The 126,351-nt window shown below is 48.6% G+C and overlaps 1 protein-coding gene and 1 long non-coding RNA gene across 2 annotated transcripts; both read right to left on the minus strand.

Annotated features, from left to right (window-relative positions):
* Nucleotides 1–2,347: 2,347 nt before the first annotated feature.
* LOC120758263 (uncharacterized) lies at nucleotides 2,348–16,690 on the minus strand. Its single transcript, XR_005702823.2, has 3 exons — nucleotides 16,613–16,690; nucleotides 9,949–10,054; nucleotides 2,348–4,845 (listed from the first exon to the last, which is right to left on the minus strand). It is a non-coding gene; the product is annotated as an uncharacterized LOC120758263 (long non-coding RNA).
* Nucleotides 16,691–56,418: 39,728 nt separating this feature from the next.
* On the minus strand, nucleotides 56,419–98,048 carry RYBP (RING1 and YY1 binding protein). Its single transcript, XM_040076581.1, has 5 exons — nucleotides 97,924–98,048; nucleotides 96,958–97,083; nucleotides 64,521–64,697; nucleotides 64,308–64,406; nucleotides 56,419–60,407 (listed from the first exon to the last, which is right to left on the minus strand). The coding sequence occupies exons 1-5, from the start codon at nucleotides 97,953–97,955 to the stop codon at nucleotides 60,155–60,157; spliced, it is 687 nt and encodes a 228-aa protein (XP_039932515.1). The 5' UTR covers nucleotides 97,956–98,048; the 3' UTR covers nucleotides 56,419–60,154.
* Nucleotides 98,049–126,351: the final 28,303 nt, after the last annotated feature.

Raw genomic sequence — 126,351 nt, forward strand, 5'->3', positions numbered from 1 at the left:
TCTTTTCTCCTGTTCCTTTTTTCTCCCCCCGTTTGGTTTTGTTTTGTTTTTTAATAGGCCTGGGTTGTTATAAATCCTCCATGCCCATTAACCTCTGAACCTTACTGATGATATCTCTTCCGAGCTAAATTGCCTGTATTTCCAGACATTTGTTTGTTCACTTAGAGGTCTATTGGCAGAGGGAGGGGGGAGGACAACACATCCCTGAATAGGTCTCATGGATTATAAATGAAAATTCTTTCTCTCCTTGTAAGACGACGCTTTGAGACCTGTGGCAAGTGGACAGCTTGAGTTTACAAGCCCACAGGAGGAAGTCAACAGCAGAAAGTTCATCACAACCGTAACAAAAATATCCCAGCAGCATGGTGGGAGCAATGGATGCGTCCCTATAGGTGTGTCCTGCCCAGGAACACCTCTGACCTGCTGCCACTGTGCTCCTGCTGCAGCAGCAGCCAAAAGGGGCTGGGAGGGGCTGGGACACAGCCCTGCAGTGCCAAGGAAGGCAACAGAGTCCCTGGAACAGACCAGAACGGGGACAGGCTCCTGTTTCGGGGACACTGACAGAGGTGTGGCAGAGAGACGGCTGCAGGTGCAGTGAGTGCTTCCAGGGCTTTTCCTCCCATTACTGCCCAGAAATGAGAAACCTGTTAATCCTACAGGCTCTGTCCTTTGGATGGCTTTGCACAGAGTTCAGCCACCAAACTGCCAAAGGTGAAAACCCTGTGGCTGTCGGTAGCTGCCGAGCAGCCTCCGGCAGGACCTACCATGCAGTTTCTCAGTAAACATGGCCTTAGCACTTCCAGGAGGCCTAGCAGCTCGTTGGAAACATGCTGAATAGCATTTCCAGTATCCTGACTTTAAAATAAAACCTTGGAAGCAGCAAGTGTGCTGGCATTCCTGACGCGGATCTCCTGCCTTCGTTACTGTTATATATATTTAAACTTTTAGTTCCAAAATAACATTTCACTTCCATACATCATTACATTCATTTAAGCATGGCTTCCATCTCATCTGTCCTGGAGCCAATTCCTCAGTCTTTCCTGCTCACCATGGGCGTGGGTCTCTGAGTGCTGTGGATACTGGGAACAGGAGCGTTTTCCCAGATCCTCTGACAAGTTACACTCCCCTCCCAGCCCTTACATCGAGGGCATCCTCCACCAACCACTGTTGACTTCTGCAGACTATCCCCAGCTTTCTGATCCTATCTCCTGGTTCACTCAGTTCCCAGCTCTGCAAAAGCCTTCCAGATGAGATACTCAGGGATAATTTGGGGGCTTTTCTGCCTGGGGTTTGTCACACCCTGCTGTGACCCACAGCAGAGGCTTCCCAGGTAATTTCCATGCCCTGGTTGTGGTTCCTACCTCCTCCTCTGGACCAGGAGGCGGAGCGCCAGAGCCCAGAGCTGCAATGGAAACTGTGGGTTGTGTGCCCCCCGTTAATGCACGTACAACCTGCTGTCCTGCACAGCAGCAGCAGTGGCAAAGATCTTCCCAGAAAGGACCTCAACAATCTGGGGTGGGGTTTTACATAGCAGAGGACAGGAAGCCCCAACAATCCATGGTTTTCCAGATCATTCACGATTTTCCTGCTTTCTCAGTAACAACTCCTGATTTCCATGGCAACCCTCTCACGCTTTAGGAGTCGGTGTTTTTTTGCTTATGTGCAGCGCTGTTCCCACTTGCTGGGATGACCAAGCTCCCCAAAGGGCCAACAGAAAGTTCCCAGCACAAACACTTCACTCTCTCCATCCTGGATGTGCGTTTCCACATTTCCTTGGACAGGATGGGACCTCCAGGATTTACCCTACTGTCTGCTCCCCATCCAAGAGCTCATTTTAAACTTGGCCGTGGTTTCTATTTTAATCCCACACAGACATTTTTGGAAACACTTACTAAACCTCTAACACATTTATAGAAAGGAAAGACAGTGATTATCATCTCCCCTCCCCCCCCACACCCCATCCTTTCTTTTTGTGTCAATTTTTTTGGCTCGGGGGCCGCAGCAGAATGTGGTTACAGCCATGCATACAACTCCAGTGGGTGTGAATTCCTTCATGGCATTAACTTGAATTACCTCTGCCTTGTTTTGCTCTTCCTCCATTCCTATTCACACTGCTCCACCAACACTCCCGTGCTTGCAGTAAGACGAACATCACGAGCTTTACCCAAAGCACAGAGACCAATGTGGGAACTTCACCTGGTTACAGCGTGGGTTTTTTAGCAGCCTGTCTTAATGATCCATTAAGACAGTTGATTTGCCTGCTCTGGCCCATCTGTGTCCCCTTTCTACACATTTTGAGATGTTTTCATTAGCAAGAATGACTTCCAATGGAAAGCAGCAGCAATTAGGGCATTTATTTATTTTAGTGTAATTCACACCATGGCCCTGGCAGCCTCTGATGGCCGAGGTGCAGAATAAATAAACAAAGTCCACTTGAGCTGTCTTAAATTTCTCCCATATGATGGGTCACAGGAAAAATCAAGGCTGCTGGGGATTCTCTGGCCACATGAGATGCTGTGTGCAAAGATGCAACCAACAGGGCTGCAAACTGGCACAGAGGAGAGGGTTGGAGAGTGATGCTAAGGAACCAGAGCAGCTCAGAAGTGGGGAGGAGACCCAGCCACAGAGAGCTCCAGCAGAGCTTTTCCTGGGTGAAAAGTCCTTCTGACTCATTTTCCAGCTGCATGTTTTCCTTCCCTGCACTGAAGTCTCGTTTGACACTTCCTAGCATGCATCAAGGAGCTGCATTCACCATGGAGGTGGCTCCCACGACCAAGGAGTCACAGGCACAGACCAGGTGCTGGACCAAAGGACTGCAGGGGAGGGCATGACGTGAGGTTCTGCCCAGAACAAGAGCACCAGTGTTTCTTTGGGTAAAGATGACTGAATATATCCCACATCTGGCCATGGATGCCAAATGTATCACTGTGAACTTTGCAATAATGAAGTTATGTTGATTCCAGGTGGGGTTTGGCCTTTTTTTGGTTTTGTGGGCACGTAGAAGTTTCCCAGTAGAGGTCTAGGCAGGCCACTGGGGACTGGATTCCCAACAACAGTGGTGTGTCACTTAGCTGCCTTTCAGAGTTTAAAGTTCCCCCAGGTCCTGCTGGACATGGAGCTGGGACAGGCTCAGACCTCTGCTTCCATTGCCAAAGCCTGGCTTTTCTTAGACTTCTGTCTACAAAGGAAACATCTGATAAAAGTATCTGCCCACTTCTCTTGGTCTTAGCACTTGCCTGAGATGTCACTACACTCTGCTCTTTTCAGGAGAGACACATCACACTCAAAAGTATCACAGATGTTCATGCAAGACAAAAAACATAACTCTGACGTGAAAGATTCATCCAAATAGACTCTTTCAGTCCTGAGACTTCTTTGTTGCATCCAGTTTTCCCCCCTGAATTTGATGTATATTAATAGGAGAGTGGGAAGAGATATTTCCTATAAAACCTCTTCTCCTACTTCCTCTGCTTTCTTCAGGGAAGAATCTAACCATTGCTGAGACAGCAGAGCCATCAGGATGGAGCAGGGGGTGAGTTACCACCCTTCTTATGGGTCTGCACAAGGCAAACCAATATACAGATTAAAAACACAAGGCCTTTTCCTTGACTTACAGTGGCTACAGGAATAAATAAAACCCAACTCATTTCTTAAAAGGCAGCTTTCAATATCTGTCATTTGCCCCTGGCCCTGGAGGGCCTGGACTCCCAGCTGCATCCTTTGAAAAGCTATTTCCATGCTGTTACACTGGGGACTGTGTGGCTTCCCACCTTCCCCAAGACCTGTTCCTTGACACCGGCTGAAATTCCAATGTGCCAACGACCCTCAGAGCTGCACAGGCCAAGAAGAACTCCCAGGGAGAGGCATAAAGCTAAGAGCCACAGAAGAAATTGTAGCTTCTCCAGGCTCAAGGGGCTGAGAGATGGGTCACGACACATTTCTCAGGCAGAAAGGAGCCAGGTTTGCACCGGTGTCCAGACAAAGAAATATGGGAGATGGGTCTGTGTGTGAGGACCACGGGAAGAAATCTCATGAGCTGCAGAACAAAGACAGAGGTTGGTTTTTGGAGGTGGAAGCCCTGGGCGCGTTACCACCAGCTCCAGGTGGTCACCACATGAGCCAGGGAAAACGTGCCTGCGAGCGGAGCGATGACAGGTCCGCAGCCACGGGCAATTTTCTCCGAGATGCACTTAAGCATCTGCTCTGGATTAGCATTGTTTTGCTCAAAATGAGCATTTGGGAGATATTTAAGCAGGTAAGTGGCTGCACCCAAGTGTGAGGAGGAGGCGTTGGAAAGCAGATGTGGAGACACTTGGCAAGCTGGATGAAGGCAGTGCCGTCAGCAAGATGAACGCCAGAGCACCTCGAGGGGGGACACAAAGAGCAGCAGTGGCCCAGGTCAGCAGCACAGGGTACAATTGCTGCAATAAAGTGCTGAGCAGTGAGAATTGCGAGAGTTTTGAAGAACTGCAATAAAAAGGCTGAAAGCTGTTGGTCTGCTCCAGCCAGAAACTGTGAACGTTTATCACTCGGAAAGAGGAGTCCTTTGTTTTTATGGCAGGATAACAGCGCACACGACTTGTTCTCTGGAGTTAAGAGACATTTTCCAGCTCATCCTGGCTGGGAAGGGGTCATGAGCCAATGTAGTCAGCCCTTGCTTCTCTCAGCGCTCTGCGATATCTGGGCTTATTTTTAAAGCCCTGTTAAAAGAGCCCAAATTAACAACTGCAGCATTCAATCTCAGATAATACCCAAATACGACCAAGAACTGTGCAGATGAATGAACCAGACTCAGGTAGGGGAGACGACAGCTTCAAAGGCTGAGTGGTGGACACATGCAAACACCTAATAAATATGACAAAAAAACCCCATTAGACCAAGAGGAGCAGACTTGACCTTGAGGCTGAGGAAGCAGGAGGAAGCCACTCACGTGGCTGAGGCAAAGGGGATGTCAAAGCAGGAGAGGAGTTTCCTGAGGGCCAGTGACAGAGAGGCAGGGCAGCAGCAGGGCTTGTTCTCAAAGCCCAGAGCAGGTTTGTTCCTCTGGAGTGTCCAGACAGAAGGCATTACTTCTGTCAGCCAGGTAAAGCCTCGACTTTTTGTCCAAGGCAGAACTTCAGCCTGGTGGACTCAGCACAAGGGGATGGGTCTGGGCCCACAGAAAGTCTCGCAGGACGGTTTGGGTTGGAAGGGCCTTAGAGATCACCTTGTTTCAATACCATGTCATGGGCAGGGGCATCTTTCACTAGACCAGGCTGCTCGGAGTCCCTTCAGTTTCCATCACCACATTCCCCCCTGCAGTAACCCCCCCAAATGCACCCTGTAAAACCCAACTCTGCAAGCACACAGAGCCAGTAACTGCAGTGACCGCGAGCACCTCCTGCACGGTCCCCTAATGCCAGTTTTCTAACTTCCCCAGCCTGAACCACAGGACATGGATGACAATCCCAGCCTGCTCTTTCCAGAGGTCAGAGCACAGGGATTTCACATACATGTCCTAGTTCAGGCTTTCCTCCCATTTCTTTAAGTGTCTTAATGCCTCCAATGCTTGGATTCCAGGGTTTTAATGGGTTTAGCTCTGTTTCCCCCTTTCCTGCTCTGCATCTTATACTTCAGCCCATAAATCTCTGTGAGCACACAACACAAAAACAGATAAGGAAAGCTGTAGAGCCATAAAATACGCTGGAAACAACCAACATAAAATCCACCCAATACAAGGTTTATAACTGAGGGAAGAAGAGGCAAAGAAAGCCAGATTAAGCATCGCTGTCAGTTCAAGTCAGTCGCAGAAAAGGTGCCATATGATAGCTTAATTAAGCCACAATAGATCTTAATCAATGATAATCACTCTGCTGATGGAAAAGCTTCAGAAGAGCGGATGAAATCAGGACGAGCCAAGTTTGGGATATCTTCTGCAAATATGGTGCTGTACTAATAGCCGAGATTCCCCTCCTTCTCACCTCCCACATCCCTGTGCACCTCTCCTCTACCAGGGATGAATATTTAGAAGGGGTCTGATGGACCCATCTCCCTTGAGGGGTATGTAAATGCCCACCCCATTAACCATCCCCCGGTACAGCGCGCGTGCAAAACCTCCCAACGCATCGCCCTCGGCATCTGTGCAATGATGACACAATTAACATGAATAACTATTCCACTCCATAGATTTAGTCCTTCTCCTCTGGGTAATTATGATCTTTCTTCCCCTCCCCAACGCTCATTTTCGAATCCTCGGGGGTAATATGCAGTCAGCTGATTTTACATTTATCTCGGTTCTGTTTGTTTGACACATTTCAAGCAAACTCCACAAAGCCAAAAATCTCCTGCTCGTTAATAACATTCACGTCACCTCCCTTCTCAGCTCCTTTAACATGCTGCTTTTATTTGGTCTAATTGCAACTCTCAGCGTGATTAATCACAACATTTTTGCGGGGAGCCAGGGAATTTGATATCCCTGTCCTCATATGGATCTGATCGCAGTCATGCTGAGAATCCAGGCACACTTCCTGCAGCCTCAGTGTAAAAGCTTAGAGTCAAACAACCCTCCTTGGCCACTACACACTAAATACCAGCGCTGCCATATGCACCCAGGTCCCAAAAGTGGACAAAAGTTTGAAGGTGGAAAATCCTAGGAAATAAAGTTTTCCTCTTACAAAAGTCTCCTTGCAGGCAGGCTCCCTTCTCAATTAAACCTCCAGACCTTTGCCATTTACCTGATAGAATCATTTAGGTTGGAAAAGACCTTTAAGATTATCAAGTCCAACAGTAAAAAGTTAGCAGGGAGGTTGGGAGTTTAAAGAACTAAAATTACACCCAGGAAGACCCTCAATTCAAGGGGCAGAGTCTCTCTGGAGAAAAAACTGCGGTGATGGTAAAAGGCACGATGGAGAACAAGCTCAGAGTTCATTCGAGTTAATTTTTCTTACTTGCAGAAAGACAAGCACCCCCAAAACTCCTCAAGCCCAAGTTTGATTCTTGCTACAGTTACAGCTTTGATTTTTTTATTTTTTAATTTTGCGGTGCTGCTGATGAAAAGCTTTTAAACCAGCAATCTTGGAATATCGTGTTTTTCTTATTCAGAGGCAGATCTCCCATGGATTTTAAAGAAATGTGAACAGCATTGGTGTATGTTTCTAAAGCACCTTCTGGAGGTCACACCTTAACATTTGATGTGACACAACCTTGCCTCCCACCGGCAGGAGCAGCAGGACTGTGGTTTTCTTCTCCACTGGAGGCTCAATCTTCCCCAGTTAACCAGCGATGTAGTGTGTCTCACTCACTTTCCACTTTACTAATCCCTCTTCCTGCCCGAAAATCATCTGGGAAAAGGCCCAGGCTGTTTCCCAGGGGTGAACTTTCCTTCCCCCTTTCCTCCCAGCGAGGCAGACTGTCAGACCAGATGAAGATCACACGGACACCAACAGCCTCTCCTACCCACTGCTCTCCCAGGCTGCAAATTCTCCACATCATTTGCTTTGTAAAGCCCTTTAATTAATCGGCAAAGGCCCACTGATTATCACCCACTCAGAAAACACCATTTGAAAGCAGGGAATTAACTGCAGGCTCCAGCTCTAACCCAGAGTTTCATCTTTTTTTCCCCATGATCTCCTACAAGTGTTATTCCCCTTTTGGTGCTAGACCAGATGTCATCACTTGGACGCTGAAAGGCTGAGGGAGCCAAGAGCTAAACACGGGATCAAGGATGATGTGTGAAGGGGCAAAGGACATTTTGACAAGAGGCAGAAGATATCACACACATTGGAGGGCTTCTGGGGCTACATGGGCGTGGATTTCACGGACAGGGAGCTTTGAACTTCCCGTGGATGGAGCTGCCTGGTCAACCACGTACCACAAAAGACATCCCTGCTCCAGCCAGCAGCCACTGACAGGGTGAAACCTGCAGGACCACACCAGCAGAAGGTGATAAGTGTGTGATAAAAATCCTCCACCTCAAATCTCTGGTTGTTTACTGAGCGTTTTTCACACGTGCACATCTGCGAGCCTCTGTAGCCCTGACAACAGGCTGCGCACAAAGCGGCGTTTGTGGGTGTAAGGTATCCACGCAGCCAAGGCCTCCCGAAAGAAAGTGGGAATACAGGCTCTGGAAAGCTCCCCCAGAGCACAGGGAAGCCCTGCCAAAACCAACACCTCACAATTTCTCACTTTTCTCAGCTCGTCTCTGTGCCGATGCCTTTTCCAGGTGCCCAGATCCCAAACTCCTTCCCCCCCCGCCGGTGCTTTAGCCGTGACAAAAAGCCCTGGAAAAGCAATGCTGCTCTGTAATCACATCCTTTTGTTTGCATTTGAGTTCTTTGAGGTAAAAAAAAGAACTTTATCCCCCCGAATATTTTTAAAACCTTATCTAATTCACCATTAGCGTTCTAAAATGCTGTTAAATTGCATCTGCACAGGTACACGCTGCCATGCTCAGGGACCATTACTTGGAGAAAAGAAAGCTTTGTGGATTCTGTCTCACTTCTACCAAAATAAATATCAAAATATCTGCAATATATGATAACGAACATTATCAGGCTGCAACGAATAAAGGGATCTGTAATTGCAGCTTATTATCCAACCATACCCTTCCTCCAAGCTGCCCAGGGACAGCAGGAGCCAGGGATCTTCTGCGGATGCAGGTGATCCAGAGGGGTTAATGGAAGTTCTTGCATTCACATGGAGCACTGCAGGTCGGTGTCTGCACCACTTTGTCTCACCATCCCCAACCCTCACAGCAAAAAAACCCCACTCAGAGCAAAGGGGGAGAATCAGCCAAGGCTGGGAGTTCTTTCCCTGCTGTAACGTTACGCTACGCACAGTCAGAGAATCTATCAAAGCACACGCCCGAGCAGCCTGTTTCAGCTTTTAATGTGCTTAATATAGACTTCAGAGGAGCCTCTTCAGTTCAGACACAGCCAGCTCGAGAGCACAGCGGGAGCGTTACACGCAGACAGCTTTGGATCTCAACAGTAGGCACGGGCCAGCGTCAGGCACAGCTGGCAGGCAAGTTCCTCGTCTGCCACCTCCCCAGAGGGCTCTGTCCCCAAAGGCTCCTCTGGCCCCAGAGGGAGGGACACACCTGCAGGCACACAGCCTGCCCTTGCTCCTGGAGCACACCACACGCCCCTTTCTGGTGTTTTTTCCCCCTCTAATAACTCATTCAAGCACATTCTCAGGTAAGTAATGCCTGGAAAGGAACACAAAGCTGGCAGCAGAACCTCTATGGCTCGGTGATGGCAGATTTGGCACCAGGTGCTTCGCACTGCACGCTGCTGTTCAAACAGCCTAAACACTGCCTAAGGAGACACCAGGAACCATCCTTCCCTGGATGAACAGCAGGGCCAGAGCACATACAGATCGCTGGGAGCATTTCCTCATGGAAAACCGAACAACAAACTTGGCCTTCTTCAGCCCAGCATGAAAAGAACCCAAACACCCACCACCTCCTTCCTCAGCAGCAGCCACCAGCCCACAGGGCTTCTGGCAGATTTGGGATGAGGAAGCCCATGAGCAGCATCCATGTTTCTCACTGATGGAGACGTGCACCACACCCAGGGTGACGCCAGCATCAGATGAAGTCACTTGTGAGGGGCAAGGGGGAACGGCACAGGCAGCAGAGCCCCACGACCTGCTGAGCACCACTGCCGTGGAAAAAGGCTGCTATCCCCACCCCAGCACACACCAGGGATTTGTGGGGTTTTGTGAAACACACGGATGCAGATTGTGGTGCCTACCAGCAGGAAGACGAGAAGGAACTAGCTCAATAAAAGGAACGCTCAAACCAAACCTCTCCGCCTTTTTTCTGCGCGCGTCAGAACTTTTACCAAGCAGTAAAACCACCGGAGCTTTTTACACCAGCTTGGCCCAGTGTTTTGACTGGAGCCCCGCTGGAGCTGGCATTGTTTGCTCCATCCTGGCACGCGTTCAGACCATCCATCCACCGCCACTCACCTCCCGCCTCTTCTCTTCCCGGAGAGTTCAAAGGAAGCTGCGTCTTCCCAGCGATGAGCGCATCAGGCTATCTGTGCTGCTTCTTCTCTTATCGGGAGCTCATTTCCTAAAAAAAAAACAAACAAGAAAAGGAGGTAGAGGGTAAAAAAAAAACACCCAAAAACACATCAGCAAACTACAATCCTGTTGTTTCCCATTGTCCTTAAAATATTAACTCGACACTGACATCCTGGAGTACTTGCTGCATGAAACCTGCTGCGGCTGGGGATAACCGGGACATTAGGAGGGCCATGAATCAACTCAACTGCACAGGCTTCACGTCCTTCTGCTAGGCAGGAGTGAAATATGCTCCCTTACAACCAAGTGACCATTTCCGTATTTTTTCCAGTTATCTCCAGAACGTTTATTAGATTAGGGGGTTTTATTTATGGACTCTGAAACGGCGCTGTTTCCCAGTGAAGCGTTTTTTCGGGTTTTTTTATCTGTTTAATGTTCCTTTTGTTCTTCTGGACATTTGCATTTATTTATTGTGATTCATTGCCGCTCAGGTACCAGGCTCCAAGTACCTACAGATTTAAATACATTCACAACACACACATCTCTGCCATTTAAAATGCTTTTCCTCTAACAGCTTCTCTAGAGCCAGAATATTTCCATTCCCAGATGAAACTCGAGATCCTGGGATCAAAACTGCTTCCACGTGACAGGTAACAGCAACCTTCCAAAAGCCCTTGTGCAACTCTATGCGAGTTACTTCATAGTTTGGCACATTCGTGGCAAAGTCAGAGCTTGTTACGACTGATTTATTTAATATAAGGCTTCATAAATAAGGTTTGTTCCTGCAATATTTGGTGTATATATATAAATGTATGGATATGTGTGTGTGTGTAAATAATTGGGATGTTATTTATCCCCCAAACATGTCCAGCCCATCCAAAATTGGCTTTGTTAACAGGGAAATTTCACCTGTTCCTCTGCCCGATGTCAAGGTTAAAAATTTACCCCTGTGCCTCCGAGTGATTTGAATTTAGGACTGAAAGTGTGAGGGTTTTTTTGCCTGTAACCAAGCCCTCAAATCCAGATGCAAGTTTTCCACGGACTGATTTGTTTAACACTGATGCACAGCAAAGCCCAGGCTGGGGATCTGAACGGTCTGCAGGACCAGGGCCTGAGCAAACAGAGAGCCCACTGTGCTCCTGCCAGAAACAAAAACGAACACGGAACAAATTGCCAAAGAAACCAGGCACAAAGAGTGCCTCCACCCCAAAATACCAGATTTCAGCTTTTGCTGGTCTCTGATGGGTGCACAGTGTTGGAACTCTGAGCGTTGGTCACCAACCCTACAGTGCTCAGCAGCTTTCCTTGGAGCAGATGTGGTGGGGGCATGTGAGCTCCTACGTTCAGAGCTCCTTTGGTGCCAAAGGTGCCACTTCTTATAATGTGTAAATGCGTATTTTACATTTCATATATATTTTTAATGCCTCTCTCAATCAGAAAAAATATGGAACCAAATAACACATGAGTAAAGGCAACGTTTACTACATTGGATTTGCACGTTTTCATGGAAGTTGGGTACAAACTCTGGGGACCCTTGAAATCAAAGTTCTTTTAATTAATTAATGCAACCAGCTGATTCGGAGCAGCCCTGTAAAAAACAGCTGGAAATTCAATATATCAGAGTTCTTTTGAAGAGTTTGGTTTTTTTCTGTTTTTTTCCCCCCCCCCGACACAACTACCTGCAGTTCAACAGATGTTCATTTGAAAAATAAATAAATAAGAAAAACAAGCAGGAAAAGGAAGACACAAGAAGAGTATTTCCCCCTCACCCCAGATTCCAACAGCAGGGGAAAGACAACACGAGGACACGGATTTCCAGGGAGGTGGGATGTGCTGGGGGCTGCTGATCACCCCCCACAAGCAGGAAGGGAGCAGGCACAGGGATGCAGGAGGGCTCCCTGCGGGGCGAGCCAGGAAAGGGACGCACCAGGAGCGATGGCAACACGAGGTAAGGCTGCAGCAGCAGCCTCTGCCTCATGCTAACATCTCGCAGGCGAATTATCCACCGAGAATTCCACTAATGAAGTAAGTCAGGCTATTCCCCAGCAGGGGAATCAACGCTAATCAGTGAAAGGAAGCCCTCCCTGCCCCTTGCAGGCTGCGAGCGCAGGCAGGAGCTGCTCGCTGGAAGCTCTCACTTTAACACCGTGTTGGCCTCTGAAGAATAAACCCGCAGTCTCTCTAATTTGGGTGTTAATGGCCCCGAGCACCAGCCATGGCCTGGGGAGCTGCTGCCCCGACATCAGCCAGAGATGCCACCAGAGCCTGGGACGCTGAGGGAGTAGGACGCTACAGCAGAGGCACGTTAAACCTCAGCCTTGGTAGCCACCACGCCACTTCACAGACAGGACACATCTGCTTTTCAGGCTCTCTCCAAGAGCTTTCCCTATCCTCAGCAGCACACCAGGCACACAGCAGGGCACCTGCTGTAAACAAACCCACCCTCGGCTGCGATGATACCGGCTCTGCCTTTGCTGACTCTAAAATTCTTCTTTTGAAGACAGCAAGGGAAAGAAACACAAAGATGCAATCCCGGCTGCCACTCCACAACCATCCTTTTTTTTTTTTTTTTTTTCTCCCCAGCTTATCTCATTTCACATATGTAAAGAACCACAGGCAAGACATCTCTGTGAGTAAACAGGCACCGGAGCATGCTGTGTCCCCTCCAAATCAGGGGCCAGCACAGGCAGCTCTCATTCACTCAGCAGCAGGTTTTTAATCCATGCCTAAGGAGGGGAGGCTGGGAACCACTTCTGGCACTAAGGATCCGGGCGATCTGCTGAGAAGCTTCAGCTCTGCCACAGCTGGTGATGGTTTTGGGATCAGTGCACAGCCCAAGTCCAGACTGGGAAAGCACTGCTGGTCCTTCAGCACCTCCTGAGCAGGAATTTTACCACCATCCTTCTCACAATTCCACAGAATGGGTATAAAGCCCTTCACTTGAAAAAGAATTTTAAAGACTCCCCCTCAATTAAAACAAGGGATCTGCTTATGAGCCTACATACAATAAGAGCAGCTTTTACAATAGCTTTAGAGAGAGATGTGCATGTGGAAGGGTGGCACTGAGGTTGTCAGGGGTGCAGGTGGTGAAGGAAAGAGCCCGGAAATGAGCTGTTCTCTGTGTTCAACATTTCTCCAATCATTTTCATATTAGCATATCTCTAAGTGCATATAATTTTCACATCAAAGGGTAATTTTTTTAGGTATTAAAAAAAAAAATAAAAACAACAAAAAAAGCCCCTAGGATTGAAGTAGAGGATAATTTCTTTCCTGAAGTCTTTCAAGCTGCTCCTCTCTATGACATGACAGTAAAATTACAGAGGAGACAAGTGTTTAGAAAACTCTTCCCTGAAATTCAGATTGTTCTTCAAGCACAGAGTAAAAAAGGTTCAGCCAAACTGCGACAGGAAGCGTAAGGAAAGCCCTGGGAGCACCAGAGCACCAACCTTACATTGTCTTCACTCAGGAACACCCTGAATCCTTTGCCCATTGCTTAGGGGCTGAGTTAATCAGCATTTCTGAGCTTGTGATGGGGAGGGAAAGCTGGACACCAGTCTGAGCCCCTGTCTCCCACCAGTGCTTCCCAGACAGAGTGGTGCCCGTGCAAAAGCTGAGAGTAACTCCCTCCCTTTACCTCTGCACTGCTCATCCTTTGCTCTGCACTCTACCAGGCTCTTTTACTTCTCTGGACCCAGACTGGGGCAGCAGGGATGAGCACCAAGCTCTTCCCTCCAACCCTCACTAGAGCCTTGCAGGGCCCCTTTTACTCTCCCCTGCCTCCTGCAGCAGCTCGAGGCTGGTCTTGGTGCTGTGTTCCAGCAATCTCAGGAACCAGGCTCGGGCAGGAGCTCTCCTTTAATGAGATTTTATTAAAAGACTCTATTACAAATAGCCACTTAAGCAAGTGAACCTTTGGAGCCTTTAGTCCATGATGTCAGCGCTGTGGCTGGATGTTTCCTGGGACTACTAAACCTGATGCTAATATAGGGCTGTTCCATATGACAGCTATAAAACTGCTTAAGCGTACCAGGCAGGAGGCCAGCAGGGCTTTTTGTGGCTATCAGGGCTTGGCTAAAGGTCCCCTGCAACCAGGCAGGAGGAAGCAGGGCCCTAGGCAGGGATTCAGCTTTCCCTCATCTCCTTTGCAAGGCTGGAAAACCCCCTGAGGCTGGAAAAATCCACAGAGCAGAGGCTCCTGCAGCAAAGCCGTGCTCAGATCTCCTGCGGCTGGGGAGATTATCTCTGTCCCCGGCCTGTGGGGCCCCCGAGGCAGCTCTGCATCACCTCCCACACGGGATACACCACACCAGCTCTCCCCCTGCACCCCAGCCGTGGCCAGCAGCTGGAGGAATCCCCCGAATTTCTCTAAGCCCGGTGGGTTCATTGTCACACCCAGCAGCACCATTGACACCAGCCTGGTTTTTCAGCCTGCCCTCCCCTGCAGAGCTGCCCACCTGCCCTCTCCTCACAGCATCCCTGTCCCCTGGCAGCTGCCTGCCCGCAGCCAAGCCTCCTGTTTGCAAATCGCTCCCAAGATACACGGGGAACGCCAGCAGCGTTTGCCAGCATCGGGCTTACCGATACTGGAACAAACAGCAGAGCTGCTCCGACCCGCCCGCCAGGCGCGGAGAGATAAGCGGAGGGCACGATAATAAAACATTAATCGCGTTTTAATCTGCTGCGCTCCACCAATAGGTGGCACCAGCAATTTTTGGATGCGCTACAACACGGGGCATCCGTTCCCTCTCCAAAAGGCGCCCGGCCCGCGGCGGGGCAGGAGGATAGGAGGATGGATGGATGGATGGATGGATGGAGCATCTATTGCCATGGCAGCTTCCGGCCCCTCTCCTTTTCCTTCGAGGAAGGAAAGGTTAAAACCCCCACAAGCCAATTTTTTCCTTCCCCAAACAAACTTATTTCCAGGAATAAACCTAACTTGAACAAGCCTTTCAAGGGAATATGAGCCTGGAAGCTGTATGCAAATAGATCAGAAAAAAATTGCTTGAAATGGAAGGACAGATTAAGCCTCTCAGTAGGAGACACAGCAAGAACACAATTCAACACAGCAAACCCAAAACTTCTTGTACTGAGGCTGGCTGCTCACGTGAAAACATCTAAATCAGAATCTAGCACCGTTAAAACATATTGTATAAATATCTTACCTCAACTAGAGCGTCCTACAGAGGAAAACATCACACCACACACATGCCCAAGACACATATGCTCATTCTCTGTACACACAGTTAAGGAGCAGCAACCCCAGCCAGGTCCAACCAAGCCTGTGACCAGCACAACTTCACAGGGAAAACTTCCCAGAGCCAAGGCAAGGCTGGAAAAAGCCTGAGAAGCAAACTCCCATCAGCTGTACCACACCGCTACAGGTGCGCAGCATCCAGCCACTTCAGCTTACAACTCCACGCAGCTGAATTCAACCCGTATAAATTATTAAAGAGTCTGCAGAACATTACACAGTTCATGTAGTTAATGATTATAGTTCAGTGTCTAGGTCAGATATAATTAGATGTTACATTAAAATAGCTTCACAGAGCCATTTATTCTGATTTAATTACTTAAAATGATAATATAATGAGCAGTGCTTTCAAAGAAAAAAAAAAGAGAAATCTTTTAATGAGCTCATTTTAAGTTAATATAAGGCAAATTAATCATTTAACAAAATGCGGTGAAGAGACAAGTTCATATTTCAAAATATGTTGTGCCTTTGTCGAGGGGGTTTGTTGATCACCGTGCTGGGAAAGACACAAAAATGGGCGGCTCTTGAAACAACATCACAGCCCGCCGTACATCTGGAACGTCTTTAAACCGTATTTTCTTCCTTCCCCAGATATACCTGCTACGCCAGAGCCCTTTGAAATACAACCTGAGCCCCAGATTTATGACCATCAAACTGTGTCTTTATTCCAATGTGAAGCAGAGCGATAGCCGTGCAGAGCAGTCACCCGAGGAGGTGAGCTCCTGATGAAGGGTTAATCGCGGCTTGCTTCATTAATCATTCATTTGCTGGCTCAGAAAATTAGCTTTCACTTGTTTGTTTGCTCAAGAAGCGATAAGCCCATTCCCTCGCTAGTTCATCTATTTTCTTCCCTTCGCATTGTTTTAGAGATTTTAATCCTTTCCAATTTTTGTAATCAGTCATTTCGGTCTTTTAGCAGGAGCGTTTCCAAGCGTGCAATTACTGGAGTGAAAGCAGGCAGCTCTCTGCAGGGAAGGAGCGGGCTCTGGCTCATAACCCTGCCAGAACCGCAGCCCTCCTCCTGTCCCACAGGAGACCTCACCCAGCCCCCGAGCAAAGGTGTCCCCACCTCCAGAGCCGGCCCATTTCTCTGCAGACAGGACTCCCTGCACTTCCTCAGGCATGTAAATAAACATTTATACAGAGGATTTAGAGCAAGACGTACTGAGTGGTCTGCAGGTCGTGTCCCAACCACTCACCTCTTCTATCCTAACCTGGAACTGCAGCCAGCAAGGAAAACCTGGAGATATTTGTGGAGGAGGTAAAGGGGGAGGGTCCTACACCCAAGGCTGATTTCTTTCTCACAACACAAACCCGTCTCCATAAAAGCTTTTTCAAACATTTCCGTAGCATCACCTGCAAAACCCGTGGTCCTCCAGCCCAGGCACGGCTCGGGTGCCTCGGCGAGGGAGCGGAGACTGACTCTCACACGGCAACTGCGCTCCTCCCACCAGGAGCATAAATAATTTGGGGCTACACCTTTCTCCCTTAGCGCATTGCCTCTGCTCCCAATTAGGCAAAGCCGGCGGCTTTCAGCTGCCGCGCTTCCTCAGCTGCTCCGGGAGCGGCAGCGTGGTGCTATGACAACACCCTGGGCGCCATCCATCTCTCAGGTGGCACCGGTGCACCCACCCGTGACCTCCCCGGGCCCTCCCTCTCAATTACTGGGGCTTAGCTAGGCTGCATCTGGGATATCACTCTCTCTTTGCTTTTTTTTTTTTTTTTGCTTTTTTTTTAATTTTTTTTTTTTTTCACAGCCCAACCCATCCAGGCTTGCAGAAGCAAAGACCCCCACCCCCGCCCAGTTGCCCACAATTTGCTTGTGGCAGCGGACCAAAGCAGGATGTGTGCAGCTCAGCGTGGCCTCAAACTCCACTCGCTGCAGCTTCCCCTTTTGGAGCCTGAAACCTGGCTTTTGAAGAAAAACACACCTCTGAGCCTCCAGGCCCCAGCGTGAGGCTCGTGTCACACAGTCGTTAATAAGGCTTTCCAGACAAATCTGACTGGAGAGATAATGGGCTTAAACAATTAGGAAAAAAAAAAAAAAAAGTTTAAAAAAATTTCTGTGATGGAGTATTTTCTTGTCCTACGTGCTGTAATTATTTTCTAAATGTAGATCATTATATATGATGCAGGCAGCAGTGTTCCAGAGCTAATCGGGCCATATGTTTCCACATTTTGAAAAGAAAACTAATTAAAAATAAATGAAAAATTAAAAAAAAAAAAAAAAAGAAGAGAAGTCTGTGAAGAGGACTGGTAGGTTTGGGTCGGAGAGGAGCGGTGAAGGAATCTTTCAGGAATGTATACATTCGCTCTGCTCGGCTCTGCGTTTTGTTTTCAGAATTGTTTCTGGCAGAAACCTAAAGAAAAATATGAACCAGATGTACAAGGAAATAGTTTCTTCATCAGAGTGAGAAGAATAGCGCTCTGTCTGCCAACAGACTCGGAGCCTTTACGTTTTACCAAGGTGATGTTAAAAATACCCTTCAGCGGTGGGCTCTCCTTCAGCAGTGCCAGGGGCAAATGGGACACAGGGAGATCATCCCTGGGAAGGGAGAATGCTTCAGGAGAGCATCTGCAACTCCCCAGGACAGCATCTGCCCCTCCCAGGTGCCCTGAGGTCTGGAGTGAGTGGTGGCACATCCCGGCGCCAGCGGAGATCCCACGGCCCTGGCAGTGCCAGGCGGGCAGCCGGGGCTGGGCAGGGCACCTGGCAGGCAGCTGCTGCTGCTGCTGCCGTGTCTGGGCTTCTCCAAGCACTCCCAAGGATTCACCGTGCCAGGGGCTCCGTCCTGAGCCAGGCCCTCACAGCACTGCACAGGTCTCAGCTTTCCCTAGGGGTTCAGGGAACGGCTGGGGTGGGGAAGAGCAGGTTTGAAAGTCTCATCCAGGAGCAGCCCTTGGCAGAAGGGAGGTGGGAAGAGCCTGGGAGCGCCCTGTCTGCCCTTCGGCAGCAAGGATGAGGCTCCTGCTCATATCTCAGCTGTTGCCCCCTCACTTTCATCTGCCAGGTAAAACAAATCCTCTCCAACTTCTCATTTCTCCTCTGCTCCAAGGCTGCAGCACAGGACCTGGCCCGATGGCTGGTGGCCCAGCCCTGGGCTGGCCCTGCAGGGTGAATCCTCCATGCCCACCTCCCCTGGGCATCTGCAGCACCTGGCAGAAACACGAGCAGCATCTCTGCTGCCGTAGATCCTTCCCCAGCCATGCTGGAAAGATGGGACAGGTCCCAGAAATGGATCAGCAGCTTCATTGGAACATCTGAGCAGAGGCGTGAGGAGGGCAGGGACTGAGACCCAGCGGTGGGGAGAAGAAATAGTAACAAATTATCGCTCTGCTCCGAATTACTGACTCCTGACAAAACCAGCCGCGGGCAGGAGGGCAGGTCCTGAATGCTGAAGTGCTTCCATGCCTCATCCCGGGGCTGTGGCTGTGCCTGAAGCGCTGCTCCGCTCCTGGGGTCTTCCCTGTCCCTGGGGCACCCTGGGGTCCTGCTGGGAGAAGGAGGATCCACCACCCCCGGTGACCTTCAGACAGCCTGGGGTTCCCCCCGTCACCCGTGGGTGCTGAGGGGGAACAGTCCCCTCTGCAACTGACTCTGGGCTCCCAGGGAACCCCCAGAGACTCCAGTGGGATGGGTGCCTCGGGAAGGGAGCTCAGCTGGAAATCAAGTAGGACAGGGAGAGAGCAAGAGAGAGCAACCAGAGAACTTTAATCTCGTTAAATTCACCTTGGGGCATAAAGTAATTTTGCCAGGAGGAGTCTTTTTCTTGCCTTTCACCTTGCTCCAGCCTCCTTGCACCAGGAACAAGCTTCACAAGGACTCGTTCTTCTCTGCTTCAGGCAGGTCAGAAACCTCCCTGAATCCTCCTGGGTGCTGGATTTGAAAGGGAGTGGGGGGAAAAAAAAGTGCCCTGATCTACTGAAACCAGCTTATTTTGAGGGAACTACGTCAGCTTTGATGAGCAGAATCGCTGACGAGGATCTCCAGCAGCAGTAGCAGGCGGTGGCTCCTCCGTAGGCGTTTGTTGTCCACAGAAGAAGAATTTCTGTCTCTCAACAGTTTTTAATTCCAGTAGAAAAAGTTTTCCAAGGTTTTGTAATTAAAGGTAAGGAAACCCAAGGCCTCATTACTGTAGTATTGCAGGATCTTTGTGTTCTGGCCAGCACTACTTTAAAACAAACAAATGCTGCAAGCTCTGGAGTTGGCTCAGCAAATTGGCTTAGTCCTCATAGGCACTAGCTAATACAAAGAGCAAGAAGTTCAATTTTTCTGCACTGAAAAAACCCAGTTTCATCTGTTTGAAAGCCAGCAGTGTCAGCTTCCCAGGTCTATCACAACTCCCCATAAATTAGAAAGCTCAGTTGTATTTCACAGAGCATCTAAAGCAGCTGAGATTTCACATGGGACATCCGGGAGAGAAGTTTAACAGCGCATGTTTCATGGTGATTGGCAAATTATCAGGTCATTGCTCCAACTTCCACAAACATCAGCAGCCAAAAGCAATAAAAACACAGGTTTTGGTCTCAGGAGCCTTCAAACTATTTTCCAGAGTTCGACTGCATGACAAGATGCTCACCACGACACTACGGAAGCACTGAGCTGCCTAATTAGAATAACACAGGCACAGTTCAGTTTTTAAGTCAATCGGAACAGTAAACATAGAACCAAGAGATTTTTCACAAGAATTGATCAAACTTTTCCTTGCCTTGTGTTTTAAATGCAATTTTTCTATTTTGTCGGTAAGTAACCCTGAAGAATCACATTCTTTTTTCGGCCAAGGGGCATCTCCATAGGTGGCCACTCTTCAGTTTACCTGGAGTTTGTCTCATTCGGTGGGCTCAGCACTCGGAAAAAGCTCCCACACACTTTTCTTCCAGCTCTCCCATCTGACAGGCGAGCCAGTATCCGCACGGGGCGGGTATCTCCAACCTCAACATTTCCCTGACAACAATATCAAGGAAAAAACTCCAGGGGTTTTGTTAATAGAGACGAACTTCAAACATCCTTTATTCCCGGATTTGAGCGGGCTGTAATCCTATAGGGTTGATTTTTCTCTCACTGGTGAGAGCAGATACCAGCGAGTTGTTTCCTGAAACACTCACAACTGCTACTGATGCTTTTTTTTTTTTTTTTTTTTTTTTTAAAACCTTGCTTGAAAAACTTCGGGTTCCTGAGAGCTACCAGGAGCCAGACACGGCTCCTCCTTTCTCCCCCAGCTTTGGGAAGGCTGCTGCCTGCACTGGAGGCAGCGGGGCACAAACCTGCGCTGCGTTTTGCCACAAAAGGCGCAGCTGGGTGCAGCCCATCTGCTAGAGGAGACTCCAGATGCAGACGGAGCATCCTCCTCTCCCTGCTCGGCGTCTGAAGCCCCTCCCTGGCTCTGCCCTGCCTGCCCCTGCCCTGCTGCCCCGCTCTGCCGGGGCTGAGCAGCACTGCCGAGGGGATGAGGGGCTGCCATTAGGCGCTGCAATTCCCTGCTCGTGTGGGCTGGCAGAGAATTACTGCTCAGCCGGAGAGGAAAATAACATCTTATTTACCGTCTCTCCTGGGACTCGTCTGAGGGCTGAGCAAGTGCTGACTCACAGGCGGTGGAGAGGTGCCGAAAAGCAAACCCCAGCTGGGAGCTGGGAGCTCTCCTCAGAGCCCACGCCGGTACCTGCAACTGTACTGGCACCAGTACCCACCACGGCTGTCCCCGTGGACCAGAAATGGGACTCTGTGCCCCCTGCCACCCCAGGCAGTTTGTGGCTGTCCCTCCGCAGGCAGCAGGCGCGGGGCTGGCTCTGCCAACACCCTCAAAGACCGTAGGATGCTTGGCCGGGGGTGGCAGGGACAGGCAAGGGGCCATCACACGCTTCCACCCCACCGAGCTGCCAAGAGAGCCGGGAGTTTCCAAAAAAGGACCCTGCCTCCCCATTTCGCTTTCCTGCTGGAAACATCTGGTCCGCTTGGCACCTATGCTGCAGGGAATAGAGCAGAGCATCTTGCTCACGGGCACCGTGCCACCGCGACAGATGGGTACGAGCACAGGCAGCCAAGAGACCTTGTATCAGCATCGAGTGTGTTTGCTGAGGGCAGGATTCGCAGCCAGAAATGTCAAAATGGCTGAGTTTCCGTGCCTGCAGATACCGGGGAGGCGAGACTGTGCTAAAGCAGCTCCGGGCAGGATTAGCTCCCGAGTGGTGCGGGGGGAAAGCTCATTTCTGCAGCTACAGAGCATAAGTTTCTGGTGGCGTGGAGCTGGATTAATTTCTGGCTTGGGGATGTCTCCCGCTGCCTCCTCCCGTTTCCAGGCGAGAGAGCACACGGATTGCCCCGGAGCAGGCGGGACACCAGCAAGGCGACAAAGCCATAATCCCACAGCCGGGAGGGACGCGGGCAACAAATTTGTCTTTGCAAAACCGAGCTGAGAGACCTGCTGTCAATTAACCCCAGGTCAGCTCGGCAGGCACAGGGAGGTGCCAGCGCGTCCCCGCCGCTCGCACCCTCGCAGCCCCGGGCGAAGCTGCGCCTGGCTTCGCCGGGCCGACCGCTGCCTTCGCTTTCCATCAGGGAAAGAGCAAAGGACTAATTGAGCTAATTAGCGCTGCCCTCATTTCACAGCAATTTCAGAGCGCTCGGCGGAGCGCTGAGCCCCGTGGCGGCTCGGGGAGCGGGGCGGGAGCGAGGAGCAGCAGATGTGCGGCAGGAAAGGCGCGGGACGGGCTGTTCCCGGTCACTCCGGGCAGCACGAGTCCTTGGAGAGGCCACCGGGACTCGGACACCGCAGCCAGAGCGGCGGGAGAGCGGCTGAGCAGCCTTCATCCGCATCCCTCATCCTTCATCGGCATCCCGCATCCTTCATCCGCATCCCGCATCCCGCATCCCCGGCCGGGGAGGGCGCTCGGCAGCCCCCGGGAGCGATGCCCAGCGGGGTCGGGAGGGGAATGGAGCAGTGCGGGGGCACAGGGAGGGAGCTGCCCGTGCCACGCTCGCCGCCGGGCACCTGCCCACCGCCCGCTTCGAGGAGCCCTCGCTGCCGAGCGATGGATTCGGCCGCTGTGGTCCTGCCTGACCACGGGAACAAACGCGCTCCGCGTGAAAATCTCGGTTTTCTGACCCCAAAGACGCTTCCTGTGGGAAAACGTGGTTGGTTACTTGAAGAGGGGATGGAGAGGAATGAGATGAGCTGCTCGGAGAGGCTGGAGGGAAACGAGGAGCAGGGCAGGGACGTGTTTTTTCTCCCACACTGTTACAGCTCGCCTCGCTCATTCCTCAGCTGGTGCTTTAAGAAAAAAGTAATGCAACACACACCCGGAATGGGAAAGGAAGGAGAATTGGCAGGAACCAGCACGTCTGCACTTGTTTTAAATTTTTATATTTATTAAAATCCTCTGGAAGCCTCTTGCATTCCAGCAGCCTTTGGAACAGCACCGAAATAAGTTACATACTGGGGAATGCTTCATTTCCAGCAGCTCCAGACAAACACGTCTCCCGAAGGGACCAGTAAGGATGGGCACAGGAGTGACTTGTCCATGCTTAATCCCGTCTGTGAAATGTTCACATCCTCCAGTCTGAGCCCTTCTGGCAGAGGCAGGAGTCAGCAGCAAGCTGGCCTCGAGTCTAACCGTGAGGGTGCTTGGATGGAGGTGTTCACAGAAACATCCGGCACCTCCAGTAGCTCTGACCACCTCCAGCAAACAGCTGACCTAAGAAGGATCATAAAGAAAGTAATTAAATACTGAAATGCCACTAAAAAGACAAGAGATGGAGACAGCTGGCAGTGCCCTGACCCTCTGTGCTGGTGCCAAGAAACAGCCCAGACCACAGCAAACTCTGGAGAAGAAGGCAAATGCTGCCCAGAAAGCCCAGTTTTGTGGGGGGAAAAAAAAAAAGAAAAAAAAAGAAAAAAGAAAAAAAAAAAAAAAAAGAAAAAAAAAAGACTCTTAGCCAGCTTCCAAATCTACCTCTGACCCCCTGACCAGGACGCCAGGGAGGCGCAGGAGAGAGATTCCATGGATCAGGAGCAAACCCCCTGCCCAGTACCAAGGAGCTGTGGTGACTCCTTCCCCACAGTGATGCTCATCCTGCCAGCCAGGGCTGCTCCCTTCACCCCCTGAGCCTCAGACCTCCGAAATGCGGGGATGCTTTTGCCCGCAGCAGCTTGGAACCCGGCCAGCGCTGCGGCTGGCAGCGGGGATTGCTGCCGGGTGCAGCGGGCAGAGCCAGGGCTGGCACAGGGACAGCGGCCGTGGGCACTGCCAGCCGCAGCACCAGGGGCTGGGACCCACAGGCTGCTCTTCCCAGCAGGGATCAGGGGGTGCCTGAGGAAATCAGCTCCGGATCAAAGCAATGTACTGATGTGAGACCCACTGGGAAATGACCCAACTCCAAAAAGTTGTTTCAGAAGGAACCCTGAGTGGATCCAAGGGAAGGAGGGGAGGCTTGAGTGATAAAAAGGACAGAAAAGAGCAGGAACTCTCCCGGGCAGCTGAGAAGGACAGAATGGACAGAGGTCCATGAATGAAGTCTATGCAAATACTGGATGAGGAATGGATATTTTGCACAGACCTGGGTAAGGCTGTCCTTACCTGAGCCATTCTGTTTCTCAAGAGCCTCTGATTTGCCACAGTCACGTTTTAAACTCTGGAATTCCATCTGGAATGCAAATTCAATGCTGATTTTAAAAGTACATGACAGCTTTGGGGATGCAAGAGCAAACAAAGGATCTGGCTGCAAGTACAGGGGGAAATGCAATTTTTTGCCTTTCATTTTGGGGAAAAAAATGCAGATCTGCAGGTCCAGATAATTGAATTCCTTAAATCCACACAGCTGGTTTATACAGAGCCTGCAGCTCCAGCTGATTGACAAAACTCACTCTGAATATCTTGAACTGTCATAAAAGATAGGAAGTTTGTATCTGATAGCCGTGTCCTACAATGAGGACATCCTACAACACAGACATCCTTCATCCCCCTGCAATTACCTTCACACAGCTCTGTCTCATTCAGCAGCTCTGTGGTCTCCAGACTTTGGAGATTTACCACTTTACATTTAATTTTTCTTTTTCTATTTTTTTTTCTTTTTTTTTTTTTTTTTTTTTTTTTTCAGTTAGGCATATTACAGCTTCTGAGATAAAAAGAGGCTGGGAAGAAAGAGGACTCTTTACCTGTGAGGAATGAACAAGAGAAATAGGAGGGCACAAAAAAACTGCGGAGTTTGTCCACGTACCTTCTTTGCATCCTTTGTAATCCCCGGTACATCACAAAACCCTAGTTCAGGACAAAGTTTCACAAAGCATCAAAATAAGTCTTTGGTGCTCACAGACCAAATAAATTAAGAGCATCCAGCAAAGACTTAGAATTTATTGTTGTTTACCAGAACAGACCCAAACATGCTGCTGTTAAAAAATCAGGGAGAGGCTTGGAAGTGGAAATAATCCCCCCAACTCAGAGGAGAAGGAACCTAACTTAGCCTCCTTCTGGTGCTAATAACTAGTAGGACTTGTGAGGCCTGAGGGGGCATTAGGTTGTTTGCAATTTGGACTTTGCCAGATGAATCAAGGTCTATCAGAAGCCAGCAGAGATTTCCCAGGAGGGGCTTGTGTCCTGCTGGGAGGGTTCTCAGTGCACTTCTCAAGGAGTGCCCCTTGGACTGAGGCAAGAAACAGCTCTAGAAGGATAAAAAAACGGAAAACAGGCTGAATCAGCCCAAGAAAAAGATCAATATTTATACAGGGACCCCGAAGCTGGTACCAAAGCTCCTCCTGCAGAAAAAGAGAGAGACTGGGGCGCTGTTCCTGTGTGTGGAATGGGAGCTGATCGTGGATGGAGTAAGAACATCGCCTCCCATCAGCTAACAGCCCTCCTGGGAAAGAGACAGGTGAAACCTGCAGTTCCTGTTTTAATTCTTTGCTCCCAGTTCTGGAGCTTTGTACTGTTGTGTCCTAAATGACACCTGTGATATATGTCCTAAAATTAATTCGTGTTAAAAGATATAAGATGTAATTCACCCCCTATAAATATAAGTTTTATTTCTAATCAAGTATACTGAGGGTTTACTGAGATGAAAGCTGCACAGAGAGGGATACAAGGAATTTCTTTTGCCAGAAATTACACAGGAGGGACACAAGAAACTATGCTAAGAATTACAGGAAAGGGGACACGAGGATACCTCTGCCGGGAATCGTTAAAAGGAAAACAAAGACAACGGAAAAGGGAGATGGAGAACCCGGAGAACCAAATGATTACATCAGATCGATATCTCATCTGTCTCCTCCCAACATTAACATCTCCACACCACACCTGGATACAGCAATCAAAGACATTGTCTTCCCGGGAGAATCCATTCAAAACACCAGAACCCGAACATGAATATCTAATGAGGCTGCCTCAGAAGAGGGAACCTCGGAGTGCCGAGTTTCTCTCAGCGATCCAGTGTATAAAAAGAGACTGCTCCAAGCCAGAAATGTGAACTTGGGGGGTGACACACTGACTGTGTTACCGCATTCACCCAGCATCGATCCCAGGCTCCACGCTGTCCTTTTAATTGTGGCTTTCAGAGACTGTCATTTTGTCTCTCAATAAAATTCTAAAATTTTGATTTATAGGATTTGGTCTATCGTATTTATTACAACACCAATACGGGACTTTGATCAGACAGGCCCTGGGTGAGCTCTCCCCCAAATATAACAGTTAATACCATCTGAAGGGCTGCCCAAAAAGACTCCTTTGGAAAAACTCTTTCCCCAGCTAACCTCTCCTCCAATTTAGTGCTTTACATCTGAAATTTTGAAGCCAATTTTCTTTTTACTGGAGCTTTAATGAAAGGAGCAAATTATTTATAATGGCAGTTGTTACTCTGGGAAGAGGCAAGTGAAGCTCTTAGGACTTTTGCCCTAGACCTCATGTCACTTTTTAGCTCTGTTTGAGCAGCAGAGACAATTCTTTTTTTTTTTTTTTTTTTTTTTTTACTCCGGCAGCTCATTTATTCCACACAAATTAGCACAAAGCCTTATGACAGCCATGGAGACTGGGGGGTCACCTTGGTGAGCAGGAGGCATGTGGGAGGCTCTCACACATCTCTGGATGGTCACAAAGGGCCGTGGTGAGCAGGCACCACTGCCCCCATCCCAGTGGGTTTTGCCTTCTTGTTATCACACGGCCCTGCTGCACTTCTGCCTCACTCCCTGGCACCAGACCCCTTCTGGTCCTGCTCCATCCAGGAGCCCCCAGGCTGACTAAAAAGTCTCAATTAATCCATTGGCAGCTTTCAAAACGAAGGCATCTGGGGACATGAGCAGCTGAGAGCAGGAGAACGCCGTGCTTGGGGAAGTGATGGATGCTGCTGGGTTCCCCCCAGGGAAGTGCCTGAGCCTCTGGAGGGGTATGGTGAGCCTACAAACATTTCAGCTGCTGGGAAAAGTTGGATTATTATTTTAATTAGCTGCATCCAAGCGCTGCCTGGGTCCTGAGCGTGCACATTCTCTCTCCATCATCACGCAGAGCAGCACAAGGCTCCTTGCAAAAAAATGGACGGCAAAGGAACCCAAACCCGCAGCTTTTTTAAACTTCTGACTTCCATAACAATCTGTTTATTTTATTAGCTGAGAACTGACAGTAGGGTGAACGTTGTTTGAGTCAACTTACATATATAGGTAAAAAAATCCCCAGTGACTTAGGAAAGGGGTCTGGGAAGGGAGAGGCAGGGAGGTGGGAAACGACTTATTGCTTTGCAATAAAGCTTTTAAAGAAAAGAGAAAGGGGTGGGGAGAGAAGGAAAGAAAAGAGCAGCAGGAGGCCATCTAACAAAGCGGATTCTGCCCAAATTGCCGGCGAGAGGCCCACAAGTCAGTGGGGGCTCACGATGGGGGAAAAAACTCCAGCAGCCCCGAGGATATTGTGAGGTGAAGAAAGTGCTTTGCAAAGTGGGAACAGCCTGCCCTGTCGCTGGGGTCCTTCCTTTGTTTCCTCAGCCCTGCAAATCACTGTCTGGATGGTATTTTGTAAAGGCAGCCCTTGCCTGGTGGGATGGGCAACTCCCTGCAGCCGGTGTCCTACAGCAGCTGCATCCCCCTCTGCTCCGGAATAATTTCAGGGCAGCTGCACTCGTAGCTGCCCTCCACAGATTTCCTTTTGGGCCAGAGGATACCAAACTCGCGGCAGAGACAATATCTTGTCTGAATGTCACATCCAAATTAGTAAAAAGCCTTTGACTAAGCCAACAAGCAAATGCCTCTTGAAAAACCCCACCAGTTGCTCTTTGCTCAGCGCAAACCAGCGGGATGCTCCGAACTCTGTGACCTGCTGCACCCTCTGTGCGTGAGAGAGCACACACAGCCATTGCTCTGACACCCCCGTGGTAAAAACAAATCCTGTCACTTTTTGGGACAGTGCCCCGCTTTACCAGGCAGTGAAATGGGCACTCAGTCTGCCCAAGTGGGGACTTCTTGCCAGTGGGTGAAAATGCCCGTGGCTGGATGCCGGTGGGTGAAAATGCCCATGGCTGGATGCCGGTGGGTGAAAATGCCCGTGGCTGGATGCCGGTGGGTGAAAATGCCCATGGCTGGATGTCGGTGGGTGAAAATGCCCATGGCTGGATGCCGGTGGGTGAAAATGCCCGTGGCTGGATGTCGGTGGGTGAAAATGCCCATGGCTGGACGCCAAGTGCTCTGACCTGTCGGAATCCACGTCTCCCTCAAAAAGAGCCCCCAGCCAGGACCAGCCTCTGCAGGACAAGGCTGTGAGGGGAGACTTTGAAGTCGTGTCCTTTCTTCTCTTTCACGGAGCGATTTATGGAGGCACTTGCTGCCGGGAGATTGATGGACAAAAGGGCTGCTGGATCAGCTACTGTGCTGTCGGGGTGAAAGCCTGGATCCATCAAGGTCAGTGGCAAAATTCCCATCGACTTCAATGAGGGCAGGAATTCCGCCCCGCTCTCTGCCTCGCTGGATGCACTTTCAGAGGGAAACCTCGTGTCACAGGCAGGCAGATGTTAAATTCAGCTTCTCCTTCAGCACACACACCACAGGGAGCTGCCGGACGAGGAGCTTCAAAGCATCCAGGTCTGGAGTGGGCTCACACAAACACACACAAACTTTCCCACAGGTTTGATATCCTGCAGAGCTGCAGGAAAACACCCTTTGTGAAAGGAAAGCAGCAAACATCACCCCAGGCTGGGGCAGCAGTGACCTCCCTTCCTCCCAACGGGCTCCAAAGTTTTTATGTGTTGGTTTACCCCGGTGATCAATAAAACATTTGGTATTTGATGGGATTCATCAACCTGCCTGTCCAGGAGAGCACACATCTCCCAGAAGAGAGCAGCAGCACCCTCAGTCACACAGCTGCTGCTCAGGACTTTGTGCACACGCTGCTGGAGGACAGTCACCCTCGCGTTTGACATCACTGGTAGGAGATACTCAGATACCAGATCCTGACGTAAAGCTAAACCAGGTGAGGTCTGAAGGAGCTGCTGTGGGTACCAGAGGCAGCCTGGTTCCAGGACAGGCACAGCCAGCCCTGGGAGCCAGCCCCATTCCAAGGACCAAGCAGCAAAATCCCAAGTTAACAGAGACCTTGCTGGAGAAATACCTGCTCGTCCCGCTCTCTGCCTGCACTTTTTTTGACCATATACGGTCCAGCTACGCTCCCCCATGCAAGCATTCATCAGCCCCACGTCTATCTGCATCCTGGCCCGTGCTTGGAAGGCATTTTTGGGATGTCACTGGGAGAAAGGTCTCGCACATGTGCTGCAGCATCATCGTGTGGCAGAAGCTCAGGGTTCAGCAAGGCGCTTCCTCCTTCCCCCCTGCATTTTGCCAAGTAAGCGGTTTTGGGCTTCAGTTCTCCTTCACAAACACTTCTTCACGAGCTGATGTTAATACCCAGGAGAGATGCAGTCAGGCAGCATGGGAAAGTGGAATTTTCTGCTTCCAGAGGAGACAGCACGTTCCCCAGCAGCAGGCCTGCTCGCGGGATCATCGCCACAAAAATTCCTCCCGGCCCTATGGGCAGAGCAGGGGGAACTTTCTTCTCTCACCGTCCCACTACGGCTGTGAGGAGGAAGGAGGCAGCTCTCCTTCATCACTCCCACTCTGAGCACGGATGGAGACCTCGTGCTCCTGTCCTGCAGGACAGCCAGAGCAGCTTCAGCGCACGGGATTGTCTTGAGGGAGGGGAGGAAGGCAGGGAGAGGCAAGAAGCCAACTCAAAAGAAATCTGCTAGGTTTGAAAGGCACCCAGGACTTCCCTCAGGCTGGACCCTGCAGCAGCCCATTGTTTTTCTGGTCGTGTTGCAAGTCATCCTTGGCACTCCAGGAACGTACCAAGCTCTTCCTGCTGGCAGCAAAGCCCATCCCAGAGGCTGGAGAGACTTTGAAAATTAATTTACAGGCACTGAAGTCTCTGAGCATCGATTGCAGGGCTAAAATCTGATGAGGGGGCTGGGTAAGACTCACAGGCTGTGGCTTTCCAGACAGGTCTTCATCAAATGCACGGCCTGGAAAAGGGAAAGGTCTGGGCAGACAGTCTTACTAGGCCTGGAATAAAGCACACTCTAGCCAGATTTGGGTTCAAATTACGTTTTCTAATGTACCACCAGAGATTTTGGCTCTGTTGTTACCGTGCAAAAGGATTTGTAATGGAATGGAGATTTAATCAATTATTGATTATTGCATTATTTTAAAATTATTAAAAATTATTAATAAAATTATTAATAAAATTATTTTTAAAATATTAAAAATTATTAAAAATACAAAAATAAAGTCAGTCTCTTTGAAGGACAAAGTAATATATTTTAAAAACCTTGAAGTTTCTTAACAGTCTTTACTGCTTTTCCTTTTCCCCAACACAAATCTTGTTACCAGAGACAAAGTTTTACCCTTGTGCTGTTTTATCTCTCATAGTTTTATCCTGTAGCTCTCCTACTTTATGTCTCCTTGTCACCTGCCAGCATCTCCCTGCCCTTGCATCTGCCTGGGCCAATCTCTCTGCTCCTCCAGGACACTCCAGCTTCAGCCACCACCTGGGCTTCCTTTGACTTTATTTTCCATCCAAAAAAAAAATTCCTCCAACCTGAAACATACATATGTAGAAAAATCACTTGGTACTTTGGCTGTGAGCTATCAGATTGAACGCTCTGGTTTGGAGACATTTCAAACTCTTTGGGGAAATGATTTTATGTCCCATAGCTTGGTGTTACACGACATGGTTTAGTGCTCTAGAACTGTGAAAAGGGGAAGACAAGAGGCTGGAATATCAAACCAAGCCAGCTCTGATGCAGCTTTGGAGGCAGGGAGAGGGATGAAAAGGCAGTGTGAAAGCCAGAGAGAATCTGGCCACAGAAGAAGATGGCAGGAGGCAGCAGCCCAGCTCAGAGGGTTCCAAAAACAGGCTGCCAGAGCCCTGCTCTGCACCAGCTGTGCACAAGGGTCAGGTCTGCCTGGCCATGCAGGACCAGGGATGCTCAGCCCTGCGCTCCCCCACCAGCCAGGCTCTGTGCTGCTCAGGTTATGAATGAATTTTCACCGTATTAAACATCAATATTAAACCCAGGGGTTTGGGTAAGGTGTGTGTACTGGGGTGCATGTCAAAAATATACACAGGGCATACAGCACAACCGAGCCAGCACTGTTGGAACCTTAGCTTTTGGTATCCTTTGTACTTTGTTATTGCAACTGCAGATCTAAATCTACTTAAAAATATCCAAGTGCTGCTTTAACAGAGGTTTTGTTTTGCGTCTTGTACAATTCAGCCTCTCAACAATGGTTTGAGATAAGAGTACACTGGAGATCAAAGTGGTGCAGATACATTTTCCCTCATCACCTGAGGACCACGAACAAAAGTATGCAGATCACAGAAACCTCATTTAAGGTGAAAAATCCCGTTAGCTGTAATGTGCAGATTCTTAACAGATGTTGTGCTGGAGCCAGCAGCTCCATGCTATGGCATCTGTCATGGAAAAACAATATTTAGCCATGAGGTATTTCTTTCATAGCACATTAAGATGCTTGAACCCCGGGGAGCGGAGGGAGAATAAATAATTTAATTTATAATACATTTAAAAGCAACCTTAGACCTGGAGCTGTTAAGACCGGGCTTGTCACAGAGGCATCTAACTACAGGGCTGTCAAACACCTTCCTGCCTCCCTGTGGGCTGAGAAAGCCAGGCCTGGCTGGGGAAGGCAGAATGGGAATGTTGTGAGCCACAGAAATAACATCACCTCCCCCTGGTCACACAGCCAGAGCAGGGACAGGCAGGGATGCAGGGACAGGCAGGGATGCAGGGACAGGCAGGGATGCAGGGACAGGCAGGGATGCAGGGACAGGCAGGGATGCAGGGACAGGCAGGGATGCAGGGACAGGCAGGGATGCAGGGACAGGCAGGGATGCAGGGACAGCTCTCACAAGATGCTGCTGGTGGATCCCAGTGTGCCAGCTGTGACTGAGCTCTGGCTGCAGCTCCTGCAAGTGCTGGAGAGGAGCACCAGAGATGCCTGTGATTTCAGAAAAGCGATTGGCTTAAAGATGTTGATTTAAAAAAAATGCCACAATAATTTAATTGAGTAGGTTTCTGTGAGAAGGGAGAGGTTTCAGCCATTCTATCAGCTGGAGAAAAACTAAACCACATCAGAATGAGCATTTCTGTGATGGGGCTGTGCTTTCCCAGTCACTGCAGACAATGCAGAGCCTTTAGAGATGAGGAAACTCCCAAATGCTGCAAAATGAAGAGCACTCCTGAAAAGCACATCCTTAGTTCTGACTCACTGCGTGCTGGAGCTGGGCACCCCTGAAATGCTTCTTGTGGATGCACAGGCAGCAGCAGTGCCTGTGCCACGCATCAGTGCCTGCACCCTTGCTCGTTCCCTCGTGTTCTGTGTGGTCCAGCCCTTCAGGGGGACTCTGGAGCTTCCCCCCAGCAGCATTCCCGAGGCTCCCTCACCCCGCAGGAGCAGCGCTGGGACACGGGGTCCTCGCCACACTCCGTGGCTGATAAGAAGCTCTCACTTGTAAGATCTCATAAATCACAACGTAAGGCAGATTTTACGGTCTGATTGAGCCTGGAGTCCTTCACTAATAATCCCTTGAGAAGTGAGGGCAAAAGGAATTTCCCAAACTCAAGCTCTGAGGGGTTTTTTACCCTCTCCAAAGCCTTCCCCCTCCAAGGCACTCTTGTGCTGAGCACACCCAGCAACCCCAGGCAGCAGTGATTAAGTGTCAGGTAAGTGTGTCAGGTAACTGCATGCAGAGGGAACAATGCTCACCATAGTGAGAGAAAAGTCACCCAAAGGCCAGAGAGATAAAGCAAATCCTGCTCTGGATGTCTTCTCAGTGCTCATGTCTCCGGTTTGTGGAAATGAAACATTGCAGGCTGTTAACTCCCCAAAGCCTGGAGAGGGATGGGTTCTTCTCCCTCAGCCAAAAAGAGGCTTTACAAGAGGCAGATTACAGGAATGGCTGCTGTGAGGTTGAAGTTGTGCCTTGAGGAGTGGTTGAACTAATCAAACTCCAGCACAGCTCTGCCACTCTCCATCCTGGTGCGATTTCATGAGGAGAAAAAAAAAAAGAAATCCTATCTTCACCTGACCATGCTCACCTGAAACCACCAAGCCATTCCCAGCCAGACTTGAAGCAACGAGCTCAGACTCCCCAGCCTGTCCCCAGGTGAATCAGGCACAGGAGGGATTGGTAACAACCAGGGTAACATGAGCTCCTCCTCTTCTCTTACAGCCAGACCCAGCTTCACCTCCCATCCACCAGAAGTCATCACAGTTATCCCGGAAATTACCTCCCTGCTAGATATGCTCATTAAGCTCTTTGCTTAGATGAGGAAGATTGAACTCCTTCCCCTTTCACAGAGTTTAAATCAGTTCTGGTAGTTCTGTACACTTTTAAGCATAATTAACTTCCATTTTAAAGTCACAGACACTGAAACTCAACAATTCACCGTTGATTGACAACCACAACAAAACCCAGCAGCAATAACCTCTCAGCACTTTCCAAAGAGATCCCAGGAGATGCTCACCTTGGCAAGGAGGGATCCTGGCACAGAGACCACCGTCCTGGATGATCCTCAATTTCTTGCACAGATTGGGATGGGCATCACTGTAAACTAAAGGACCCTTCCTAAGGCCCTGCAAGAACTTAGAGAAAAAAAACTTGGGGAAGAAGACAAGCTGAATGAACAGAGCAATTGTTTGCAAGTGTGTAAGTGAGCGAGCGAGCAAGCAAGCAATCAGAGGTGCTAGGTTTAAAATAAACCCCTCCTTTAAATACTCAATTGGTGAATTGTTAACATTTGCTTGAAGCATTCTGTTAATTAGTCCATGAATGGCTTCTTTCTTCATCTGTAATAAAGGATTTCTCAATTCCAGCACCTTAATTATTTGCATTCATATTGGATCATCTCAGTGCACACAGAAAAATTTCTTTATTAAGCAGTAAGTTTTTCTCCTTCTTTTTCCCCCCTGCAACACGTACATTTTTTTTGTCATTTGTTGTTCCTTGTCCAAGAGTGAGTACTTAATGGAACAGTGCTGGGAGTTTTAGGCATGAATTCAGGAAACTCAGATTTGTGTGGGCACTGGCACGTGAACATGGATCCAAAGAAGGAAAAGAATTTTTCTGCCATGCGTATACATGTTTGGAGGTAAATTTCCCTAATATTTGACCATTTGCCTGTGCAAATCAGCAGCATTGCTGCAGGTTGAGAAGTCCGCTGCTGAGATGAACTGAAACTGAGCAGCCCAGAAAGCGAAGGCACGGGAACGTGGACGAGTTGGGAAGTGCCACTTGTACCCTGAGAATTCTTTCCTTGACATCAGCTCAACACCAGAAGGCAACGCAAACATTCAGGCTCTGCAATTAAATCTCTCTCTTAATCTGTCTCCTCCTGAGGAAATGCTTCACCAGCTGTTAACAGCTGTGTCAGAGTGCCGGGGGCTGAGCCAGCCTCCTGCAGCACCTCGGGATGCTTCGCGCTGCTTTCCCAAAGAGAAGATTCTCCCAAGCAGATTCTTCCGTGGACTTTGGTGAAGCCAACGTGCAAAGGAAGCCTCTGGGCAGACTTTTCCAAACCAAACCCACCCATCTCAGGCTGGGAGGGATCGCTCAGGCCAGCGGATCAGCCCCCACTGTGAGGAAACCATCCCCGTACCTCTGCGCACGTCGAGGAGCGGTAACATCGATGGCTCTGCTGAGACACATTTAAGCTTGGCCTTGGGCCCAGGGATTTTGCAATTCACTTCTGTTCTGCCTTGAAATATGTTCCCTCAGTAGATATTTACATTATTCTTTTCTTCCAGCTTAGGTACAATCCACAAGGAGCACATCCCGCTCTCTCCTTGCTCCCATCCCTCCTCTCTCCTGCCCGCTCAGCCCGCACATTACTCAGAGCCCCGGGTAAAGCTCTTTTCCATGCTAAATATGCATCCAACCACTTAATGAGCTTTGGCCAGCTCACCAGCAGTTTTGACAGGCCTGTTGAACCGGTGCCAAGCAGAGATGAATGTTTGGCTTGGACCAGCACAATGCTCTGTTTGTCTCATTGTTGCATTGGAAGTGTTAGCAAACTAATGTGACAGGATGGAGACGCATACAACTGAAAAATGACTGAAAATGTAATTCCGTGTCAGCGCTGACTCCTGAAGGATTATTTGTCTCCGGTGACTTTCAGGGAACTTTTCTTTACAAGCTCGGTATAAAGACAGGTCTGTGTGCCGGGGGAAAGTGATCAATTAGTTTTAACCCAGATGTAAGGAGCTGCCCTCTGCTCTTGTTTCCTAAGATTTACTGTAACTCAACCAGGCACTCTACCACAATTATTTTTTTTTTAACTTTTTGTTTGTTTGTTTTCCAAAAAATCCCTCATGTGTTTGTCTGCTTGCACAGCCCTGTGAGAGGCTGGACTCTGCTCCTGGTGTGGGGACAGGCTCCTGCAAAGGCTGCAAGAGACCCTCCAGGTCCACAGTCCAAGAGAAATTCCTGGATGAGAGCAAATGGTGTCCAACCCCAACCAGAGCCATCACTTCATGAGCAGAGCTATAAACCATTCACCACGGACCGTTACACAGTTAGGCAGAGTATAAGGGGTAAAGAATGATCCTTATCTTTAATTTTCTGTCATTTTACTGCATAGAGAAACCTGTGGAGCTGGAGACCATCTAAGCCATTCTGTACTTCTGGGATCTAGGTCTTCACTCCTTCTTCTGGGGCCTTTTTCCTCATTTGCTAGTTTCGGAGCTGATCTTCATTCTTGTCTCTGCAGCCCCATTTTCCTCTTTACATCAGGTGGAGGATTCAGTCTTTAAAAAAGCAGAGTTACAGTCAGCCTCATGTTATTCATTCCCTTTAGGAAGGCAGGGTCACCCAGGAGGTACCCAGACCTGTCCCCTCCAGACAGCGAGGTCAGGGTTTCCCAAGCAGGTGTGGTGCAGTGAGTGATGTCCCTCACCATGGCAGGGACTTGGATCCAGATGATCTTTAAGCTCCTTTCCAGCCCCAACCATTTTCTGATCCTGATAAACACATTCCTACTTCATTTGAGTCTTAAAAACCTTTGTAAATCCGGACCATGGCTGTAGATGACATTGTTCGTGTGCAATAAAGGTGGTTTCCACCCCCAGGATTATGAGCTGCCCGTGTACCCACCCACCTGAAGAAACACACAGCTCCACAGGACAGTTTATAGTTTGTTCCTTTCGCTTTTATAGCCTGCACTGCAATGATAAATATAGCTGTTTAACCAAAGTCAATGTACGGGAGGCAGAAAAAAGATAAACCACGAACATTTATTTGGATTCCTGCTGCAACAGTGTAAATACTAAAGTTCATTATAAAAATAATGTAGAATAGTCTTCTTAGTGTTATGCTGGCTTTGCAAATCCTTTTAATTATATCGATATTTCCAACTGCTTGGATGTCAGAAAGAGATGAGCTGGTGCTGAACACATCCAGTTTGTTGGGGTTTCATTCAGTTTTGGATTGCTGAAGGAATTTTCAATGCCTTGGGTCTTCTTATGTTGCGAGGGGTTATTACTTTTTTTATTCCCATGACAATTCACTAGAAACAGAAAGTATAAATTTATGTTTTACTCCCAGGAAAAGTGCTAGGATCCCTGAGTGAGGGTCTTGGAGGGACTGACACATTGCCAGGTTGTCATTTGGAGAAGTCCATGCACAGACACTCGCTGTTGTAGATCTTTGGGGACGATGACTTTGCCAGCACAAAGAGGTTCCTCTATAAATCCCCTGAAAGGACTGCAAAGGTGGAAAAGCATCTCATGAAAACTCTTGTTTCCATTTTGTGAACCCCTGTTCCACTTCTGAGGACCTTTTCCATGCTCCTCTAATGAAAGCTGTTTCCCAGGAGCCATGTGCTGCTCCTGGAGCTGGAGCTTTGGAGCACGGGAAAAGTCCTTTTGTATGAAAAGGATAGTGATGGAAAATTTTAACAGCACTGATTGTTTAGCTTTTCTTCCCTTTTTCAAAATGAAACACTTTTAAAATCAAGCTATTTTTTTCCACTGGCTGCTTTGCGAGCACGTTTTTTCACCTGGTTCCAATCTAGACTCGCAGTGCAAAGAGTGAGAGCATCCAGCACACTTCCAGCACAGCAGGGCTCACTTTTCCCAAATTCCCCACCAAATCCTGTGGCTTATCACAAAGGAGCACAGAATAAATATGACTCAATAGCCAGCATAAACCCTCCAAGGCATGGAGCAGCTTGGAGGCTTGGTAGCAAGGGGCCCTCCCTCCAGACTGGTGCTTCAGCGGCTGGAAGGCACTGGAAACTCTTTCTCCCTGCTGATTTCTTAGTGGATTTACACCAAAAATGACGGCAGTTGGGGTCCAGCCCTGCTGAAGAGATGATTCCTTCAGCAGCAGCGCAGCAAAATATCACAAAAGCACAGGACAGGCAGAGCTCAGGAGGGAAACAGAGCACCAGCAACACCCCTGCAGCAGCAGGGGATCTGTTGAGCAGCTTGAAGAGCTGTAGCACAAGCTGTGAGGAAGAGCAAACCAACCAAGCCTCCCTGGAGCAGTGCCACGCACGGGGACAGGGCACAGAGCCTGTCCCACGGCACCCACACGGCTCCGCAGCTCCTCAAAGGGAGCGGCAGGAAAACCGCCCCAAAGTCAGATATCCATCAATGGCGCAAAACCACGAACCCCTCCCGGCACAGCTCGTGACCAGCAGAGATCTGAACCCGAGGAGGGAAGGAGCAAGGCTTAGATAAGCCAGGCCCCTTCTGGCTGCTCTGAATTCCAGTGCCTGGGACCCCAGCCACAATTCCTGCCCGGCTCTGCAGCCCTTTGCCCCCGCTTACCAAACCCCGTCTTGAAATAATTTTGTCCTTGAACGGATTTGTGAAGCAGTGTAATATGAAGATCAAGGAATAAAGATGAGGAAAGGCAAAATTAGATTAAGGCTGCAGATAGCGTTTGAGTATAACTAATGCCAAATAGCCAGAGGGCAACATGTCAACAATTTAATGGGGCACGACGTAAAATAATGTTTTCAAAACAAGCGCTTCATTGGATGCTTCCCCTTTGAATCAGATAAAGTGCATCACTACGGAGAGATTTGCTTTGATCTGTTCTGCAGCAGAAGGTCAAGGGTGTCTAAAGCAGCTATTCAGAGCTCGTGAGCAATAGAATTAAACCGCTCAGATCACATCTCGGAGCTCTCAGCATGCCCCAGATGTGGGGGTGCAGAGCCAAGCCCGTACCCCCGGCTGGCAGCTGAATTGGGTGCTGCTCCTGAGCCCAGCCTGCTCATGTACAACATCCTGTGGGGCGTCTTGAGGCTGAGGAGAGATCGGAAATTCAGCTTCTCTGCACCTAAGCGCCTCTGTTTCTGGAAAGCCGAGGTAGCACCTACCTCCATAAAGCACTCCTTTGCCCCAATTAATTTGCGTTAGTTCCAGGCGCAAGGAGACATTTGTGAAACCTGATCATTGTGGCGATGATTGAACCCCAGAGCCATTTTCCAGCCCCTGCTGATGGTAACAAGCCCAAACTCTGCCGTGCCTTTTGCTGTGGCTTGCAGAGGGGCCAGTTTTACCTTCTCTGGTACAGAATGGAGGCAAATAACAGGGAAAAGGTTAAACCAGAGCAGCCAGGAGAGCTTCTGATGGCTGCAGTGCACCACAGCATCTCACTGCCTCTGCCACAGCTGAAAAACTCGAGCACGGGGAGGTGCCACAAGAAACACCTCCAGAAGGGCCAGACACAGATGTTCTCTCCCAATCCAGGGGATTTTGGCAGCAGGTAAAGCACTGCACCATCCTCACATTTTCAGAGCCGTGCCAGGCTAAGAGCCCCTTGCAAGCCCCACCTGCGAGGGCAGGCAGAGCAGGGTTCGCTGTGAAGAGCCCCGAGCACCTCGGTCACAGCTGCCGGAGCCTCAGGGGACTGCCCGGCAATGGAGGCAATAATGGGAGTCATTTATCTCCGGGATGTCACCCCGATAACAGGCTGCTGGCGTGTCACACGCTGCCGGCGCTGATGGGAGAGGGCAGCTGGCACAGGGTCCCCCTGCATCCTCTGCCTCAGGTTGCTTTTTGGGGAATTACAGCCTTACCTAGTTTCAAAATGTTGGCAGCTTTTTGTTAGCTCGATTTTGTTGATTTTTTTTTTTCCCCCCCCCTGCTCCTGAAGGGAAATAACAGGCGTGCACACACTTAATCCACCTCAGCTGGGCAGTTCTTCTCGTTCCAATTTAATTTACCCCGGACTCGGGGAGTTCAGGGGTTTTCTGGGTGTTTTCACCTTTCCCCCCCGGATCACCCAATGAGCTGTGTTTTCTGCCTGCTTCAGGCAGTGCCCTTGCAGCCCTTCCGTGCCCTCAGAGGTTTCTCCAGGATCGAGCCATCCCACACCTCCACAGCATCCAACCACAAAAACTCCAAGGCTTTCACCAGGCATCTGCCCGAATTCGCTGTCTGCACAGAGGAGCAGCCAGCCCAGCTGGGATGCGCCTTCACTCACTTGTGGTGCTCTTCCAGGAGCTTCTCCAAGTGTCAGGTTTTGCATCTGTTCATCAGCTTTGCCTTCCTGACCTCTGAGGAGAAGTTTGCTTTCACGGGCTGTCACGTCTCAATTAGCCCTGTCCCTCTGGCAGGGCAGCGTGTGACACGGGGTCACCAGGTCTCCACAGCTTGGCAGCTCCAGCATGGAAAGGAAAATACAGCACTTGGAGCTGCCCCTTCCCTGCAAGGGACTGGCCCCAGAGCGGGGACAGAGAGCAGAGAACCCCTCAGATGAAGGCAGAGGCCTCTCCTCATCCCAGCTTCCCAAAGGAAAAGAAAATTTGGCAGAGGCAACGCTCAGCAGTGACCTGCCCAGAGCGCATCTAACGCCAGCCCTGAACCTCAGCGCTGCCATGGGGTGCTGCAGGCAGGCAGGTCCAAACCCTGCTGCTCTGGTTCTGCTGTGCTTTCTGCAGGCAGCAGAGCCCCTGCCCTGGAGACCGGTATTTAAATGGAAACCAAACACCAAGAGGCCCCATAAAATCTCCACCTCCCACTGCTGAAGCAGCCCCTGGCAGGAACTTGTTCCAGCTCCCAGCTCATCCCTCCTACAGCCCAGCATCCCCAACCTGGCAGTCTCTTGGAATGCTGAACCCTCTCCATCCTCCTCCTCCACCAGGAACAGGCAGCTCCATCGCCCCAGACAACTCAGGCAGATCCATGGCTCTAACCCTAAATCCAGGAAAAAAAAGGGACAGGAACAGCCAGAGCAAAGCCATTAGGGGAAGGAGAACAAATTTAGGCCTGACTCATCCGGGATAAATTCACCACCTCCAGCGGAGCTCGTCGGGGCGCACGGCCCTGCGTGGCTCTGGGATGTCAGGCTGATTGCCAGCCTGATCTGTGCCCAGTGACCTGTCACGTCCCAGGAGGGAGCAGCCGAGCTGGGAATTTGCTTCCAGTGCGACACCACGGGGATTTTGCAGCTGTGGCAGCGAGGGTGGGACTCGGCTGATCACTAATTACTGAAGCTTGTAATCAGCGGGAGGCACTGCTGAGGTTTCTGTACCCAGAGAGCTCCAACTGGCTGTCCTGACATTTTGGTGCCAATTACCAAAATGCCCACACTAGAAATAGCTGTAATTGATAAGGCAGGTCAGCGCGTGTTAATGAAGCTGAAATTGAGACAAAAAATGGAAATGAAAGTTTGTGACAATGCGGGCGATTTTCCTCTCGCTCTAATAGCTGGATACAACTGGGTGTTATTTATGGCTGGGTTTGTTAAATAGGATGCTTCCTGTGAGGCATCCAAAGGAAATGCCAAGTTTTGCATCCCATGTGCTGGGATGGGCAGGACCAGGTGGGTGCCCACGGGAGGACAGAGGGGTCCTCACCCATCCCACCCCAAGGTGGGTGCTGCAAGTGAAAACAGCCAGGGTGACTTTTTTTTCCTCCCCCAAACCAGCCGAGAAGCAGATGGAGGGGAAAATCCCTCCTCTCAGTTCCTGCCAGACTAACATTTTACCTGCAAAATTGAGGTAGGAGGCTTTTTAAATGACTTGTAGGTGGATCTGGTTCTAGAAACAGCTCTGTTTCACAACAAGTCTCCGCTGTTTGAAGGAGGAGGGTGTAACAGCAAACACAGAAACAGTTCACTGCAGCCTGGTGTTCCTGCCTGCTCTCCCCAGGCTGCTGAAATGTAGGGATTCGGGGGTCACAGTCACAAATTTCCCATCGAAGCAAATGCCTGTTTCATCCCTTTCAAGGGTGGGTTTTCTTTAAAGCTTTCATCCTGGCAGAGATGTTTGAGGAGCTAAAAATAGGCAGCAAAGTCACGTGAGAACCTCCGGATGTGAGAAATCACATAAAAGATACGAGCGTGAGTCCCTGTTTCCTTGGAAATAATAGTAGTAGTAATTCTTGAATGTGAGGTTGTAATAGCAAGATCTGAAACCAGCCCCTCGTTCTCTGAAACCCTCTGCCAGCAGCCAGGGCAGGGTGAAACCAGATGCCAGGAGAATGAACTGCCCCAGAGCAGAGCGCTGTGTGAGCAGAACGCTCCCCTCTGCAGAGCTCCAGGGGAATCAGCCTGTGCCAGAGGGTTCTGTGTGTGCAGGGCTGGACCTGGAGCCAGTTCAAGGTGGGATGGCAGAGCTGGGGCAGAGGGGGTGGCACAAAGCTCTCCAGACATCTTAGCAGAATCTTAGTTGAAGGTCTGGGAGGGGCTCACAGGAAACCTCTCAGTCCCTGCACCCCCAAATTTTGTGTCTGGAGTTAAATTCAGATCTTCATCTAGGGAGTAAAATCAGTGGCACGAGCCATCCCTGCTGGGAGTCCCTGAGCTCAGTGACAGCTGTAAAGGGCTCTCACCCCTCCACATGAAATGGCCCATACTGAAATTTTAACATCCCCAGACTGAGCCCTCAAAGCCACTGACCACTGACCACTGACTCAGCTCCAGGCAGTTCCCAGGGACCTGGGCAATGCTGGGCATTGTCAGCAGGAATGCAGGAACAGGAGGGGCGGTAGCAAAAGGCTCCAGGCTGGTGCTTCAGCGGCTGGAAGGCACTGGAGACTCTTTCTCCCTGCTGATTTCTTAGTGGATTTACACCAAAAATGACTGCAGTTGGGGTCCAGCCCTGCTAAGAAATGATTCCTCCAGCAGCAGCGCAGCAAAATATCACAAAAGCACAGGACAGGCTGAGCTCAGGAGGGAAACAGAGCACCAGCAACACCCCTGCAGCAGCAGGGGATCTGTTGTGGGTGACCCAGCCCGTCCCCACAGGGTGTGGGCACAGAGCCACCCTCCAGCCACAGCAGCTGCCACGTGGGGCACGGTGTGACCCCGACCCCCATCCCTGCCTCGTGCTCCACTTTCCATCCCTGCACTGCCAGCTGGAGCTACACACGGCCTCCTATAAATCCTTCCTAAATGAGCATCAGCATTTAATTTATTTCAGAAAGACTTACTGCTTTGCCTGTACGGATTCTGCACGGGAAGCACGGGCAAAGACCGGCACTCGGACGCCAGAGCCAAACGCTCACCAGTCAGCAAACGCTGGAATTCGGGTTCCATGGCCAGTCCTGCAAGTCAGGGCTTGGCACTACAAGACAGCCGTGCTCAAACTTTCCACTAAAGCAGCTCCCGGTGCCCAGCTTGTTCCTGGGCACCACTGTGAGCCACCTACAGACAGGAGAGCAGCTGTGGCTAAAAAACCTTCCACTGCTGCAATTTGCAAAAAAAAAAAATCTACTGGCTGTGGAAGACTGCCAAATGTTTCAAATTTTTTGAGCTGGATATGTTGTTCCCCTAGGCTAGAGAAATGCCACTCTTTTCATCACTCCTCCTCTCTCTCTCTCTCTCTTTTTTTTTTTTTTTTTTTTGTTTTTTTGTTTTTTTTTTTTCTTTTTTTCTTTTTTTTTCTTTTTTTGTGCTGCCATCACGACCATCAGCACATTCTCTCTCTCTCTCCTTTTTAGCAGGAGACAAGGATGAGAGAAAGAGGAGCAGGAGCACCCGCACCAGCACCTGGATCGTTCCTCTGAGCACTCAGCTCAGGTGGATGACACCCAGCTCTGAGCAGGACGCTGCTGAGCCCTCACCTGAACGTTACACTCAGGCTCAAAATAATAACCTCAAAATCAGCCCCAAGCAGGGATTTTACTGAAACAATCATCGTGCCAGATGCTCCAGCACTCCACCACAGCCTGTCTGTCACTCTGGTTGCCAGATGCCTTCATGAGGTTTTGTTCTGGATGACCAGAAACAGAATTAGGCTTCGTCCAAAGAGCCAGTGCAAGGTTGCTAGGAGATTCCTCTGTCTGCAAGGAACTGACAGTCGCAGGAGTTACTGCTGGGTGCAGTGATAAGGTTCTCTCCTTCTGCATATGTGACTTGGGCATCTTTTGAGCACTCCAGGCTCTCAGGGAAAGAAGATTTGAAACTGATGGAGCTCAGGGACAGGGTGGGAGGGGGATGCTGGCGAGGCCATGGAGCAGTGCCTGTGAGGAAAAGCAAATTGTGGCACAGCAGAGGCTTCAAAATCATATCCCACCCCGAAGTTAAAAGAGAAATATTACTTCCCCCATTGATGCAAGGTGAATTGCTTTTATGGCAAGGGAAAATGGCATTTCCTCCCCCAGGGCGGTGTTATTTCAGCAAAATCTTTGTTCTTCATGGCAGCAGATGCTGCCCCAAAGAGCCTGGCTGCACCAGAGCTGCTCCTCAAGGCAGCAGGGCAGGATGGCCGCTGTCCCTGTCCCCAGGCTGCTGGCAGCCACTGCGATGTGTCACAGGTTAATTACACTCACTCATTAAGGCCGGTGCCAGAGGCTTTTGTGGGGAGCAGCAGGGAAATGAAAGCAGCTGCAGGAGAGGTCAGGGAGGGAAGGGGAGAGGGCAGGAGGGGACTGAGCAAGGGGGAAATTCATCTGGGATTTAGGGAGCACTCCTTCCCCTCCTACCTTTTACTCACAAAATGATTCTCTCCAAAAAGGTGAACTCTGAGGCTTTGGAAAACCTCTGTACTTTAATGAGGTTGGTTACACAAATTCTGCCCTTAAATGCAGCTGCATGTGCCAGACACAGAAACCAAGGGAGTGAGGAGGCTGTTAAAGCAAAGAAGTGGGTAAAGAGGGTTAAAATGAGCTCCTCAACAATCTGAGATGCTCTGAAGCCTCGAGCACATGGTCACCTGCAGCTGTTCCAGTTTCAGTGGCTGTGCTGGCTTTTGGGGTTCCCTCAGGGATTGTGGAGATGTTGACTCAGCAGGCTCTTCCCAAGATGGGATGGGGTGCTGTGGTGCTCAGCAAACAGCCTCTGCTCCAAAATCCTGCACTGAGACCTGTGGCAAAGGCAAGCCAAGCCCTAATTCATCACATCCTGCTGTAGCAGGCACATCCAGCTTCCTCAGAGATCCCACCTGAGAGGGCCAAGAATAAATAAATACATGCACACATGTATTTTTCAGCTATGCCCCTCATTTCACGCACTTTTCTGGTGGAGAAATTTCAACACTGATCCCGGGAGGAGAGGATGCAAAGCTCTGCCTTAACAGCCTCTGGAAAGCTAAAACAAGAGCAAGCTCTCGAGGATCCCACCAGCAGGGCGAGTGAGCCCAGGGGCCCTCTAGCCCCTGGGGAGCCGTGCAGATCCCTCTTTCTGCCCCAAACCTCCGGCTGCAAGGCAGAGGCTCCAAGTGCTGAGGAAGCAGGAATGTGCCGCTCGCCGCCTCGCAGGATCTTGGCTCCGAGCAGCAATTGGCGCAGAGTCATCCTTATCAGCGAGCACATTAATCTTAATTAACAGATCGACAGCAACAGTTCCTCCCTGAAGCTCCCCTGAGCATTCCCAGCCTTTGCTGTGCTGCTGCTCCAGCATCACTCTCCTTCCTGACACGGGGGAAAAAGACCAAATTCTGCACAGGGATGGGGCGACTCCACCGGCTCCAGCCCTCCTGGAGGTCCAGCAGACCCCAGAGGAGACCAGGAGCACATCAACCCATGGCTGGGACCAGGACCAGGAGCACAGAGCCTGGTGTGGGCTGAGATGCAGCACCCAGAGCCCCTGACCTGTCCCCTTGTCCAGGGACAGACCTGGGAGAGGAAGGGTTTCCCCACGTTTGCACCTTTCTTAAAAGGAGGATTTTTTAAAAAAAAAAGAAAATAAAGCAAACCCAGACAGATTATCTCTGAAAACGTGGTAAAATCAATCCAAACCAAAGCCCAACAGCAGGGCCTCTCTCACCTTCTGCTCCCTGCTTCTGTCAGGGCTGGGAAATCAGAACCGACTGTCCCAGCGTCGATTCCCTGCCCGGTGCCTGGAGCTCACCTGCTCATGGGGCATGAGCAGCACTGAGGGCTGAGGCTCCAGCCAGCAGGGACCCCACTGCTGGCATGGGACCACAGACCCCAGTCCTGTAACGCCCGGGGGTCAGAGGCACGTGTGGACCCCCACACTGGGGTCACGGGGCAGCACAGCTTTGAGCAAACCTGAGTGCAAAGAGACAAGGGCTGTAACTGGGGGAAAAGGAGTGAAGAGAAGCAATGAAGTGGCTGAGGCTCCAGGGAAGAAGAGAGAAGCTACAACCCCTGGCTGCTGCAGTGTGAATTTAAGGCACAGTCGTTCCCAGCAGGTAATTAAAGGGCACAGGGACAGCATCCATCACACCTTGTCTGAGGACATCTCAGGTCAGACACTGAGCCAGGGCAGCTCAGGCCTGGCAGAGCGCAGAAAAAAATGTCCTTCTCTTGTGAAAAAAACCCCAACAAACAAAACACAACAACATCAACACCACAAAAATGCAATTCCCTCCTCCAGGTCAGCAAATCCCATCATGACTGGACCCTGGGGTGGAGCAGGCACTCGTGGCCACTGCAGCAACCTTAGAGGAGTGAAATCGTGACTGTAACAAGCAGCAGGCTGAGCACTCTGGATAAACCCTGTTAATTCACTAATGGAGGTGTCCCAGGGGGGTGTGCCCCTCTGTGCCCCTCTGTGCCCCTCTGTACCCCTCTGTGCCCCTCTGTACCCCTCTGTGCCCCTCTGTGCCCCTCTGTGCCCCTCTGTGCCCCTCTGTGCCCCTCTGTACCCCTCTGTACCCCTCTGTGCCCCTCGCCCCCTCCCTCTGGATGTCTCCACACTCAAGCCTGGGGTGCAGCTGTGGCTGGGATCAGGGATTCCTGCTTCCCAAAGGCACCTGGGCACCCGAAGCTCAGCTCCTCCACTCTCACAGATGTTGCCAGAAGAGCAGCCTGCTCTGCACAAGTTCCTCTCCAGGGCTGCTCAGTCGCTGTGGAAGTTGCAGCTCCACGTCAGGCGGAGAGGTCAGCTCCAGGTGCTCACTGCTCAGCACACTAACCTAAGTGTTTTTCCAACAGAAGAGAGGAAAAATCTCATCTCAGCTGAAATACCAAGGCTTTAAAAATTAGTTGCTGTTCATGTGCAGTAGCTCTTGTTATTGAAAACACCATAAAAGTTTTACTGTGCTGACTTAGGGTGCACGTAAAGAACCTCGCTTGTCTTGACAGGCCATAAAGGAGCTTTTATGACCTATTGGGTCAATGATTTGCAAAGAAGGATTTACACTGCTGTCCAAGGGCTGGGATGAGCTGCTGGAGGAGGAACACACCAAAAACTGGCCCTCAGAGCTGAGGGGTGAACCTGCTGTGGGATAAAGAGTGTGTCTAGCCAGCATGACCACGTGTGTCAGCGTGCCTTGCTCTCACAGAGATTGTGCTAACTCAGAAGGGCACGGGATTATGTGCTGAGTGGGTTTAACTGATTGACCTTTATCCTCTTGGGCTTACAAGTGGAGTTTTAGGATGAAAAAACCTTACCCATGCATCAGTTCAGCTCTCCCCTGTGGATAAACCTTCAGAAATCCAGGCTGAATCCCCGGTGTTGTAACCGCGTTATCTTTTATCGCGAAGTGCCGGCTCCGCTGGTCCAAGGTTCACTTTCAACACTCTCCTGGAAGAACTCAAGGGGGGAGAAGCCCTGACTGAGTGAAATATCATCACCTTGCACTGATGTTGCCAGGCCTGCTCAGGACAGGTGAAACGGTGCGAGGGAAAGCCCTGCTGTGCCAGCAGCCTCCCGTCAGCATCAGCGCTCGTTTGCCTTTATAAAGCACTGGGCACACACAGGGGCAGAATGCAGCTGCAAGCTGTGAAATCCAAACACACCTCCAGCCTCAGGGGCTGGGCAGAGGGGCCCAGGATCTTCTGCAAGTGACAAAAACTGCCCTGGTAAAGGGACTAAGCCCCCAGTGCCACCTGTCTGGGGCAGCACACACCTCCCAGCCCCTGCTCTCCCTGGCTAGCACAGCTTGTGTCACCTCAGTCCCCTCCAGGCCAGGCTTGGCTGCATTCACTGCTGGTGTTGGAGCCATCCCCAGGGCTGGGCAGCCATGGGGAGAGTCACCCAGAGCACCTCCATGCTCCTGCCTGGGTGACCAGCACGGGGGGAGCAGGATGATGCCAGCCATGGGATCAGCAGGGTGGTGCCAGCCGTGGGATCAGCAGGATGGTGCCAGCCATGGGATCAGCAGGATGGTGCCAGCCATGGGATCAGCAGGATGATGCCAGCCATGGAGGGAGCAGGATGATGCCAGCCATGGGGCCAGCAGGACGGTGCCAGCCATGGGATCAGCAGGATGGTGCCAGCCATGGGATCAGCAGGATGATGCCAGCCATGGAGGGAGCAGGATGGTGCCAGCCATGGGATCAACAGGATGGTGCCAGCCATGGGACCAGCAGGATGGTGCCAGCCACGGGATCAACAGGATGGTGCCAGCCATGGGATCAGCAGGATGGTGCCAGCCAGGAGGCAGCAGGGTGATGGCCATGATGGTCATGGAGGGAGCAGGGTGATGATGGTCATGGGATAAACAGGATGGTGCCAGCCAGCAGGCAGCAGGATGGTGCCAGCCATAGGATCAGCAGGATGATGCCACCCAGGAGGGAGCACGACGATGGCCATGGGATCAGCAGGATGGTGCCAGCCATGGAGGGAGCAGGACAATGATGGCCATGGGATCAGCAGGATGGTGCCAGCCATGGGACCAGCAGGATGATGCCAGCCATGGAGGGAGCAGGACAATGATGGCCATGGGATCAGCAGGATGGTGCTGGCCATGGAGGGAGCAGGATGATGATAACCATGGGATCAGCAGGATGGTGCTGGCCATGGAGGGAGCAGGATGATGATAACCATGGGATCAGCAGGATGATGCCAGCCATGGAGGGAGCAGGATGATGATAACCATGGGATCAGCAGGATGGTGCCAGCCATGGGATCAGCAGGATGGTGCTGGCCATGGAGGGAGCAGGATGCTGATAACCATGGGATCAGCAGGATGATGCCAGCCATGGAGGGAGCAGGACGATGATGGCCATGGGATCAGCAGGATGGTGCTGGCCATGGGATCAGCAGGATGGTGCTGGCCATGGGATCAGCAGGATGGTGCCAGCCATGGAAGGAGCAGGACGATGATGGCCATGGGATCAGCAGGATGGTGCTGGCCATGGGATCAGCAGGATGGTGCCAGCCATGGAAGGAGCAGGACGATGATGGCCATGGGATCAGCAGGATGGTGCTGGCCATGGGATCAGCAGGATGATGCCAGCCATGGGATCAGCAGGATGGTGCCAGCCATGGAGGGAGCAGGATGATGATAACCATGGGATCAGCAGGATGGTGCCAGCCATGGGATCAGCAGGATGGTGCCAGCCATGGAGGGAGCAGGACGATGATGGCCATGGGATCAGCAGGATGGTGCTGGCCATGGAGGGAGCAGGATGATGATAACCATGGGATCAGCAGGATGGTGCCAGCCAGGAGGCAGCAGGATGGTGCCTGGCAGACTCAGAACCCCAGGGAGTTCTGCTCCCGAGCCTGGCGCCTGCAGGAGGGAAACAGCAGCCCAGAAAGATCAAACACTTCAAATGCTTCTCTCCCGAGTGCCAGTGTGAGCTGAAAGGAAAACCAGCGAAGCCTTGATGCCGGAGGGTGGAAGATCTTCCAGGCAGGCACTCAGAGCGGTGGTGCTGCTCCCCGGGGCGAGGTCTGCAGGGTCTCTGAGGGGTGAAACCTCCAGCCTCAGCTCACCCTGCTGTCCATGCTGCTCGTTCAGGTCAAACCCTCGAGTGGGACCCTTCCAGCCTCTCCAAGCAGCAGCAGCAGCAGCAGCTTGACTCTGCCTCCTGCAGCTCCCATCCCCGGGGTCACGGCACGTCACGGGTGGCTGGGCTCTGCAGACTTCCCTCTCCAAAGCCCTTCTCCTTCATCCCTCGGCATCCAGATGGATCGAGCCAGATTTGCTGCGCACGTGGCAACCAAATGAAATGGTTTCTTTGGCAACAATAATGAAAGCTTAGGGGGAAAAAAAAAAAAAATCTGTTTTCTGTCTCCTGCGAGTCCAGCAGCCCAGGTAACACCGAGAGGGAAGCAGAGAACTGCAAGCATCTGCCTTGAATTACTGCCTCTGATAGGAATCAGACATGCACTCCAGCATGTCTGCTGCACGTTTATTTATTTATTTGGGGCCTGATTGATTTAAAGACTCCCTATTGCCTGAGCAGCAGCATGGCACAATAATTCACTTGATCTCTGATTTATATTTCATGTTCAAGTGAAGCAGGACGCTTCTGTCCAGCACAAGAGCCGTGTGTGCCAACATTGTGCTCAGCAGCTTCAGGGAACCTGGGCATGCAGAGGAGCAAAAGCTGTGGCTGTGGAAGGGAGCAATCACAGACAAAAGCCCTGTTACACATCCAAAACTGCGTGGCCAGGGTCACAAACTGAACTGGGGACTCACAAATCACTGTCCCTATTTGCCCCCTTGCTCAGTGCTCAGTCCCAGGCTGTGTTTTCCAGCCAGGATCCATCCCATCTCGTCCTCTTCCCAAAGTGCTCTCCTCACCCCACAGCTCCAGCAGCGATCCAGGGGTCAGTGATGGTCAGTCCTGAGCTCTCCAGCCTTTCCACGATGCTGGAAGACTTTGAGCCTTTTACAGCTCAGCATGGGAGAGCACAAGGTCCAAGACATCCCCCAATCCTCCTCCACTTTGGCCCTGGTGGGCCTGGATTTCCTCTCTGACCCCGTGCCAGCGGGCCCGGCTGCTCTGCGGTGGGTGAGGTAACTGCACCTAATTAAGTCCCTCTGCTCCTCTGCCTCCCATATGAGAAAGGATCAAAGCTCTCCCCACCCCACTCCAAAGGCGAGGGGGGCCCAGGAGGGGTGGGACAGGAGGGGTCTCCTGGCCTGGGAGGGGGATCCAGTCAAGCAGAGACGCCCCCTTCTCCCCTGCCAGCATCACCCGGCCCCGTGGCCCCTCCGAGACATCCCCAGGTGGCTCCAAGCAGAGTCAGGAGCCTGTGAAGCCCATGGGAGACAGGGCCACCCCTTCACCCCATGGCCCACCGCCCTCAGGGTGCCGAGGGCACCTCCAGCTGCTTTGCTACCGCGTCGGCGGCACCAAAAATAGACGCGAGCTATTTCAAACCTTTCTCCCTCCTTTTTACAGAAACCCTTCCACGGAGCAGAGTTAAGATCTGCTATTCTCTGCTCTGCTTCCCACTTGGAAATACCTTCCAGAAATTAAGGGGGATAAAAATAGCAGCATTCAATGGGAACAGGAGCCAGCTCCTCTCTTCAGAAGACGCTGCAATCACGCAGCGCCCGCGCCCGCAGCCGCCGTGAATAGCGCTGCCAGTTGATCTCCTTCAAAGCGTTGTTGAATGAGGTCTCAGCCTCATAATTTAAGGGGATGAAGTCCTTCCTGAGGCTGTGAAGATTTGGGCTTCCCAGATCTATTATTTTATATTAACTCCTCCTGGACAGCCTAATTAGACAAGGGAGAAAGGGCTGTTCCCTCCCCGCTCCGCTATCCAGGGCCCTTCCTCCTCCCGCAAGAGATTTTATTTGTGCTGCACTGAAGATTTATCAACTGCCTTTATAGCCCTCCCTGCACTAAATCACACTCCTAATGGATAGCCTGAGGTAAGAGCACTGCTGTTTATTTTATTATATATTTTTTTAATCCATGGAATAGCGAGGATATATGCACACAGAGCTGCAGGCTGAGCTCTGCCTCCCTGGACAGCAGTTTTAAAGCTCCCAAGTGGAATTACTTGCAGTGGCCAAAATCTCAAGAGAGAGCTTGTGAAAGCCTCAGCAGGAGCATCTCAAGGTCCAAACACACATGACAAGCCAGGGATGATGGGAGCAGAGAGGCAGCTCTCCCTTCTCACCCTCTGCTTCTCTGTGCCACCAGATCTGTGACCAGATCCCCATCCCTGCAGGAACAGATTACCTCCAGCTTTGCCAGCAACGTGGAAATAATCCAGATGGAAAGACACAGTTAAAAAAATCTCTATTTAGCCTAGTCCAGATGTCGAGAGTATTGTTAGTGCAAGATAAAGGTGAGAAAAGAGAAAAGCTCCACTGGATTTCAGTGCTGTTTGAGATCCACTCCACCTTCCCAGCTTTCGGGAATGCCAACCCCCTTCTGGCAAACCCCGCGTGAAGGAGAACCTGTTGAGCACCAGGAGAGTCATTAACCCACCACAAATAAACTGCTGTTGGGAAAAAAAGAACATCTCCCAATGTCCCAATGACAAGGCACCAACTCCCTTCCTGCACGGAGAGTCACTCCCAGCCGTGTGTAAAATACTGCGCTCAACACCTCAGCAGGATAACTCCAGTGATCCCATGCAGGCTTCTCCCCAGGACAAGGAAGGATGGTGGTGGTCTGCCTTCTGGTTTCAGCCAGGAGATCAGGGGGCTGGGAGCCTCACATCCTGCCCCATCCTGCTCCTGCTTCTGCCAGGGTATGGATGTGGGGAGGAAAGGCAGCACTCCAATGAAATCCTGGAGATAAACCCCTTTTAAGCTCTCTAGCTGGCAGAGAGGGCAGAGTGAGCCCACAACACCCAGCTCGGGGGAATCCCCAGCTCCACAGGAGTGAGCACTGGCTCATCACTGCTCTCAGTGGAGTCACCTCCCACTTGTTTTAACTCATCGCCTTTGACCTAATCTTTTGATCGATGGGGACTTTGCATAGATAAATCTGTGGGATTTATGACTTGGCACGGAAGGAAAATGACGATTGGCGCATCTAACAGGACTTGCAGACGATGCCTGGGCTCATTAGGGCCCAACAGCAGAGCTGCTCCTGCGCGGTGAGATAAACCGATGGCAATGAGTGTAAGGCTTGACAAAGCTTCTGAGAGGTGTCCAGCGGGGCCATCCCCCCAGAGCCTGCTCCAGCATTGCTGAGCACTGAGAAACAGAGCGCAGGCGGCTCTGCTGCTGCTCCTGCAGCCTGGCTCCTCCTGCCAAGGCCAGAGGGGAATGGCAGGGGGATGGCAGGGGGATGGCAGGGGGATGGCAGGGGGATGGCACAGGGATGGCAGACACTGCAAAGCCAGGGGGATGGCCCAGGGATGGCCCAGGGATGGCAGGGGGATTGCACAGGGATGGCAGACGCTGCAAAGCCAGGGGGATGGCCCAGGGATGGCCCAGGGATGGCAGACTCTGCAGACCCTCCTGGGATGAGTGGGAAGCCGGAGGCAGCCAGGGCTGAGTCAGAGACACCAGGCTGCGCGCAGCTCCCAAAACCTGGCGCCCCTGTCAGCCTCTGCCGCCCCCCGCCAGGCTTTCTCCCGCTCTGAGTGTCACCACAATCGCGGAGCTCCGCAGTCAGGGGAGGTTCCCATCACTCATTTCCCCCGTGCCATCGTGGCACAGCGACTCCCAGGTGGGTCCCTGCCAGGGGCTGTCACAGCCATCACACCCCGCGCTGCCGCCGCAATCCCGCCCCCGGGAATCACCGTACTCCTCTTGCAGGGAACGCTTCCTCAGCTCCAGTCCGCATTTTCCTCTCTTGAATTCACTCCAACAGAGCTTGGGTTGAGTAAGGAGAGCAATCGGAGCGGCTGGGTGCGTTTCCAGCCCCGGTGGGCACGCAGGGATGCTGCCAGGCTTCTGCAGGCTCTGCTCTTGGATCTGTCAAAGCCTGGATGCAGCCCTGAGCCTCAGCCAAAGCCTCAGCCTCTCACAAAGGCTGAGCAGAGAGATTTGGAGATTGCAGAGGATTCTCCTCGCTGGGAATGAGGAAAAAGGACACGTGTACTTGAGAAAGGTTGAAATGCACGGATGGTCTGCTCCTGGGCAGAGGCACCCACAGGACTTCCCCTGGCTGCAGGGCAGCTTCTCCATCCAGGCTCTCTTCCAAAGCCATTGGGGAGCTCAAGGCTGATGGATGTCTCTTCAAGCCTTTGGAAAAAAAAAAAAAAAATCTGGATGTATAAATAAATCAACCCACCCAGAGAGCAGCATCAGCCTGGAGCCCTGACCAGCTCCTTCTACTGCTCCATGACTTCGTCTTTCTTGGATCAGAAGGAAATTAGTTTAATGGAAAGCTACTTTTTTTCCTGCCCTTTCTTCAGCTTATTTTTATAAACCCCATAGGGAAGTAAAGCATATGAACAGAGACAGCCCACTTGCTGTGGAAGCCAATTTTCAGAGTAAGACAGTAATAACCACCCAAAAGGGGTGGGAGGGATTTTTGGCCCTGTTTACTCTTGGCTTATGCTGGTGATTCCTCGAGAGTCAGAAAAAGAGTAAATCCCCATCAGAGACAACATCTGACAAGCTGTGCTTTTAAACTTCACTGCACCTTCAGCCTGTCCCATAGAATAGCTCTACAACCTATGTAAAAAATATACCATCTATATTTAAGATTATAGCTTGTATGTGTTAGGTAGCAATTCCTGGGTGAAGGCAGAATTAAAATTTCAGTGGTTCTGCTTCTCTACTGTGAGCTTTAATCCCTCCTAAAACACGCACAAAAACACGGAAAACTCCTCCTGCCAACTCCACACCAAACCTCCTGGGCAACATGAATCAGACAGCACAGCATGAGGAGGAACAAAAATCAGCTTTATCCATTCCCATTCTACTTACCTGAGCCTCTGCGTGCTGTTCCTACAGCATTCCAGCCTTCTCCTGCTCACTGGGATGTTCTGTACCCAAATTCAGCTCCCGAACTTGGGGCTTTTTTCCAGTACTTGGGAGAAACTAAGAGCAGCTTAAACACTTCAGATCTCTCCTCTCACACTCTGTCCAGCTCCAGTAGCTGTGGCCAATTAAAAAATCTTCCTAAAAATCTTTTGATGTGCTGTTATGGAGTGTGTATTACACTGGGAATTTCACAGTATTTAAGGGAATGTCAGCTTTGGATGCCCCTGCTTCACCTGCTGGCAGGAGGAAGGGAGGATTGCCAAGGCAGGGGTGTGGAGCAGCAGGGATTCTCACGCTGGGACTCTCTAGTTGCCACTGTGCCGTTTTCAGTCCTTTTCAGAACGGTTTTGGAGAAGGGGGGAAGTGGAACAGCCTTTTGAGGACGTCAGAACACTTTTGACAACTCCTAACGATGAAGGGAAAGAAGTTGGAAAAAATTAAGGATGTTAGAAAGTAAATGAAATTCCAGTATCCTGGGAATAATAAATACTCACGGTGGAGAGCAATGCCTCTTTTCTTTTTTTCTTATTTTTTTTTTTTTTTTTTTTTTTTGGTATGGAGACAGAGGAGAACAAGGGAGTATTTGTTTCTTGATTCCTCATCTAGGAAGCACAACTGGCTCGTGCCTTCCGTGCTTCCTGCGCAGCCGGGGCTGCCAGATCAGCTCCTGCTGTGCGAGGAGTGATCCCAGTCTGAGGAGCAGCGGGGGCCTGCAGGCTGGGCTGAGATGTGCAGCACTGGCTGCAGGCAGACTGTGTTTTTACCTTTTCTATCAATACTAACTGCAGACCAGAGCTAGGCACAGAGCGCTCCTCACTGTCACAAGCTTCCATGCTCTGCCACGGGGAAGTTTTGCGAGTGGGATAATTGCAGTGGAGTGAAGTGCTTTGATTAGGAAATCCTGAAACAGCTTTTGATGTTGTTGGTGATGTCTGCATGCAGGTTTTTTCTCTGCTGAGAATAAAAAAAATGAGAAAACACGGCTGAAGTTTCCAGTGTCTTATTAGATGGGTTCAGCTGGAATCAGCATCAGCCCCAGCCCTGTCTGGAAGGCTCCATACAAATATCAAGCAATTCATTATCGTAAGGTATAACAGCAAACAAGCCCTGTTGTGTCTGCTGACAGGAGAAAAGGCAAGCAGGACTTGGGCATGTAAATACTCAAGAACAGCCAAGAGAAAGGCAGGTAGAAAACCCGACATCTCCCTCTCCTTTTTACAACTACAGAAGCCACAAGGGCATCCAGGTGTTACAAAATGCAGCCAGTCTCCCTCTCCTTCCAGATCCTGCCTGTTCTCCAGGTCAGTTTGTTCTGGTTTTCTTTTAATGGGATCTGTTTGTGAAGCACCAGTGAAGTTTCCCAGCTCTCCTCTGTTTAAAGCACTCTAGAGTCAGGTTAACCTTTCAACAACCAAGCAGGGCTCTAGGAATCCATCCATCCTGATGCCAGGCAAGCCACCAGCCTGAATCTGGAGGGATCCACACATCCCTGAGTGTGGCACTACATCATCTTCACAGCGACAGCCAGAAGTGGGGACAACTGCAGCTCCAGCACTGGAGGTGGCCCTTGGCTCACGTGGCTCCAAGGGAAGGAATTTCCAGACCAGTCACCTGAAATCCCAGCAAAGGGGTGACTGGGCAGGCTCTGAGGGAGACAACACTGCCATGGATGTTTTTTGCTGGCTGCATTCAAGCATCAAGGTGATGAAGATGCAGCCTCCACCTCCTCTCCCTGCAGCTCTTGCGCTTTGCTCCCATGGTGGCTCTGGCACCTTTGGGTGGTCACAGGTTGAGGACGGGGATTGTTCACTCTTCAAGGTGAGGACTGCTCCTCTATTCAGCCCTCAGCATGCCGAGCAAGCGCTTTTCAGGTCTGTAGAACAACCACTACCTTTCCTGTTCCTTCTCATTCTTGGCACAAAGGCACCTGAATCGCTTCCAAGTGAGGTTAAAAGCATTCAAGCGTCTGTTTGCACATGGGGTTTCCTAAAGCGACCTCTATTTGTAACACACATTTCCCCTGGCACACCTTAAAGTATCCAAATGCCTTTTCCTTTAGGAACTGCCCTCCTATTCCCAGGAAAAAGATTTTGTCCCCCTTGGCATTTTATCCATGGCTTTGTTTTCAAATTTCAGCTTCATATTTGAACAGTTAGATCACACATCTCCCATCTCGGGTGGTGGAGGGGAAACACAAACTAGAAAGAGCACAGTAATTCACATCACCTCGTCTCCTAGGCAGAGGAACAAACACTGCTTGCAAAATACCAGTATTTTTATGCTACAAAAATACAATTAGACTCTCAATTACATCTTATTAAATTTACTCCTGGGATTTTGTTAGTGCAAGGAACTCCCGAGGGCTCTCACTAAATCCTCTGCACTAAGCCTCGCCACTCCTGCAGCCACAGAAAGGGGAAACATTATAATTTCCAGGGACAAGAAACCCAAATTCTGCAGACACATCTGCCACAAAGTCTCCCCAAGTCGTGAGTCCCAGGGAACAAACTGGATTTACTCACTTGACTGAGGTTTTCCACGGGCACAAACTGTTTGCAGAAGTGGGTGCTCGAGCGGTGGCTCAGGAATGAGCCTGGACACTCCAAGGAGCTGCTCCAACAACAGGACTCTCCACCTTTTCTGAATGCTGGCATCTCCCAAAAAAGAGAGCTTTCAGATATAATTAAATTTTACTATTTTATTTGTGAAAAAACTACAAGCAGAATTCATAAATAGACATTTCTATTTAAAGCAGGAAAATGATAAAGTGGCTTCTAATAACAGTCGTGCACATGCCAGTAACAGGAATATATTAACATCTTTTATTTGCTAGACAAAGAGCAGTGTCCAATATAAATTTCCCAAAAACATTTAAGACCTGTGAATTTCTGACCAGTTCACAAAACCACCATTGACACTTTAGCATGAAGATTAAAACAAACCTAACAGGACTGTCAGCTCTAAAGACTTTACAGAGCGGAAAAACTTTCAGAAGCGTTATACAAGCTGTCTTTCTGGGCAAATGAAAAATAGAGCTCGTATAATACATTAACATAAAAATCCACAAGATAAGATTATGTTTTGACATACTTAAACAAGCATTCTATATTTGTCTCCAACAAACAAAGCTAAGGAAATAATGTAACCATCTTTACACAGTAAATTAAGGTTACAAGTCATACACAAGAACAGAACTGCTTGCGCATTAAAAACTGTTCAGCTCCATTGTCATACTCTAAATGTTGGCTCTTAAAACCATTCGGTTACATACAAGCAAAGGTTATTATATAGTCAGCAATTCATAAATTTTCAATAATTTAAGTTTATGGTAGAGTTTAAAAAAGTAGACTGAGAACGATCTTGGTAAGGCAGGTGAAAACATCTCAGTGGAAATAAACTCACAGAAGCCGCTGCCAAATTTTGGATCTGTCCAATCCGAAGCAAAGTTCCAATTGAAATAAATAGCCTGGTGGTGTAAAACGCTGTCACCTTTCCTTTGCAGAACTGCGTCAACTGAGCGAGTCAGGCAAGCCGTGTCGGTGTCTGTGTGTGTGTGTGTGTCCGTGTGAGAGTCCAAACTTCGCCATCATAACACTGTGCTTCACTTACCTGCGTTCTGTGCCACTGAACACCGTGAATCTGGTCCTTCCCTACGCTAGAGTTTGCTCGGTTGGGTTCTGGAACACCTCCCCCACCGAGGGCGGGCTGGCCGTGGAGCGGAGCGAACCCCGCCCGCGGCGCCGCAGGAACGCCAACTTCCCAACTCGAGGGTGAAAAGCAAACGCTGTCCTTCAAACCCACAACACAACAGCTACGGATGAGGCCGGGGGTTCAACGCTTAGCTAGCGCTTCCTAACCGATCGCAGAATTACAGGTCACTCGTCCCAAAGAAATTTTCCCATCTGCTTAGAGCAAGCTGCTTCATCGAGGAGGCACGCCAAAGGGACAGATGTTACCGACTTTACCACGAGCAGCTGGGTACGGCGTTGAAGCTTTTTAACTGATCTACAGGTCTAGTTTCACTTGAAAAAGAAGCGATTTCCTGGTACGCATAATGCTATTTTTTTTTTTCTTTTTTGCACAATTTCCCAGATCCAACAAAGAAGGTGAGCACGTGGTTTGACATGAAGCACCAGAATGAGCCCTGCTGAGGCCAGCGGGACCTGCCACTCGCTCACGCTCTTGGCTGGATCACGGCCGAGATGCACGCAAGCCTAATTGATAATGGATCATTTATAAAGCAGTGCAAAATATACAAGTTCAGGGGCATCTTCAAAAAATCTCTCTTAAAAAATTATTCCAATACATTTCAGTAAAATAAATAAATATGGCTGACCAGTTTACCCTCCCTGAGACCCTTAAAGGAATAGTAAAAACTGGAAAAGGAATGTCTTTGCAATATCCCACTAATGTTAAAATGTGGATTGAGATATTCATAGTATTTAAAACTATGTATACTAAATTGTCGTGATGCTCATAGGAAGCATCTGTTTTCCTTTGGTTCTTTAATACTTTTAAAAATGCTTACAAAAGACAGCCTATACTGTGAATATAAGCGGAATCAAGTCGGGGTGCCCACGTTAACATGCAGAATAAAACCACTGCTGCCAAGGCACTGCCACTGCACGTGCCTTCAAGCAGGGGCTCTACCAGATCCCTTACTCACACATTTCTGTCGCCAGTGTGAAAGGAACCTACGTCTGCTACTCAAAACCACACAGAATTTAAAAGAAATCTTAAATCAGTTGCCTCCACAAAGAGAAATTTCTCTTGCCAGGCAAATAATTCACAATATAACAAGCAGGCACAAAGTTGTCAAAATGTGGCCCTCTTTCATCATGCCCAAAAGTTATGCATTTGATGTCAGATGAAGCCACAGCCTCTGCGCCTGAAATTACTGCAGAGCACCCTGGGGCCACTAAATAAAGATGAAAAGCCAAAGAGGATCGGGGCTTGTTTTGCCTTTTAAAAAAAAAAAGTTTGTTTCACCTCTTCAGCCGAGTGTTTTAGCAGGATAATGCATGGAAGGTAAACTGTAAAGCAACACTAACAGGCCAGGAAAAGAAACTATAGTCTGGATAGCTTTAGAGTAAGAACGAAGGAGATGCTGGTCACCAGCATGAGCCACACATTGCTCACTTGCCAGCATGAAAACTCTTCCCCACTTTTGCTCGCACAGCAGGAGACTCGGAAGTGTCCAAACGCTGACAAGCCCATCACCAGACAAGATGCTGTTCAGAAACCACTCCTGGGATACAGATGGACCACAAGGATAAGAGCCACCCCAACAGCATGGATGGGACAGATGGCACAGGGCTGACAAGCAGCGACCCGCACGCGGCTGGAGCGAGCACCAGCTGGGTTCCTGAACTCGGGATTGCTCCCAGGCTCCCTGCTGCCTCCAAGCCACAGCAAGCACTCCAGTTCTAGTCACCTCGGGCACTGAGGCTGCTGGCTGGAGTTCATTAACAACACCAACACGTGTGGGATTGGCTGTGCACGACACAGCCACGCTCGCCTTAGCAAACACACGGATCCGCGGTGTGACTGGTCGGGAACGCTTCCGCTCCGGCTGGGCACCGACATGCACATCACCAACCTGAGAGACCCTAGGGGAAACACTCTCTCAATCCTCTCTCACCTCACATCCCAAGCTGGACCAATCAAAACCGTGTCCAGTACACTTTAGCCGTCGCTTAGGGAAGAAACAGGGAAGGAACAATAGAGAGAACAGGTCCCACAGAGGTTCAAACCTTCGGGAACACTTTTCACCTAAGACCAGTTCCATTTCAGTTTCAGTACTTTCACAGAAGGGGACTGTCCCAGATCTTGAACTGTTCAATTATTTTGTTTTATCACTTCACAGTGTTTCAAGCACCAGCGTTTCCATGTATTGGTTTCAAATAACCCTTTATATATATTTATTTATATATATATTTATATATAATTTATATCAAAACTGATAGTACACAGTATAACTGGAAGAAGAACTGAACTTAAAAAGGATATGTTGAAAGAGGATGGAGTTTGTGAATGCAATAAATAAAGTTCCCTTCCCACCCCACCCGCTCCCCACCCCAAAACAATAAGTTGTCATGTTCATGGAAAATTGTGCACAGCAGATATTATAAAAAAGTAGATTCAGGAGCACATCCAATTATAAATGATTGTTAGGAAAATCATATAAAACAATGGAATACATAAAAGTGTCAAGAGTAATCGCTAGGGTGAGAAATTCCTTGGTGGCCAGATGCCCACGGCAAGCAGAAATTATCCTGGTTGCATCAGTAAGAGGTCGATGTCCGAGACAGTGTGTTCAAGCACAGAAGAGGCTCTCCAGGATTTGAACAGCGTGGGCAGGTGGAGTGTTTGAATTTCATACCCTGATTCATAGTTTCCACAACTCCATGTGCAATTTTTCAGAAAGATTCGTCGTTGACTGCCGACATGTCCCCCTTGGGCGTGGAGGAACGGGACGAGCCCTTGTCTGTGCTCTCAGAGCCCGAGCTGCTCTGATTCTGTTGTTCTGATCCTGCACTGGAGGTCACTGTAGAAGACGACGTGGATGAAGAGCGAGTCTTTTCTTTAAAGTCTGTGATAATTACTGTGACATTTCCCACTGTGACTGCCAGCTGCTGTGCGGTACTTCTGTCCACGTTTTTCAGTCTGGGTCTAAAACGAATGAGAAGACATTTATTAATAGGATCAAAATAAAGGAGAAAGGGAAAGTTTATTAAGAAAAGCATTTGCAAACAAACTCGGTGTGACTCTTGCTCCCTTGCCTGCGCAGATGGCAGTGGCTGGGAGGAGAAGCCAGAGCGCTGCAGAGCACAGGATGAAGGTGTGACCTGCTCCCGGTGCCAGCCAGGCTCCCTGTGCCCCTGAGGGCTGCAGAGCACACTCAGCCCCAGAGAACAACCTGTCTCTGCACACCGAGTCCCTTGCAGGCTTCTCCCAATCCAACCCTGCCAGAAAGGAGGACACCGCAGCAGAGCCAATCGGACAGGAGCCAGACAGAGAGAAGGATCTCCTCCCCAAGGGGCAGATGAAAGAGTTCTCTTATCTAAATTCACCATCTCATCATGTGCCCTGATGTTATGAGACAAGGCTGTGACTCTGCAATACAAAACCACATGAAAGCATTCGGCCACGGCTCTTTCATTCCCGTGTTGGAACTCTGCAGCTGCAAACAACGCAGGCACTGGGACAACTTGGCTTCACTCTCAGCTGCTTTGAGCTTATACAAATCAGATGCCCAATCAGCCTATGGATAAAATAGCTCAAAATGTTCCCTCTGGAATCGAGGCTATTGTAAATAAAATCCAGAATGTACAATGGTATTTTTTGCAGCCAGAGCTTTTGGTTAGGGGAAAAAGAAAAGGGGAAAAAAAAATACAAACCACCCGAAAAGAACCCACTGGTACTTAATGCTGAGGATTATCTCAGTAATTTGCATGCTGTGTTATCAATCAATTAGTAATGTAGCTAATAAGGGTCGAAGCTCTAGGAAGCTGACATTCAAGCACATTTCACGGGCTGGTCCAAAGCTCTGCCTCAACAAGCCTTGGACACTCCTCCAGCTACCAGCAAATTCCAAGTCAGCTGCAGTGACTGCTGTAATTTACAGCTTTTGCTCCTAATTAAGGGTCAGGCTTAAGCAGCGGAATATTCCCAATAGGGAAATTAAAAAGGAGAGTCTTTATACATCAGTGAAAAGTAGCTTGCTGAGAGCTGCCTTATTGAGAGGGATGGAGGGAAGGTTAGTTTACTTTGGGATCAAGCTCCAGCTTTTAAACCACTCTGCCTTTTCTCCTCCTCACTTGCAGCACACGAGGCTAGCGCAGTAAAACAGAAAAAGAGGGAATTAAGCTCATTTTCTACCTGCCATGAATACTCAATGGCTTACAGTGGTAAGCTAACACGGAGAAAGTCCTTAAGCAGCAGTTATCCAAACGGTATTCCAGAATCAGACGGAACAGAAAAATGCACTGGGGACTGATGTACAGCTTCCAAAACAGAACAGTTGTATTTCTGCAACCTTCCTCACCAAAAATGAAGTTACCGCACCAAAAATAGTATTTTCTTATCTAATCTAGGAGGCTCCTGGAACTGTGAACAAGTAGCACAGGAAAAGCATTTAGAAAACACAAACGAAAAACCGAAAAACTAAGCATTGCTGCTCTGGGCTAACACCCAGTCAAACTCCTACTTGCAGCAGCCCCTTGGCTCCAGGACTGGCCTTTCCAAAGCCGGAGCCGTGCTCTGGATTCCCGGGGCAGGGAGCTGCGCCCACGCTGCACAGACGCGCTGGCAGGAGCTGCCAAGCTGCACCCGTAACCACGGGGAGATGAAATGATGCCACCTCGTTTGTGGCTTACAAGAAAGGCCAGCTGGCTCAGCAGGTTTGGAGGCACCGCCCCGGCAGATCCCCCGCACGGCCGCCGGTGTTCCCGGAAGAGTAGTACGAAGACGTATTTTCCTCCCTGAGCCCCGAGTTCCTCTAGGAAACCCAGTTCTTCCTGTAATTTGCCTCGGTCATTTGTTTCCTCTTGTACTCAGAAAGAGTCAAAATGCTGGCCCAGATACCGGAACAGAGCCTGCTGCCTCCACCTTCCTACAGGGTTGGACGTGAACCCCGGCTATTGCTCGTGAAAGGGCAGCTCTGAGAGCTGTAATTAGTTTAAAAAAAAGAAAAAAATGGAACTGCATAAGCACCTTTAAATGTTATGACAAAGTAACGTGGAAGGGCTGAGGAAAGCAGGGCTGGGGTACCGGGTTTCCCCACAGTCCCACTCACAAATATTCACGTTATCACTTTCAGAGCTGAGCCTCCCAACCATTTCCCTGGGAGGTTTTCAGGGTTTCCCCAGTACAAAGAGCTGATTAAGCACAGATGGAAACCACCAATCTCTTCAGCACATGCATACAATTTCTGCTTCTTATAGAAGAAAGGGATTGGCTCACTCGTGTTATTTTGCAAAATTAAACACCCCGATGCTTCATGTTTATAGCAAAAAAAAGTTTTATGGCCAAATAAGCGAAGTGTTTCAAAACATTCAATCTGAAAGTACACAGGAAGGCAGGGTATAAACCAAGATATTTTGTCAGAAATAGGCATGGTATCCAAGAAATTTACACAGGATTTCTTAAAAATCCAGAGAGCCCTAAAAGACAATTTACAAAAAAACCCAGAACAACTGTTAAGCAATCTGGGCATAAAAAAAAAAACTTATCGTTCTGTAAAAATCAGAAAGACTCTTGACAGCACTCCTGAGAACAGTGAATTGCCATAAAAGTTCCACTAAACAAAACACTTAAAAAGACAGTTTAAGTAGTAAAGGAGATGAGGTCTCCTTTAAAAATACCCAGCTAGACCTGGTACTATTAAGGCTTAATTAGGCCTGGCAAAAGCTTGCCACAAAATAGGCCTAAAAGACTTTGCAGTAGACAGAGTGACTCCTTTAATGAGTAAAAACAATTATTTGATGTAATCTCTCAATTTAATATTATGTCATTAGTCAAGTACACCAAGCCTCCTGCATCCCAAGTCTCAAAATAAGTACCATTTAAAGAAGAACAGGACAAGAAAAGAGTCATTGCAATAAAGCTGCCTCTCTGTAATCAAATCGGGAATGGACACTTCACTCTTTGGGGGTTGAGGAAGAGTTAACAGCAAAGAGCTCAGTCTTGTAGCACAGCAGATTTCACACTGCCCTCACTACATTCCAGTGGGTTACTGTGCAAAGGATATTCCCTCTTTTTCAAGATTTTCAGGCTATTATTTACAAACTTCCAAGACAAGAGTTTTCTGCAGACACGCCATGCAAACTTGAATGCCAGCAGCAGCGTCAACCGTATTTCTCACATGCTTTACAAGTGTTTGGAGCTAATACTGCCTCAGATCATGTGGCATCACTGTAAAACACCTATTACAGCACATTTTCAAGAGAGATGCAATTCTTATACAGCCCACACAGGCAAAGCACCCAGTTCAGTTCTGCCTCTTGTAGCTCTCAAGTTCAATAATACAAGAACTGTTCTGTGATGTTGAATTTTTGATTTAAAAAATGGCAGAACATGAAGAAAAATGGAAGTATAGGCAAGACTAGGAATAAACCTCTCCTCATACGCTCATTTCAAACTCAGACAAATATCGAACCAGCCATTTGTGCTTTTTGTTGATAGCAAGATACCAGCAAATCTGTTCATGTATACTTAGTTCCTGTATACTTGGAAAATTATCTTGACAATTACAGCGACTGAATTGCGGATAAGGAAGTAAAAAAGTAACCTTTGTTACTGCTATCGAGTGATGATAAGAATTTGATACGATTCTTTGCTGGTTAATGTTTTTCCCCCCACTGTGTACAGCCAAAAGCATTACTACCCAACTGACAATACAGTTATTTTAACAGAGAAATAAAAATGGAATGGACAACAGAATCAGTATTTCCCAAGCCTGAATCTGTCCTCGCTAGCAGAGTGTTCAAGTGCTTGTATATCAAAAACAGGAGTGTTTGCTTTGTAACACAGTTTTCAGATACCACGGGCTCAATTTTAGTCTAGAGTTACCTTGAAGTGTGATTTGAGTCGCTGGTCTTTGTTGTAGTATTCCCAGACTGTATGCTGTTTGCTTCACTAGGAGGATCTTTCACAATATCTGACTTTGGTCTGTGAGAATTGGAGGGAAGAGGGAGATTACAATGTTGGTTTAACTGCACAATTAACCAATGCATATTGCTGCTGAAATCACATCACATTTAATACTGCATCCTTCAAACTTACTTAGTCTTCTTGTTAGTGTTCTTCTTTGTAACACTTGGGCTAATTTCCTTCTCTTTGTCAGGTTTTTCTTTGTCTTGTTTTTCCACTTTCTCCTTCTTCTCCTTCTTAGGTGGTGGTGGGGTTGCATATTGCTGGGCAACTTGTTGTGCCACCAACTGAGAGTTTATTCTAGGTTTTCTATAACGACAATGAGAAGAGAGATCTACAGTCAGTCTTACACAGTAAAAATAACTACAATGAGAGCAGTGTGAAGATTTATTTCAGCAACCAGGGAAGAACACTCCACTTAAAGAACCAAATGGATGTCCTTATTTGATTTGAAGTACTACTGCTGTAACCAAACAAGACAGAAACGTTAAAAGAAAGAAATACTCTGAACTGCTGTTTCATCAGGTTTTAGCATCTAACATTATTAAGAATAATGCTCCTTTTCTTCATCTATATCATGAAATCACAGCCAATTTTGGGGGGGGACAATAGTGAAAAAGCAGCTTTCAAGAAGCTGCCAGCCATGCACTGCGGCTACACTTTAAGAAAAGGACCAGAATGTGACAAAAAAGTTTCCTGATAACCATCAGCCTCCCTCATATCCTTCAGTTTAATTTCCCAAATAAGCTTCTGGTTCAGCAGCAGCAAAGCTCGCACAAATAACAAAGAACAAGAGGAGGTAACTGAGATGACTTTGTCCCGAGGGCCGGGCTGGCAGGAGCACGGGGGACAAGCGGGCATTCACACTTGCACTGGGAACAGCCGTGCCAGCCTGCGCCACAGCGTCCTCACACCATTGTCCCCAGGGTGCTCAGACAAAAACCACAAGCAAACTGCCTTTCAAAGGCTGCTTCCACTGCAAATTATGGCCAACACAGAGAGGAGCTGTGCATGTAACCAATACCTTGGTTATTGATCCTCCCATATCCCACTGGAATTGGGACCTTTGTGTCTCCTGCATTCCTCATCCAAACTCTAATGTCCCCCCTTGGCAACTCAAAAACTTTCCCCCCTGACATATCACAGAGCAATTTATAGTCTAAATACTTTGGCTATTCGTGACTGATTCAATCCCTTCAACACTCCAGAAAGATCTATGCTCCCTGTGACCACACAGCTTGTGGGAGAGGAACAAAACCAGGTCATCAACTCCTTTAATCGTCCATAATAAACCAAATACTAATTGCAACGGCTGCTCAGGCTTGTCTAGGGCTGTTAAATTGTTCATAAATACAGTTCAAATTTTGCACGTAGATCAGACTACAACAGATTGCCAGTGAAAGCTGCACCCAAGTACCATCAGCTCCACAAGCTGGCACACAGAACCCCAGGGGTTTGTGCTGCAGAGCTCTGTACCCACCCAGCTTTTGCTGCAAACATCTAGAGAGGTTTCAAGCACCTACTTAGTGGTGTGATGTTTTGAAAAAAAGGTATAAAACATTAATTGCTCACACATAACATTTGCACTGAGAGATGATACACACAAGGGAACACCCAGAGAATTTCTACGCCCTGTCATGGGAAAATCCAAGTATCTGCTAAGCCTCTCTCGGTACTGGTTTCCTGTACAACGGCACCAAGACGTTTTAACTAAAGCCAGATATACCCAAGTATTTCATGTCTCTACCATTATTATAAAGTCTATGCCACAGGTTGTAATCAGGCCCCTGACCCATCTCAACACCTCTGGCATTTGGACTTTTCACCTGAGATAGAAATGATAACTCAGTTGATGCTACAATCTGCATACACATCTGAGTGAACAATGATCTGGTCTTCAGCCTTAAATAACTGAGACATTTTGTAGATCAGATCAAGCAGTTACCTGTCCCACAGAACAGTGAAGATATTTAGCATCCTTGAAATCCAGTACACAGCAATTTCTGTCCGTATGACAGAATAAACACGTAAAAAGAAGCAGTTTGGTTACATGGAAAAGATTTTCAGATTGATGCAACCACACTAAAAGCTGACAACAATAACTTGTGTCAAGCAACCTGCTCACTGCCTACTGAAAAAAAAGATAAAATGTCAAGAAATCTTCAAAGAGAGGGCAGATACCATCTCCCTGCATGATTATACATGATTAACCTCACTGCTTGAAGCTGCCACTTCTGCCCAGACTTAGTTATTTGCTATTTACATAACCAGCTAAGTCAGAAACTTGAGCCACTCACAGGAAATCCCAATTCATGAATCTGAGAGTTTTTCCCACACTTTGCCCAACTCTGATGTGCTCCTTGTGATGGGATTTCCAAGCCTTGTGCCCATCCTTTGCAGCTGCCCAGCTGCCCCTTCCTGCTGCAGGAGTGCTGCACTACTTGGACGGAGATACAAATTTTAAAATGCAAACTAAAATAAAAACCAAGTATGTCCCACCGTATTTCCCCAGAGGAGGCTGGAATGGCAAAAGGACCAGCCTTAAAGCACTCCTGTGGAGACACTGCCCCGTGCTCTTCTGCTCCTCCTCTGTGCCTGTGACAGCACACTGCATTTCGTAAGCTTTATCCTTTTCTGGCCACTCACTGACCTAACCAGCACAACTTCTCCAAAATACACATTCACATTTTCCCTCTTACCCAGCAGGATGGTTTGCTGGTGAGGGCAAAGCCAAAACTGGAAGGGAAGAGAGCAGGAAGCAGCCAGGGAGGGACCTGTGGGAAGGAGAACCAGCCCTGCCCATGAGGGAAGGAGCACAAAGCTGCTGAGACTTGAGCATCTTTCAAGATCTGCTGCACTACTGGCACAGATTTTTTCAAAAATAACGCAAATAACCCAAGAGCTTTCCAGCTCCTAATCTGACTGTTTCACCCATGCCAGCAGCAAGCTTAAGAAAAGGGTAAAAACCAGGTAATTTAAGTTACTGGCATAGTAATAGTAATAATAATAGGAGTAATAAAATCCTCCAAGTAAGGCCCACACTGCCACTACAGCCAGGACATACTGGTTAAAAGCCCTTTACTAAAAAGCCAAGCAAAGCAAGTTGAGCAGCACATTTTTAACCACAGCAAACTATAACCATAGGAACCACAATTGAGTAAAGCAGCTGCAACATCCAAAACTTACTCCAAGTTTCCCTGCCCACCAAAAATGATTTATTTGGCCACCTCCAAAGAGAATGCTTCAACCCAAATACACCACTGTTATATTAAAGTAGTTATCACTTAAGCAGAACAATCTGAATAGAAAGTTGCAACTACTTCTACATCTTATTTGTAAGAGTAAACAGCTACAGAAACAAGTATTAACCATTTCTTATCCCAAATCCTTCCCATCAGCTTACTTTCTGCAACATTAAAGTGTTCAGTGTTAGAATACATCTAAGTGACAAAAATCAAACCTTAGCTCAGCGCCTTCAGGCTTTCTAACCAGCACTCATGCTTAAGGAACAACTGTGTTGTAACCTACTAGAAGGTTGGAAGTATCAACACTACTCACAACTCACAGCTAAAAAGCCTCAACTTCCCAAAAAAATTATCTGAAGAGATGCAATACTTAGTGCTGGACCTAGTTCTTGACTTTTCAGTGCAAGTATCTGAAATAGGTGTGCTTTCTCCTACCGGAACTTCTTTGTTAAAGTTATTCCTTGCTTGGGCAATTTTGCCCTAATTTAGGTGACAGCCTGAGTAAAGATCCAACAGTGATGTTGTCTTCGCCCCCTCTAAAACTAAGAGCGATTAAACAAAATTAAACTGTGCTTTCAAACAAATAAATTGTTGCACATTAATTGAACTGTCGTTTACATCCCAAGAGCAGACATTTACACAACAACTCATGACCTCTGCAGCAAGGACACATTGCTGCATGAAAAAAATATATTTATCTGCTCTAAGAATGGCTGCGGCACCTGGGTCTCTTCACCATCAACTCCCGTAAATGATGCACACAAATTATCTTTATTAGCTTTTAGTAACAGATTTCACAGAAACACTCTGCCTGCAAATATATACTATATGCAAATATACAAATATATATATATATATATATACACACTATATGCAAATATTGTACCCTCAGATTGCCATGTGAAGTGACACTGGGATGTTTCACTCATGGTAAGTGGAATAAACCTTCCTTTTTCTGAAGGGTTCACTGCCTACATTGCTGTGCTCTTTTAAAACATTAAAAAAATTAAAAAGCAAAGTGTAACTTTAAGGTTCTGGCAAGTAATGTTTTACTACTTGCATTTCCTTCTGTATCTCAAAGCTTCTCTTTAAAGCATGCCTGAGAACCAAATGCAGAGCACGGACACCCAGGAATTCTGCTGCTCCACTCACAGCCCCTGCCAGCAGGCTCAGGAGCGCAGCAGCACAAATCACCACACACCCAACACGGGAGTTTCTCAGACCTGGATTTCAAGAGGGATATAGGAGGATAAAGCTGCACCTCATTTTTCATGTGACTCTAATTTCTGTGTGTGTTTGGGATTTCTTTGGCCCCTCTGCCCTGAGAAAAGGGAAGGCACCTGTCTGCTGCACACCCCACGGAACGGGGAAGCGACTGGGCTTTATCCCTGTGGCAGCACAGACCTGGAGGGACCCCGGCAATCCCCAGGAACGTGGATCTAATTACAACTGCTCTGACTTCCCTACAACTATGTCATCAGAAGAATGAAAGTGGCATCGAGTGGGATTTCAGAGTCAAAAGCCTCGTGTAACGTGAAGTAGGGAGGATTTGGATAATTTCATGCTGTTCTGGCTTTGATGCACACGGCGATACCAGCCGACCTCCGCGCGCTCCGCGGTGCTTTGAGAAAATGCGTTTCATGCACTGTGCACTGTGAAGTACATGATTATTTTAATAACCCCAGTCACACATGAAAATATCTTCGCTCAAAGGAAAACGAGAAAACAAGACTAAAAGTATTTACAGTGTTTTTTATAAACAGTTAGTGCCAAAACACTTGTACAACAAGCATCCTCCTGAGCATGAAGCAGGATTAGAAACTAACCCATCTCCTCAAAAGAATTTTACATCCAGAAGAACCAAAGCTTTGGAGAAATTAAGCTATAAACATGATGAGGCGAGGCCCCATTCCTACATGAATATTCTCCAGCTCATTTGTGATGACCACATGGTCCTTTTTAGCAACAAGAACAAGGATGAACAGACACATTGTCCTTAGAGTAGAACTGCAAAGCAGTATGGAATACATTCAACTCAAATTCTCCACCTGACCCAGGAAACAAAGCAACAATAACAACAGTAAAAGAAGACTAGAAGGACAAGCTGCAAGAAATATGTGACTGAAAAATATTTTGGTGGAAGAACAGAGGTCTTTGCTTTAAGCTAGCACTGTGTTTTTATTTAGAAGACAGATGTTTAAAAATACAGAAGTCCATCTAGGGAACACCCACTTGTGGGCCCCAGGTGTTGGGCACAGCAACAAGTTTGAAACAATCAGAGTGTAAGTCTGAATATTTTAGAAAAAACATGAAAGAAAACAACAGCTTCACACAAAGAAAGCAATTATTTGTCACAAAATAAACTAAGTACATTTAAAAGTGTGCTGCCACCTCCAAAAACTGTTCAGCTGTGCAATCCTCCTTGGAAGCTGTCTTCCACCTCCTTGGAAGAGTCAAGAACAGACAACAGAGATAAGAAAGCCTCCGTTTTGCTGGTAACTATTCCTGGCCATGACAACAAACCTTGAGCTGTTCACATTTCAGAAAAGTGTTATAAACTTTTTGTTTGTCCACCAGAAGTTTTCAGACTTCAGATCACTTCTCACAGATTGAACAATGCTCCCCCGCCCCTATGCCAACCCATACTTACGTTTGTAAACTTTAAAAAGTTCAAAATTATTTGCAGTTGTTAATATTTACTGGGCTCACACAAAGCTGCCAGTTCTTTGTCTTTTTGGATGAAACCAGGCTTTTCTTCTATTTTTCCCCACTTTTCTTTTGAATCAAATAAGAATGAGAATGTTATTAAATGAAATGCAAGCTGTCACCTGCATATACAGAACAGGACAGGGATTCCTGGTTGCTGGGAGGTGTCTGGTAAGTGCCACCAGAGGAGAGTTGAGACTCTGAATGATGCCTGGAAAAAGAATACTCCATTCTTTTTGAGGAGCCTCAGCATTACTTTTTTTTTTAAAATACTTGGGCATGTTTCCAAATCAAAGTGTATCAAGAAAAGATTTATTGCCAGAATTGTCACTGCACAGATTCTGCAGCTCAGGTTTCTGATTTATTTTTAGTGAAAACATGCAAAAACAGTTTTTAGAGAGTCCCAGAACTGCTCTATAAACTATTCCACTATGACTGCTCAACAGCAGAGTGTAATAGTTTTTCCAATATGTTTCCAGTTCTTTTTTAATATACATGGTTCCATATAATCCCATTACAAAAATCTGAAGTCAGGCCCGTAAGATGCTTTTGGAAGAAGTTTGACCAGAATTCTGCCACCCCAAAACAGAGTAGTCACAGAATTCCTCAAAACACCCATTCTAATACAGTACAGAACTAGAAACTGCAAATGAAATGCAACCATCAAAGTGAATCTGGACCAATCAGCTCCTGTCAAATTAACATCTTACATGGTGCTTCTTGCACAGCTGGACTTTGCACCTGGTGGGCTGCCAGCAAGAAAGGAGCCCTGAGCCAGAGAATGGGGCTATTTGGGATTTTGTTGGAAAATATTCAGCAGAGAAGCATCACTGTTTGCATTTTTGCAAACATTTGGCCTCTCTTTTGGTTTGTTTTGGTTATTTCTTTTTCCCCACAGGGAAACTGATAAATCACAGAGCAGGTTTTCTGGTTAAAAAGGGTTGAACCTGAGTGACCACAAACCTGGGTCTGTCCTATCAAGTCCCATGGGCTCTGCTCCTTGTCCACGCCTATCACAATCACTCTAAAATCATTCAAAAAGAGGTATGCAACGTTGTATGGTCCATGTGTTTTGGGAGCACAGGTTTATCCTGATACCAAGCAGTTTCAGGACAGCAAAAGGCAGCTTCTGTACACTCTGGAGAACAGAGAGCCAAAAGCAAGAGCTAAACACAGAAGTTGTTCTTCTTCAGGCTTCTTTGTTACCAGAGTGAGGAGTGAAAATAGCAGTGATGATGAGTAACAACGCCGAGTATCAGTTATTGGAACAGAGCCTGACGTTTACTTAAGCGCTAATACCGTGAAATTTAACTTACTGTGTCTGCAGGAGGCAAAACAAAAGTCACACTGAAGTTCTGGAAGAAAGGCTGCTGCTCCTCCTTTCAGAGGAAAAGCCTGCCTGGAAGCACAGTCGGTGCTGACAGCCTCACCTGCCTGCTCACCTGTAGCACCCATCTGAGCAGATCATTTCATATCTAATCTGTACTAATGAGTGCCAGGAAAGCCCTGGGGCTGCCCAGCAGAGGCTCAGCCCAAAACTGCTGTCTCTGACTAGTCCAAATCCCTGGAAAACGCTTGCTTGGATGCTTCCCAGCCAATTCCTGCTCCATCCCTGGAGCTGCAGCCTCCACAGCTCCCTGTCAGAGGGCAGAGCAGGAGCTTAGGGGGGTGAATAAATAAATATATTCACACACCACACCCAGCAGGACAGTGCTGAAGAGCTTTTTACTCTAAGGACTGCTCTGTGTTTATCTGCTGGAATTAACTTCCAACAGGAACATCTTTTAAGGACTAGAGTGGGGAAATGTGTGAAATAGCTTTTTCTGCTTTCATTTTAAAAAAATAACATTTCCTTAAATAAGGAGTTCAACACCCTTAATTAAACAAGTGTAAAATTAGTAAAGAATTGGCAAAACACCAAATCTACCATGTTTTAAGACCATTTTTGTCTCATTTGATGGGGAAGCAGAACTGTCCAAGTGATCACAACTTCATTATGCTTACAAATACTAGAAAAATACTACTTCTGATTCATGACTATATAGAAAACATTCCATCACTGGGAGTGCACAAGGCCAAGTTAGATGAGGCTTTAAGCAACCTGGCCTAGTGAAAAGTGTCCCTGCTCATGGCAAGGGGGTGGAACAAGATGACCTTTCGGGTACCTTCCCACCCAAATCATTCCAGGATTCTGTGACTCTAGAAGACTAAAGTACATAGCCAGAAATACAGATTTTCAGATGATTTCTTGCTCCATTATTTTACTTAAAAAGAAAAAGTTTCTATTAAGAGTTTTTAATGGTCCATTTTAAAAAAAAAAAATCATAAATTAAGGAAATACAGCACAATACATCCCTTCTGCTTAAAACAAAACTTGCAATATGCAATAGATTAAAACGGCATCAACTGCCAATTGCAACATCACCCTAAATTCCAGCTGAACAAAAACAACTTTACAACTCCCCTTTCTTGCCCTCTACCACCAGCAGTAGTTAGGTCCAGCCTATGCATTCCAAAAAGAGCATTGCTTCCTATTCATTTATTGCATTTATAAGGAAGAAAGTTCTACAGCAACAGAAAAATTGTGTGAATATACACAAAAACCACAATGGAAATGAGATGCAACTAGAAATGTAAAGATCACCCCGAGCCCAAACTTGAAAAGATGGCCTTTAGATTCCAAAATCACTCTGCTTTAGGTATGCCAATTTCCTTGGTCACCAATAATTTTAGTCCTATGTTGCAAGTGCTGCACGAGCTTAATTTCTGGAAACTTACTGCAGCTGCCCTGCTCGTGCTATTGACCCATCACAGATCCACTTGGAGCTTCAGTTTAATCCATCACTGAAAATTCCAATCGCTACTACGTACTCCCAAAAAGGAAAATTTATCATGCAGCTGCTCCTGGTGTTTTCATCTATGGCCGTACCTGACTGCAAAATACCAAATGTTCCGTGATTTACAGGGACTTACAAAGTTGTTATGGAAAATCACTGATCTCAGCACAAAATTTACTTGCCTACAAGCACCAGAATGATGATAAAACTAAGGCCATTTTACTTGCTTGACAAAAATAAGCTGCTCTCACTAGCAAAAATTTGAAAACAGTTCATAAAGCTGGCAGCAACCAAGATGTGTATAATAAAATACATGGATTTACAACAAAAAACAATTATTTTAAATACTTCTTATTTAACTGTTTATTAAGTTATACGTAATCCTGAGAAAAGTACATTGGCTCAAAACTTCCTGATAACAAAGTGCAGCTGGGCAGCATGAGGGAATAAATGATAAGAATTTAACATGTAGATTCCTCAAAGCAACTGCTCATGGTTATCATATTATAAATTTAAAAAACAAAAATATGAAGAAAATAATAGATTTTAGCACTAAAGCTAGAAACTAGGAGTACCAGGCTTGGTGGTATAAAAGTAGCCAAATATATGTGTTTCTGTTTCAGACACTGAAATCCTGACCAATAATGGAAATTGTCACATATAATCCAGCTTGACATGTCCCATCTGTGAGCATCTGCCTCCAGGTTTTGGGATACTCAAGTCTCACACTTCAAAATCACAGCAAGAAAGAGACCAAACTTGGAAAACAAGGGACAAAAAGGAGAGATGAGGAGAAAATATACTCCCTACCAAAAAAAAAAAAAAGACTTGTCAGTAAAATTCTCAAGCTGACCCCCTATCACCAGTCCAGAAATTGGAGAACAGCGCTTAGATACACAAAATATTCACTGCTTGAGAAATGCAAATCACTTGAATACCCAACCAGTGGATAGAGAGGCACAATGGCTTTCCTTAAAAACAATGGAAGAATTTCTAAGCAACTCTTGCAAAGTGCCCTCAAAATAGGTGGGATCGTTTATCAGAGCAAAATTCTGCTACGCTTGCATGAAACTGGAATACTGTACACTTAAAAATTAAGACTTCTCAAATCATTTACCAACCAGAATAAGTCCAGAGAGAAGCAAAATGACAAACTACCATTCCTACAACAGATTCTGAATAGACTTAATAGGCCCTAAATCTCTAGGGATGCCATAAAAAAAAAAAAAAAAAAAAAAAAAAGCCAATTGAGCGAGGCAGAAATTTTAATTTAGCTACATCAGACACTGCAGGCTTTACCTAAATGAGCAAACACTGAGCTTCTCCAGCAAGCCAAACCTCCTTTTTATTAAAAGAACATCAATGATAGGATTTCCTTTCATATGAAAGCAGCATTTCAAGAGCCCTTGAACAGCCAGGAATGCAGCTTCACGACAAAGCCCAAGCCTGCAGCAGCCGTGCACTCGGAGAGAGACATCAGTGCTGCTCCAAGGTGGAGCAGACACTGCCTGGGAAGCAGCAAGGTACCAGTGAGTGACACCCCACCTACTCCTTCACACCTCTGTCCCAACACCATCAGCAGGGGAAAAAAGAGGTCACTGCCAGTGGTTTAGAGAAAACCCCACTGCTCAATGACCCAGCTTGCTTTTCTAAACACGCCAAGAAATAAAAGCCTCTCTGAAGGATGGGGCAGGCAGACATGCATTTTCAAAAGGCCACCATGTGCTCAGAGGAGCTCTTTTTCTCCATTGTGTTCTCTGAACACAATGTGATAAGTGAACACAGATGTACCAGTGACATTTGGGGGTGTCCAGCTCCGGCAATCCTGCACACGCTGCCACTGCCCGGGAAAGCCACAGGGAAAGTCAGGCTGCTGTCGATAGCTGCTGTGCAGGCATCGTGGGAACAACACAGCCCCAGAGCACTGAAACTTTTGCTTTCAGAATTATTACTCCTGGGCGTGAGGAACTGACCCAGATGGTTTCAAAATTTGCCAGGACACAATATTACAATGCTCAATTTGAAAGCTCTTCCTCCCACTAGCTGGGAAGCCTTAGAAGAGGCTACTTAGTAAACTTTGGTTCCCACTTGGAGTAACCAGTGTGAGTTACCTCTATGTGCCTAGCGTGATGTAGGACAGGACAACACAGCTACATTTGTAAATAAAGTTTAGCAAAGCGTGCTCTCCTACACAATAAAAAGCCAAGAATAACTAATTACAACAACAGAAACATTTCCGAGTTCTCCGCAAGCCAACTTCTGATCTGCGGATAACAATGGTAACTACTTGTCCAGACAAACTATCATTTTTCAAGAAAGTTCTCAGATAAAAAAATCTTGAGCCTAAATGCTGATTTTATTGTCCTACCACTGTTTCCATCCTACTTTGCAGCTTTGCATATGCTCACATGACTCGTGCTTATTTGTACGTACATGAACACACCCAAGCAAAATCCTGAATTGCCATCAGTCTGGTAGGAGTCCCCAGGAGGGGAAGAGAGCAAATTCAGTGAAGAGTTCTCTTCCCCCCTGCTTCTTAATTCTTCAAACAACTCTGGTGTTCCACCCAGGAGAAGCGGTTAGTCTCACTGAAAACTACCGGTTACACTGTGATCCTGCGCCAGCGGCAAATCACTTCAACTGCCCTGGCACCATCATTTTAAGTCATTTTCCATTTAAAGACTCTCACATCAGCGCCTGCACAGCCTTTCATTACCCATCCCACTTAATACCCACAATCTCTCCACAGCTCACTGGCTGGGTCTCCACTGACCAGGCAGCACACAGAGACTGATGTGCGGATTATTGGGATTCCTAATGCCTCTCTCCGCGCTGGCCGAGCGAGCGAGCGCGGAGCTCTTGGCAGCCTGCCTGACCCGCAACACGTGTGGGTTTGTCAGCCTAATGCGCTCTGTCATCTGCACGGGCTCGGGGCAAAGCGGGCCCCCACGGCTCCCAACACCTCCAGCAAAACTTCACTTCCCACCCTGGTGCAGAAGGAGGTACAGAAGGGAGTGTCTGGGTGTTTGCCACCGTTTGATTTCCGAGAGGTAAATACGTGAGGTTAAGAACAGCAGCGCGATCCTTTAACCAAAAGCTGGGGAGTCAACACGAGGCTTTCTCGTACAAAACATCCGTCCTCACTCGACTGTTGTCTTGCAATGACTCAAAATCTGCACATCAAGAACAGAGATCTGAGTAATTTCTTTTTATATAGCCAGCCTTCTGTTAAACTAAATAATGACAGCGAAAATGCAAAGATGTGGACTCAAAAATGATTTGTGACCAAGTCAGTTGTCACTCATGGATTTAAGAGGGTTTGTTGTTAAACTGTCTCTACGCCTGGCAATTAGTCAGGACAGAAAGAAATGAGGCTCGGGCATTTTTCTGTATGAAAGATACACTGAGGTATTTTTAGGTGTGAGACAATGCATCAGCCCTGTAAATCCCACTGTAAATTCTGACAGGATGAATATACAACAGGAAATACCACACAACGTGCAAATAGCAAATAAATGCAAATTTACCATCATGTGTAACTAACAAGTGTCATGAAAGTGAAACTGGTTTGTAGATGAATGAAATACAGAAGCCAGCAGAGATCTTACTTGGAAATTGAAGAATAGAGTACTCAGAACACAGTTGAAGTTTCACTTCCTCTGAACAACAAAAGAGAACAGAAAGCTCAAGAACAGCACATGGCACATCCTCTACAACCTCCTCAGACAACACAGACTGCCCTCACACACCAAGATTTTCTACTTTATATCTGATGTCACGTTACAGAGATTTTGTGAATTGCATGAGCAGGGAAAGATAAAACTACCAACTATGTAACTAAATACAGAGATTTTTAGACAACATATTACAATTTTTTTTCTTTTTTTGTGCTAATAAACACATACCAATTATTTTAGATTGGTAACAAAACTACTTAAGGAAAGACACTACTAAGCTACATTGGGTTGGATTCTGGTTTAAGAGAATCATCCAGCTCCCAGCATAGCAATACCCGGGCACTTTAATCTCAGGTGTATTTAATAAGATACCCCTTGGTTAGGGTTTATTTCTATTTAACTACAGGGGAAGTTTTTTTGAGCTCTGGGACTACACCCCCACTGGTGATACACATCTACCAGATTAGAGAAATTACTCGCTTCTGGAGATTTACAAAAATGACTCAGTGGGATTCTACTATGTTATGCTGCTTCCTCCTCTGATTTCTTACTGGATTTGTGCAGCTAAATGCTTATCATTAGAATTTCCAAGTTAAAGCAAGCTAAAAACAGAACCTTGTTTTCACTCGAACGCATTGCGGAAAACGGAGTTGAGCAATCACTTCCTAAGGAACTCCTACCCGCACTCTGCACCAAAACTGGGGAGTAAAAGAGCACAACCTTTGGGGTTCACATGACTTTGTGAGTAATTACATGCATATGAACCATCTAGAGGAAAAAACAAGAAAGTATTTTTCATCACCATCTATTTTCATGATCTCCAGCATCACTTAGAGCATCAGCAAGTGCCAGGATGCAAACCAAACAAACCTCCCCCATCTGTCTGCACTCCATACATGAGACAGCCCTGCCTGCTCCTGCCATTCCTGCTTCCCAAACCCACCTACTGTGATGAGCCCACAAAGCCAGAGGGGTTGGCACCGGTGCAGTGGCAGCTTTGTCATTCACAGTGAACAGTGAGGAAGGTTCTGAGTACTGAAGCCCCAGAATGAGTAGTCACAGCCTGACGTGGAATCCAAAACTTCTAGTAACATCTTTAAAAGCTGAGTAGCAACTTGGAAAAACATGCAGCCTAAAGCTGAGTACCTGAAACTGATCACTGCTACTAAAAACACTGGGGTATGTGCAGCAGGAAAGACTGAAGCAACCCCTTCATCTGCAATAACACCCATTTTTGCTTTTCCACTTAAGTTTCCTCGGAAGAAATTGAAAGCAATCGTCTACCACAGAAAAACACATGGAAATTACCATTATGGCACAAAAACAAAAGTATAAAAGCTTTTATGTGCCTCCTTTTAACAAAAGAAAGTCCGCTTGACTGACTTGAGCCCACGCCCCGAGGCAGGGGCTTGGTTTGGTTTTGTTTCTGTTTATTCCACAGTTTCCCTGTTTATTCAGCTTCTTCCCTCTCCCAGCGGCAGCCAGGGCAGCACAGGCAGAAAGCTCCATCCAAAACCAACAAGCAGCCCTTGATCCTGACAGCCACTCCATGCTGCTCTTTGAAACACAGACAGCCGTGTCCTTGCGAACCTGGAAAAATCTTCAAGTCTTCTCTAAAGGAAAAGGCAGCAAATCACCTCAGAGCTTCCTTGAAAAGAATTCCTATTTCTGACCCCAAGTGTCACATTAAGCTCAAAGAAGGTGGTGGAGGTGAAGAGGAAAAAGCCAACAAGTGACACAGTCAAAGCTTGATGTAGCTTAAATGCTACTTACACAGTGGTTAAAAAAACTACCAGCGTGAGTGGGAAGAGAATCCTTTGCTGCTTCTGAGGAGGCTGCAGACGTTTCCCAGAGATGCTGGTACAGATTCCAAACGCTTGGGAAGCATCTGGCTTCTCCGCTCACAGACAAATGCACTTCGGTGCTGTTTCAGACAATACATCCTACAATGAAGTTTAACCTCAGTGACACCAATTCCATCAGGTTCAAGCAAACTTCTTTGCCTTACACAGGCAGTGGACTGACTGAGGGATCAGGGCTGAAGAAGAATAACGTGAACCTTTTAAATACATTTTTTAGCAGAAAATCGGGATACTAAGCATCTTTTGCTCATTTTGACATCCACAGCAGAGCTCCTCTTTGCTCTACTTCCTTTGGGAATGGTGTGCTTGCATTAAGGTATAAATTCAGGACCCTCATTCTCCTAATCTCAAGTACACCCAGCCAGCAAAAATGCAATGTGCTTTTCCATCACTGTTCTGCCTCAGCAGTCCTCTTTTCTTTACAGTAGGAGCTGAAACACGTGTTTCACCAAAGCAGACTCCTACGAAAATACTTGGCAAAAGAAGTCTCCAGGAAAAGGTTTTTCTCAGGAAAGAGGATTTTTAATCTAAACAGATGCTGTCTCAAAGACTACCATCTCAATGACTGGCATGCAGTGACACTAAACACCTGATAAGCGTATAAAAGAACCTTGGATGATAAAGTCTAAAGAAGTTGACCTTTTAATGGGCAGCATCTACAATGCCCACTGCAGAACCAGGACGCAAAGCCTTTGACAAGCTATTTCTTCACTGCTTAAAAAACAAAAAACCCACCACAACAGCTTCACACTCACCTTCTTTTGTAACACAGGTTCCAGTAACAAAATCTTCTGTATTTCTTTTTTCCTATCAGCAAGAACAGCAGGCCACATATTGGTCTGCTTACAGGATGGTATCATTCCCATAACACAGGGTCAAAGTTTTCTGTCAGAATTTTACAGACCATAAAGTTCTCCATGCAGATAAACTATGCTAATCCTATATCCACACACCCTCCACACCACAACACAGGTGCACAACAAACCTGCCCGGGTTACAAGTGATGAGAAACCTTTTGGATCCTGCAATACTTTATAACAAGCATTTTATAGAAAGCAGCAGCAACAGTAGTACTAAGGTTGTGATGGTCTGCTGGTTTAAATTCAATAATATCTACAGGAAGATATAAGCTTAGTCTAAATCAACCCCATGAAGTTGAAAAACAGGCCCTCAGCCTCCTTTCATGGTAACCACAGAAAACTGGGAAAGTTATTCTAAATATTTAATTCATTACTGCAATCACAGCATCGCTCAAATTCTTTCAACCTAGGTAAGACATTCTTCTATCAGCTGGACTGATTTTTCTACTGATCTACACTTCCCCCTTTACACAACTGCTAGCAACAGCCCACCCACCACCCAGGTCTTGGCAGTAAAGTTCATCCAGATGCCTCAGGACAGAGAAGGAAGGAGACTGGTAGGCAAACACTCCTGGAAAAGCAGGAGTGAAAGAGGCTGTGAATAACTAATACCTGCCTACCCACTGAAGCACACTAATTATAGAGAATAATTGAACAACTGCTTTCCTTACTCAGGGAGGTGCAGATAAGAGGCATGGGCCTTCTCATACCTCAGATGGGAGTTTAAAGTGCTCTCAGCTGGCAGCAATGCACAGAAAAAAGTCACCGGCTGTGACAATTAACAGCTTCATTTTAAGTCTCTTTTGTTCAAGTAACTTTTCCACTCAGACATATTACATGAAACAACCCTTCCTCAACTAAACAGATTTATTCAAGGCACACAGCTACAACCTGAATGTAAAACCCATAAGGCCCTCGATGCTGGGAAGCAGCCACACTGTGTTTTAATGCTGTGGAGTTAAAGGTGTAAAGTGGACAAGGGGTCCCCCTACAAACCCAGCAATATTTTATTGTATCAGCTCATTCTATTTAAAACCAGCTTCTCAGGGAAACTCAAAAACAAAGCCATGCACCAGCCTGCAGAGGAAAGGGAGAGCGGTCCACAAAATGAGTTACTTCAGGACATGCACAGACATGTGAAAAATGACCTAGAACTCAGGGTAAGCAGCAAATCCTTAAATGAGATGTAAAGTAAGATTGGATGGATAGATTTCATTTAAGAAGTTGTTTACTAGCAACATTCCAGGAAAAATGTATTTCAATTAACAGACCTATGTTGATTTTATCCACAGTCTGTCCACTCAATGACTGTTCCTCAGAACTGGATATGTGGTGGGAATTCAATCTCTTTGTGGGAACAGGTGCGAGCATTTGCTGGAGCTGTGTGCAGTTCTGCCTAACCTCTGTTCCAAACACAACACAACCTTCATTAAAACCTCCCTTCATTAAAACATCTCAGTTGTGAGATTTTTGTGCCACTTGCTGCCTCAATTTGGGAAAAAAAAAAAAATCAAAAAACAAAACCCACTTTTTTCTAAAATACACTTTGCATAGAGGCTAAAAAGAGACTGCTTGCATAACAAGTCTTATGCAATTTCCCAAATAAATTTCTACCTTTGTATGGTGGGAAGATTATGATAACTTGAAGAATTTCAAGGCTGCAGATCTGGCTTCAAAAGCTAAGAGTCCACAAGCCATTTAAAACTGTACTGACAATTACTGCTAGCACATCAGCACCCAAAGAACCCATCAGGAACAGTCCCCCACTGTGTAATAACAAAAGACAACCTGACAGAATACACAATTTACCACCAATGTATATTCTCTAAAGAAGAGGCTGACACCAGCTAAAGAAAAACAAAACCAAAAAAAGATCACTAAAATGCAACCATATCAACCACTTTCAGCTTGCAGTGTCTCGTTGAAAACCTAGACTAAGAAAAAAACTCACTGAAATACCACGCAACTGCATGATTATCATGAAGATGTTTAAAAAACAAACAGCCTTCACACTGTAAACAAGCAGGTATTTCAAGTCACAAACAATCCAAGTAACTCAGAGAGCAAAAACAGAAGTAAAAAATGAAGACCAAGCAGCAGCACAAAGAAAAATAAGAGAGCAAGGGACTTGTCTAACAGACAAATTTTGACAAGTATTTTCACAGGTCTGAAAAAAATTTTTTTCTCCTTAATGTTTTTGTTGTTTTTGTGACTTGGCCTTTTATCTCCACGGGTCTCCACTCAGCCCCCAGCTCACAGGGCTGGCAGTGACATCGACCCTGCTGTGGATCAGGAACAGCCTCGTGCACCAACCCCTGCTCCAGCTGCTGCTCCAAGCAGGAATCTCAAACCTCCGGCCTTGTAGCTGCACTGGGAATATGCTGGAAGTGTCAGCGATTCAGAAAGGAAAAAAAGCCTTAAATTCATTTTCTTTGGAAATTGAAAAGGTCCACTGCAAGTTTCAGATCTTGGAGGCCCAGGGGATTTTCAGCAACAGCTTCAGCTGGGTATCAGGGAGCAGAAGAGGGACATCAAGCCTGGCAGAGGCAGCATCCATCCCACCAGAAACTGCAGACATTAAATTACACTTTCACAACTGAGCTAATCAGCCTCGTTCCAAACAGAAGCTGCATTTATCTTCCCAGAACAGCAGACTTTTTTCTTAATTATCCAAGGTCAGTGGCAGTGAATATTGAGCAAACTGACTTGGGGAAGCAATGTAGAGAGAAACCAGGAGGTCAGACATCCTTACATCTGCTTAACAGTAGCATCCAATTTTAAAATAAAATAGTTCTTTTTAGAGATGAGAATTACTTTCTAATTAATCACCAATCACATTTGATAAGGTATCCTTTTAGAAACAGAAATCCTAAGTTCTGTACCAGCAAACTTCTCCCTTTTTCACAGAAATCACATAGGTTGGAACAGACCTTTAAAACAGAGTCCAACCCTGCACTGCCAGGTCCACCACTAAACCATGTCTCCAAACACCACACCTATGCATCAGCTAAGAGAATAAAAACGTTTTTAGATGTTGGAGTGCAAAGGTTTAAGACAACTGAAGTGCTCAGCAGCCAGCTGAAGGAAGAAAATTACATTGATTTTTTATCAAACTCACCCAGAATTAGAGCAACACCTCAAAATTTTGATCACCATCTGCATGCCTAAGATATTCACAGACATTAGTATAAAAAACTTGAAAGCATTACATCTCCAATCCAATCCCTGCAAGATAGGAGGTCTGAGGTGCACAGACTCACCTGCTGCCTTGCTGAAATACACAGCTTTGCCTGACAGGTTTGAGCCTGTCACAAAGCAGAAACCACTCTGGAAGGCTCAACAGCCTTTTCAGCTCCCCCTAAAAACACAAGTGGTTAAGGGCTGACAGGTACTGCATAGCAGAAAGGTATTGCATAATTGCCCTGAAATATCTATTCAAAAAATCCACAACAGAAATGCATATTATTCTCAGGAGCTGGGGAGTTTTTTCATGTGGCATCCATAATTACACAGCAGCCGAAGATTTCTGCAAACACAGAAGCAAAGAATAGTTCCAACAAGCCTAACAACGAGCAATGCTCTTGGACTGACCAGGGTCTGATGAGAAGGACATCAGAGAAAAAGAAGGGAAGAGGAAAGGTGCAGAAAGATGCCTCCAAAAGTCTCGTGGTGGAACTGACACAACAGCAACAAAGCTGCCCGGACCATAATGGTTCTGGGACAAAAAGCATCACCCTTTAAATTCACAGTGGTCCTCAGGAAATGCAGGGATTGCACAGGGCAGTGTTTCTTTCCAAGTTCCATCCTGGCTTCCTAAGCTTGTTGGGTACATTATATAACTATTAATTACACCGCTGTTCGGCATGCTTTTAACTGCAATGATTCAAACTGCTTCCAGGAGCTCACTAATCCAAAGTACAATCCTCTTGACAGCAACTGACAGATTCAGAATATTCAGTTCTAGCTGAAAGGAAGACAAATCAAACCCCTCATCTGTCTGCTGCAAAAAGAGCCAACATTCCTGCTGACCTGACCCACAGCTCTGTCAGGGGCTGGGACACGCTGTCCATGGGACAGCTCTGGGAAGCAGCAGGAGCCAAGCTGTGCTAACACAGCAAAGGAAGATTCTTCCCAATGGCCACCTTCACATTTATAGGGAAAACAGAAAAGTGGGTCCGGTTTGCATCTCCTCAGGCACTGAAAGGTTTCAGCCATCATCTCCTGGATCCAACACACACCCTCCTCAGACAGGTGCTCTGCCTGTGCCCTTCCCAGCCACTCTGGCAGCCAGGACCTTCCCTGCAAGCTCCAACACCATTCTACATGCATTATTTATCCCTCCTCCTAAGTCATGCAGTGGGCTAATTACTTAACTATTGTAATGATATTTTGCAGTGGCTGTACTCTGTCACACTGGATTTTCATGAGCTTGCTTTTGCTGCATGTTTTGAGAAAAGAGTGTATCTTCCTGGAGTGTAACAAAAATCCCAAGTTTGACATTCATTTCAAGCCTAAGAGCTGGATGTCAAAAGTGAATTTTTAGACTTATCAATGTGTTCTTAATTAAAACAATGTTAGTATATTATTTGATTTCTGCTGTATCTGCTAACAACCGCAGAGGACGTTTTTTCATTAATCTAATGAAATATGAAAATAATTATTAACAATTTGTACATGTTAATGACAAAGTTTTTCCTTCCAATAGAACTATGTTTTCCTTTTAAAACTCTTCAAGACTTCAGTTAGCATAATTACCAAACATCTGAAAGCTGACAGACTGGCAACATTTTTATTAACAAACTCAAGTCAAGACACATTTGCATGCCTTGCTTACCACCACATTAAACTTTAGTGGGATAAATGCTCCTCTTCAGACTCAGAGAATTGTTACTGTAAAATACTGTTTAGAATCAGTTTTTTCCGTATGCTCAACATGATGTAAGTTACGCAGCAGAGCAATTAAACAATTATTTATGTCTCTCTACCCCCAGGATGCTCTTCAGGCTATGCATGATTCAAGGTGTAATCGCAGCAGTTTTGTGGAGTGATGAACAGAATTTCAAAATATTCAACAGTCCCAGTAGTTCAGAACTGGTTGGAAAACTTTTTCTGCCTGGAGCCAGCAATTCTTCCAGGAGGAACTTTACTTTAAAAGCTCTTAATAATACCCTGAACTGGCATAAGCAGGGAAATCAGCAAGTTACAATAATCGACCTCTCTTACCAACTAATAATCTGCTGGCTATACAAGCAAAGACATGGATACAACTCCAGGGAGAAGGAATGTCATCTCTTTGATACAAGTGAGCACGTAGATGAGGCTCATTGAAAACTGTAGCTCTTCAAAATTTGGCCAATCTTTTGGGTTTTTCTGGGTATTTTGTTTCATGCTGCTTGAAAACATAAAGTGTTTGGTCACCGAGGTGCTCTCTTTAAAAAAAAAAAAAACCAAAAAACAAACCCAAAACAAACAGAAAATGACCAGATCCAGAACTGTAGCAGTCTTAGGCCCTGTTCAGACTTTAGAGCAAAGAGCAGTCTGAGGAGTCCTCTGCTTACATGGACACAGACCACGCTATTCCCTGAAGTCTTTGTTTAGGTCTCTATTCGACACATTTCTCAAATCTTTTTTATCTGTTAAAAACATCTACTTGAACAAACCGCCTTGGAAAAAAAAAAAAACAAGATCACAAAAGACAACCATGTTCAGTTTCATGTCAACTTATTCCCTTTCTTCTCAGTGCATCGATCCCAGAGGCCTGATCCAGCCCTTGCAGCTGACAGCAAAGCGCTGCGCTGATTTCTGCAGCCTCTGGACATGACTCAAAAAATCAATGCAAGGAGCAAAAGGTCACATTCTCCCCAAGCATCAGGTACCTGTTGAACCAAGACAGACTTGCAGATGCCAGCACACTCGGAAATAAAGCGACCAACTGTTATTAAATTAATTTCTAAGCATGGTGTCTGTATTCCCACACCCCTGACTAAGTAAACCTGCTCCTCACACTACACCTTTGTGGAAAAAAAAACCAACAAACCACTCATGCTTGTGACAGCTTTTATAAACAAGTAAGTGCAGTACACAGCTGTACAACTTCAGAGTTTTGAATTCTGAGAGCCAGTGGGAAAGACAGTCTGGCTTAAAACTCAAAAAAAAAAAAAAAAGGCAAGACAGGAAAAACTGGAGAGATGGAAATAAAAGCAAACTACTGCTCAGTGCTATCCTTCACTGTCCCTGCACATTAGGGAAAGCCCTGAGAACTATAACAGGTACATTATTACAGATCTTTTCCCATTACTTGCTTGACATGCTGGGCCATTGGCAGCACAAATGCCTCTTTCAGGCACAAGAAGTGAGACTGTCCTCATGTTTTACATCTTTGTAAGTGCACAGGCTGAACGTGAAAGTGAGATCTCCCATGCATCCACAGATCAGGTATGCAGCATGATTTTTCTATCAATTTGTTAATTTGTAATTGGAAAAAAAGTCATTCCCTTCATAAAGACAGGACGGCTTTTCCTTACCAGGAAGTTCCACTGTTGCTTTTTTCAATGCTGATTCAGTGTGTCTCAGCCCAGCAGTGTAAATTCCTGGCGTGCACTTGTACGTTCCCAGCTGATGCAACCCAGGAGCCTCAAGGAATCCTTCACAGGTCTACAGCTCTGAATGCAAATGTGTGGTCCCAGCTGGCAGAGGTGCTGCCAAACTGTCACTGTCAATAAGTCATCTAATGAAGCTCAGAATTTCAGTTTGAGCTCTGCTATTCCAGCCTGTCCCTGTGGACAGCCCCACAGTCCTGTGGATGCTAACAAAGCATGGCTCAGATGCATCAGATCTTCTTGACCTCAGAAGTTAAAGCAACTTACAACTAACTTGACTCACGTCCGGCAATAAGTACTCCTAATTAAAGACTCTAAATTGCTGCCAGAGCCCTGTATTCCCACATCCATGACAAAGCATGTACCTTGCTTTTCCCTATGTAAAACTGCATAACTCTGACGACCCCATGCCTTTAGTACCACACAGCTGAGCCATTCCTCCCATACTTCAGGAGCAAAGGCATCGCTGCACACGAGAGAAAAGAAGTGCACAAGAAGTACTCACCACGACATTCCAGCAGCTCAACATCACTTGCTTTCTGGCTGCCCTTGCTCTTTTTTTTTAACTATTATCTATACAGTTCAGAGAAAGGAAGATAAACATTGTTTGTTAAGTTTGACTTCATGTGTGCAGTTTTTGAGAAGACGTTTCAGAACCCAAAGTGCTTCCCAAAAATGAACTTTACCTCCTACAAGCTGTATGTGGACTTGACTTCACAGATAAGTAAACGTATGCAGGCGAGTTACCTGAATGTCCAGATTCACAGCAAGTTAAAGCTTTCTTTCCTCCCAAGAAGTTGTGGCCGAGCTGCCAGCCCTCTGCTCACAGTGCTGGAAGGAACAGAAACACCCACCAGCCACTGAACAACCCTTTCTTCCCAACATTGACAGCTCCTGTGTGCACCCTCTTGGAACTGACCGTCTCTGGACACAGATTCTGTTAACACAAGGTTTGCAGCCCTGTATCCCGTAACAGGAACACTCCTGCCCACCTTGAGGGAAGTCCATGCTTGCTCCTGATGGGATCACTGCTGTGGCTCCCAAGAGCCCAGAAAGGAGCAAAGCAGCCATGGAGGAAGGGCAGTGTACAGGTTAACTCACCCTTCCCAGGCAAAGCTGCATGATGCCCAGCACACACAGCTACCTCGAATCAGCTCGGTGCTGCTGCCACACACCAGCACATCCTCGGACAAGCCACCCTCCCTCACTGCCTCGTGCTTTGCCTTTTGCTCTGACAGAAACTCAGTGCCACCAGACTCTGCTGCAGTAACTTCTGCAACCCATGGGCTTCCCTTTCAACACTTCTCCTCCAATTAAGACCCACCACCACCCTTCAAATCAGCCAGCCACCGGTCTTTTCTCCACCAGTCAAGCTACTTGTGTGTAAAACCAGTAAGACACACACAGCTCCCCCAGAATAATTCACCATTTTTATGGGCAGCATTTTTACGTGATGCAGGTTTACGAACTGCTGAATCACAAACATTTCCTAAAGCTTATTAAATATTTCTGTTAAACCGATCCACATCCATAGATAACAAATGAAAACGGTTTTATTTCTCTGTCAGGCACCTGTAATAACGGAGCAATGGCAGCAGACAGGCACCAACCAGCTCCCTGGCCCTATTAGCATTACAGAGGAAAGCCTCCCCTTCTGCTGCTAATGATGTGCTCTACCCGTATCCCCAGGAGACAAATGACTGCACTGCCTGATTGACTCCATCACAGGGCCATCATCCATCAATGTATTGCCTCTCTTATTGAAATCTCATCTCAGGAAAGAGAAAGTGCTCTGTGCCACTTCCGAAAAAAACAGTGAAAGCACTTTCAGAATAAGAGCTCCAAGATATATAATGAGAGCCAAATATTTCAGCAGAGACACACATTTCCAGCAACCTGAAAAGATCAGCGTGCTTTGTCCACCCAGCACAAGTAAGATTTACATCCTCCTGCTAAACTACATCTCTTTTTCCTTTTTAATTAAACAAAGGAATGAAACATGTACCATAGACATAAATTTCTTGATCAAATTATAACACAGACAGTGAATATAATCATACAGATTAAAAATGGCATCCCCAGGATATTTAGCTAGCTGATTTGCTAAAGGGTGAATTCCATCAACTCTTACACAGGCTGAAATCACATTAACATCATACAAGCCCCACTGTCATCTGCAAACAGAAGTGAATGAAAGAAAATATAAATCCTTCCATATACTTACGAACTACATAGATTTAAAAAAAAAAAAAAAAAAAAAGGCAATCCTATTCCATTAATAAATACCCCTATAATTTAGAAAACCACATATGGGACTGGGGTGCAGGGAGGAGCCCACATTCACCACCCATCAGGAAGTTTTCTGATCAAGTTTACACCACTGAAGCCACCAAATCCCAGCAGTTCTGCATCCTCTGTCCACCTCCCCGAATCAACCACGTGAAGCTGCACATGAATTACCTGGACACAGTTTCATGCACACAAAAATAAATTAGTTCAGATAAAATATTTTAGATTATGATCGGTCTCACTTCTGTCTACTCAAAAATATAAATCTGAAGAAGGCAGCTTTATCTCAGGCAAGATATTTTGTCTCACTTAGCACCTCTGCATGTTACAAACAATTCATTATAACTCTGAAATCCCCATGAACAATCTGCTCGAGGAAACATGTCTAAACATTTATTCCTTGTTTAGCCCTAAACAAAATCCTAAACTGATTTGTTTTGCTTCCATTTTATTTTAAGACAACCAATCTGGTAAGATCCTAAAACTCAAGTTTTTGGAACTTCTGAACAGAGAATCATAGAATAGCCTGGGTTTGAAGGGATTCTAAAGAGCACCTTGTTCCAACCACTCTGCCATGTGGAAGGGCAGGGACACCTCCCACTATCCCAGGTTGCTCCAAGCCACATCCAGCCTGGTCTGGAACAGTTCCAGGGATGGAGCAACCACAGCTTCTCTGGGCAACCTGTGCCAGGGCCTTACCACCCTCACTATGAGGAATTTCTTCCTAATACCTAACCCTGCCCTCTGTCCAGTTTGAAGCTATTCCCCTTGTCCTGTCCCTTCATGCCCTTGTAAAAATTCCCTCTCCAAATTTTAGATTCTTGTGGCATAAGGGTGTGCTCCAGAATCCCAGGCCGGTGTCACAGGAAAGACCACACACACTTCAAATCAGATCTCCTGGTTTCATGATCTGTATTTTATGTACAAGCCCTTTTCCCCGTGAATTTCGGGTATTACTTAACAGAAGACTGACTGTGGGTGTACTTTGAACTTTCAGAAACACAGAGAGTACTTCAGGAATAAAATATTATCAAAGTAACACCCAGTTTGAAGCATTATTTTTCAGTTCTCTAGCGAGAACTTGAAATTCATGATTTGGAATACAGTGAGTTACTGAACAGTCAAAAAAACACAGTGGGCCAGCAAAGAGAAGTGATGCTTTTCTCTCTCACTTATATTTAAGCCAGTCAGAATTACTGTCTCTCCCATGTTTAACAGGCACTGATTTTGTTGGTGCACCAATTAGCACTCTGCTACAAAGAACATGCTCTTAATTAATAGCTGGTTTATGGGAAAAGCAATGTTAAGGATCTGGCTGTACCTCCAGATGTACCAAAAAAGTGCGAAAGGAGCTTTGCCTGATGCAAAGGAAATCTGTCTGCACAAAGAGACAATCAATGCATTTAACGTATTCAGCTGTAAAAGGAACTTACATAAATGTAATGGAGGCATTTCCACATTATTTCTGTTGTATCCTGTAATCCTGGACATCTGCTTAGGGTAGCATGGATGGGCTACTCAGTGTTCCTGCTCTGTTTTTTTTGCTGTGCCATTAACACAAAGCAGCAGTGAAGGAAATTTGCCCTTATCTGTCTGAATCAACTTTAAATGAATACTCATAAACCCCCCTGTAAGACCCCTTCCCTCTGGAAATGGCCAATCTTCTCCTTTTATCTTGTGAAGAAATAGCCCAGTGCAAAGAGACAAAGTAGAGCTGCAAGACAGAGCCACAGAGAGAATCTGTATGAATCTTATTTCAGGTCAGAGCTACGCATTACGAAACTCCAGCACACCTTGCGAGTGACCTACATTGCAGGACTGGAACCCACTAACCTACAGAGCCACCTGAAATCCCACAAAATAGGTCAGTGGGTTTCCTCCTAAGAAGAATTCCCCAGACAAGGAGAGATGCAAATGAAATAAAGGACAAGCAGAGCACACGCTTTGCCTGACGCAGGAGCCGTGTGTCTCACTCTGCTGCCATATTCCTGCAGCCCAGCAGGACTCCCCAAAAGCGCTGTGAACTGCTGTGTTCCTCACTGAGGGACCCTGGAAGGACCTGTCTGTTTGTTCAAGCCCAATGGAGCAGGAAGAAAAGGTGCAGTGCTACAGCAAGGAACAGTAAGCCTACCAATAATGCAAAGCAGCTGGAGTACAAGTGACACCCAATTTAAGATCAGCAGTGAACTCGTTTGGAGTTATGGCAGGGGTGTCCAAGTTACAGCACAAAAGCCAGGTGTAGCCAGCCTCATCAACCCAACCAGCCCACAGCACATTTCTTGACTCCTTTCCCCCCTCATGAGGGTCTTGGGCCTCATGCATTTTCTTCAGGGACCTAAAAATTCAGCCAAAACAGTCTCAGTTTATTTCCAGTTGAACCAATTCCTCTCACCAGACAAACCCCACATCAGGGTGCAAACACACCCACCAGCCGCGCAAAGGCAGCAGCCCCTCCAGCAGCAGCAGCTGATGGGAACATGAAACAATCAGGGCAATTAAGAAAGGCATGCAGAGAAAGTTGCTCTGCATTCCTCTGCCTACCAGTTCCCCACGAGGACCTGTTGGGAGCCAGGGGTCAGAATCCCAGTGGACGCAACGTCTGTTCACAGCAATGAAAGAGTTGCATGCCCTCTCCTCCTACATGCACATACACACTTTGATTTAGATTCCCTTCTCCCAGAAAAGCAGCCTATGGAGGAAGGGGAAAATTAATAATATCCATGCTGCATATTATCAGCGATGCATTGACACGCTCAGTGTCGCAGTTTATCCATTAGATCCTCGGAGAGTCTCCATGAGAAATCAGAGATTGACATTAAACCCTACCACCCACAACTAATCCAAACGGGTATTCTACATAAATATTATCAGCACCCCTTATCCATGCCAAAGATTTTATTATTTAACCAAAAGATCTTTTTATCCTAACCAAAAAAAAGGAAAACAACGGGTATAGCTATTATTCCTTAGTAGGACATTCAGGGAAAAAAACTGGTAGAAGCAAAGTGAGTCACAGGAATGCTCCCTACTGAATTTACCACCCACAGCTTCTCAGGTACCCAGATCTGACAACCATAGCAAAGGGGTATTGCCTTGGTGCTGCACGTCAACACTGAGGATTCTCCCTGCTGAGCATGATTTCCCAGAGGTGCTGAGATGTAAGAGAAATCCTGGGGTGATGGTAATGAGATCATTAATGCCAGAGCCAAACACCGCAAAGAGCAAATCAGGACACAACTCTCACTTCTTTCAAACAGCCAAAGTACAAGACACAGATCTTATGCCAGGGTTATGCTTGCACTAGGCTGACAGATAATAGCTGATCTGAAGCTGAACAACTTCATCTGCTCAGCTGAAGCCTCACAGACTAACTCCATGCTAGTTAAAAAAAATAAGTGTAGCATGAATCTGTACCAGAAGTCAGTTCATAATGGATCGATACTCCAAGCCATGTGGCTGAGACACATGTGGTTCTGCAATACAAGTCACAGATTCAAACTTGGTGTGCTGTCAAACCACAGCCCCAGAATTCAGGGTTTGCTGTGAACCATCAGCATTGTCTGCTTGTCAGATGGTGTTTGCTCCTGCCCTTGGCTCCTCTGCCCTGGTGGGTTTGCCAGATCGAGCAGCAGCACTCCCCAAATCCACAAAGTAACAGACACTTACTTTTAGGCAGTGCTGGTGAATAAGGGATGAGACAACAGCGATCTCGAGAACTCCTGGCACGTGGGCAAACATTTTGCAAATAGGTATTGTGCATTCCAGCACTCAGCAGTACCAGGCAGGGTTACACGGCACCCTCCAATACCACAACAGCACTCCCTGAGGGGACACATCCTCAGGATGTGGCTGGTCCAGTGGAACGCTGCCACAGCTCCAGGCTGCTAGAGAACATGCCTCACTCCTCCTAGTCCAACAGCCATTTAAATTCAGCAATCAACAGGAAAAACAGGGATAATTTAACAATAGATTTAAACTGCCAAATAGTAAAACAATTATTCCAGAGTAAAAGCACCGATACTGCTTCCACAACAGCTTTATTTTTTAGCCAAGTTTCGTATTCCATTTTTATAGAAATTAAGCCACTTAAAGGCCAGCTATGATGCTAAATAAAACCCACCTTAATGCAAGCAAAAGCTAACTAACTTGAGAGAACCAAATCAAACCACTTGGATTCCAACCTACACCACAGCCACACATCACTGCAAGAGTTTTCAGAACAGTCCTGCAAACACATGGCAAATAAGCAGGGCACATATTACTTGCATGAAGGTCAGGACCATAAGCCTGATTCCTCATTCCAGGAATAGCAGGACTATCTGGTGCCTATTCTGGTCAGCCCAGCCTGGATGCAGAAGAGAATACTTTTCCATGGTGACATGGACAGTAGTTTGCATCCTCCAAGGTGGTAGTTCAGACCCTGCAAACATGAGAATTTTCTGCAGAACTAAAGGGAAGCAAAGGCCAGTATCTGAGACATCTGTTCCATACAAGAGAACTCGTTTTATAAATATAAACAGTTTTAGCTTGGCCTCCCCTCAAAAATAAGCATGGCAAAAAGGTGAAGCACTACTGTCATCACTCCTTGGGCACTCCACAATGACATGTACATTCACATCACTTGATGCAAACTCCAAACCCTGGACTTCAGGCATACAGGTATTAGCAACAAATAAAACAGAAATGCTTGCTCAATTCATACTTTGCAGAGGACATGCATATTTCAACTCAATTTTGTACTAAAAGCGCCCATTGTTTTGTTAATTTGCATATCAGACATCCATTTGTTGCTTTCACATTTTCCACTGACTTTAAGTGCATTTCTGTGTACTCAAGGTACATTCATGATAAGAGGACGTGGAGTTTGGAAAAGAAAAGCATTGATCCCAAATTTAGAGAAACATTAACATCAGAGAAGCTCTACCACATCACACCGCTTGCCTATTCACCCAAAAAGAAAGTTTCCAAAACCAGCCTCCCCGAAATCATAAGGAGGGGGGAGCAAATATTCTCCTTCACAATGAAGTCTAAAAACAATCCCATCTAGAAAACACTTCACAGCCCTGCCTGGGAGGAGAGAGGAAGTTACAAGAGGTGTACAGGAACACAATATATGTAAACTATCAAAGAACCAAAGGAGAAGAGGAGCAAGAATGCCATTAAAAAAAACAAATAGAAACAGAGAGCCATCACCTACCCCCAAATAGGAATTCACAGGAAATACGAGGCCAAATCCTGCCCTCACATTCTTAGGAAATCCAAAGTAAACTTTCCTTCCGTGTTTGAAGAAGTAATGGATATTGGAAAGGAACATGCATCTGTGGAGCAAACTTCCTGGCAGAAGTTTCAATTCCAGTCTTCTCCTGAGTGCAGGAGCTGGTGTTGCTGCACCAGAGCAAACCACAGAACACAAGTGAAAGTGGTGACCAGCACCAGCTCCCTGTGCTGTGACACCAATAAAAATCTGCAGGAAAGGAATAAGGCGCTGTAAACCCCAGCAAACAGCTCCCCACTGCTCACTCTGCAGCCAGCTAAATCATCATCTGACCCAGCTGAGCTCTCTGCTGAACAGAGCTGGTGTCTTTACCATCATCCTCAAGGAAGGAAAACAGTAAAAAACCTCATCATGCTTGCCTAAATAGAAAGTAATAAAAGTTTAACCATAAAATATCAAGAATCCAGGTGAGGAAAGGAAGTGACATACTGTAACAAATCCAGTATTCAGGTGCTACAGGTTTAATATACTCTTTGCACAACAATTCTTCAGAGATGGATTTGACCTAATTTTTATTTAAAAGCGCACCTGAAATATTTATAAACAGCTCCTAGAAAAAAACAGTCGAGTGCAATTTAACTGTTTAGCCTCGACAAGGATTTTGACTTGGCAGGTCAACTCTAAAGCTCACTGTTGTTTGAAGCTCCTTTTATGAGATCCTAGGGAGAGGGGATAGTTGGATCAGAGAAGATAAAACTTCTAACTGCTGCCAGCCACCCCTCCCACACGCCAACAGATTATATTGAGGCTGAAAAAATATACACACGGCGAGAATTAGCTAAGGGCCTCACCAGCTCTCAAAGAAGAGAATATTTATCAGCCAAAGTAAATTCCACAACAAATAACTGGCTTCACAGTGGAGGGAGGGGGGAAGTAGGTCATACCAGATCTTAAAAAAAAATCCCTGGGCAGGCTGTGATTGCACACAATAATTTGATGAAAAACAGTTGCCTCACCATGTCTTTCACTACTTGGTTGAATTTTTTTTTTTAAGTGAGTTTGATAAATTTCCCTAAGTGTTACTTCAGTAAGTCACAATGAAGCAAGGCAGTTTTAACAGTGGAAAAGTGTCATCAACTCGTCAAATTGCAACTTAAAAGTCAAGCTCATCAGACACCTTATTTTTCAAGTAATAAGATCAATCATAACTCATTAAGTATCTTTACATCAGTCATTTATTTTAAAAATTCTGAATAATTTCCCAGCACCAATTCATACATCACATACTATAAAATTCAAAGTAACACCACAAATAGCTCTGACCTCCCAGAACTTTCCAACACACAGTGCTCTCTCACAACACTCAATCACTCCTGCTTTCTGTTATATTTATTCATAAATTATACAAATACGCAAGAAGACATGATGGCCCATTGAATATTTTAAATACTTTCTCAAATCCTACAAACAAAAGCAATTTTAAAAGCAGCAAAAATGAATAGAAAGCTGATGAATTAAATGAATTAAAATTAGAAGCCATTCATAAGGGTCCATTAAAAGCTAAACAGATTTATAATGTTCTAGACCCAAGGATCACATCTGCAAGTAAGGCTACAGCTCTTAACCTGAAATCATGGACTGCTATCGCTCTTAATGGCCCTTTAAAAGACAAACCATCCTACTACCACAACAAACAGTTCGAAAATTATCTTTAAAAAAAATAAAAAAGTAAGGGTATGTGAGAGCAGGCTGCCGCTCCCCAAATGAACAGCAGCATGGTGGCCAATGAACATAACAGCGTCTGATACAGGACACATCCCATCTGGGCTCCCGCATCTCCTCAGGGCTCTGCTCCCACTGACACCCAGGCTCTGCTGTGACACTGCGGGCGTGGCGGGACTGCACGGCCACGCTCCGGACCAGGCGGCTGCAGGAGCAACACGTTCCACCCGAGCCAAGGGAAGCCAAGGAATCACAAACCCACAGCAAGAAAACGGGCTGGGAAGGTTCAGCTGCACGACTAAATAAGACTGAAGGAGTCAAGGATCAGCTCCAGGTGCGCACGAACGCTGCCGTCCCACAGCTCGACCTCACCCAATGCTCTAACGGTGCTATTTACAACCGGTTTGAGTTCAAAACCTCCGCGGATTTTGTAAAAAGCACAGATACTTGTAGCTGACGTGCATCACAAAACACAGAGCGCAGCACTTCAGCGCTCTGTTACTGTAACTTGGAGTTTCAATGGCCCGAAAACACGCTCCCCATTAAAAATGTAGGCACTTCACATTGTCTAAAGCACAGTGCGAACAATAACAATCCAACACGCTTTCACCTCCTTTGTCAATCAAGCCAAGACAGCCAAGTCATGCAAACAGCCTGCTGATGAGAGCACCTCAATACACAGCTGCACTCAAGGAAAACGCCGCCTTTCACAATGGAAACCTCGCGGACTATTTCTTTGGCAGAGCACCGCAATGGGAACTCAAATTTGGAAGGTACAATACGAACAAAATCAGAAATCAACATGGTAGAACCAATCACAAAAAGAAAGGAAAAGCAGAGCACCACATGCCTTCTTTAGCGCCAACTGATACCTCCAGGACAAACTTTCCAAACCCTCTGAGAAAGAGCAACTTTGGGGGCTTTTTTGAGATTAAATTAACTCCTGCATGCCAGACTCACCACCTCACAAAGACCTCCACAGTTTCTCAGAGCAAGGCAATCAGAGAGACCTGACAGCTAAAGCTTTCAAAATCCCGCACCATTCCCACACTGAGCACAAAGCCAATTCCTTTCTGATGACAACAGTCACCGAGAGATCAACATCTCAGGGAGGGAGTCGTTCTCACGGCATCTTTACTTTCTGCCGTTTCCTTTCTCGCTCTCTAATCCTAAATCATTTCTGCTCCTGCAGAGAACACAGGTAAACCTCTATCCAAACCACAGAAAACCGTCTGCCCCAAACCACAGTCAGAGCGTTTCTGGCTGCCTGTGCATCTCCGAAAGGCTCTCTGTACACCAGGAACAACAACAAAAAAAGCACAGAACAACAGAAAGATTCAGGTTGCTGCCACATCCACAAAACATGTCTTCCAGCTCCGATTAAACGCTTGAAAGTGAATTTTTGAAATCCACAAGCTTTTGAACCGGGGCAGAAGGGACCGCATCGGGGGAGAGAAGGGATGCAGCCAGCCGATACCCAGGCAACAGCGAAAAAAAATCAACAAGTCGGCGCAGCCCAGCGCGGATCACGAGCCGCGCTGAAAGGTGCGGACGTACCTTGTGGAGGTGCCTTTCCTGACATCGCAGATGCTGCATTTGAAGGCTTCGGCGCTGTTCCTGAAGGTGCACACGCTACAATCCCAAAAGCCTTCGTCGGCTGCAGGTTTGGCTTGCCTTTTCGGCCTTGAGGAGGGGGAGGGAGAGGGAGAGGGGAAGCGTGTGTGTGTACGTGTGTGTTTGGGGAGGAGGAGAGAGGCGGCGGGAGGAGGAGAGAGAGAGAGAGGAGGAGGAGGAGGAGGAGAGAAAGAAAACACACACATGAGAAACCATGTTACAGAGCCCCGAAACCCAGCGCCTGCTCGCACCGCCGCTCTCCCGCGGGGCCGGGAGCAGCCGACAAACCCCGACCGGGGCCGGGCCCGGAGAGGTGCGGGGGGCGCCGAGCTCCGCCCCGGCCCCGCCGGGCCGAACCCGCCGGGCCGGGCCGCCCGCGTCCCCCCGCCCGCGGCGGGAGGGTGGGAGGGTGGGTGGGCGAGTTTGCGGGCTGGGAGGCGCGTTCCCTCCTCCACCTTGTTAAACCTCCCTTTGTCTGGGAGCGGCGAGTGCGCGGAGCGGGGAGTGCGAGCGAGCGGAGCCGCCATGGCTGCGCTCGCACCGCACCAGCCCTGGCACCGGCGGCAGGCTGGGAGACACCGGCACTCCTCCTCCTGCTGCTGCCCTTCCACGCTCCCTCCATCTTAGGAGCCTCCCTCGCTCTCTCCCCGCCCGCGGGCCCCCCCCTCCCCGCCCCGGCCCCCCGCGTACCTGGCGGGGCGGCGCGGGCTCGCCGCCCCCTCCCCGTTCGCTCCCTCCATCTTAGGCGCCCCTCGCCGCCTCCCCCCGCCGGGGCCGAGCACACGCCGGCGGCTGCCAGCCAGGGCCTACCCGCCGCCATCCCCTGGGCCGGGGCCGGGGCAGAGGCGGCCGCGCCGCGCTCCCTCCATCTTACAGCCTCTCCCCGCCCGCCCCCGCGCCCCCGCTCACCTGGTCGGGCTCTTCTTGTCGCCCATGACCATGGATCGGGGCCGCCCCTGCCCTGCGCACAAAGAAAGAGGCGAGGGGAGGGAGGGCGGGGGGACGGGGCTGCCTCCGTCCAGCAGGCTCCGGCTGCTGCGCACCCCGCGCCGCCGCTCCTGCCGCTGCCAGGCTCCGCTCCGGACTAGCAGCGCAGCGCAGCCCGGCGCCCTCCCTCCTCCTCCTCCTCCCTCCCTCTCTCCCTCCCCGCGCCGCGCCGCTCCGGCGGGCGGAGCTGCTGCCGCGCCGCGGCCAATGGGGGCGGCCCCGCCGCCGGCCCTGCCGAGGAGGGAGCGGGGGGGAGCCGGGAGCGCCCCCTGCGCCGCCCCGCCGGCTCCCACCCCCGCCCTCACGGAGCCCCCGCGGGCCGCCCCTCCGCGCCGGGAGGGCTCGGGCTCCGCGCAGCCCGCGGGTGGCCCCTTCCTTTTCCCGTCCCTGCCCCCTCGGAGGCTTCGTCGCCCGTTCTGTCCCCCGGGGAGCGGGGCAGCCGCGGGCGGGACGGCAGGCCCGCTCCGTGAGGGGAAAGGCGGCCGGGGCCGGCTCGCCCGCCCGGTGGCTGCGCTGGGAGTAGCGGAGGGGCTGGGCGGAGGGAGGCAGCGTGCCCTGACCTCGGGGACGGGCTCCCGGTGCCCTCACGGATGCCTCGGCTGCCACCTCTGTGAGCCGGCTTCGGGCTCGGGGTCAGGGCAGCGGCCCGCCCAGAGGCCAAGGTGTTCGCACGGCGCTGCTGTAGTGCAGCTTCCAGAAGTGTTCCCATCGGTCCCTCGGTGATCTATCCACTCCACCAAGCGCGAGCTGTGGTTCTGCAAAACTCCCGAGGTGGCAAAGCGCGGCGTCCCCGAAAAGTGGCCTTCTCAAAAAGCGGGGTTTCTCCGAAAGCAGCAGTCCTGCCCTGAGGTTCCCCTCGGCCCCCTGCGGCCTGTGGAAGCGCTGGCAGGGATGGTGACACGCCAGGCATGAGCTGTCGCTGTCTCTGCTGAGCACCTTTCGCATGGGGCCGTTTCCTCTGCAGCAGCCAGAGGGGATGGAGGGCCATGAGCAGCTGAGGAAGGATGGCGCAAGGGGCGATGAGTGGAGGCAAAAAAGTTGGTACAGCCGCACATCTTGCAGCGCAGACATTCTTCCACTGTGCTTTTCCACTTTCTCAGTGGTGACTAAGCCAAGCAAACATCTCCCATCAGTGAACAGCAAACTCCATCCACAGGGCAGGCAGGAGGGACGTGGGCTGAACAGGGCTGTACCTGTGAGAGAGTGGTGAGCGGGGCTGCAGGGAGAGCGTGGAGACAGTCTGAGCAAAGTTAATCTGTGGCTGACTACAAGGGGGGAAAAAAAGAAAGTTATCGTTTGAAAGCAAACCGATGTAAGTGGCTTAAAGCAGGATAGGCACCTACATGGCAGGAGGTAACCTAACCGTGTCCTGTGCTTTAAAGCTTTAGGAATCTGGACTCGCAAGCCACAGAAGGTTTTTCTCTCCCCCGATGCCCATTTTAACAGTCAAATCGTGCTGACAGAGCCCCCTCCTGTATTTACTGTATTTAAGAGCGTGTAATCCACTTACCCTACCCAGCCCCCGCATCCCCACCCAGGTAATTTAACCCTTGCTGGCACCTCCACCAACCACTTTAATTTCCAGACAGACTTCCAATGACATTTTCTTCACCACACAAGTTCCTGAACAATACAGCAAGACGCAGACATACTCCAAGGGCAGAGTTAAGGTTGCACAATTATCACATGTAGGAAGTGTCATTTTCCCATTGCATCTGCTGTTTTCCAAACATTTTTGCTCTTTTAGATTATAGCTGTAGCGTTTGCTTTGGGAATCTGCAGTGCTTTTGGGGTCTGATAAGCAGAGACTTGGTGAGCAATCGCTACCAGACCTTCATGACAATGGAGAGTGCGGGGACAAGAACATCACCATTCTTGGGGACAGGGTCAGTGGAGAACCTGAGAAGCACAGAAAGGCAGAAAGCACTGAAATTTTGAGACAGCAGGAGACCTAGGCATGGTCTGACTCCCATTTTTTGCCACAGGTGTTTCCCTTAGCTACACAGTGTTGTGTCAAGCAGAGTGACAGCCACAACGAGCATACAGTAAATTTTTGTGGAAACAGCAGGGAGCTGTGACCTATTTATAGAAAGCAGTTAATCTCCTCAAAAAAAGTTTCAGGGTTGCTGTTTTCACAGCAAAAGTTGTTTTCTTTCAAAAACCTGCTACATCCTTCGTTATCAATTCCCCTGGAAACCTTCCTTCCTCGACAAATAATGCTTTCAACGTCACATGTTAAAAACTTGGCAAGCCAAGCACAGCATGACTTCATTCAATCCCATACATCCATCAGGAGATCATTCCCAGTTTGTTGAACAACCTTCAAGCAACAGTTGGTGGTCTCTTCCTTCATGGAGGGTTCCAGAGGGGTGCATGGCCACCGGTGGGCTGGTCCAGACACAGCTTTTGGGATGCTGTGTCCTGCAGGCAGCACTTCCCTCTTGACCTCTCCTGACACCAGCACACCAGGACAGGAACCACTGACAGAAGTCAGAGATGAAAATAAAGTCAAGCTGAAGTGCAAGTGCCTTGGTGGGGGTATTTCTTTCACACTCTGGTATTAGCACAGCGAGTTATACTGCCAGCCTCAAAATTCACTGAGGTGGCACAGGTAGTGCGGCTCTCTGGCATTTGAGGGTTTTTCATGGAGTTTGGTCTCTCTTGTCCTTGCAAGGCAGCCTTGGACAAGTTATTTAACACTTCTCCTTAACTCCAGCAGTCTGGTTTTCAAAACCATGAGGACTGAATTTTCCAGGCTCCCACATGGCACAAGTTTTCAAACCAAACTCATTCCAGCTAAATGGTTTGAACTTCACAGTGATGTTAGGCAGATGCTAAATCCACCTGATGGAATTCCCACCCTTGCCTCCAGAAGATGCTACTTTCTCATTGATGCCAAATGTGTGCTTGTTCAAGAGTACTCTGCGAGAGGCTCCTGTCAACCAACTTCTTTCCAGCCTTCCCTCACCACGTGGATTTTTAATGACTAAAACCTTGTAAAGGGACACTGGCTGCAGGAGTTTCCAGGGCACAGGAGAGATGGCAGTGAGGAGGACAGGTTCACAGCACAGGCCACAAACCTCTTGGGCCAACCTGGCAGCCACAGCCTATGCTGGGGAGTCCAGAGAAAACTACTTCAGTACATTCTTCGTATCAGTTATGGAGATATTGGGATGAGACAAATGGAGCTTCATTCCCCTTCTGCAGCTCGGCATCCCCCTCACCCCAATGGCATCGCAGCTTCTCCTGCTTCAGCCCTGAAAACGGGCAACTGTCCAAACCCACGGTGTGACAGTCCATCCTCCTCCCCAGAGATGCTCCGAGATGGGCTCCTGAGATAAACACCCTGTTAGCAACTTCTTCAGCACAGTGAGACCTCCAAAACCCGGGGTGCCAAGAGTGCAGGGGTAATTGCCTGCACCTGGACCATCAGTATAAAAGGATTTTAAAACAAACGGGGACGCTGCACCCAGCCAAAGTCATTATTTGTGCATAGGGTTCAATGCCAAATATAAATATTAACTTGAGCTTCTCAGCCCCCTTGGTCACTGTGGTAAATACACATTTTTTGTAATTTTGCATCAGACATGCGTAACTTCTCAGAAGTGACTGCTGCCCTGAACAGCCCAAAGCCTAACCACTAGTAAATTAATTTTCTGTGCATTAATAAGGAATTTCTTATATAGGAGCTGGAATCAGGCTCAGGACACAGATCTCTCTATTAATTTAGCCAGACCTAAAAGGATCACAAGTGATGCTGTCGCTCTCTGGGGCAGGGAAGTTGTGTATCACCACACAATTAGCACCTTTTACTAGAAGTGGGTAGAACGGGAAATTAGCAGTTGAGGGTAGAAATGGGGAACCAGCTACACAAGAGCGCCTTAACAGCCAGCATTCATTTCGCTGTGTCCTCCTGAAGAGGGTTAAATGTGTTTAGCCTCCACAGGTTTCCAGCACGAGGAGAAACTGTCCAAGGGTGGAAGAAAAAGAGGCTGTGTGAAAGCCAGCAGGTTTCACACAAAGCAGCATAATGTTTGCCATACATAAGAGCATCCTTGGCAAGGCAGGCAGGAGCCTATGCTCAGAAGCCTGGAAGTCTTCACCACAAAATAAAACACCAAACCAGAAAACAAGCATTGCCCAGAGGCACTGGTGACCAACAAACTGCACCTTCTCTTGCTTTCAAAGCACGGCGTTAACTGCCATCGGCTTCAGGTGCCAATGCCAGAGAGAAGTCAGGAGGAAACTACTCCTGGAAATCTCACTTAGCACTTGACCACACCTCTGAATATGTGGCCCAGGCTGAGTTCGTAAGCTTTTTGGGAAAAAGCGTTGTGCTAAGGATTGTGTAAACACAGAGCTGGCTGATGGATGGCCCTCGTGCAACACAGAGACGTATGCACGCTCCAGCAAAACTGGCTGACTGAACAACCATCTTGGCTTAATACAGGGATACTCAGAGACTTTGCTGATAATTGGGGGGTGGGAAAATGATAAGCAGAAGTTAACACACAGTGTTCCATTTTCCAGACTTCAGGAATGAGTTGGATGCAAGGTCAGATGGGATATTTTTAGTTGAGCTGGGAGCATGAGCATAGCAAAGTGGGCAAGGGCTGAAGCAAGAAGGAGTTGGAGAGATAATTGGTAGAGGTCCTCATAAAACTGCCTGGGGATGAACATTACTTGATATTTCCTTTAATGACTCCATTAGGAAAAGGAGGGCTTGTGCTTATAACCTGAAGATGAGAAGCAGAATGCCACACTGGGAAGAAGAGAGCAGCTCTGAGAAATTAAGATGGAGATGGGGTGAAATATGCTGTTACCGACTTTGACAGCTGGATGCTTGTAATCAGCTTTTCTCACTGGGAGCAAAGGCTCATTGGTGTGGCATGAAGGAGGGAGAAGACCTATCTCAGGTGTTTGAGTGCCACAGGTGTGACTTAGCTCCTGGAAAGGCCAATGTCGAGCAGGGGTGTCAGAAGCACTAAAGAATAGAGGCGGGGAAGCATTTAACGCCACTGAACAATGCGCAGGCAAGATCTTGTTGGAATTCTTCAGATAATCCTCCAGTTGAAGACCAAACTGCATTCAAGCAGGGACAAGCATGGAGATGAGTTTCTAAGGTGGTCAGGGGAATGGAAAACCTATTTTATGAAAGGAGTCTCTGCAAACTCAGCTTGCTCAGCCTGGGGAAACAAAGGAGGAGATATGACCACTGTAAAATACACTAGGGAAAGAGGCAGCACATTGCAGCCTTAGACAAAAGAGCTCTTAGACAAGAATGAAGAGCACAACTGATCCATGCTGGACACGTGGGATGGAAACTAGACATCTGTTTCTAACCTTCAGAGGAACACAGAACAGAAACAGCTTTGCAGTGGGAGGAGCAGAGGCACTCAGTGTAAAGATGGACCTTGATCACTCGCAGAAGGAACCACCCGGTGGAGCAGCTCACAGTCCCTCTGCCCCTGTGATCCCGCTGAGGTCAGACCCCGATGCTGTCACTGGAGTCTTGTCTCTCCCTTCTCGCTCACCCACACCAAAGAATCTCATCTGGCTTGTTCCCAGCCAGCAGATTTCAGTAGATGTTCTCCCAAGGGAAGGGGCGACGTACAGGGAGAAGAAAACTCTTCATCCAGCTTTTGTGCCTAGAAATGGATTTCTCAGACATCCAGGGATCTCTGATTTGCTTTTAAATTTGGTATGTGGGCTTTTTTTTTCCTCACAGAAAACGTAAAACTTCCTGTATTCAGCAAAATAAGGGTATTTTTAAAGTTTTCTTTCTTTTCTTTTAAAATCTATTTTTAGATAGTCTTTCATGGTTTCTTTGGAAAAAAAGTTGCAGAACTGATTTAGCAAGTGATCAAATGCCGACTATCAGGAACTTCAAACAGCAAGCCAAAAACTTTCTATCAGAAACAGCCCGCCAAAGAGCAACGTAGGAGAAAAAGGATCTGAAAGATGAGGAGCAATATGCAAGCAACAGCCAGTGCCAGGAATCTCCTGGGTCTGTAAACCCTTAAAATGCCAGTCAGGCTGGAGTGAAAAACAGCCTGAAAGGTAGAGAGGCATAAAATACTCTGCATGCAACAGCATTAAATATAAAACTTGGCTGAGTAGTAAAGAAAGCCAACAAAAACTAGAGGCTCTAGCTAAGCATCCTGCATGCTGTACTCTACAGATAGCAAAGGCTGTGCAATTTAAATCTATAATCCCTTCCCAAGCAAAGAGGCTTTTGCAGCAGCACAATCTGGATGCCACCAGCATATGAATAGGCATCTTGGGACTGATCTGGAGAGCAGAGGTCAAAGTTTAGTGATGTATGTACTTGTCTCCCTAATGGGTCTTATTGATTATTATCCATTGAAACAAGTGACATCTCCAAATCTGCCTCCCCCTTTGGGCTAGATGCTAGCAACCAGGAAAAAGCACCTTGATCTCCTAGGTCCATGCTGTTTGCAGAACACTGAAGCCTGTGATAAGGAAACGCACAAAGTTGCTGGACAGACTGGTGAAACCCAGCAAGTGGAAAAGGGTCAGTAGATCTCTGTAACATCGGCATAGCAATGATATGCGGGAGCACAGTGTCAAAAAACCCCCTCCAGGTAAAATATATTAAAAATTATTAGGATAACATGAGTGAGGGAAGAGGAAGTCAACATTGCAATTCAATCGCCTAAGTGAATTACGTGTTGTGGAAGGGCCCGAAAAGCCCCAGTACAGGTAAAGTCAAATTCGCCCTTGATTCACAAATTCACCCAGGTAAAGTCAAATTCACCTTGACCAAAGTCAAATACCTGCAGTCCAACCACAGGTATTCGAGCCAGGCATCTTAAATACCACAGTGAAATTGTCCTATCTGTGATACAAAGTGGTGGCAGTCCATTGCTATCTCCACAGCACAAACAGCAATTTGTTGAAGCATCTTCAACAGGAGAGCAAAAAGGGGAAAAGCACAGGAGGATGGGACCAAAAGTACCAAAGGTGTGCGTTCCTACCTCAGTAAGCGCTGTGGTGGCAGCCAGCCAGCACCGTGGTGTGAGCAAAGCCAGCTCAGGTAGGGCACTGGGAACGCCCTCGGGTGGAGACTTAGCTGATAAATAAGCAAGGTAAGGGTGATTATCAGACCTCCTCAAACTTCCTGAGTTTGCAAAGTAGAGCCAGAGAAAGCGGGCTCACTCTGGAGACTTTGGTACTCCCGCTTCTTGCTGCTGCCAGAACCTGGAAGTGGGAAAAAACCCCCTGAATCAGCTCTGTCTGCAGTATTTCAGAATGTCAGAAGCCATCCCATTTGGGTTCAAGTTCAGGAACCAGCACAGGGAGGTCTTGGCTCTCTACAGAGATGTTTGTCCACCTCCATAAGCAAACACAAGGTCACTAAGGCTGGTCCTGCTGATGTGCAGCCTGAGATCTGGCTGTCTGCTCTGGCCATCCTCATCCTCACACCTCTCTCCCAGCCTGCAGGCTGGAAAGGGGCAGAGCAGTTTGGCTGGGTTCCCCCGGACAGCAACAGCCATTTCCCCCCAGTGACTCCTTCTCCTGTCTCTGTGGGATGTGCACTTTGCTAGCAGGGGTTGCATAAACCTGGTTATCTACCTGCACAGCCTCATTTTGGAAACACTGGGTCTGCACACCCGAAAAAGCAGACAAGCTTGGGAGTATAAAGCAAGGTATGGACTGTCATCACTGTTGAGGCCATAGCACTAAGCAGAGCAGCAGTAGCTGTGTTACTCCAGTGGAACTGTAACAACATGATCCCAGCCCCTGTCAGGAATGTTGTTGTTCAATACACATCTAAGTCACACAGCAGCAACAAGCCTGCTGCACACTCAGTTTCTCCCAGGTACAGCAGAGCTGGCTTGCTCTGGGGTGTGTGAAGGTACCAGCGCCAGGCAGCCAGAGATGCTGTGCTCTGTGCAGCTGGTGTGGGGATCACCAGCATCTAGGGCAGTGCAGCTACTCAGAAATCACCAAAACAACAACAACAAGCCTCTTTTCTTGTAGAGTACAGCTGATTTCCCTTCCTCCCATTCTCTTAACAGATGTCAGAAAAAAGCATGAATGGCTGCAGCTCTGTGCTCAGCTTTCACACTTGCTGCAGAGCTGGCCTTCTGCTTCTGAACCCAGTTCTGGAAGGTGTTCCTTTTTCCTAAAGAAAAATACAGAGAAAGGGGGAAAAAAAACCCTTTTAAACACTTAATAGTAAACTCCTTCAAAAGAAAACTTGCTTCAAGCCAAAAAAAATTTGCTAAGTTTCAACTAAATGTGGATTTTCACGACTCTGTAATAAACACCTCAATATGGGGGTTTCAGAATGAGAATGCTGAGACAACTTTGCTCCAAGCAGCTCAAAAAACAAATATATAATACATAACTTGTTTTTTTTTAAAGAAAAATCCAGCTACCCCAAGGAGACATTTTATAGTGTTTCAGTTACATATACATATAGAAAAAACACCCAACCAAATACAGAAAGAACAAAATGAAAAGCTGTGGGTTTGTGAGTTGCTCATCATTCCAGTCAGGCAGGAGCAGGACTCTCCCCAGAACCAGACCATCGATCTGGATGCTATTGCAGCAGATTAACCTGAGAGCACTACAGGAAGGAAGCATTTCCAGGTGAGAGAAGGGGTTCCCTGCTGAAATGCTCTTGCAGAACCTACCTGGTCCTTTTACCTCATCCAGACTCCAGCCAGGGTTCCCACAGACTCTGTGACTCTGAGCCCAACCAGAGTGGTGCTCCAAGTTGTACCCACTAGGGCTGTAGGTGTCAGAGGGGATCCAGCAGTGCTCTCCAGTGACAGATAGGGATGGAGTGAACCATTAAATGTTCCTGGGGCTGGAGGAGTCTCCGTTCCTGACCACTCAGATGTTGAATGGCTTTTCCTGGTGCATAAGGCGGGATCCCAGGGAAGAAGAGCTCTGGGTACGAGGGATGAGCACATCCATCTCTTCTCAGGGCCAAGCCCGGCTGTTTTGCAGACAGATGTTGGTTTGTTTTGGAATGTACAAAAGTGCCCTTAAATCCAATTTAGGCATTAAAGGGAAAAAAACCCCATGAGTGCCGTATGGCAGCTCTGCAGCGCCCAAGGCACCTACAGCTCCTGAAGGGATAGAGGTGATCCAAACCACGCATCGTGGGGCTGCCAACCACAGCATCCCTGCAGAGATGAGCAGTGGGACTCTGCTGCCAGGGGACCAATGGCCTCAGGCTGGTTTTAATTCTTGCCAGCTCCCTGGTGCTGTCACACAGAGGGCGGATTGGGAAAGCTGCAGTGGGAGCACAATCTGCATTTCCGCAGGGAAGAGACTGTAGTTAGGACTGAGGCCATGAGTTAGCTAAACTTGTCCAAATAAAGGGGGGAAAAGCTACTTATGTTGTTTCCCCAGCCTCAGAGCAATATACTTCCCTAGGATCAATTCATAACAGGTTGTTGTGTTCGGAGCTAAAATTAATCTTACATCAGGAGAATGAATTAAAACAATGAAGAGCTTCCTGCATTCATTGCTAAAAAAATTAATCTTCGGAGAGCTTCCTTTTCTACTTTCCAACTGGCCACCTTGCTTTCATTCAAGGAAAGCCTGAATAAAAGAAAAAAAAAGTAAAACTGCTTCCAGGTGGTTTTGGTTAAAGCAAACAAAGAGCTGTGAATTGTGTCAGAGCCTGGTTTCAAGGCATGGCAGAAGGTGGAGGGTTAGCCAGAAAGAGAGAACCACCACTGCTGAGAAACAGCCACTGGCCTAATTAGGTGGAATAGCTATTAGTGATTCCACCTAATTAGATAATTAGATTAATTATCTAATTAACTGAGATTGTTGTTAGACAAAGGCAGGTAGAGCTTCGGAGGTGATAAGGAAGACATCAGGGCAAGGTTACTCTGATTTATATTGATTTCTTTAACAGTTCAAGAACTCCCCTGGTTCCCACATTTATTTACCCAAGTCTTGCTCCTCTAGGGTTGTTTTAAAGTGATTAAAGCAAGGAAGGGGGAGGACGTTCTTTTTAAAACAGAGAGAAAGGGGGAAAAAAAAGGGATCTTTCACTGCAAGTTTCCCCCATACCCCTGAAAATCTGGGGTTTGGCAGAGCGGAGAAACCGAGCGGGGCGGGGGAATGAGCACTACCTGCGCTCCCCCTACTTCTTGACCTCGGATCTCGCTGTGCATCCTCCCCACGGCCCTTTTTGGCTACCCAGCGTGTTTGTCTTCGGGGAGAGAGACAACATGTGAGCTAATGATGCACCAACACGGCGCGGGAGCTGCGGCTGGCAGCTTTTCCTCCGTCGCTGGCTCTGTGCTGGCGGTGCTGGTGGGAACCACAAGCCAATTAAGGAGGCCTCGTTGCGGCAGACGTGGCGTAAAAGGAGCATTAGAACGCGCTGCCCCGGAGAGCCGGCGGCCCCCGATACCCAAGGGCGAGCGCCAGGCAGGTTTGCAAGTTTAATAAGCCAAGTCCTCCTCGCTCAGGCGTGAAGATAATATTATGCCAGGCAGGCCCGGGTGGAGGAGGCAGAGCTGGAGCCTCTGGCTTCCGCAATTTCAGCCACCTGCTTTGAATTTCACCACCGCGGACTCGGGCCCACGGCGCAGCCCAAATTTTGGGAGGCGCGGGAGGGCACGCAACTGAATCCACCCTGTCCTTCCCGTCCTACATCTATTGTTAGATGCATCAAGGAATTTGACCCACTTCGGGAGTTTCTGGTGGTTTTTCACATTCCATTTGTCCTTTCTGACTAACATTTTGCACTCGTGTGTCACAGCCCTGGCTCTGCTCCCTGTGGTGGATGCTCAGATTGCTGGAAAAAGGTCCAGCTGCTGTATCCCACTGTGTTTAGAGTTTCTAAGCTCTGAGTGGATCCAGCACACTACCCACACTGGGTTTTGAGGTATCCCCCTTTCTTGCTGAGCTTCCCTCCTCCAGCTGGCTGCTTGAATTCAGACCTTGCAGGCTTTGCACACTTGCTCACACCAAAACCACCAGCTCTGCACGCTATGACACAATCCTTGCAGAGGCCCATAACAAATGCAGCCCCAGGTGAGCTTTCCCCTGGGTTTTGGAGCTCGGGTGGTCCCTGCTCATGCTGCAGAGCACAATAGCATTTAGTGATCTGGTGAGCAGGATGTCCTCAGCACAGGGGCTCTTTGGCTCGGCTCCCTGCAGGAATCCTCACAAATCAGCCATATGGCAGAAGGGAATGGTTTGCACACCTTGTCAGGAGCTCAGAAGTGACTTAGAGTTTATCTCCTCAGGCTCTGGTTGATCCTGCAGATACACCAGCCCCTTCCCACAACAAATGCCTCCCCATCTCTCTCCCTGAGTTCTGCTGCACACCTCTGCGGTGTCTCTTTTGTATGCCCTCCTATCGCTTGACTTCTTCATCCAGCCTTAATACCTGTGCATAATAATAGCTTAATAACTTTATAATAGCTTCAGCCTGTCTCCTGGGAGGTACAGAAATAAGCCTGTCTTTCCTAGCTGCAGGCACTGCGTTAACAGATCCGTTCTTGGTCACACCAGGACCGTTAGAACGCTCAGCACCCATTGCCCCTGCTCCAGTGCACGTGCCTTGGCACCTTTTTTGGCAAGATGCTCTTCCAGGCCACGGCAGCATCCCACGGAAAAGCTGCAGGCTGTCACCACCACAGCAATGCCTCGGGTATCTATCTCCTGGGGCTGGGCAGGCTGTGCCCTGCCAGGTGTGCCATGTGGGGTTCCCATTCTCTCTTCCTGCACCCCGAAAAGCCACAGAGGCCACAGCCAGGATCTCAGGCAGAACCTGCTGTTTCCTGACAAAACAGCCACGTCTCCACGGGAGCTAAAGGGTTGCAAACACAGAGCAGCCACATCCCTGTGAGCCGTCGGCCATCTGGTAAGAGTATCGGAGCAAGGGACTTTCAAAGCCAACAGACACTTATTTTGCAGAGTTTTTCCACTGTAGAGAAAAATCACAAAAAAAATCTGTTTTGTTGTGTCATAATCCTGGTAGCTAAGAGAGATTTTTATCAGTTTCAACAAACTCTAAAACCCAAACTCTGAAACAGACCTCGGAGAAGGAACACTCTTCAGCCAGCCATGGGATGTGCTGCTCAGGGAAAAGACAGGTCCCCAGGGATCATGGTGGCTCCTGTCCACTCTGGAAAAACTTTCCCCAATGGTTTGGGTCTCCTTGAAAACCTGTCACCAACGTGCCAAGGCTTTGCCCCAATATCCAGCAGGACAGAGGGAGACCGCAGGCTGAGTGAAATGAATTTAAAGCAGATTTTCAATCCCTATCGCAAAATCTGACTGTTCTGCTACTGTTTTCACACAGCTCAACAAGTTGCAGGAACCAGGCTGCAAGAAATCAGGCAATAAAGCTGGAGGCTGATCATCTACAGAATCCAGCAGCATTAATGTGCTGATCACATTTGGTGTTGAAGGGCCCAGGTGGGCAGTTATTTCATTCGTGGGGGCTTGGAAATAGACCAGCACATCTCACTGGCATCCCCAGAGCTCACACCCCCAGAGGATGGTAAATCAGGGAACGGTGCACATGCAGTGCATTGACACTCCTCGGCATAAATATCAATTTTCACACTGCGGTCAGGTTCTGTAAGTGTGGGGAATTGGTGTGGCAACGGGATTTTAACGAGGTCTGGGTGCGATTAATCCCTTCCTAGGCAATTCCTCTACAGGCTCCTTGCTCAGGAATTACGAGGCTGAAGTGAACAGAAAGGGACCACAGCGAACACACAGATGAAGCCATCCAAAAGGACAAAAAAACAAAGGTACTCGCTGGAAATTATTAAAACAGCACAAAAACATGGAACTTACCCAAAATGGAAGGCACATTGGAAGGAGTAAGAAATATCATATTGCGATTAATGCAGCGCAGCACAGGCGAGCTGTAAGACAGAGCCTACCTACAAAAGAGCACTCCAGTACTGGAGCAAAACCCGTGTGCTGGGGGACACCCATCCCAGCCTGGGGCAGATAGGAGAGAGCAGCAACCCCGACAGGGTGAGATAAAGCAGTACTCTGCAAACAAACCGAAATCAGTCACTCGGGTTCCGGCTCTTACACCATCCAGCCTCCTGCTTTTACCCCTGCCGCAGAGAAGATTCCCTGCCCAGAAGGCAGCCTGGCCGCTGCGGGAATGCGCTGGGAAAAGGGAGAGCGAGTTTGTTTTGTAGGGTGAGCAAACGCCTTCCTCCAGCCGATCTGCATCGCTCTTTATCTGCCCGCAGCTGCTCGCAATCTGGCCGGGCAGATAAGGAAGGCAGCGCTCGCCATCCTTCCCGTTCCCCCAGCCGGGGAGGTCTGGCAGCCCCGCGTTCTCTGGGGCCGGGGACGAGAGCGTGGCCAAGTCCCAGGGCTTTGGCTGGCAGGTGCCAGCTGTCCGTGGGGATGGCAGAGCAGGCACACACGCATCTGCTCCAACCCACAGCCCTCCTGTGCTTCTGGAGGGTGCTGAGGGCAGGGGTTGCTCTGGATCCCTTCCAGACCCGTCCCTCCTCTCCATCCTTTTTGCCATCCCTCTTCCCAGCTGTAGGGGTAACTCCGCACCCTTCTTTCTTCCAGCTCTGTCAAGTGCATCCCCTGTAAAGGGGCCAAATTCATCCCAGGTGTCCGCACAGAGGCTTAACTGGAGGGACGCTTGGGATGGATTTAGCCCATTACACAGTGTGTTAATCATATTACTGCAGAAATCTGACGCAGTTCCCAAAGCACAAGCTGATGAATCCTCCTGGAGCCCAACAGGCCTCAGAGCCTCGTTCCAGCATGCCAGAGGTTCTTTTGTTCATTAATCATATTTGCTTAATAACCTTGTATCTCTCCAGCGGAGGGAACTGCCAGGCTCGCATAAGGTAATTGTGGGATGGCTCTTCTGGAGAGCTGGAAGTACTGGCATTTTCAGCTGGTGTGTGTGGCACGGCCCTGGAGTAATTTCCCTCCTCATCCTCAACCACAAGGGCACGGGGAGGGATGTGAAGCTCTGCAGATGCTTCATACCCTTCTGTCAGCGCTTCTCCCTCAGTCTGGCAGCAAAGTTTACGACAGCCAATTTATGATGTTCTGGGTCTGAGCTGCCTCTTGATTGACAAGCCCCCGCCAAGCAGCAGCAGCACGTTCAGTGCAGGTAATTACTGATGATGTCAAGGAAAAAATTGCAGAGAAGATCCTGTTCGCAGCCTGTTAATTGTCACCGTTCCTCTCGCTAAAAGTTTTGATAGGTGTAATCCATCAAATATTGCTTTATGCAACTTTGCAGTGCTTGACTAAAGGCCGATTTTATTGCTTTAGCAATCAACGGGAGCTGCACTGTTGGAAGCAGAAGATCCCATTGGTGTTTCCCCATCTCCTGTATCAGCACCCGGTGGAAGGGAGGAAGATGCTGATTCCAGAGCCTGTTTCTCTCTGCTGCTCACTTGCTCCATGAGGTGTCTGCTGCCGTCGTCCCAGGAGCATTTTTTAGCTCTTGTAGTCTATTAAAGCCTGAGATTAGCGCTCGTGTTGTTCCAGCATGCGGTCTCACTTTGTAGCTGAGGTTCAGGAACTGCCCTTTTATTAGGCTTGCTGAGAATCAAGCTTTTTAAATATCCTGTGATTGTATCACTGGAAATCATTGACTGGCGCATTTTCCAAAGTGTGTGCTGTTTGAATGTGGTTTGTTTATCAATTATCCCAGGGTTCTCCATCCCTCAACACGCTAGTTTTCATACAACATTTCCTGGGTGTCAGTCCCAGAGCAAGCTAGGGTAATACCCCACTACAATCCCCAATCCCTGACTCATTTTTCCCCACTGTTGTTCAGGGAGAGGATTCCCAGCTGGCAAATTCTGGGGCTGGAGCATGGAAGGAGTGGTATTGCTCATTCCCCCTCAGTGTCATTCACCTCACCCACAACTCAGTTGCACTCCAGCAGATGATGCAGCATCCCTCGAAGGGCCGGAGGCTTGTAGGGGACAGGCTGTGCCCATCTGGCAGCCGCTGCTTCCTCCTCTTCCTCCTCCCCGATGAGAAGCAGTTTCACATCAGCAGTCTCATGGATGCAGTTAAACTACAGCCTGGGCCAGTTCTAAATCAGGCCCAGATGAGCCCTTTCCTTCTTCTGAGGGGTGGTAAATCCCCTTCAAATCCCACCGGCCTCAGAGGTGTTGGGGAAGGTGCAGCTTTTACCTGTGCTGCCAGCGCTGCAGCCGCTCCTTAATCCCTCCAGCGAAGCACTGCCTTCGTTCCCAGCTCACAGCTGGAGAAATGCAAGAGGACAGGCACCCAGGGGCACCCGGGCAGCACACGTGAGGGGTGCTGCTCGGGGCACAGCTAACTCTCCCCTGCTCCACCTCCTCGGCTCATCCCAGCGGAGCAGCGCATCCCGCTCCAACGCAAAGCAGAAGTGACGCTGACGGGGTACGACGGGAACGTCGACGCTCTTCCCATCAGCAGCACGGGGAAAACAGGGAGAGCATATGTGTGTGGGGCTGTGTTACTCTTCTTCCTGAAATGCACCACCCCAGTCCTTGCTCTGGGAACAGAAAGTCAGGGACCTGCTGGCACACACGTATGGCGGGAAAGAACTTGGAAAAATCAATTTAAACACTTTGAAAAAGTGAGAGGAAAGCCAGCACGCTCCCAAGACAAGGAGACTAAAAAGCACTTCAGCTACTGGGAACAGCCACAAATACAGGCTTGTTCTGGCTGATTCATGTTATTGTTTAGTAACAATGCTGGAAAGCTGATTGCATGATTTAAAAGCAACTTTAATAAGAAGTAACTAGGAAAATGTTAGTTTTGAAGTTACAGGATGAAGAGAAGGCAGGCTAGCCTATGCTGTATGTTAATGGCTGAATCAATGTGTTAGAGCAGGAATCTGCGCTTGGTCTCACTGTATAAACCTGCTCGATATTTCAGCAGTGAGATATTTTTGCCTTGGTTCTCACAGAGAAAAATACACTCATTTATTTCCCCGAAATACCATATTATGATGGATGCAACTGCCAAGTTATAGCTAATGGATGTTACATGATGGAAAACATCATTATTTAGGTGTGGGAAATTGTTCTTTAGGAATCTGGTGTCTGTAGCAAACCTGTACTCCTTGAACCTCAATTCCACAATGCATTTCAGATGTGGATTTTAAGTGACTGTTTCTAATTAGTGTATCACAGAGCCCTGTCAAAATACCTTTTGGTGAATGGCAATAACGTGTGCACAGGATTTTAAATCACGTCTAGAGAGCAGCTGTGGAAGCCGACGCTTGGCTGAGCAGCAAGAGCACGAACGTGGTGACCATCCCCAGCACCCCTGGGTGACGCTGCTCCTGTGGCACTCGTCCCCCCACGTCCTCTTACAGGGAAGGCGCCTGGGGACACGACAGCTGGCGGTGCAGATCAGACTGGTATCATGACATCTGCAAGATGCTTCTTGCAAGAGCCCTGCAGCTCCCGAGGGCCCTGCAGCTCCTGTCTCCCACAGCACGGGTACCCAAGGGCCACACGGTGGGGGTGAGATGCCTGGCACTGCTAAGAGACGTTCCCAGCTGCACAGGGAAATGAGGAGCTCCCCAGTGGCACATGGCACAGGAGGGAGGCGTTTTCTACAATTTCCCACAGGAAAATGGAAAGGAGCGATCGAGGAATGTGAGTGCAAGCATTCCAGCTGCTGCGGTGAAAATTCATCCCTGCTTTGGGACTTCCCCTTGCTGCCCGGGGTGATGGAGTCAGCCTGGTTGTAACACCTGAGGAGAGCTGCTCTCTGCCCTGTGGGGCTCCAGAGCCAGCCTGTGCTCAGCTTTCTTTGGCCATTTATTCACAGTCCATCTCTGACTCGCTGTGACGTCCCACCGCACTGCCCGGCCCGAGGGCCACAGATGAGTGTGCCCAGCAGCCCCAGCCCAAACACACTCACTCACACTCCTGACACCATTTCCTTGCAGCAGAAGAGAAACCCCTCTCTGCTCCCTGGCAAGGGCACACATACAAACATTTGCAGCTGGCTCCCATCAGCCGCACAGAGGTGAGTGCTTCAGGTGTTTGATAAATGCTCCTTGCTTCCTATTAATGCTCCTGCTGTGTGTCAAAAGAGGCATTAAACCTGCCTCTGCAGCCCTAGCAGGGGCACTCCTGATGTTTCTGCTCTGCTGGAATAACACGCTTTGCTACTTGAGCGCTTGTCTGTGTTCCCGGAGCTGCACGGGCAGCTCCCACTCAATCCAGGCTGTTCGAGGGATGGGTTTCTGAGCACTCTGTGGGTGCCAGCACCCAAAGGCCAGCTGAGATCATCCCTGTGCTCAAACAGGAGGGAGACTCCAGCTGCAGTTAATGTGGGCTGAGCCTTTCTGGTCACTCAGGTTTGGCTGGCACCAGAGGAAGCACCAGGCCTGGCTCTTAGCAGCTCTGCTAGCATTGGAAAGGCACTGGCAACTCTGTCCCTCATTAGCTGGTTGAGAAATTAATGCTGATCACCTTGCACCAAGCCCCCATCTCCAGCAGTTTTGTGACTGTTTTCTGTACAGTTCTCTTCTGCTTCTCCAAATTGTCCCAAAAGCCCTGGTCCACGCGGGGCCTCAATGACCACAGCACAAAAGAATGAAGCAGCAATATATATATATATATATTTTAATCCCAATCTCAGATAATTTCTAGCACCCACTGTGTAGTTTTAAGCAGTTGGCAAAGTCCTGACTGTCAAAGGAAAATTCACCATGCTGGATCCAGCAGCCCAAGAGGGGAGGCTGCTGCTGCTCTGTGCCCTCAGCACAGAGATGTACACAGAGTATGTGGAGAGATAAACTGATCACACACAGCACACAGCACTCACACCAATGAGCCAATGGCCTCATCCTGCTCCCCTTTCTGCCTGGACATTGTGGAATTTCATGGGCCCCTTCACCTGCACAAACCTTGCCAGGGAAGCTGTCATGCCGGGAGCCAGCAGAACCACAGGCTCACAGAATGGTTTGGAGAGGAAGGAACCTTTAAAACCCTGCAGTTCCAACCCCATGGGCAGGGACACCCTCCAGCAGCCCAGCAGTGAGAAGGCTCAGTCGGCTCACGAACCATCACGCAGCCCCTCGAGTCATCCTCATTAGAGCTGGTACCTGTTGCAGAGCCAGGCTGGAGGGAATTGCATTAGGCTGTTTATGGATGAGAGCAGAGCTGCAGGGAGGAGGAGAAGGGGGAGGAGGGGGAGAGCTGTGCCGCAGCCACCGCCGCTTGCAGAGCAGGGAAAGCCATCCCAAGGGAGCCACAGCCACCTCCCAGGGGTGCAGCGGCCACGTGGAGCCAGCCCCTGCCAAGAGCGCTCGTGGAGGGGGTCCCTGCCCCGAGGGATGGGGACACCCCCTCCAGCAGCCCAGCGCACGGGTCAGGGCATTGTTCCGGCCACGCTTTTCTCCAGCAGGCACACAGGGCTTGCAGCTGCTGGGGGGTTTTGTCTGGCTTTTTCTTCTTTCTCTTTCATGGCTGGCAGCTTATTGTGCATTTCCAACAGCAAGCCAGTGACCCAGGTGATAATTCAGCTGCCACTCGGGCCTGGCACCTGCACAAGTTGGACACGTTTCAGACACCTGGCATCGCGCGGGGAGGGAGGGACACAAAGGGATCGATACCCTCTGCCCCCAAGGCAAACAAATGGCATCGATTAACTCCAGCGGCCATGGAGACTGGCAGGAATTATCTGGGATTCACCAGGTCTCACGGAGACAAACTCCTCCACGCGTTTCTCTCTCTAGGGAAGCGATTTCATCCCCCTGTGCCTCCTCCCCCGTGCAGTGCTGTGGGGTGAGCCCCCATCTGCTCCCGCTCTCAGATGTCCCAAACCCTCCAGGAGCACACACAGGGGCAAGGAGCCCCAGAAACCTGCCAGCCCCGCTGGGATCACTCCTCAGAGACAAACATTAAGTAGAAAACAGGGGTGGTTTGCTGCAAATAGCGACAATGCAGTTAGAGGGTTTGGAGACAGATGTGCAGAGAGAGAAGCGATCAGCGCCTGCAGCTGCCAACGCCTCGTTCCAGCTCCAAGGCATCTCTGTGTGGAGCAGCTGAGTGGCTCTTGGGGTCCACACAGCTCCCAGCAGCGTGGTGCAGGGCCACAGGCTGGCTTCTGCTTCCCTGGAAAAGCGTCCTGGTCCGGGGTCTTTACCCCACATTCTCTTCCTGGGGTTCAGCTCAGCCTCAGGCTCCCCCTCAGTCCTCCCCTTCCCCATGGTCCCTCCCAGCATTTCCTGCAATTCATGACTCCGGACTCGATGGAGGTCAGGAGTTAACACTTTTCTCTACGCTAGTCCCTCTGAGCTGAATTCCCCTCTAAATTTTGCAGGTGCTGATGTTCCCCTGGTGGGTGTGCTGGGACCTCCCAGCCCGGCAATCAGCAACACTCCCCAAATCCTGTCTCACTGCTGTCCTGTAAACAGCCCCCTGAGAGGGGGACAGTGCTTTGTGGCACAAAACCCCACCCTCAGCAGTGCACTGGCAGCCTGCTGCTGCTCTTGGTTTGTCCCAGGGGCTTTCCCCCAGAGCTGCTGCGCTCCCGCCGCCTTCTCCTCTCCTCTCCCTTCACCCTTGCACAGCTCTTCTGGCTGCCCAGCTTGATACACAGCCAGCGAGGACATAAGCCACTGATAAAAGGCTTTTATTTATTATTCAGCCATCTCCAGGGTTTCAGTGCCACAATGCATTACCCTACTTCCCATATCCATTATTTATTTCCTGGTTCAACACAGGTAAAGCTAAAGTGAATGTGAAAGATGTTTGAAGCTTATACACAAAAGATTAATCCAGCCCAGCTTCCCCAAGCTGAAATCCCTTCTCTGCTCAAAACTCGGACTAAAGATGAAATCCTGCTCCTGCTGAAGTCAAAGAGAGTTGTTAATAATGGATTTCAAGGGCTCAAAGCTTTCACAGATATCTGAAGGAGGACTGGTCCTGGATGCAGGTTTCCCTCCCAGGCAGCTCGGAGGGGGTCTGCCCCACCAGCCGTGTTTGGGCTGCCCTCACCATCTCCCACACAAACGGTCCTGAGCTCCCAGTGCTGTGAGACCAAAACAGCTTGGGATCTTGCTACTTCTCTCTTTTATTTTTCCTTTTCCTTTTATTTTTTTTTGGTTTTGGCATTGAGGATTCGAAGGGAAGCAAATTCAGGAACCGGAGATGTTCCTGAGCCCTTGGGTCACAGCCTTACTGGCATCTGCAAAGGAAGCAATCGAAATTCACCTCAACCCCCGGGAATCCTGCAGGATCCTGCCCTGCTCCCACCTCCCCGGGCTGGCCAGGGCTGGAACCTGCTCTGGGCACCGGTGCTGAGCTCCCCTGGACAGCATTCCTTCAGAGAGCAACAGGGTTTCTTCGGATAAACTGTGTCTCCAGGAAGGAGGGGGAGGAATTTTATCTTCCACACCTCAGTCCCAAGAGGAGAGTGAAGAAAGATCAGCTGAGATTATTCAGGCATTTATATTCTGAAGAAAGCCAGCACTCCAAGAAAAGGAAAAAGAAAATCCTGAAAAGGGAGGCGAAAATGCAAAAAAAAAAAAAAAAAAAAAAAAAAAAAAAAAAAAAAAAAAAAAAAAATTAATCCTCCTGCAAAGGATTGAGGAAGTCAGAGCAGGTTGGCTCACAACACAGCCTTGAGGATTGTGCTTTGCCATCCCCAGACCCGCACACTGGGACATGTGGAGCTCCTCAGCACGGGGACACGTGGGGTTCCCCTCCCTCCTTCTCGCTCCCCTTCCCACCTGCTGTCCCAGCGGGTCCGTGCAGCTGGGGGACCCGGGCAGTGTCCCTGGGACCTGGGCTGCGGGCACCCCACATCTCCGTGTCAGCTCCACGCCTCCCCCTGCCTCCTCGCTCCAGGAGCGGCTCTACAGTTCCGAGTTCAGCTTTCTAGCCCGGCTTTCAGCTGTGCCCAGCGGCAGCAGGGTGTGGGAGATGTCCCACTGCTGCTTGCATTGACCGTGAGCATCCCGGGACCCTCCCGTTCCCTCCCCTGGGCACCAGCTCGGGGGAGCGATGCTCCTCAGAGCGCAAGGACAGGGTGCTCAGCGTCAGGACACAGCCTCCAGCTCCCCAAACCCTGCTCCCTGCTCAGCCAGGGCTCGCTGGAGAAGCGTGGCGGAGGCTGGGGACGTGCTGGGCACCGCTGCTCCCCACCTCTCCTCGCCCTGCCAGAGCCGGGTCAGGAGAGGATGCCCTCCACCCCCTGCTCTGGGACAGAGCCAGCTCCGAGGGGCTGCACCCCGCCTCAGATATGCGAGATCTCCCGGCCAGGGGTGTTGATACAATGATTAGCGTGTTTGTTATGTTAAATACCACTACTTAAACACGCGGTGCCCTTCAGCCGGCGGCGTGGAGCCCGTGTCAATATTGGCTTGGGAGCAGCAGCAGCAGATAAGCAGGAGAGGTGAGGAGTCCTCTCCCATGTGCCACAAACAACGCCTTCGCCGTGGCTTTCAAACCTTCTTTGATCGCTCCCCACAATTGTCTTACCGTCAGAAGAGCTCTTTATAAATAACACGGCTTTTGATGCAATATCGCTACATTTTCTCCTCATAAAACGGCCTCGATTCAGCCCAGCCCGGAGTGAAGCCCATAAATATTGCTTTTTCCCTCCTTAAGAGCACTCTTAAGTCCCTCGGAGAGCACGGGAAGGTGCACACATGCCCAGTGTGGGGAGGATTCATCACACGCTGCAATTTCACCCTGCACTTAAGCGATTCGCTGAACTGGAGCATTAAATGGGAAGCAGCAATTTCTTTTAACTGCCTATAAATACCATAAGTTCTTCTCATAGCTGGAGCTACTTTTAATGACTGGTGCTTAGCTACATCGAAGTTTTAAACCCCGTAGAAAAAAAAAAAAAAAAATAAAATAAGCCCTACTCCAGCACATGGCTAACACAAAAGCAACATTTCTTGTCCATATGGAGAACATATTGGCTGAACTCAGCTACGAGTTCAGCTGCGACCTTTATCTCCACTCGTGAGATGAGCCCAATTAAGGCGGTGGTGGCAGTGCTGCCGGTGAGTTATCGCTCTCCTTCCTCGGGCAGACAAAGGTCAGGCGTGAGGAGATGGGATGCTCCTCCACCACGCTGCCTCTGCTACCTGTTGCCCTGAGACAGCTGCTGGTGCCCACAGGCGGCTGCCCCCTGCTTGGCCCGGTGGCTAATTTTTAGTTAATTGGGAGATTTTTGACCCCCCCGACCTGAGGAGTGGGTCTTTAGATTCACAGAATTCACAGAATCATTAGGTTGGAAGAGATTTTCAAGAATCATCGAGTCCAACCCAGCCCTAACACCTCAACTAAAGCATGGCACCAAGTGCCACATCTAGTGTTTTTAAACACGTCCAGGGATGGTGACTCCATCACCTCCCCAGGCAGGCCATTCCAGTACTTCATCACTCTTTCTGACTTTTCCCTAATATCCAACCTGTATTTCCCTTGGGGCAGCCTGGGGCTGTGTCCTCTCATTCTGTCAGTTTCTGCCTGGAGAAAGAGACCAACCCCAGCTGATCCAGGCACATTTCAGGGAGTTGTAGAGAGTGATCAGGTCACCCCTGAGTCTCCTTTTCTCCAGGATAAACAACCCCAGCTCCCTCAGCCCTTCCTCACAGGGTTTGTGTTCCAAGCATCTCAACGTCCTTCCTAAACCGAGGGGACAGAGCTGGACACAGCACTCAATGTCCATCCTAAACTGAGGGGACAGAGCTGGACACAGCACTCAATGTCCATCCTGAACTGAGGGGACAGAGCTGGACACAGCACTCAATGTCCATCCTGAACTGAGTTCCCAGAGCTGGACACAGCACTCAATGTCCATCCTGAACTGAGGGGACAGAGCTGGACACAGCACTCAATGTCCATCCTGAACTGAGGGGACAGAGCTGGACACAGCACTCAATGTCCATCCCAAACTGAGTTCCCAGAGCTGGACACAGCACTCAATGTCCCTCCCAAACTGAGTTCCCAGTGCTGGACACAGCACTCAATGTCCATCCTAAACTGAGGGGACAGAGCTGGACACAGCACTCAATGTCCATCCCAAACTGAGTTCCCAGAGCTGGACACAGCACTCAATGTCCATCCCGAACTGAGTTCCCAGAGCTGGACACAGCACTCAGAGTGTGGCCTCACCAGTGCCGAGCACAGGGGAAGTTGTATACGTGGACATAAATATATAAAAATGCAGTATATCCACCCCCTGGCACAGTGCATGGCGGAGCTCCAGCCTGAAGCAAACCCTTCCTGCAGTCCCAGGGGTTTCTCCCCCCCTGCCAGCCCCGTCCCACCACGGGGCACAGCTGGGGACCGCGGGGCACACGGCGGCCTTGGGGCCATCCATCAGCACCGCCGGGTATCACGGCCGGGGCGCAGGGCAGCCGCCTCCCCCCGGGGATGAATTACACAGCAATAAACCACGCTCGGCTCAGCGGCAGCGTTTTATGCCTGCCATCAATCAGGAGACACAAACAGCTCTGTTCCCAGCAGGACTGGCAGAAAGCGAGGCACAAGTGGGATCCTGGGGATTTATGGAGGAGGGTCCCGGTCAGGGTGGGAGTGCTGGGCACCTTTGTAGCTGTCTGCACAAAGATGCCCAGTCAAAAAATTCAAACCACAAAATAAAACCTCGAATCTGTCAGGAGGAGCTGGGGCGGTTTGGGAGCTGGGTCCAGGGGAAGCTTTGGCAGAGGTGTTGCAGGTGCAGTTTTGCCATCTGCTCATTTGTTTGATCTCAAATTGACGAAAGAGCATCGTGTGGAAAAAACCCCCGCATTTTGGGATTTGGGGTTTTGGAGGAAGGGAGTTGAATATGTGTGTTTGGGGCCCACAAACCCTTCAGTGGCCATTAGATACCTCAGTGCCTTGCTGAATATGGCCCTAAACATCTGCTTTCCCATTACTTACAGTTAGGAGAAAGAACAAACCCCAAGCTGGCACATCCACATGCCTGTATCCTAAGCACAAACCCGTGGACAGGGAGAATATCTCCACTCGATACCTGCTGTGTGGTGAATTTGCATTTTCCTATTAGGCTTGTCTCTCCGGTGGAGTGGAGCTGCTTTCTGAAGCATCCCAAGCATCCCAATTCCAGCGCTCTGGGGCATCCAGCCTCTTGTGCAGACCTTAACCAAAAGAAGGCAATAAAACTCCAGACCCCAGCTCATTCTTCAAGAGGAAAGCTCAGATCCCCGAGCAGCACAAAGTCTGCAAACCCGTTTCAGAGGGGTGCAAAGGTTAAGAAGGAGCCGCAGCAGCACAGTCGCATCTTAACCTCGAAGCCCCTCGGGTAGGAGCGCTGCCCGGCTGTCCCGGGAGCAGCAGAGCAGCTCCTCCCTCCCCTCCTGAGCCCCCGTCGGATCCTCCCCTGGCGCTGGGAGCACCAGTCTCACACATCTCCCCGGGAGCCCAAGGTGCGCCTTGTTCCCTGCAAGGAGACGTTTCAAGGACGTGGATAACGAGGGGTAACGACACAACAAAGTGCCGTCCCAGTATTTATGAACGGGCTTTTCCCTGGCTCCAGGTAGCTCCTAGAAAGCCATCGGTTTTAATGAGTGTTTTGTTGTTACCTAATGTTTCAGGATCTTGCGGTTTTTTTCCTTGCTCTGCAAGGAAAGTTTTCCTTGCTGCCGTATTGATGTTTTTCCGAGCTAAAAATAGGACTATTTTTTACCAATCAAGTCTGTCTGGGATTATGCATTCAAAGAGCGTGACACAGAGATGTGGAATAAAGGTTTTATGAATCACAAAATTGAATTCTTTAGGGGCTGGCAGCATTTTTCTGAATAAAACAACAACTTAATGTCCTACGTGCTGTACTTTATGAACTGGGACCTAAAGTTATCTTGTACAAAGGAAATTACAGAGGCAATCATGGGAGGTCTTTTATTAGTATTTCTTCTCTCCCCGGCACAGAGGAGAATATGAATTGATTGTCAAAGATTTTTTAAGTGCCTTTGATTGAAGAGATGATCTCTGATAAGCTGCTGGAGGAAAATAGAAGCCAACAGCTGCTCCATTTACCATCGCTTTAGCCTCCAGTTCTGGTGGTTTGCTAAATAACTCTTTTACATTCACAAACACATCTCTGTGTCACGGCCGTGCCACACACACATCCCTGTCCTGTAAGGGTGGTGGGTGCCAGACATTCCACGGGGCTGCAGAAGTCACATCGTGATGCTGGGAGCACACCCGGGTCCTTCCCCATCTCCCCAGCCTGAATTCTGGCTTCTTTCAACTGTGCTCCATCCCTTCTTAAGCTGGGAGAGAGAGAGAATCATTCCTGTTTCCGAGCCCAGGAGAGGGAATAAGCCACTGGTTGTCCAGGGCATTGCGTCTAGCAGATAATTAAAACATCAAGACTGAATCTTTGCTGTTAATGAATTTTGAAGGGGTTGCTGATCCCTGCATAACTCTGCCATGTGTTCCCCCTTGCATCTTCCCCTCGCAGCTTCTTACACCAAGCCGTTGTCAGGCCCATTTCGTAGCTCTGGTAGCTGCTTATTGCCATAAATCACCCTTTGCCCATGCCACACGTTTTGTTTTCATTTGAACACCCTTTGCTTCCAGGGTGATGGGTGGATCTCAGCCTGCGGGTGCCCGGCAGGAGGGCACTGCCAGCCTCCGCCTCCCAGGCTGCCACATCAGGACAGATGTGGGCATGAGCTGCCCCAAGCCGTGCCAGGGTGCTGGGCAAGAGGCAGCACCAGACTCTGCTGCTGAGGCTGCTGGCTTTAGGGAGCCAGAGCCGAGATCTGCTCCCTCCAGGGAGCATCCCCCAGGGAGACCCTTTCCTGCTCCATAAAAGGAATCTAAATGACCCCCAGCTCATCCAACAGTGCCAAACGCAGGGTGCCTGTCTGCAGCAGCCACCTCTGCCCATGGAGCAGCCCTAGGTGGGCACAGCGGGGGGAGAAGAAGCCTCTCAGGCTGCCCAGCCCGTGACACACGGCCCTGGGCACAGCATCAGCCCGCAGATGTGTGAGCAGGGACCAGGGCAGCAGCCCCACACTCCCTCCTCGCCGGGCTGCGGAGCCTGACCCGACAGAGAAATTTACATCCCACACCTCTCCTGCAAGAGGTGCCTCGAGGCACCAAAAATCAATCCCTCGCTACGGTTTTATTACTCAGTTCAAAGTGCAGCCAGAAGATGTCCAACATATTTCCTCCTCCCTCCTTCCCTCCCTCCTTATAAAGGAGAAGAGGAAAATTAAGTTGCTGGCTGCTGCTGGCCCCATCCCTGCCCCGGGCACTCCCGAGCTGGCTCAGCAGCACTTCCACACGTGTTGCAGCCTGGTTTCTTGGCAGCCTGCGTTGGATGCTATCCTGGAAAAAAAGGCTCTGAGAAGCTCACAGGCTCTGCGTTTAGCACAAGCAACGCCTCCTGCAAAGGAAACGCTTAAAAGGTTACGCAAGAATAAAGCTAAAAGGGCTTGTAATTAGTCAGAGTTGGGCAGGGGCTAAATTAGCCAAGGAAAGTCATTACCCGCCTGAGATCTTCACTGCAAGGCAGCAGAGGATGCACACACATCCCTTCGAGCTACAGATGGCCTGCTAGGAGGCTTTATTGATGCCAGGGGTCCCCCAGTGCCCCAGATAAAGCCCAGCTGCAAACCACTGGCCCTGCAGAGCCACCTGGTCCTGCTGCAGCCCGGGAGGAGCCGATGGGAGCAGATAAACCTCGCTCCAAACCACTCTGACCCAGCCTGGCCACGCTCTGCAGAGGGTTTTGTGACCTCTGATCTCCCTCACATGCAACAGACCGCTCTGGGGCAGATGGGAATAAAGCAAGGGATACACTTTGGGGTGCAGCAGCCCTTGGGGGCTTTGCCTGCCGCCTCCATCGTGCCCCAAATGCTGCAGCTTCAAGAAGGGGTGGGAAGAAATGGTGCTGGATTTTGGCCATCGCTCCTGATGGGGCACTTGCCAAGGCAGAACTGACTTTTTCCTTCTGCCACAAGGCTCTTTCTGCTGGAAGACATCCCTTGGACGATGCCTGGGACTGAGGGATAGGAGCAGGATGCACAGGAGGTACCAGTTTGGGCCAGAGCATCGTGATCAGATGTGCTGGGAGCGTGGCTTTCAGGGAAACCCCCCCAAGCCTGAGGGGAACGGGGCCCTGACCCAGCGCCGAGATTCCTGAGCAGAAGCAGCCATGGCAGGGACAGACAGGGCTCTCCAGGGCGTTTGGGGGCAGTGGGGATGGAGGAGCAAGGACAGGACTGTCCACTCAGGTCAGAGTGGCCCTCAATGCATTTTCCTAACAGACGGGGAGGAGCTGTGTCTGTACATGGTGTGAGATCACTGGAGAGACAGGGGAAACTGAGGCAGCACTCTCTGCAGCACAAACACTTCCCAAGGTGCTGGAGGAGCATTGCTCCAGTGCTCTGAGCCAGACATCCATCTCTCCTGGTGGATGAACCTGCCTGCTGCTGGAGGCCAGCCCTGCAGCTCAGGGAGGCACTGTGCCAGGGCCAGAGCTGCCAGCTCTGTGACACGGTGGCTGTGGGACACCCCCAGCTGCGCCAGCCAAACGCTGGAGAGCCAATCTCCTCCTGGGGTCTCTGAAGCACAGAGGCAAATCTGCTAGAATTTGATTTTCAGGATGCAATTCCATCCTAACTGATACCATAATCAGGGAATGAAAGAAGCCCTCCTGCTCCCTCCGCACGGGGAGTGCTGCTGGCCAGGCAGGATCCTGAGCGCTGTAGTTATAGCAACAGGCACCGTCCTGATGGCAGCAGTTACACAACTCCCAGCTGCTCCTCGGAGAGTGCAGCTCAGGGCACAGAAACCTCTGAGCACCAAAACCAAGGGCAAGGGCTTGGGCAGCCCTGGAAATGACCAAGGCCAGGCTGGACAGGGCTAGGAGCATCCTGGTCCAGCGGGAGGTGTCCCTCCTTGTGGCAGGGGGTTGGAATGAGGTGCTCCCTCCCAACCCAAACCCTTCTGGGATTCTCTGCCAGGAGCCTCCTTCCTGCCACACAGCTGCCTCCAGAGCCTCGGGCTCCCCAGCCGCTCTCCCACTGTCACCTGTGGGCACAACCCCCCAAAAAGCAAAGCCTGCACAGGTCTCGGAGTGTTGAACCCACAGCACAACTCCAGTGCCTGCTGCCCCCTGGGAGTGAGGCTCTCTGGCACCCAGGGCGTGCGGGGTCAGCGAGGCACACCGGAGTCTGTAAGCGACACTTTGCTGATTTCCTCTTCTTCACCACACGCAGCCAGGCTAAAGAGCAGTTCTCTTGCTTACAGCTCAGACACCCTGCCAGAAAATCAATAGTCATTTGGTGATTCTCTGGCACTTGGCTGGCTGCATCGCAATGCCCTGGGACGAGCAGCTCCCATTCACCAGCAAGGGTCAGACTGGCCTTGGGCAGAG

Source organism: Hirundo rustica, chromosome 12, assembly GCF_015227805.2.
Source record: "Hirundo rustica isolate bHirRus1 chromosome 12, bHirRus1.pri.v3, whole genome shotgun sequence".
Lineage (NCBI taxonomy): Eukaryota > Metazoa > Chordata > Aves > Passeriformes > Hirundinidae > Hirundo > Hirundo rustica.

What these genes read in the sequence shown, in the direction of transcription:
- RYBP (XM_040076581.1), bottom strand. Translation starts at nt 97,955, where the DNA reads ATGGTCATGGGCGACAAGAAGAGCCCGACCAG. An exon ending in AACACTAACAAGAAGACTAA is followed by an intron (nt 64,407 to 64,520) that starts GTAAGTTTGAAG and finishes CAATTCTCACAG; the next exon opens with ACCAAAGTCAGATATTGTGA. An exon ending in GACTCAAATCACACTTCAAG is followed by an intron (nt 60,408 to 64,307) that starts GTAACTCTAGAC and finishes CATTCGTTTTAG; the next exon opens with ACCCAGACTGAAAAACGTGG.